This window comes from Crinia signifera, chromosome 5, assembly GCF_055691185.1.
Source record: "Crinia signifera chromosome 5, ASM5569118v1, whole genome shotgun sequence".
Taxonomy (NCBI): Eukaryota; Metazoa; Chordata; class Amphibia; order Anura; family Myobatrachidae; genus Crinia; species Crinia signifera.
Window position 1 is genome coordinate 32,227,390 of NC_139221.1, and position 128,573 is coordinate 32,355,962.

Consider the following 128,573-nt stretch of genomic DNA (forward strand, 5'->3'; position numbering starts at 1 on the left):
CTGATATCAGTGCGTTGTGGGAAGCCACTACCTCTCCCATCTTCCCCTCAAGGTGATCCGTACGCTCTCCCAAGTCGTGCACGTCGTGCTTTAGCTCGCGGATAGACGTTGTTAGATTAGCCGTTATGTCCTTCCTGAAATCTCCCAATAGTTGCAACATCTTTCGAACCGTGATAGGCTCGTCTAGGGATGCATCGTTAGAAGTTTCAGGAGTGGACAGTGCTGTAGTAGGGATACTAGGTTGAGGCGGGGTGGGGGGGGCAGGGCGCCCGGCCATGTTGGGAGACTTAGAGGTAGTTTTAAACAGGCTCACTGGAGGTACTCCTTTAGGGGGTTTGAGACGTTTAGGCGGCATCCGGCTGACGGCGTGCCCCGATGTATAGGCGGGCTAGGATTTAGAAGGAGAAAGGCTGGAGTGTATCAGCTTAGGTGGTGGGGAAGCAGGGTTGACTCGATTATGAATCAAACATCATAGTAACGGGAGCAGGTTCCCAGAGCCCCAGTATAGGTATAGGACAGAGGGTACTCTATGCAGGCTCAGCAAGCATACCTGTCTCCCTTCATGCTGCTTTGTCATCCAAGGTGGATCTTAGCTAATCTTTTTCCAGCTGCTGCTGCTGCTGCTGCCCACTTGATGGAAGGCTTGTGGGGTGGGGAGGGCTGTAGGGCTGCTTTTGGAGGACAGCCCACTCTTTTCTGGGCAGGTCACGGTCCTCCGCGCCAGCCGCAGTTCAATCCGGGGTGCCTTTATAAATTTAGGCCGCGGCTTCGGCCTTAGAGATAGGCCGCGGACCGACCAGCGCCACAGAGAGGCCTGCTGCTCTGCGGGTGGCCGTCCGCAGCTCGGCGGGGACCCAGAGAGGGTGGAGGGGGTCCAGGCAGCTGTCAGGGGTCGGCGGTATGGGCGGGAGATGCCGCGAACCGCTCCGCGGCCGGCCGCAAATCGAGGCCGCGGCTCCGGCAGCGGAGTAGGCCCCGGCGGTCGGGGTATGCGGCAGGCGTCAGGGAGGCAGCCACGGTCCCCGAATGCTCCCCGCTGTATGTCCGGCTGCTCAGGAAGGGAGTAGTGGGCAGCGGGGGGTAGATAGCAGAGGGGAAAGGCTGCAGGAAAGGCTGTCGGGCAGGAGCTCCGGGAAGCTGCGTCTGACCTGTTTGCTGGCGAAGCCACGCCCCCCACAGTCTCCTTTTAAGTCCACCTAGTTAGCCACATATACTGAACAGCTACAAGCAATAGTTTTGTGTGACGCCCTGGAGCTTTCTGATTGGCAGACAAAGAGAACTCTGATTGGACTGTGTAACTTGCAGTTTCCATTCAGGTCTGAATCCAGTTTCCTGGTTTTACTCCAACCTAATGTGTAAAACAAATAGAAACATTAGGCATTTATCACTTAGATCTTCCACGCTTCCAAATATCGATTGACCAAAATTTGGGCCATAAATATCTCCAGTCTCAATTCATACCAATCCCACTTTTACAAATATACTGAGCGGGACTCCTGTCTACCTCAAAGCAGCCCGCTCCCGAGTCCCACTAAGGGTGCATGACCTAGCTGAAAGGAGGTGTGGCTTCATTGGGATGATGCTCCCGTAAACCCCGCCTCTCACTGACATCATTGTGAGGGCATGGCCAGTGCTCTGTCCCTCTGCCTCTGTGAATCAGGACTGTCCCCCAAAAATCGGGACAATTGGGAGGTATGTAAATTTAATGTAACCTTTATAAATATCATAGTCTCCCCTATGATAAATTGGCTCTCTGGTGTCAACAATATCTTATTATTAGCCATAATTATGGCATGAAACAAATTGGATTCCTCTGCACCAGTACTCTAAGGGAAGATTGAAAGTGAGAATAAAGCACACTGAAATAATTATAAAACTTTTAAATTTATATTTTGATTGGTAATATGTGCACACACACATATATTTATATTGATTATATGTAGACTATATTATAGATTATATTTAGACATGAGTGAACTTACGGTATAGATCATTTATAGGTGAACATCATTGGGTGAAATGTAATAGGATGAGAGAATTAGAAATTGAGGGATTTGGTAAGAATTCTCCAGTGGCAATCATTTACACTGCAAAATCAAAAAAACTTAAGATTTCTTACCAAATCTCTCACTTTCTGATTCTCTCTTCCTATTAAATTTCCCCCACTATGTCCAAATATAAAAGTGTCCACATTATTCAATTACTGACCTCAGTGGCATAAGTTCATCCCAGTTGCCCGGTGGCAAGATAAATATTGATGCCACCAAAAATCTCAGTCAGTAAGATGTCTGTCTCCTGTAAGACAGGCAGGGCTGCCAAGAGAAATCCTGGGCCCCGGTACATCAACTTCCAGGGGCCCCCATGGGGGGGGGTGGTTGTGACCACGGCATGTTAAGGGCGTGTTTAGCACATGAGAAGAACCCACTCACAGAAGTATGGCATGCATGCCTCCCAGCAGCTGGGTCATAAGTAATATATATATATATATATAGCTTAAGGCTGGGGTAGCCAACTCCAGTCCTCGAGAGCTACCAACAGTTAATGTTTTCCAGCTCTCCTCACAGAATCACAAGTAAAGTAATTAGCTCCACTTGTGGATCTTTTAAAATGTTTCAGCTAGTAATTAGTGCACCTTTGCAGCAGCTAGGTTGTCTGGAAAATGTGCACTGTTGGTAGCTCTCGAGGACCGTGGTTGGCTACCACTGGCTTAAGGGGATGCGGCGGCACTCAGAATGAAGATGCAGCAGGCAGTTTTGTCCCCCAACAGTTTCAAAGCCACAAGGCTCCTTTATCAAGGTGCTTTATCAAGGACAGAACGGTTGGTGCAGGGTCCAGACAGTATTTTTAAATAGCACTTACCCAGCCTAGGTGTGTAGGACAGGAACAGACCAGCACTCATAGTTAGAAGCAAAAAAAGTGTATTGAAAAAGTTACAGCATGTTCATACATGTGTACAGTACAGTGGCTGACCCAACAGCCGTTTCGACCGGATTCCAACCAGTCTTCAACAGGGGTCCAGTGCAGCTATGACAGATAGTGTTTAAATAGTACCATAAACCAATCAAACATGATAAAAAATGCGCCAAACACTCCCTGCGGGCGTCAAGTTGGGAGCTGTCACTCAGCACCACTCACGGAGGTGCGGAGCGTGCCTGTGTAGAGCCGCCTCATCTGCCACTATCTGTCATAGCTGCACTGGACCCCTGTTGAAGACTGGTTGGAATCCGGTCGAAACGGCTGTTGGGTCAGCCACTGTACTGTACACTTGTATGAACATGCTGTAACTTTTTCAATACACTTTTTTTGCTTCTAACTATGAGTGCTGGTCTGTTCCTGTCCTACACACCTAGGCTGGGTAAGTGCTACTTATATATATATATATATATATATATATATATATATATATATATATATATATATATATAAAATCACTCGGTCAGACTTCTTTAAAAATGTCCCTTATTGCTGCTGTCTTTGGATGAAAATATTTTATATTTGTATATACAGCATATATACATACAGATCCTTCTTACTATACAAAAGGCCTTTGCTTTATACCATATACTGGGTATATATATATATATATATATATATATATATATATATATATATAGTGTGTGGGTGGTCCGGCACTCCCAACGAAATTAACAGCGATTCCGGTGCCCTCACTAAAACAATTTGCAGACGCTGTAGGAGGTGCGGCACTCAGGACAAAATATGCGTTGACACTTGGAGACGTATAACCTAGTCTCCAAGTGTCAGCGCATATTTTGTCCTGAGTGAGTCCACTATTATGTCGGCACTCCACCTTTCCAACGTAGTGAAACTGGTGTACTCCAGAAGTCTGTACAGATAATCCAATGAAGGAGGCACACAAGGAATTATGCAGAAATTACTGTATTAGCGCCTAGCGCCTTTCAGGGTCTCCCTTGTCCTCAGGGCGATACAGCATAAATATACACACAAAAAGATATTCACTTACCCCTATAAATACCCCCACTGTAGTCCCATCTCTCCATCCCCGCCGGGCTCCCGGGTCCGACCTACCCGTACTTCCAATAGGAAGTAAGGACACACTCACGTGCATTCCACTGATCCCCCTCCGCGTTCCACAGGCCGGCAGTACCAAGCTACATCATAAAAGCGGATCCACGGCACTCATTCACTGAGGTCTAAAATCGCCTCTTCTGTTACAGCTGGGTGCCGTGGATCCGCCTGTCATGAGCTGGGTACTGCCAGCCAGTGGAACGCGGAGGGGGAGCAGTGGAATGAATGCGAGTGTGCCCTGACTTCCTACTGTGCGCGATATGGGAAGTATGGTGCCAAGCACTTTTAGTAGGATTGACCCAGGTGCCCAGCTGAGACTACAGTGGGGGTATTTATATGGGAAATTTAATGTCTTTTTGAGTGTATACAGTATTTATGCTGTATCACCCTGAGGACGGGGGAGACCCTGCAAGTGCTAGGTGCTAATACAGTCATTTCTGCATAATTGCTAGTGTGCTTTCTTCATTGGATTATCAATATATAGATATATATCTATATCTATAGATATATATCTATAGATATATATATATATAATTTGAGATATATTGATATATATATATATCTATAGATATATATCTATATCTATAGATATATATCTATATATTGATAATCCAATGATGAAGGCACATATATACATATATAAGGAGAACAATTTAGTATTAAGACAGGCAGGGCAGAAAAAAAATGCACTTACAGGGCAGGACTCGAGTCAGACAGTAGATTCAGGAACTCCTCCGGCTCCAGCCTCCCCTGTCACATGCCGCGCTTCGTGCACATGACCTTCCGACCTTCCCCTCGCTCTCACATCAAGTGTTGTGAAAGCAGCTGCAGTCTGCAGACACACAGAGTTTCTCTGCAGACGCTCCGCAGCAGTGGATGGGGCCTCTGTCACTGTCTGCAGACTGCAGCACACTCCACACACAGTGAGTGAAAGTGACACAGTCTGCCGCTGCTGACCCGCTCTCACCGGCCAGCCGCCGCCACCACTCTTCCCGCTCACGCTTCTGCTACACCGCTGCCATTAAAAAAAAATGTAAGTGTGACTGTCCCCTGGCCCGGGCCCCCCTGACAGGCCCGGGCCCAGGTAAAATGTACCCACCCCCCCTGCCTCTCGGCGGCCCTGAAGACAGGTCATGGGTTCTAATACATGGAGGGGGAGTCAGCCACAGAAGCAATATCGATGGTTTTCAATTAATTCATTCAAACTGGCAGGGGAGGAGAGTTGCCCTGTTGGGAGCAGGAGCCCAGCGGCAGATGACTCCATTGCCTTCCAGAGTTATGCCTTTGACTGACCTTCCTAATGGATAAATGTACTAAAACTTCTAAAAATAAAAAAAGAATTGATGTTGCCAACACCAACCAATCAGATTCTTTCATTTTCTAGGATGCAATAGAGAAATAATAGACAGAATCTGATTGGTTGCTATGGGCAACATCATCTCTTTACCTCTGATGATTCGGAGAACATTACCTTGTCCATGATGGAACGTTATGCAGTAATTCCTGAACAGCCGCAGTACTTGAGGGAACTCCACTCATGACAATAATTTCGTACAGGAACGTTCTTACTGCCTCCGCTCCCTCACTTGTATTACCTGTATATTGCAGCTCTGATGTGTGTATTTAGGACATGAGTGTTTTGATTGGCACTGCCCACAATCTGACCCAGCTTGCTGTACACCTGCTATACTATACTCACTCTCTTGTCATCTCCCGCCTTGACTACTGCAACATCCTTCTCTCTGGGCTACCTCTCACTCGCCTCGCACCTCTCCAATCCATTCTTAATGCTGCTGCTAGGCTCATCTACCTCTCCTGCCGCTCTACCTCTGCCTCCCCCCTCTGTCTATCTCTTCACATTCCTTTCCGAGTTCTCTTTAAACTCCTCACCACCACCTACAAGGCTCTCTCCTCCTCCACCGCTCCTTACCTCTCTTCACTGATCTCTATCCACACTCCCTCCCGTCCTCTTCGCTCCATCGCTGACCTCCGGCTGACCTCTCACCTAATCACCTCCTCCCACTCCCGTGTCCAAGACTTCTCTCACGCTGCCCCCTTGCACTGGAACAACCTCCCGCCACCCATCAGGCTTTCTGATTCCCTTACCTCCTTCAAGCGCTCCCTCAAAACCCACTTTTTTCGACTAGCCTATCCCTCCTCCTCACCTCTTTTGGTCCACCTATCCTGCCTCCGTTCCCCTCCGTTCCTACTTATCCTATTGTTTTTCGTTCGTCCACCCACCTCCTTTTAGTATGTTAACTCTTATGAGTAGGGCCCTCCTTCCACACATACTCACCCTACCTCTTTACCTCACCTGTGCTCCTGTCCTGTTCTTCCCTTCCTCTACTTCATCTTCAGTCTCCTCGACAATTTTGACACCTACTTCTGAACTGATGCTGATTTTAGTTCTACCAGCTATACCCCTATTTATACTGTATTTTTCAACACACCCTGTACGTTACCTTGTAATTTGTTTTTTGTTTGCTATGTACGGCGCTGCGGACACTTTGCGGCGCCTTATAAATAAACTTACTACTACTACTACTACTACTATACCGGTTCACAGTATACCAGCTGTTGATTTGACATGAAGCAGGTGTAACCGGTGTCACAATCACTAGAGGGTAACTATATTTAGCACTTACTTAGATAAACGATAGTTTCCTGAATGAGAACTATAAACAGTGGCAAGAGCTCAAACCTCAACTTAATGGAAACAATACAAATAGCGTTGTGTGGTATGATCAATCTGCATCCCGATTTATGACATCGATCCCCAAACCTGACAGGGAAAAGTCTATGTACTGTTCCGTAGTGGCTGGCACTGCAAACCACAAGCACCAGCCTACAGATAGAGCAGCTCTCAATGGAGCTGCTCCTCATTATAGAATCGCCAATCGTCACCTCGCACCATCCGGCAGAAGGGGGAATGCACGTACGAGATGAGCACACAACCTGTTCCGTCAGAGGAACAGGCCCGCTGCCGGTCCCTTGCACCTCCCCGTAGCTCCCCTGCAGCCCCCATTGGCTTCCCCCACTCCTTGCCTGTCTCCCTGAAGCGGAGATGGGCAGGGAAGCCGCTCCCCGCTGCCTTGTTAATGGGGGGCCGCCTGGTGGCCCAGCGTATTGTCCATCTCCTACTCCTGTTGATGGCGATGGCCGCTGCTTTCAGAACATTGCCGCGGCTCCAGTAACATGGCCGCCAGCCTCCAGCACTGAGGACATGTCCAGGCCCCTAACTAGAGGAAGTTCCTCTTCTAGTGGCTATCATTTACTGGCAGTGATGACACGCGGGTGATGGCATGATGCTGTCCACCCATGCGTCTGACGTGGGGTGAGGAGCTGGTGGGTGGAGGACGGGGGTTGAGGTGGCCGCGGCATGGGAAATGGCAGAGAGGTGGGAGCTGCAGTACAGACCTGGAGACCGACGAAAGGTGACATTATCCACATGACAAACAAAAATATTGAATATTTCTGCATTCACAGCCTGTGGTGTCCTCCTGTTATTATGCAGGGGGAGCAGCCTGTGGTGTCCTCCTATTATTATACCGGGGGAGCAGCCTGTGGTTGCAGCCAGGGGGAGCAACCTGTGGTGTCCTCCTATTATTATGCAGGGGGGAGCAGCCTGAGGTGTCCTGGTTTTATTATGCAGGGGGAGCAGCCTGTGGTGTCCTGCTTTTATTATGCAGGGGGAGCAGCCTGTGGCATCCTGGTATTAATATTCAGGGGGAGCAGCCTGTGTTGTCCTGGTATTATTATTATACAAGTGGAGCAGCCTGTGATGTCCTGTTATTTTTATACATGGGGAGCAGCCTGTGTTGTCCTGGTACTATTATGCAGGGACGCAGCCTGTGGTGTCCTGTTCTTTTTATACAGGGGGAGCAGCCTGTGGTGTCCTGGTTTTATTATGCAGGGGGAGCAGCCTGTGGCATCCTGGTATTAATATTCAGGGGGAGCAGCCTGTGTTGTCCTGGTATTATTATACAAGTGGAGCAGCCTGTGGTGTCCTGTTATTTTTATACATGGGGAGCAGCCTGTTTTGTCCTGGTACTATTATGCAGGGACGCAGCCTGTGGTGTCCTGTTCTTTTTATACAGGGGGAGCAGCCTGTGGTGTCCTGTTCTTTTTATACAGGGGGAGCAGCATGTGGTGTCCTGGTAATATTTATGCAGGGGTGCAGTCTGGGGTGTCCTGTTCTTTTTATACAGGGGGAGCAGCCTGTGGTGTCCTGGTACTATTTATGCAGGGGTGCAGCCTGTGGTGTCCTGTTCTTTTTATACAGGGGGAGCAGCCTGTGGTGTCCTGGTACTATTTATGCAGGGGTGCAGCCTGTGGTGTCCTGTTATTTTTATACAGGGGGAGCAGCCTGTGGTGTCCTGGTACTATTTATGCAGGGGTGCAGTCTGGGGTGTCCTGTTCTTTTTATACAGGGGAGCAGCCTGTGGTGTCTTGGTATTATTATGCAGGGGGAGCAGCCTGTGGTATTAAACAAAAAACCTCCATTTAATGATGCGCTAACAAATGTATAAAAAGTGTTCCAGAACACATAAGTGACAAAGAATTGGAAGGTTACAGGAGCATTTCATAGGCCAAATGTCAGGAGGAGATATTCATTATGTTGATTACGGGACCATTTCCTGGTGAATGCGGATCAGATAATAATGCTCACATCTTAAGGGCCTTACACACGGAGAGATTTGTGCCAGAGATTCATAGCGGGAGATTCAGCGTGAGAGATTTCCCTTAAACTGAATCTCTCAGATAATGGGCCCACACACAGAGAGATTTCTGCAAGAGATTCAGAATGGGAGATTCAGCATGAGAGATTTAAAATCTCTCACGAAAGGGGAATAAAAAAAAAGTATTAAAATGATAACAATGAGTTGGAATAAAGACGGGAAACCATTGAATCAATGGTGGTACAGTGTCCCCCGCCCTTTACCAAACTTAATCATTGGTGGCATAGTGTAGCACCCCCCCCCCCCCCGCCCTCTTCGCCAACCGTTGGGGGCACAGTGTAAAAAAAAAAAAAAAAAACTTACTTATTTTGCAATTAGCTGTATGCTAATATAATTGAGTATTGCTTCACAAAATGAATAGCTCATGCATCTTCCGCAATGTGAGCGAATGGGCATTTTCCGCAGTCCTGTAAAAGGGAATCATCCATTCCTGAATGTCACATTGTAGTAGTAAGTCCCTGGCATATATATATATATATATATATATATATATATATATACACCAGCTATCTGCTTGACTTATGGTTCTGTGCTGGGAACATTTTGAATTGGTCAACATTGTACCTAGAGTAATATCACCTACTTATTAGTTATACAAAAATTGTCTCACCTAACATAAGGATTTTTCTTTCTATGTTTGGACACTAGGAACAACATCTGTCCCTCTAGAAAGGAGTGTTTGAACTTATCCTCGTATTTATTCATATATCCATCTAACTACATGAAATGAGGTTTGTGCATTTGACGTTTGTGTATTTGTCACGCTTAACTGTTTTTCGGTCTTCAAACAAAATTAAACGCTAAATACAGTTATCAGATAACCATTGCATATCAGGTATACAGTAGGAGCAAGTTTCATCTTTGCTCCTTTGGCCATGGCTAGCCATGGCTAGCCATGGCTATTCTATTGTTCTCAGCTGCAATACGTATTGTATTGCAGTTGAGAACAATAGATTAGCCATGGCTAGCCATGGCTAGCCCCGCCCAAAGGAGCAAAGATGAAACTTGCTCCTACTGTAAATTGCCCATTAATACCAAATTACTAGCCAATGCAAATCTGACTGTGAATGCAGCTGTCATCATTAATGTCTGGACTCGAAGCCATCTCATGCCGGTGTAAAAAATCCATATAACACACCTACATCCGCACCCTACGGGAAAGCAGAGGTCAGTCAACACTCCCATGACACTCTTACTAGAAGGAACAGATCTGTGCACTCACAAAGTCGCCCCCACCAAACAGAAAAGCTTATCTCACATAGGGGGTTATTCTAGTTCACTCTTTCTGACAAAATCCTTCTTAGATGGACAAAACCATGTGCACTGCAGGTGGGCAGATGTTACTTGTGCAGAGAGAATTAGATTTGGGTGGGGTTTTACTTCAAAGTGAGATCTATATTGCAGTGTAAAAATAAAGCAGTCAGTATTTTCCCTGCACAGAAACAAAATAACTCACCCAAATCTAATTCTCTCTGCACATTTTACATCTGCCCCCCCTGCAGTGCACATGGTTTTGTCCATCTAAGAAGGATTTTGTCAGAAAGAGTGAACTAGAATAACCCCCATAGTGTGGTCCACCAGAGGATGGATTAATCCACATACATTAGCAAATGCCATCCCTGTGCAAAAGGCTGATGTAGGGCATGCTCAGTGTCTGATTTCTTGCATTAGCAAATACTGAAATCCGCAAGATCCATTGACATTGCCACTGGCCTCAGAACCAGGTGTGGACTCGTCTTCTCCCTCACTCGATATAGATGAGATCTTCACCTCCACTAAACTGTCATCTTCTCAGCAGCCCAGCAATCAATAGCTTGTGCTGAAATGAGGAGACAGGATACCTCCAACTGTGCTGATTTTCACAGGACAGTCACATTTTTTGGAGACTCTCCAACATCCTACCCGTGGACGACAGTGTCCCGTGGAGGCGGGGGAAGATGGAAGCCCCCATTGTCAGTGCAGTGAATATCTATTCACGGATACAGAGGGGCTGGGGGTATGGACAACAGCTCATAGAGGGCTGTCCACACACCCCCACAGTGGCAAAAATGGGGGCATTTTCTTGCTTCTAAGCGATTGGGAGGTATAGAAGAGAGGATACTGCCACGTAAGCTGGCGATGCATCAGAACCATATCATTCCAACCAGCCAACAACTTTACAGGTAAGAAGGGGGTGAACTCCGGGCCCTCAACAAGTCAATGCCTGGGTAATTAGTCTACCACTCCTCCCGGCACCCCTGGTAATGCTATCACCACTCCCAACTGTGCTGTACTGAGGCCCAGATCCATTGAGGGACTGGGCCGCCAAATTGGCCCTGGCATTTGTGCACACGCGCAACCTTTGTCGCGCACATGTGCGCAAACACATGCACCACCCATGCACTCGCTGCCTCTCCCGACTTACAGGAGAGAGGGGAATAGTGGCGTATGATGCCCCTCTTTCTCCTGGACCTCAGTGGTGCACAGAGAGAGCCGCCGGACCTGCCTCGAGTCCAGCGGTTCTCTATGTGCACCGATCGGGAGATGGAGCCTCCACCTTGCAAATAGAAATCGGCCCATTTGCCATAAGTGCCAGATGGCCAGCCGGCCCTGCCCAGATCTTATTCCAGAAAGGATGTCACCCGGTATTGTGATACAACAGCAGAGAGAAGGGAAACCATTGAAGCTGTTCCAAAGCAGAAGATACACAACTGATAAAGAGCTGCTTGTTTACATGGCGGGGAGATAAATAAACAGGAGAAAGGGAGCATCTTGATAGCAAACGGGCATGAGTATATTATCCATCTGTGCTGGAGAATAGTGATGGGAATGTGCTCTTTGCAGGTCCACAATTAATTAAGCGGCACAGACATGAACCACCAGGAGTGAGGACTTCTATGTAACAGCAGCTAATAATCTATGCCAGAGAAATGAGGGACATACTGTACTGTAAGTATATTCACAGTATACATTTATATCATGCGTTTTCCCGGAGGACCCTAAGAAGGATTCTCTCCATTGTTCTATTAATTCACTGATATATCGTACATTATGTGTGACGGTGTATATTGGAGCAATGTTTACTGCAGCACAGAAATATCAGCAGTGACTTCCCTGTGCAGGGATTAGGGAGAGATGGATAATACCGTGTGTTATAAATGTAAGACCCTCCAGTATAAGCACATGCAGGATAAAACAATGACTCATATACTCATATTCCAGGCGCTGTTTTTCCAGAAAGATATTATCTGACCGACGTGAGGAAAAGCCGGGTCTACTGTTATTTCAGGAGTGTTGTGAAAAATGTGTTTCAGTCCCATGGCAACAGCTTAAAGCTACACTCCAACTAAGGGGGTCATTCAGGCCTGATCGCTGGGGCAGGTCAGGTCTAAATCCCAGCAGATAATAACAGAGGAAAGGTGTTACTCGTATTAGCTGACTTTTTAAAAAGCATTTCAGGGAGCGCTGTTGTGGGAGCGTGTTACTTCCACCCAAGGGGCGTGTTTATCTCAGTATATGGGCGTATCTATTGACAGTCAGGACAGGGGTGTGGCCTGCAGCGGCAGGTGAAAACTAAATGACAAAGTGCAGTTCTGGCTACACACAACATTTATTTATTTATCAACAGTTTCTTATATAGCGCACACATATTCTGCAGCGCTTTACAGAGAATATATATTTAAACTCAGTTCCTGCACCAGTGGAGCTTACAATCTATATTCCATACCACATGTACATGTACACTCATTCATTCTAGGGTTAATTTTTGTTAGGAGCCAAATAACCTACCAGTATATGTGGGAGGAAACTGGAGTACCCGGAGGAAACCCATACAAGCACAGGGAGAATATATAAACTCCACACAGTTAGGGCCATGATGGGAATTGAACCCATGACTTCAGTGCAATGCTAATCATTACACCATCCGTACATCCCATCCACATTACCCAGCAGGGCTACACACTGACATCCCATCCACATTACACAGCAGGGCTACACACTGACATCACTGCAACATTACCCAGCAGGGCTACACACTGACATCACTGCAACATTACACAGCAGGGCTACACACTGACATCACTGCAACATTACACAGCAGGGCTACACACTGACATCACTCAGGGCCGGTGCAAGGCACCGGAGCGCCCCAGGCGAGTCGGGGTGGGGGCGCCCCGGTGCCGAGGGGGATGGGGTGGTACCTGTGTAAAAAAACTTGCGTGCAGGGGTGTCCGTGCCGCCGGGGGAACCTGCGGCGCTGTCATTGTGTATAAGCTGGCCGCGGCCGGCGGGGTCCCTACAGTGAATAGAAAATAACTAGCGCTTCCCGCGCCTCCGCGTGCATAGCGCTAGTTATTTTCTATTAACTGTAGGGACCCCGCCGGCAGCTTATACACAATGACAGCGCCGCAGGTTCCCCCGGCGGCACGGACACCCCTGCATGCACCAGCACTCAGCAGGGACGCCGGGGACGCAAGTTTCTTCACAGGTACCACAGTTCGCTAACCCTCCATGCTGGGGGTGAGGGGCGAACTGCCGCCCTCCAGGTGCCGGCGCCCTAGGCAAATGCCTAGAGCTGCCTAGTGGTGGCGCCGGCCCTGACATCACTGCAACATTACCCAGCAGGGCTACACACTGACATCACTGCAACATTACCCAGCAGGGCTACACACTGACATCACTGCAACATTACCCAGCAGGGCTACACACTGACATCACTGCAACATTACCCAGCAGGGCTACACACTGACATCACTGAAACATTACCCAGCAGGGCTACACACTGACATCACTGAAACATGACACAGCAGGGCTACACACTGACATCACTGCAACATTACCCAGCAGGGCTACACACTGACATCACTGAAACATTACACAGCAGGGCTACACACTGACATCACTGCAACATTACCCAGCAGGGCTACACACTGACATCACTGAAACATTACACAGCAGGACTACACACTGACATCACTGCAACATTACCCAGCAGGGCTACACCCCGACATCACTGCAACATTACCCAGCAGGGCTACACACTGACATCACTGCAACATTACCCAGAAGGGCTACACACTGACATCACTGCAACATTACCCAGCAGGGCTACACACTGACATCACTGAAACATTACACAGCAGGGCTACACACTGACATCACTGAAACATTACCCAGCAGGGCTACACACTGACATCACTGCAACATTACCCAGCAGGGCTACACACTGACATCACTGAAACATTACACAGCAGGGCTACACTCTGTTGGTTACGGTATAAATGGTAGACAATGTCTAGGTCGACAGTCACTAGGCTAACACCTTGAAATTAGTCGAAATACCAAAGGTCAACATTGATAAAAGGTCAACGCAATCTTACTGTATGGTCGATATGAGTTTTTCTTGGTTTTTGGTGTCTGTGTCGACATATGTCGAAATGGGCCCCGTATAAGTGAAAAGGTCGAAAAGACCTGAAATTTCATTGAAAACCGTGCCTTTCTTCTGACTAGTTAAAACAATGACATTTAATTGAATACCCCCTTAAGCGATAATGGTTTGCTCTGTAAACACAAAGGGCCAGATGGAATAGGGTGTGCAAACTCGCACAAAATCTCTCACTTTTTGATTTTCACACACTGAGAGTTTGCCCATTTTTTTAAAAGAGGCAATCATTTACACTGAAAAAAACAGGTTGGTTTTGCCATGTAAATGATTGGCGCTTTAAAAAAATGGGGAAACTCTCCCAAAATCCCTCACTTTCTGATTGTCACACCCTATTACATTTGGCCCAAAGGGTATGTATGTATTACATTTAAATTCCTTTCTTTAACCCCTTACCGATGCAGCATGTTTTTGCCTTCCTGACAGAGGCCTTTTTTTCAAATCTGACAGGTATCACTTAAGTGGGGATAACTTTTTTTTGCTTTTACTTATCCCAGTGATTTTGAGATTGTTTTCTCGTGACACATTGTACTTTAAGTTAGTGCTAAATTTTGGTCGATACAGTTTTTTTTTTTTTTGTGAAAAATACCAAAATGTCGTAAAAAAATGGAACATTTTGCAATTTGCAAAATGTTACATTTTCTGCTTGTGAGACAAATAATCATACCACTCAAAATAGTTAATAACTAACATAGACCATATCTAAACTTTATTAATACATCATTATTTCAACCTCCTTTAATTTTTTTGGACACTAGGGGGCAGCAGAGTCAAAATTTTGACTCATAGCACAGTAAACGCTGCTTTTGGCTGTTCACGTTTGAACAGCCAATCGCAGCGATCGCCCACGGCGGGGGGCATCGCTGCCCCCCCTGGGCAATGAGGGAAGATGTCTGCTGTCAGGGACAGCAGACATCGTCCCTCTGTTACCGCGTCTCTAGACGCGGTGACACTTTGAAGTCATGACGTACATTTACGTCATGTGTCGGGAAGTACATCCCGACCATGACGTAAATGTACGTCAAATGTCGGGAAGGGGTTAATCACCTGTTTATTTTCGTCAATATTTTCTATTTGCCCGGACAATTAATTGTGCATTTATTTCTCCTACCATAACATCATACAGAAATGCTGTTATCCTTTTGGGAAAAGTTTGGATAAAAGACTTTCTCTTCTCCAGAAATAGCATACAGTATGTGGTTACTCCCCACTGAGACCAATGGGGGCTGAATCGCTAAGAGGAGAGATAAGTAAACTCAGTAAATTCAGCAATTTCACTGCAGTTTTCTATAAATAGGGAAAATATGAAAAAAGTATTTCCTCCAGCAAAAATTGCAGAGAAAAGATGTTTTAAGGTTTACTAAATCTCTCTGCACATCTCACATCTGCCCCCTGCAGAGCAGCATGCATTTACCAAGGAGCACAGTTACTTGTTCTTATTTGCTTTTCCATCATCTCCTCCAATGTTTATATTTTCTGTATATACTCTATGTACTATATGGATTTTTGCTATATACAGTATATAGGGTTTATTTTCTAAGATGTCACAATAAATTTGGTGGTGCAGCATTTCCTTAAAAGTGACAGGAGTGTGCAGGAGACACTTTCGCCATTCTGCCACTGCCTGTCAAAGACTGGAGCGACATCAAAAACTCCCAAACCTGCCCTGCCATTGCCTCAAACAAGAGGTGGTGACATGCTGGAACTCCACCCTCTAGATGCTGCAGAGCCACCTACGACATAGGCAAAGGAGCGGGGATGCACCTGACCTGTGTGCAGTGGAGATTTCCTTGTGCGAGGTTCTTCAGCCATTTGAACTTGCCACCTGTGAAGTCAGTTCCGGCACCGCCAGCTTGAGTCAGTTATTTTCCCTGATCAGGCTGTTGTAGAAGCAGCTGGAGAAAGTAAAGGAGGAGCTAAAGTGTTGCAATTCCACAAAGCATGTAGCTCTTGTGGATGAAGCCCTTCACTTTGCCAGAATACGAGATTGGTCAGTCTGTTAAAGTCAGAGGAATACATTCTGGCCACTGTGCTCGATCCGCGGTTTAAAGCATATGTTGTGTCTCTGTTTCCAGTGGACACAAGTCTACAAAGGTGCAAAGACCTGATGGTCAGGAGATTGTTATCTGAAGCAGACCGTGACACGGCAACAGCTTAATTTTCTCCCACACCTGTGACTGCGAAGAAACAGCTCAAATTTCCAATCCAACCCACTGGAGGGGATGCAGGGCAAACAGGAGCGAGTTTGGACATCTGGTCCGGACTGAAGGACCTGCCAATGATTGCTGACATGTCTACTGTCACTGCATTGGATGCTGTCACCATTGAAAAAATGGTGGAGGATTACTTTGGTGACAGCATCCAAGTAGACATGTCAGACAGTCCTTACCTGTACTGGCAGGAAAAAAGGCAGTTTGAAGGCCCCTGTACAAACTGGCTCTATTTTACATGAGTTGTCCCCCCTCCAGTGTGTACTCCAAAAGAGTTTTTAGTGCAGCCGGGAACCTGGACAGCGAGCGGCGTAGCAGGTTGCTTCCATAAAATGTGGAGAAGATGATGTTCATCAAAATAATCAATTCTTCAATGAAGACCAGCAATTGCCTTCAGAGACTAAGGGCCAGATGTACTAAGCTTGAAAAGTGATAAAATGGAGAGTGATTAATCATCAGCCAATCAGCTCGTACCTGCCATGGCACAGGCTGTGTTTGAAAAATGTCAGGTAGGAGCTGATTGGTTGGCGGTTTATCACTCTCCATTTTATCACTTTTTAAGGCTTAGTGCATCTTGCCTTAAAGAGGGACCTGTGATGGTGGATTCCAGCTGGGACAAATTGATAATATGTGAGGATGAGGATGTACGTACTGAAGGGGGTGAGGAATCGGAGGATGAGAGTGACATCTTGCCTCTGTAGAGCTGGTTTGTACAGAGAGAGATGATTTGCTTCTTTTTTTGTGGGGCCCAAACAAACCAATCATTTCAGCCACAGTCGTGTGGCAGACCCTGTCGATGAAATGATTGGTTTGTTAAAGACAGTGGGCATGTCCTATTTATGCAACATAAGGGTGTGAGAGAGGTCCCAAGGACAAATCCATCTTGCGCCTCTTTTTTTTGGTATTATGTGCTCTTTGTGGCCTCGTTTTTCAAACTGCCATCATGTCTGCCGCTGCAGTGCCACTCCTAGATGGGCCAAGTGTTTGTGTGGCTTAGCTTAGTCATCCAGCCACCTCAGTGCAACCTTTTGGCCAGGGGCGTAGCTAAGGGTTCATGGGCCCTGGTGCGAAAGGTCAGCTTGGGGCCCCCCTACATACAACAAAATTAAAATCTCTGTCTGTTTATATTTTAATACTCTATGTGTAATCTCCCATATGTATTTCGCTTCAAAATATGGCTGATTCCTCATACCTGTAAATCAATTCTGTCTCCATACCCCTATACCCACCACACACACTACTCCCCCTGTCCACTCACATACGCCCCATATCCTTACATAACCTATTTCCCATGTGTTCCCAAATACACCCCATACCCTCTACCCCCAACATACCCTACTCACCCTAATCTCCTACAAACACTCCATATACCACTACCCCAAACACATCCTGCACTTCAGCTCTCGTCCCCCAACAATCCCCCCAATAACCCTCAATCCCCACCACACACACCCCATTCTACCCACATACAGCACAGGAGCCCTGCGGAAGCAAGTTCTCACCTGTGAGCTGTAATGGCATCACACTGCTGTCTCCCCAGGTACAGCAGCTCCTCATCTTCTATAATTGCACCATGTGCTTTTCCACCCCAGCTCCCGTGCATCCCGTTACTGCCGCTGGCTGGTTGGTGAAGAGGGGGAGGGTCGGCAGTCGGCACCATCCTGTTTCCTGTTACTGTGCAGGGGGTTGTAGGCTGGGCTCACGGACCCCCAAAGCTCATGGATCCCAAGCGCACTACCAGGGGTCGGATGGGAGCCAGTGAGAGGGGCGGGCTCGCCTCCCAGCGGCACAGCTCCTCTGCATGCTGCTGTGGCTGCGGCGCTGCCAGTAACTGCGCTGAACGGCGGAGGTGATTAATAGCCCCCCCTCTGTTCCTATCCATTACGGCAGCAGCGCTCTCCTCTCTCTCCCTGCTGCCGCCGCTAGCACAGAGCGGCAGCAGGTCCACTAACTTCTGCCGCTGCTCTCCCCAGGCTCAGAGCGGAGTTAAGGCGTACGGCACACAGGGAGGGCAGGGATGCCATTGCGGTGCACGGCTCCGCCATCCCTACGCCTCTGACAGTGGCGGGGGTTGGGCCCCCCTGGCTCAGGGGCCCGGTCGCAGGTGCGACCGCTGCGACCCCTGTAGCTACGCCACTGCTTTTGGCCTAAAAACAACATTGTGAGGTGTAAGGTATTTAGGATAGACATGAAACACTAGTGGCTGGTGCACATCCCATATATATATATTATATACTAAATATGTAAACTGTATCAGAAAATTTCATGTGGACTTGCAGTCTGGGAGGGGGGGGGGTGTTAATCTGTGTGGCAATTTGCGAACTGCACCCTCCCTAAAGGTTATTATTATTGCCTGTATAGAATCCTGTTAAGGCACAAACACGTGATAAACAACCAACCAATCAGCACCTAACTGCCATGTTACAGGTTGTGTTTTAAAAATGACAAGTAGGAGCTGATTGGAGAGTAATAAACCTCCAACCATTTGATCACTTTTCAAGGCTTAGTACATCTCGCCCAGTGTTCATGCAGAGCAATGATGGAGATAAATCGCTTGGCAAAAAAAAAAAAAAATCGCTCAGTGCATACACACGGACCCTATGGAAAGCAATCCAACCCTGTCCTACCAACTGGGCGGCTTATGAGGTGAAAGCAGCCCAAACGGCAAAACTAAGCTGCTTTCAGCTTAAAATCGCCCAGTGTGTATCGCTTTCACAGATTTGGTTTATGTTTTTTTGCATATTTCCTGTATGATTCTATTAAATCCTCATTAAACTGTATTTCAGTTTACCGGCAAACATCTAATTAAATATGGAATAAGAAAAGTTTACTTTTATAGCTAAGAAATTATTTTAAATAAAGTCTGTCTTATGCGGATGAGAAATAGATTAAAATATTGTGTGCGCGGCTCTAAATTACAGCTCGCCAAATCCATTCTTATTACGAGATGGCAGTTTAGAAATCAATTTCCCTGTTCAGTTAACACAAATAACGAGTTCTGCCAATCAATACAAAATGGCTTATATTTATCTTTATTTTTCAGATTTTGACAATAAATAGCGTATGGAGAATAGCTTTGTATAGAAAACATTAGATGCCTGAAGTTCCATTTGATGCTGTTTGAGACCCTTAACACCTGCCTGTTTATCAGTCTTTCAGATTCCTTCCATTCCCATCCCTAAATCATGGCGTGTCCAAAGACAACTTTGCTTTCATACTGGCGTTGTCCATCAATGGTAAGACACCATTGTTGGTTTAACCTGTCCGTGAGCAGACCGTGGCTGGCAATAACCATCAGACCACCACAGACGTACATCACTGGTCGCCCATCAATAGTTGCTAGTATTTGAACGATGGCCAACTCTTTATCACTCAGGACCCCTACACAATGGGTAGATCATTTTAACACTGTGCTCTTTATATGTACTCTGCTCTTTAGTGAGTTCACGTAAGGTCCCGTGCACATCGGATTGGGGTCGGGAGGTCGGACGGGCTGCACATAAGATTTGCTAAATCTTATGTGTAGCCCGGCCACGGAGCCGTGCGGGGGACGGCAACCGGCAGGTGATGCTGGCTAATATAGAGCCAGACAGAGGGAGCATGGGGAGGCTCCATAAGGAGCCGGGGAGGAGAAAGATGTTCCTATTTACTAATTAGGAGTCAGCATTTTGCTATCACCCTCTCGGAGGTTGACATGCAGTGCGGTCTGCTTATCTTAGTAATGAGTGGTGCTAATTACCATTGAAAAAGCTATGAATAGGTATTCATTTTTTATATATGATGCCAGTTTTCAGCAGATATTTGATAACCGGGGTCAAAGAGTAGGAAGCCAGCAATCAGATGCCCAGAGGCATGAAAGAGGTCATGGAGCATACTGGTTTTTTTTTACAATTCGGTCTGTGGTCTAAGACTGATCACAGGTGCTGGTGCCCAACTCTTCTCTGCCTTTCTGAGCAGAACTGTGAATAATGCTCTCTCAAGATGGCGTTGTTATCAAAGGGCTCCCTCGGTTATTAAAAAAAAAAAAATCTAAGCTGGTCACATTTCCCACTGCAAGCATGTTAATTAAAGGACTTTAAATACTTTTTCACAAACACTGTTCTAAAAGCCCTTTAATACATTTCGGAGGAATTCAAATAATGTGAAAAGAAGTTAAAACACCCATTCTCACATTATTTTAGTAAAAAATAGGACCGTAACTCAGAAACAAATTTTCACAATCGGAGACTATATTATTTTTAAATAGTTTTGAGCAATAAAAGACCACTTTGAATGCAAATACAGAATAATAAAAAACAACAAAAACTTTATTTTAACGGAAAATTTGAATTTCATATTTTTTTCTTGCCATTTAAGAGCAGTTTCCTGTTGCAGGATTTATACTGTTTTTATTAAAAAATAGGATTGTTTTAAATGAGATGCCTGGAAAAATGATAATAATAGCCACTAAAGTTAAAGTCTCTTGGTTTACCAAACCATATATTGTCACATGTTCCATAATATAGGTCATTTGATTTTTCGATGGTCTTCAAGCCACAAAAACTACATATTTGTAGATAATCTCCAGTTTCAATAATAAATTGGGGGGAAAAATCAGCAATAAAAGGAAAAGCAGTATGTTATTTTGGAAGCACAGTCGTGAAAAAAATTTGTTTAAAAAAATAAAAAGCATACTGTATATTTCCTGGGGGTCCAGTTATTTCACATTTGCCACGAAAGTTCCAGTTATTTACTACAATATCTATGTACATATTTGCCACCATGTTAATCAGTGTTCAAAAATATTTGAGATGAAAATATGGAAGAGTTCTAGAGCAGTCGTTGATCAATATTGTAGATGAAAATAAAAATAAAAAATTTGCCCCGTCCCCATTCAAAAACAATCTGCAGAAGTTGAAGTGTGCATACAATATAATGTAATGTTGCTTCATCTTACTATAATGCTTAGAGCCAATATCTATATAGATATAAGACAGATTTACTATGGTATTATGTTTTTCATTTTTTTTAAAAGATGACACCAATGAGTTATCTCCATAGCGGCAGTAAACTAAAGGAAAAAATAAGGGAAACCAAAAACAGCAAAACAAAAATATTAAAATGTAATATTGCACTTTACAAAACGATTTGTACATTTAAAAAAAAAATCCATTTTTTTTAGCTTACTTACAAAATATCATAGAAATAGTTTTCCTGTCCATTCGTTTTAACAAGGAAACAATGTGTTCACTATGCGCCAGTAGGTATTTTAGCTCGCTGCATAAAACCTCCCATCTTTGAAGATTTCTTTATGTACCGTAATACGGTGTCTGTGCAGTAAGATATGATAATGGTGATCATGGTTTAAGGCCATGTTTGACCTCTTGATCACATTTGACCTCAAATCTCTTGATCGCAGAGCTAAACTGTGCAAGCAATACAGTTTTTGCCACGTTCCTTTCCAACATTATGACAGAAAGCTGGGTCACTAATGGCCAGTCATAAATTATCATGATTGCTTATATTATCTATATCCATTTCCACCTTGAAAAATCAGAATGACCTGTTAGAAAAAGAAAACGGTACTCTTTTGCTTGATATGATGGATAAGTACATAGAGTTTATCAATGAATCCAGTCAGAATCCAATCAGAATCCGGTTGATCTGCGTTTCACTCGGAAAACGTATAAAAAAATAAATAGGTTTCAGATTGTCTTGACAATACGTTGTCTTCTTTCCCCTCGTGTACAAATGGAGTGAGCTTGGAACTCTCTGTCCTGTTGACTAATTACAAGTTCTTGGAAATGTCTCTGATAAGGCAGGTTCTGTTATAGAACAGACCTCCGTTCCACGCATGGATTCCTTCCCATCAGGCATCTGTTAGGCTTCAGGCTAGATCTCTGTCAGTGTGATCTTGAAGCCTTGTTCCACCAGGTTCTCCACGTTTAGAATGAACGTGTCCTCGTTGGAGTAATGCTCGATGATGTTATCATCCATATTAACCAAGATGCTGGAAAATTTATGAAGAGAATTCATTAACTGCATTGAATTGCTCCGATCAATAAAACATTGGCTTATTTACACAGTAGACATTTAAAATGTAATGGCTTGGATCCTGCCAAAGAGCCTACGTGATTAATGAGAGCTTACAGCAGACACGATAATAAAACATGGAAAGGAGAGGACAGGGAGGATTCAGAACGCGCCCTGCTTTCCCACTTTTGTTTTTTAAATGGTTAAAAAAATTTTTTTAAAATGTCTTTAAAACATGTTTGTAAGTTAATTGTGCATTAAAGTACTGCATATCCAAACCCAACTCTACCATTCCTCCATTACCGAGGATATCTTGGATGTACTGTAGAGATAATAATCAGTGGTTGGATAGCAAATTTCAGCCTAGGGAGCAAATACATGCAGGTGGTAGAGGCTAATACACTAAAATGCTTTAAACATGCTTGGGATAAACATTAGGATATCCACACAAATAACTAAGGATCTAATAGGGTCTGAGGTAACAATAGCAGAGGAGTAGAGAGTCATGCCAGGCCCTGGTAGAGAGGGGACGTGGACTTAAAAATAGGTGTGAATATATCTATTAATATTACATAATCTAAAAAATAAATAAATTGCGGTGCCGTTTCCAGCAGGGGGGAGGGCGCCGCTTTAACACTGGAGGAGCCAGGGGGATTCGGAAGAGGGCACCTGCTTCCTATCTTTGATCATGAATCAAATCCCTTCTCCCCAACCAGCGCCATCCTTGCTTCTGGGAAGATGACGCTGGCCACTAGAGGGCAAGGACTCTGGCACCATGAATATGGTTCCAGCCACAAAGTTATACTCTGGAGGAGGAATAGGGGCAGCAGACTTGTGCCCCCACTGGGCTCCTCCAGGAGTCAGGGCCCTAGTAATTAGTATCCGCCCCCCCCCCTTCTCGGTGCCACTGAACACCAAAGTTTAAAAAAGAGGCAGAGTAAGTGGGCTAAGTCATTCTTATCTGCAGTCAAATTCTATGTTTCTAGGTTCTAGGCTTATCTAACAAAAAGATGCAACAAAAACTTTGCAGGTGTGGTTTATCTAATGGGTGTGGTTTAGCCATCACAGTATATCCCAAATTGTTATGTCAAAGAACTATAAACAAATGCAGTGCCGACTAGTCCAAAAAACATTACCGTGACCCCAAAACAAAAAATCAGGACCATCATGGAATGCCAGATCTGATCCCACATTTGTTTAAAATTAAACCCCAGATTTTAGTCACCCCTACCCAGGGCCGGTGTAACTCTTCTCAGCACCCTAGGTAAAACTTCAACCTACTGCAAAAGCTGGTGCAGAATTTTCATTGGCCTACATTGAAGAAGCCTGTGCTTTGGGACCTGCCTCGTTCGGTGCACCAAGCGCAGCGCAGGCAGCACAGCGGATGCAGTCGGGGGGGGGGGGGGGGGGGGTTGCGGTGGGAAAAATGAGCCCTTCCACCCTCCTATTGGCAGCCCTGGTTCTTAGTGTATAACACTGGTCCTGACAGATATCTCAACATACAGTGCTGGTGCATTGCTGTGTGCTGAGCGATATCGCATCGCTCAGAACGCCGCTCAGCATCTCCCTGTGTGTAGGCCCCTAAAGACTCCCAGGAAAGATAGCCGCATTATAAAGGAGAGATTTCAGTTCAGCGTGACTCATTGTTTCTACGCTCAGTCCTGATATGACCAAAATATTGAAGTACTGTGTAAATCTACAGACGTTGTTTGACAAACTGCTGTGCTCCACTTCCCCTTAATGTAGTATTAGCAGCACAAGGAATATTTTTAGCCCCTGTAAAAATATTGAATTTATTTAATATTTAGTACGCACTGTAATACTGCCAGGACTTGTCCTAGAATGAATCTCAGCATTCTCTCAAGTTACAAGTTCATTCTGTTGTAAATATAGAAGTTAAGGTGGAGATTTATCAAAAATTGGAGAGAGATAAAGTGAAGAGATATAAATTATTAGCCAATCGGTTCCTGGCTGTCACTTTTCAAACACAGGGTGGGATTCCCTAAACTAAATATGCAGTAAAAACCCCGTTATCTGGGTTTTTACCTCATTTTGATATGCAGGAAAACCCACTCGGTGGGTTTTCGCTGCCCCATAGAAGCCTATGGGCTTCTTAACGCTGCCCCGCACGGACCCCCGCCACCTCACACCGACTACCCCTCACCTGTGTCCGTGCAGCACAGTGCTGTGCTGCCCAGACCTGAAGGAGGAGAGCCCGCCCACCTGTAGCCAGGGCCGCCGACAGGGGGGTGCTGTGGGTACAGCTGTCCCGGGCCCTGGCCTTTGGAGGGGCTTGGGCAGCTGCCCACAGTGGCACGGTGCCACCCCCACACCGCCTCCCCCACCCAGGCACGCACAATACACAGTACAGCCTGCAGAGCGCCGAGCCTAGGACACAGAGGATTTTGGCAATCTGCAGGCTGCACTGTGCAGTGTGCACTTGGAGACGTGCAGCAGGATCAAGGGCGATGTCGCGCCGCCGCAGCTACTAGGTAGGTATTGGTCCGGGGGGGGTGGGGGGTGTGACGGTGCGGATGATGCACGGGGGGTGCCCGGACTGAAGGTCAGTCCTGGGGGGAGGGTGCGGCCTGGACTGAAGGTCCCCCCCAAGGCCCCAAGATTCATAGCGGCGGCCCTGCCTGCAGCAGCCTGGTAAGAGAGGGAGAGGGGTGCCGCTGGGGACCCAATGCGCATCGCCAGCCACAATGCAAAGGGCAGCTCTTAACGCAAGAGCTGTCCTTGGCCATAATTATCACATATATTAGTGCATATGCGATAATTATGTCTGCTGTAGCCGGCGATGTGCGGTGGAGAGGGGCCGCGGATGTTAGAGCATCCCACCCACAACCTGTAAAATGACAGTCGATTGGTTGGTACTTTATCTCTATCCAAACTTGATTAGATTTAAAACCACCCCCGTAGATGTCAAAATGTCAATTATTATTATTACTATTATTATTATGACTACACAAATCTCAGCCACTGGTTCTGGTTTTATCCCTTTCTCTGTCGGTGCTTGACCATATGTATCCATCCGTTTCCCACACAACAGAGGCAGCCATTTTGTTATATATTGAACCAATATAAATGAGAATGTACTGTATCCTTTATATGAAGTATCACAGTGATGTCCTAGGGAATGGACTTGCTTCCCTCCCAAGAATGTTGGTTCAGTCCACAAAACTGATGCTTCCACACAATGCTGTATTGAGTATATATAGAATTGTTTCCGTCCTCACAATGGATGCCTCCCCACCCGCTGTGTAATGCTGGGAATGCCGGCATTACACAGTGAGGGGTGTGGCCATGATGATGCAAATGCATTGGCCACACCCCCACTCTAATGCTAACTTTGATAGCCCATCCTCAAACTCCACCCCTTTTGTGGCCGCCTGCCACACCCCCTATTTCTGGAGAGGGCAGCCTAAAAGTAGGCAACCCTGCACTGCAGTAAAATCAGCCGCGGCGGCTGTGTGCAGCCGATCATAGCATCACTTGAATTTTTCCATTGGGTGCCATCTAGTGGCTGCCACTGCGCAAAACACTTGAATCCACCCCCATAGAGGTGAGGAGCAGTGTTAGCCTTTTATTATGGTATTAAGTGGAAATGGAGTTACATCAGAGAAGCCCGGTGAGGAGCCTGATGTAGAAGTCATCAAGCCCTGCCCCCCAGTACTGCAAATCACGCAATTTGCGTGTATTTGGGGAGAGGGTGGGGCTAAATTACGCAATTTTCTTTGTTAGCCCTGCCCCCTCCCCCTGAAAAGCTGCAGATCGTGCGAAATTAACACTGCCACGGGGCAGGGGGGGGGGGCACAGGTATCCGGGAGGGTTGCCCACCCTTTCGGGGGGCAGGGAGGGGGACCCGACTTTTGGGAGCCTCCCAGCCATTCTGTGAGGGTAGGCAACCCTGAGTTACATAGAAATATAGAATGTGACAGCACACAAGAACCTCCTGGCCCCATCTGTTCTCCTCAGAACCTGCACCTGGTCGTCTGCTTATATTCCTAGCTATCTTACCCTTTTTTGCTTTTCTTATAGATCTTCATTATCTTCTCCGCAGGAATGCCATACTTTTCAGATATCTACAATAAACATTAAAACAAAAAAAAACGTAAAACATTTGCAGCAACTGGCGGAACGTGTGGTGGCTGTGGACACCACTGCCTGTGACGCAGCCATCAGAAACGGAACACTGGTGTATTGGAAGGAAGCCGGAGTCTGTGGCTCCATTACATGAACAAAAGCGTTGGGGTTATTTATTACACTGTGCTGCCATCTACCTGCAGTATGCCATAACATGTGCTGCAGCACAGCACCCTGTATCTGCAGGATATCTGGAGAAGGCTCAAGTCATGATATTCCATAATGGATATGAACCATCCTATATTGTGCAACGCACTGAACAATTGTTCATGGTATCATGTATTAATAATTATCTGAGACAAATATATTACAGTACTGTACCAAATGAAGCCCAATCATAATGAAATATTATAAAAATATTAATATATATATATATATATATATATATACACACACACACAAATACTGTATATGTGTGCCATATACACCAATGCAGCAAATTTCCAGTGTGATCCATCCCCGTGCTCCCAGTGTTTCGTGCAATAGTAGGGAAAGAGGACACTGCCGCAGCAGCATTCTCTCTCTCACCAGTGCAGCACACACACACACCCACCCACACACACACACGGTTCAGCACGACTGACGGCACCAATGTCTAGCATACCCTGTGAAGTTATGAAAAACAGCGTCCTGCTTGTCTATCATACTTACAGCTTCCAGTAGCCCCTTCACTGTAGGATACTTTAACATTAGCGCATCGAATACTTCATCAGATTCTTTTCTCACATAAAGCAGAACTGGAAAAGAGGAAAAGTTCAACTTAGACTCAAAGGACAATATACTGTGGCTTTTCATTAATATACTCCTTCGGAGTGACTTCAGGCGATACTATAGTAACTTAATGAACAAAAGAATCACTTTGAAGATTGATAAAGTGTTTCCTTAGAATTTGTATCAAAGAACGGACCCTCAGCCGCTACTTTCAGGTACTTTGGCATTCGGGATCACTGGACTTCACCCTGCGCAACTTTTGTTTGTGGTTTGTTTTAAGAACTTTGTATAACGGGAATGGATCAAATTCAGTACCCTGTCCGATCCGAAAAACAGCATTAGATGCTATGTGCTGACTCATTCCACCTGACGTGTTACATTCTGCTATAGAGAATGCGGTTCTTTGAGTGGAAACTGCTGTTGACCACAATGGAGGACACACTGAATAATTGTAGCAGACTTAAAGTGATTTATTTTGTCACTATGGCCCTTATTCTGGTCGGTGCGGATATATCCGCGTGCGTTCGGGCCGACGATGTTTTGTGTCTGCGCATGTGCGAGCGGGGCGTCTGGCCAAATCCCGCATGATATGTGAACACTCCGAACAGGGGGTGGAGAGGGGCGTGAAGGGCTATTTGTGCTCATTACCATATGCATACGCCCCGCGTTTCATGGGCGTTCCCATGCAAACGCTGGGCGTACGTATGGTAATGCGGCCGTGACGCACGTGTAGGGGGCGGACATATGACACGGCACGGAGCATATGCAGGGTAAATCTGGCCATACATCAGAAAGATCGATTTTAAGATCGATTGCGCTCATGATTGTGTACAATTTCCCTTGAAATCCCCGGCAGTCCTTGGTGGTTTTTGGACACACAATATACTCACAATCCAACATACAATCAGTCATACAATGCATCTGCTGTATGATTGTGTACACAAGATGTGCACACAATCTGCATACAATCCATCTTACAATCAATTGAGATTGTATGATTGGGTACAATATCTTTCTAATGTATGGCCACCTTAAGATAGGGGCAGACATACCGGATCGAGCAATTTGTTCATAAATACCAACTTTTTCCCCAGAAGGGTGTAAACATTGTTGTAACAACTTTTACTTTACTTTACAGGTACCACTCATTTTCTTTAACCAACTAACATAAAATTATTAGCGCTCTTCTTTCTATAATAATCTGTTACTGTCAGCATTAGGCTGCAATACAGCATAGAACAGCGCAGGTGATGCGTCATTCTGGAGAAATAAATTCCGTTTTATACCGGCGGCATGTATGTTATCATAACTGTGATAGTAAACTAAATATTCCATCAGAAATTAGCATCATTCTAAAACGGAGCCCTAGATCTTTAAAAGCATCCAAGGAGTTGGGAGTTTCTTAGGATATTTTTCCACCTTAATTATTAGAATAGGTGAAAACATCAACCAGTAATGTCACCGGTCAAAGCAATAGGCTGCATTCTAATACCATTGAATTGCACTTAAATCCATGGTGTTGGGTAACGTTGTTGATAGTAAGATTAGACTTTTGTACAGTGGTTCAGACTGCTTGTACAGATTAGCCCCTACCGGTAATGTAAATGGCAATTCGTAGCCAGACCGGTTTATTTCTGTAAACAAATCTGTGGTTTATTCTTAATCCCATTACACACAACTTCTCTTGATTGGTTATCATTTTTTAAATAAATAATTTCACCTTTTTTGTTCCCCTCTTTCATTTGCTTTGGTGCAGGAGGACCAAAGTCTTCATCCACCGGACGCATCATTCTTTTCACCAACACACTGCTCCTGTGTAAAAAAAAAAGAAAAGAAAAGATGATTCAGTATCTGTTCGCAACCTCTAGGGGGCGGCGTGCTATTGTTTGTCTGATTGTCCCAGTTCCTGAATGTCTGCTGTCACTGTAATCTCTCAGCAGGATGTCCTACGTTCAGAATTCTACATTTGTAACAGCCATAGTAAATAGCAGACACAGTATCTCAGCAGGATTATATGATGCTATTAGTAAATAAAATCAGGACATCTTCCCAACATCATAATGATTCACTTTGATCTTGTCACCTTTACGTCTTCATTCCAGTTCTGAAATTGCACAAAACTAAGGGGTAGATGTATGAAGCAGTGATAAGGGAGGAGAAGTGATAAAGTGCCTGGTACTTTATCACCGGCCAATCAGCTCCTGACAGTTAAGTTACAGGCTGGGTTTAAAAAGGGACAGTTAGGAGCTGATTGGCCGGTGATAAAGGACCAGGCACTTTATCACATCTCCACCCTTATCACTGCTTCATACATCTACCCCCCTATCCCCAAATGTATGTTCAATATCTGCTGCAGTCTTCCATGTTTGCTCACATAAGTTTCTCTAGAGGTTGCAATTTAGCCAAATTTCCCAAGTTCCACTGGCTATATTGTCCACACACGTATGTACAGATGGAACCTCCAACATCTAGCCGGCCTATGGCCTCCAACTGAGGTGTGACAAAACCTCTGTATAGGCGTGGAAATGCAACGATGGGGGAGGATCCATCTGTATACTAGAGATGTGCGCTTTCGTTTTTACTCGGTTCTCAAAGTGGGATCTTATTGGCTATAGGCTGTCACATGTTTTGGATGGCCAATAAGATCCCGCTTTGAGAACCGAATAAATCCGGGTAAAACGAACCCACTAGGGATGGCCATCGTTGCCATTGCCAACGATGGTTGCCATCGATGGCAATAGTGCAACTGGCCATTGATAGTGTTAAAATATGCAATGAATGACCATCAATATTTTTAACTATCAATGGTCATCTATTGTGTTTGACTGATTGAACTGTGGGCCAATCAAAACATGGGGGTGGGCTTTTGTGGGTGTTGGGGCGCGGAGCTATGCATCCCTCCAAAATCCCTCTTCACATCTCTCCCCCTCTTTGCCCTGTTTTCCCTTCCCAGTTTTGCCCATTCTCTGCTTCCTCATTTCCCTGTATCATGCTCTTTCCCAGTTTTCCCCTATCCTTTAGCTCTACTTTCCCCTTTCTTAACCTTCTTCCTCTTACTCACGCCTCCTTTTTTATAGCTCGCCCTCTCTCCTCCTCTTTTGACTCAAGACTACACAGGGAAGGTAAGCTGGCCACCATGGGGTTCATATTGATCCAGGACAATCAGAGGCAGTGGTGGTTTCATCTCTCATGTAACACCTCTTCCTATTGCCCTTGTATAGTCTGTGTGGCCCCCCAATTTAAGTTTTGGACTGTGTTGCAGCCCCCCCCCCCCCTGGATCTGCCACCGTTACCCATTTTACTTACCCTTCTAGATCGTCTTCTGTATTGTAGAAAACCTGTTTAAACAAATAAAAGAAAAAACAACATCATTATAAAGCCATATATACATCATAGATATTCCTACTGGCTGATCAGTGATGGACGTGTCACCTATCCCGATTTAATTAAGTAAGAATATAATGATGACTGATAAACAATCACCCCAAGCGCTGTAAATAGATTAGCAGTCACACAAATCGAATAACATGCAGAAACAATTAGTTTCGGGCAGACAAGAACAGAGAGATGATCGTCATGAAGGACAGGAATATATTACAAATGCGGTAATTAAAACAGAGATTCACGTGTCGCACTGAGATGGTTTGTATTGATTCACAATATAATTCAGAGTACACTGCCGGTCAGAGCCGTCATGCTGTAAGCACTTATTCTGCCCATCACAGTATACTGCGAGTACAGCACGTGTACCAAATCGCGGTAGCTAGGGCGACAGTATGAAGATCGACATCATTCGGTTGACCACCGTCAGGCCTAAGGTCAACAGGGTCAGAAGGTCAACCAGGCATTAGGTCGAAAATGGGTAGGTAGAAGGTCCAAAGGGCAACATTTTTTTTTTCAAAAACAATTTTATACCCTAGCATCCACTAGGGTGTGGAGGGAGAATAGAATAGTGTACCGAATGCAGCAAGGCCCTGTGCAAGGGGACGCGGTACACTGATACAATGCCCATTGTCTACCTAATGCTTGTGTCTTGTGCCTGTCGACCTATTACCTGTTTAACCCCTTGGGTGGTATGCCAGGAAATTTTCCGGGCTCAGCTGGCGCCAGTGGTGCTTCCGGGACAGCCCGCTGCGTGGATAGTGGAATTAACAAGGTCGACAGCTGTTACGTCGACTAGTGTCATTGTGAACAGGTTTTGCACAGTGCACCCCTATTTACCCCTACACCCTACCAAATTCAGACACATTAGCGTCTGAATCCAGATAACCCCCTTCTTAGCGGCTTGCAAGGACTCGGGATTCAGACGCTAAAGCGTCTCAATTGTAGCGTGTACATTACGCTACACTGATAACGTAGCACTGCGCTGAGAACAGCTAGAGTGGCACGCGCACAGAGTCTGGCAAGCTGCCAAGCTTCTAACAGGCTGTGCGCGCGGTGGCGCTGTGAAACTACACAAGTACCTTCCTTTATTCCCCAACTTTCGGAAACATTCTAAAAGTTGGAAAAGATCTGCTAATCCGCGTCCATCTAGGTGGAAATGGAAGCTCATTCGACAATTTAGTGGCCGTTCCCGCCAAAGCAGATTTGGCTTTTCAAAAAGACGAATCTGCAGCTGTGATCTGGGATTGAATCGGTCCTGGCCGGTGTTTTTGATTATTGGAAATAACTTCCAGGACTGAATACCCCCCTATTTGCACAATGAAGCCTATGACTCGCAAAGCTGCTAATTTTGCAGTTTTGCGAGTCAACTAAATGCTGCCCGCACAAACGTCCGCCCCCCCCCCACTCGCCACGGCGAATGTCCCCGCACGCATGTGAATGGATGTTTTGCATAAACATCTATTCGCAGCCTTGCGTGTGGGGCAGAAATCATTTGATGGTCACCAACCATCAAATGATTTCTGAAGCGCTTGCAAATGTAAGTCGCTCTCTGGTGGCTTAGATTTGCGGCGCCCTGGTACTTGAACAGGGCAGGCAGCTGACATCCGGTGACGTCAGCTGCTCGGCCCCGGCACCCGCGTCTAGTCTGAATTACCAGCGTTTTCATGTGGATGCAAATGAAACGCTGGGCGTTCTCATGTGCGCTACCCATCTCCGCCTCCCCACACCGCTCCATGCGAATGGGCCTTCGCACATGCACATAAGCGAATATGCGCATGTGCAGGCCTTCACCATCACACCCGTTGCGAATTCGCAACGGGGTGTATGAACCAGAATGACCTCCTAAGTGTGTTGTTGTACCGGTTATGTTACTAACCAGTTCATGAAATCATTGGCAAAGAAAATCATTTCTTAAAAAGTCTTAAGGCCCATACACACTGGGCGACTGAGCTGAAAGCCGTTCATCTGCTAGCAGGTTTGGGCGGCTTTCAGCTTAAAGCCGCACAGTGTGTATGGCCCGGTGATGAGCGATGAGCGCTGCTGCGCGCTCTCGCAACATCGCCGGGAAAGACGTTCAGGGCAGCGGCTTTCAGGACGGCTTTGCATAGCGCTCCGCTATGCAACGCCGTCCTCCTCCCCCCCTCCGTTGGCGCCGGGCAGGGGGAAAGCTGCTCATTGTGTATGCACTGAGCGGCTTTCCCTGCAGCGATGAACGCGATCATTGCTGTCCATACACGCTGGGCATAGTCGCCCAGTGTGTATGGACCTTAAAAAAAAAAAAAAATTGGGGGTTTATTTTTTTTTTTTCCTTAGCGAACAGAGAAAACAAATCTAGGTAAGCGGGATCACACATTCATATATAAATCTGGCCAAGCCCCTTAATGAAACCAGTAACGCAAAGTTGCATATGCGACAGCGGTGAAAGACAAAAATAAAAAACGCTGTGTCCAGTGGCGTAACTAGGCATAGGCAGCCCCAGCGGTCGCGGGGGGGAGCCGGCGCCACTGGGGCGCAACAGGATCACGGCTCTCTCGGAGCTGAAGGCTGCCAGAGTCCTGTGCAAGCTGCTGGGAGGAAGCTGAGGATGTACTGCTGAGCTGCCTGTAGGTGGCGCTGCAGCGCAGAGCTCTTCGGCACTCAGGAAGCTCTTCTCTCTGTGTCTACACCATGGGGCTGCCTGACGGAGATTAACCTGCCTGGCTTGGAATGGACAACTGACAGGCTGACTCTCCAGGTCTGTGTCCCTTGTTGTGGGTGCCTGCCGCAGGGGCATGGCAGGGGGTGAAGAGTGTGGGCACCATAATGTATGCTGGTGGCCCAATGAGCACTATGATGTACTGGTAGCTGCAGTGGGAAGGGGGAGGGCTGGGTATGTGTGGAAACTGGGTGCCCTCCATTGCATGTGGGGGTTATATGTTTTAGTATTGGTGTTTGTAAGTATGCTGTGTGTATGTATTCTATGTACAGTATGTGTGTATGTATGTATGTATAATGTATGTATACTTTGTTTAAATGCTATATTTATATATATATATATATATATATATATATATATATATTTATGCTTTGTGTATGCTATGTGTGTCTATAGCTTGTGTATGTTTATAAATATGCTGTGTGTGTGTGTGTGTGTATGTGTATGTATGTATGTATGGTATCTGTGCCTGTATGCCATGTGTGTGTGCGTGTATGTCCTTTGTGTCTATGGTATGTGTGTGTGTATGGCATGTGTGCTTGTATCATGTCCTGTGTATGTTATGTGCGCGTGTATGTCCTGTGTGCAGGATCTCTCGACAATAAAATATGTGTATACACACACACACATACATACATACATACATACATACATACATACATACATAGTAGATAGACCTGGGGCTTTTGGTAGGGCCCCATTAAATTCTTTCAAAATCTTCTTAAACCCGTGAAGTGCCGCCTCATTCCTAGGGGCCCTACCAAAAGCCCCAGGTCTATCTACTACATAACCCTGTGGAGGAAGGCACCGCGGTATCTACCCATTATATATATATATATATATATATATACATATACACACAGGTCGAGTATCCCGTATCCGAATATCCGTTATCCGAATTATTCCGAAAACCAGACATTCCAGAAAGTGAAAAAAAATTTTTTTTTTGCTAAAAACTCACTGGGGACATTTGTAACAGCATCACTGGGGACATGATATGTAACTGCCACTATATATGTGCAAGACAATGATTGCTTGGCATTCAAATTCAGTGCTGAGATAGTACACACATTTTGTTTCAAGTTTTGAAACCTTGTTTTTTGAACAAATAAAATATATTTGTGTGTATTTTATGTGGTAATAAAATATATTTGTGTGTATATTATGTGTTTATACAGCATAAAAGCAAGATACTTCAAAATACATCACTGAAATATTAAAATATTCCGAAATACGGAATAATCCGTTATCCCAAATTCTCCTGGTCCCGAGCATTTTGGATAAGGGATACTCAACCTGTATATATATATATATATATATATATATATACACATACATACACCTCAGGGCCCCCCTGTTTTAAGTACACCGGGTCCTCCAGGACCTTAATTCAGCTCTGAAGGGGGTATCTTCTTTGTGGATTGGCACTCACCCTAAAGGTCCATACACACTGGGCATTTTTGCCCAGTGTGTATGGATAGCGATGTGTAAGGGTCATTATGGTGTGTGGTATAATATGTAATAGACATTACAGTGTGTAGAATATTGTCTAATAAGCATTGCCACACACCCTTTTGGAATGGGCACGCTATAGGTTCTTCATAGATTCTTAGTGTTTTTCTTTAATTGGGGGGGGGACGGACTATTTTTATTGAGAGCCGAATTGCTAAGAAACTGTCCTGTTTTTTTTACCAAAAAATGTAAGGAAGGAGGGGGGGCGGCAGAATTTTTTTGGGGGAGCAAAATTTCTAGTTACGCCACTGGCTGTGTCTGACTCAGACTTGGACCCGTTTTGTCGTGATGCTGCGCTCAGTGATAAATAAGCCACAGTCCACATTGTCACACTTCACGGGCTGTTGAAGCTTTTTGAGCAAAGGCACCCTGATATTTACTTGTAAAGCCCCAAATAAGTCCTATTTATAGAATAAGACCCAGCGTCTGTCATCTCACAGCTAGCGCAGTAAGCTTTGCAAATGGGGGAGATCATTAAACAATCCTTTAGTGAAATATAATATGAGAAACAAATATTCACAACCATACTGCAAATACAAATAACCATTGTGTGTCCTTAGAACATAAAGTCTGAGGTTACCTGTCCTGTCCTCTGTAAGTTTCCAAAATGAACATCTGGAATGAAGAGCACAGGCTGAGAGTCCAGGTCCGTCATTGTCTTGAAGAAGGTGATGTCACTTTTCTTCTGCAGTGGGACCGCTAACAACTTTCCATCAGGAGCTAAATACAAATTTCCAAAACATCAGAATTAGTGGACTTGGGTTGTTTCTTATTGCAAATGCATCAAATCTGTCAGTCATTATATAAAACATCCCAATATTGGAAATGGAATAAATAAGCCCCACCCTCTTTCGAATAAACCCCACCCACCTCAGTGCAAGCCGCACCACTTTCCAGGGGCGTGGTATAACACACCGACAGTCAAAATATATGAGGCAAATTAGGATTTGGTTACTTTTGCCTTAGCCATCAATAAATTAACAATTAATGTTATGCATGTTGATTCAATTAAACTAAGAAGATACAGATGATACAGATGATTGATTTAAACTATATGCAGTGTTATCCATGTGATTGTGGTTTTTACTGCTTATAATTGCCATGGGAGATTGATGATAAATAAGCCAATCAGTGGTTTGATCCCCACCATGGTCCTAACTGTGCGGAGTTTGTATATTCTCTCCTTGTGTGGGGTTTCCTCCGGGTACTCCGGTTTCCTCCCACACTTAAAAAATATACTGGTAGGTTAATTGGCTCCCAACAAATTAACCATAGAATGTCTGTGTGTGCGTGCACATGTGGTGGGGAATATAGATTGTAAGCTCCACTGGGACAGGGACTGATGGGAATGTTCAACTACAGTATTCTCTGTACAGTGATGCGGAATATATGTGCGCTATATAAGAAACGGTTAATAAACAAATAAAACACAGACAATAGACATATATATAGATGATAGTTGAATTCCTGACCTTAATTAAAAGAAGTAAAGACTGTTTGCTACAATAACACTTAAGACATCAGTATGGCCGATATCTACTAACTAAGCCTTAAAAAGTGATAAAATGGAGCGTGGTAAACCACCAGCCAATCAGATCCCAACTGTCATTTTTCAAACCCAGCCTGTGATATGGCAGCTAGGAGCTGATTGGCTGGTGGTTTATCACTCTCCATTTTATCATTTTCCAAAGTCCACACGAGTTACAGTCTTCATTAATTTTTTTTAAACCGACTTGTTCATATTTTACCATCCCAGTGGGCATTATAGTGAGAATATAAAAGTGTGTTGAGCACGACAAGGCACCGTGCCCGACGCATGGCGAGCCATGGGAGAAGACGCATACCACTTATATGGTGCCTATGTCGACAGACACAAAACTGTGAAAACCGCGTTGCAACCTTTCCCGCGTCGACCATATGCATTTTGCACGCTACGTCCCGCTAAGTAAATACGACAAAATTGCCTTTAATTTTGCTGCGATGCGGGAAGGTGTCATAATGTAATAAAACAAAAACATGTATAATTATTCTGCTGGCGGATGCAATGCTATCAGCTCATCAACAAAAGACAGATTATCTTAAAATGCCAAAAGTAATCGCTGTAACAGAACCCTCGTCAGTGAATGTGACTCACAATTATTTGTGCACGTCGTCTGTGACGTCTGACTTTTCCCTTTTTTTTTGTTCTGCTTTCGCTCTTCATCCCGGATTTTTCGCTCTGCTCCCTAGAGGTAACAAAAACCAAAAGCACACGTATAAAAGAGAGGAGAATGGGTTTTGTTCTTGTACAATAATTCCTTTCACTAGGAATTCCAATAACGCCCCTACCCCTTTGCTATGCCCATCCGCAGCAGGAATTACAGCACACTAGCTGTTATGTGCTAAGAACACAAACAGAATATTACATGTTTAGTTTATGAGTTGGGTACACCATTGAAACTCTAATACAAAAGTATGTAGGGCTGGTGGTTATATATAGGCCTCGCAGGAGGTTGGGGTTAGGTTGCAGAGGGGGGAACGGTGTCAGCCCTCAGGAAGAGAGGGTAAGGAACAAGGGGGGAGTTAGGGTTTGGCTGCAGGAAGAGAGGGTTAGGGTTAGGCTGCAGGAAGAGAGGACTAGGCTGCAGGAAGAGAGGATTAGGCTGCAGGAAGAGAGGACTAGGCTGCAGGAAGAGAGGGTTAGGGTTAGGCTGCAGGAAGGGAGGACTAGGCTGCAGGAAGAGAGAATTAGGCTGCAGGAAGAGAGGACTAGGCTGCAGGAAGAGAGGACTAGGCTGCAGGAAGAGAAGACTAGGCTGCAGGAAGAGAAGACTAGGCTGCAGGAAGAGAAGACTAGGCTGCAGGAAGAGAGGACTAGGCTGCAGGAAGGGAGGATCTAGGCTGCAGGAAGAAAGGACTAGGCTGCAGGAAGAGAGGACTAGGCTGCAGGAAGAGAGGACTAGGCTGCAGGAAGAGAGGACTAGGCTGCAGGAAGGGAGGATCTAGGCTGCAGGAAGAGAGGGTTAGGCTGCAGGAAGGGAGGATCTAGGCTGCAGGAAGAGAGGGTAGGCTGCAGGAAGGGAGGGTTAGGCTGCAGGAAGGGAGGATCTAGGCTGCAGGAAGAGAGGGTAGGCTGCAGGAAGAGATGGTAGGCAGCAGGAAGAGAGGACTAGGCTGCAGGAAGGGAGGATCTAGGCTGCAGGAAGGGAGGATCTAGGCTGCAGGAAGAGAGGACTAGGCTGCAGGAAGGGAGGATCTAGGCTGCAGGAAGAGAGGACTAGGCTGCAGGAAGAGAGGACTAGGCTGCAGGAAGAGAGGGTTTGGCTGCAGGAAGGGAGGATTTAGGCTGCAGGAAGGGAGGATCTAGGCTGCAGGAAGGGAGGATCTAGGCTGCAGGAAGGGAGGGTAAGGGTTGGGCTGCAGGAAGAGAGGGCTAGGGATAGGCACTAGGGGGGAGGGGAGGTTAGGGATAGGCCGAAGGAAAGGAGAGTTAGGCTGCAGGAAGAGAGATTTAGTGTTAGGCTGCAGGAAGAGAGGGTTAAGATTAGGTTAGAGTTATGCTGTGGGAAGAGAGGGCTAGGGTTAGGCTGCAAGAAGGAAGGGTTACAATTAGGTTAGGTTATGCAGTGGGAAGAGAGGGCTAGGGTTAGGCTGCAAGAAGGAAGGGTTACAATTAGGTTAGGTTATGCAGTGGGAAGAGAGGCTAGGGTTAGGATGTGGGAGAAAGGGTGTCACTATGAGGGGAGGTTAGGACTAGGCTGCAGGAAAAGAGAGCAAGGGTTAGGCTGCAGGTAGGTAGGGTTAGTGGGTATAGGGGAGGCTTCAGCACATCGAGATGCCACTATCAGCCCCTACTGAAGTGCTTGGTTGCCACCATACGTAGGGGTTAAAGTGGGCGAACGTTGTTGCCCTGCACAGTAATTCTGACAGAAAAGCATTATAGATTGCCGGGGGGGTTGTGGGGAGGGGTTACCCCAAACCCTACCACTGGCCCTGGCTCTACTTAATACGGGGAGGGGGATAATTAGGTGGCAGAAAGAAAATAGTTTCCCCACCTCTCCGGGATCACTAAGCCCGGCCTATACAGGACATCCAGGTTTCCGCAAAAAGACAAAAGTGTGCTGAACACACACAGACGGCAGCTGTCTCTGCTGCATCCAGCCCCTACTCACCCTACCAAATGCATAAATATGTTCCAGGTTTTAGAAAATTAGGGTGCATATGCCAAAAACAGGACAGCATTCCCAACCCTATTAGGACTGTCCAGTAGAAAAATCAGGATAGTTGGGAGATCAGATTCAGGTGGAAGCTGGATTATCATGGGCCACTTGTTCTGCCTGCCCGTCAGAGGTCAGCGCTTGCCAACCAACCCTTTCTGTGGCACAGTATATTATAATCACAGTGTAGAAAGTCATAATAAAATATTGGTTAGTTCAACAAGCTACATAATATTATATAACGTATAACGTAATACTATGCTGTGATATTGTGCCTGCACGAACAACAGAGCGTCGGCTATTATATCTGTAACAGTAGGTCCTATCAGTGCGATGATTTATCATACATTAAAAGCTCTTCCCAGCAGTCAGTCAATGCCACTATCACTTAATCATTATACAGAATAATGCATTATCGCCTGCCAGAACACATCCATTGTTGTGTCACCTTATCACAGAAGACCTTGATCTGGCAGTAGGCCCGGTGGATTGGCTTGTTGCTGCGGTTATTGTAGCTGTATGTGTCAATCTGAATCATCAGTGGGAGACCTTTGACTCCTTTCTGTGAGGAGAAATCAGTACTCAGGCAATTCACTGTGATGAAAATCTAAGGAGGAAACAAAGGAGAAGACCAGACCTGTGAGAGACCTGTATGCCAATGGTTGGGGCTGCTGCAATGTAAATACCAGGTGTTCTGGCATGTATTAGCGATGTCTGAAACGGCTTAAGGAACACGTTTGGATTAGAAAATAACGGTTATAGTATCATACATTAACCTCTATGGGGAAATTTACTAAGATGTGTATTCTACTTCACATGTGATGTTGCTATTGGCAACCAATCAGATCCTGTCTACTATATTCTAGAGGGTGCTAAATAAATAAGAAGTAGATTCTAATTGGTTGCCCATAGCAACATCACATGTGAAGTAGAATACGCATCTTAGTAAATTTCCCCCTATAGGTCACAACAGTCCAACTAGTCACATGTGGGTCAGATGTGGCCCTCTCAGGCTTCTGTAGCCTTGTGAGAACCACGGTGGGCAAATGGGATACAGTCACTAGACAAACATTAGGTCGACACCACAAGGTCAACTTGTATCAAGGTCGACATGACTGAAAGTCGGCATGGGGTTAGGTCAACAGGGTCATTAGGTCGACATGGGGAAGGTCGACAGTGAAAAGGTTAACATTTTTTGTGCCGACAGGCGGACGTCCATGCCCTACCAACCAATAGGGTGTGGCGGGAGAATAAAATAGTGTCCCGAGCGCATTGAGGCACTGAGCCCAAAGCATGGCGAACGCAGTGAGCCATGTGAGGGGACGCGGTGCTACGTTTTAGTGTCCATGTCGACATTCGGGGCCAAAAAAAAACATGAAAAAACCATGTCTACCTTTTGACTGTCGACCTTCCCCATGTCGACCTAATAACCCTGTTGACCTAACCCCATGTTCGACCTTCAGTCATGTTGACCTTGATGCGTGTCAACCTAATGCTTGTCTTTCCAATGATCCCATTCCAGGCAAATTGCGTAACACCATTTTTTTGCCAGGATATGACCCCAGCACACACAACATGTGCGTTCACATGTTAGGCTGTGGGCCTTATTCAGAGATGTACGCAAATGGTGTCACCGCTGCTATACCATATGTGGCAGCTGTGTACAAAATATGCAAAGGTGGCAGCCGCTGAAATTGCATGAAGACACCCACTGGCGGAGACTCTCGTGTATGAAGATTCAACCATAGCACATACAGTATGGGTGTCAGAAGAGGGAGATGCTGGAGCCATGTGTACTGCATACTGGAACGCAGACGTAAAAATGTGACCCGTCCCCAAAGGGTTCGCATCTCTCCTGCTTTCGAATAGCCACTCCCCCAACCTGTGAGCAAGCACTATAGCGGCACGGGAGCGGTGCAACTTTGGGGCAAGCACAGTGTCAAAATGCATTCCATAAAATCAACATTTTGTACATCACTAAATGAGGCCGAGTGTTTCCAGTCTCTCCCTAATATATCCCTAAACCCTACTTATGTGCACTTCGGGGGTGGGGTCAGAGCCTGATGCCATTAAGCCCCACCCCTTTACAGCAAATGAAGGGCCTCCCGATTTTCAGGAGCTTCCTGGACATTCTGGGAGGTGAAAGCAAGTATTAGGGATGGCCAATGTTGTGGTCGCCATCTATGGCAAAATAGTACAGAAAGTCATTGATGGCAGAATAATTTCGCAGCTGGAATTATAGCAGCAATATTTTAAAAGGGGAAATCCAGGTTATTTTTAAGTTTCAAAAAATTGCAGCTTTAAATCTAGAAGCAAAAATCAAGGACAATTCTGCAATTTTTCTAAGCGTATTACATTGCCTCCCATAATGTTAATGCATTAGACAGCAGTCTGGGGTAGAACAAGGAACCACCCATCCCCATTGTATATGGTAAATGTATAGTACATAAGCTCTACCTAAATGAGGAATCTTTAGACAACAAAATATGCAATGTTCCATTGTACAACATGGTAGTTACAGGCAGCCAGCAGGGAATGCCAGTTGGTTGTTGACTGGCATACGGGCAAAGTGATCACATAGTAATATGTAAACATGCTTTTAGAAACAGATTTATATCCTACTGACTATAATTCTAGGCAGTGTAAGCTCTGGCCCCCAGGGCAGTTTGGTGTTTTTGTTTTGTGTTTTATTATTTTATTTTGATGGTTGTTAATTTACTCTATGATAACACCCTCTATGTGCTGTTTGTACAGTCATTGTTTTGTACATTGCCTATTATATCAGGACTAGTTAAAAACCTGTTAAAATTATGGCAAGATGTGTGTACATGCGGTGCGATGTGGCGGGCACCAATATCGGCGGCTGTTGCGACCGCACGCGGGGCGGGGGCTGGGAACATGATGCAGCGAGCAGCATGGCCTTCCCTTTCGATCTAGCAAATCAAAGCAGCTCTAGACTTGCATGCACAGTCTATTTCTGCTTTTGATCAGAATTGAATCTGGTTCGAATGTGGCTGTACATGTGCAATTGAGGGTCACTTTCTATGTAATTTGGACTATATACCCAGCTATAGCATACCCTCCAACTGTAACTTTTTGGCAGGTCCAGTCCCATTTTTTTATGGTCTATACCTTTTTTGGGGTCACCAACTGCCCATTATAAGTATAGGAAAGGGGGTGTGGATATGCCCCCTTTACCCGTGACCACGCCCCCCCCCCCATATAACTGTATGTTTAAGATTGATTAGTCTTGGAATTCTTAGCGAAGCATTATCAGCTAAGAGAATTTGCTGTCCTTTTAAGTGCAAACCCACTGGTCCCATAATGGCTAGCCAAACAATGCCCTTGAGATATATCAACAGGCCGTCTGTGGATCTGCAGTACATGTCGGTTAGGAATGAATGCAGCACATGCTTGAAAATGTGACAGTTAGTAATGAATGCACCTGTACACCAGCTAGGTGACCTGGGAGCTGTGACAGTTAGTAATGACTACAGCTGTGCACCAGCTAGGTGACCTGGGAGATGTGACAGTTAGTAATGACTACAGCTGTGCACCAGCTAGGTGACCTGGGAAATGTGGCAGTTAGTAATGACTACAGCTGTGCACCATCTAGGTGACATGGGAAATGTGACCATTAGTAATGACTACAGCTGTGCACCATCTAGGTGACATGGGAAATGTGACCATTAGTAATGACTACAGCTGTGCACCATCTAGGTGACATGGGAAATGTGACCGTTAGTAATGACTATAGCTGTGCACCAGCTAGGTGACCTGGGAAATGTGTCAGTTAGTAATGACTACGCCTATGCACAAATGCACCAGTGGTCTGGAAAATGTGACCTGCTGGTAGATCTCCAGGACCGTTTTGGCCTGCCTTGAGCTAGGCTATTCTATGTAATCTCCAAACAAACAGATCATTGAGGTTTTGGCCCTACCACAGTGGATATTTATAAAACCTGGACTGATGAAGGTGCCTTGAGGTCTGAGTTTGAGAACCACTGTCCTACACACAGATTTCTCAGGTACACTGCTCCATTTGCTGAGGCACTGTGTAGCTGCGATCATTTCAGTGGAAGTCATGTGCACCTACAGTCACTAATACATGGATCTACAGACGAGGCAATGCAGGTAATCATTTCACCTGGTTTTTATTCTAACTAATTAAATTTGATCTGATTGGTTTAAACTTTAACCATGCATAAAATCATTTTAGTGCCTACGCAGGCTTCAGTGGAAAGGCAGCTTGTGTATAAAGTGCATCACTGAGGACAGAGGGAATACATAAACTCCTTTATAAAAATAAGCTGATCATATCTGCTGCTTGTGGACGTCAATGCAATAAGTGAGGTGCCTCATTATTTAGGTACAAGGTGTTCCATGATGTAGAACTGGTCTATCCCTCCTGTGCTCCTTGTCTCTAAGTTACAGGCTCATCAAATGACAAACTGCAATCTGTCTGTGACTTACCAGCCCCGACCCTAGATAATAGTAAGTATGTTATTGATTAGGGGGTGGGGTTAGGGGGATATGTTACCCTGGGCCGTCCTAACCCTGACGGCCCTGGGTAACACTGCTTGTATCAGTCTCAGCTCTGGCCAATAATGACATCCGAGCTACAGAATAGGGAAACAGTTGCTGCACCTCACTGAGAGCTCCAGTGCCAGAAGGTGTTCATTCAACAGTCTCCAGCAGAGGGAGCTGCTGAGCAAAACAAGCAGCAGCGCTGCTCCCATGGAGTTCAGCCATAACTGATTTTTCCTGTCCTCGAGGCACCGTGCCTGAAGCATGGCTAGCGCAGCATGCCATGCGAGGGGATGTGGTACACTTTGACGGTGTCCATGTCAACTATGGGGTAAATTAAATGACAGTCTAAACTGCCGTCTTGTGGGAAAGACGTCAGTTTCCAACTGATTTAGGTAGGACCTATTCAATTCCGGCTGTTTTTTTTTTCCAACAGGTCAGAATGTTCCGACCTGTCGGAAACCAGGTGGTTTGGCGGAAAAGCCGTCAATCCACCTTCTTTTGTCAAAAATGTGTCCAAATCTGACAGGTTTTGTCCCCGTTTCAATCTGCCTGCATCCCGCCACCTCCCACACCGTTTACCTGTATTGCCGCCAGGCTGGGTGAGAGAGCTCACCCGGCGTTGTCCCAGCTCCTGCCGCCTCCCAGCCGCATCCCCGCCATCGCTCACCCAGTCCCGGCGCCGGCCGGGTGAGTAGCAATCAGCGGCCCAATCCGACTCTCGGATTGGGCCGCTGATTTGAATAGGTAGTGTCGGATCCATTCCAACAAATGAATGTCGAAATGGATCTGAAACTAATTGAATATACCCCTATGTCGACATTCAGGACAAAAAACATGATAAGCTCATGTCATGTTGACCTAATGCCTGTGTCTACCTCTCAACCCAGTCAACCTTATGGGCCCCATACATCAGCAATCACAATTTATGGATTTTTAGATATAGGGATATTTTGTCCAGATAAATGGATTTTACAATCTATCTGACTTTGCCCACACATTACAGATTTATTTCAGTGATCGGCAGATTTTTCCATCTAAAGATTGCATCTTCATATCTGGAAATTGCCCCAATTGATTGTCATTTCAGCTGTTCATAATGTAAATAGATGAAGACGAATTGGGAATGCCCACACATATAAAAAAGATCTGCAGATAATACCAGATTATTAAACATGTTTAAAAACCTGATTAAGCAATCGATTGGCGATTTTGATTGGGATTGCCAAAAGGGGGAGCCCACACATCTAAAATAAATTGTGGCAATCATCTCCATATCTGAAAATTGTCACAATTAATTGCTGATGTATGGGTGTATGGGGCCCTTAAGCCTTGTCGACCTATTTCAGGTGTCAACCAAATCCCTATAGACTTTTTAGTGGTCGACCCAATGCATATTGACCTAAATAGGTCGGACCCCGTGACCCATACCCAGCACAATACATATTGCTCAGTGGATTACCGTAACACATATGTTGAGCTATAAATGCAAATGATTATTACAAATTGTATTTTTTTCTTTGAAATGCAAAATATGCATTTACTATGGATTAACCCTATGGCAACAATATTTCAAACATTTTAAATGTATATCTGTATGACCTTATATTGTTCAGCTCTTTAACGTGTATTATGCATCTGCAGTATAGTTTTATACTGAGGTTCCCAACATTGATGGATGAACTCATCTGTCATATGATTAGTTGCACATTATTATCGCTTCTTATGTCATTTTAGGTCACATGAGAAACATGAGAGTGAGAGGATTTAAAAACTCAGAACTGGGGGCCAGATTGGGTGAAGGTCACATGTGTCCAGGAACCTAATTTTAGGGGCAAGTTTTAGGTGATGTGACTCTATTTAGGGCTCTGGCTTTTTTGGACCAAAACCGGTTGGTTCCTGACTTACCAGACTCCCTTCCTAATGTTATTTGGTTTGGTTTGGTGCCTTTTACTATTATTATTGACTATTTTATGGTGAAAAAGAACAGTAAAGGTCCCCATAAACGGAGGTATTACATGCAATACCTCAACAAATGCCCACCAGACCGAGACAGGCCAACTTCCAACTTCCAACTTCCAATTCCGGAGGCCAACCATTCCCCCAAGCCTGATGGCACTTCTGGTATCCACAAAAGGAGACCCAATTTGCCGCGGACTGGAAGCCGCAAATGACTTCTTCAGGTGCGGCGTTATTAGTTATAGTTGATTCGTTTTATCGCCTTTTTGCGATATAAATGGCCGCATTAATGAGACAGCGGTCACTAGCCTTGAAGAAGATCCCGCAGTGGCTTGAAACACTTCTGCCTTTACCAGTGGCAGGACACAACGGGACTCTGCCCAGATAAAGTCATACTTTCTGGGAAGTTGTAGGAGACTCTGCTACAAACCTAAATAGTGGACCAACTCTCCCGCAGTTTGGCTGCTAATGTATCTCTCTCCAAAGCTTAGTAAATAGATTCCATGGTATTTCAAAGCACTTGGACTTGAGTTGAGGTTCCTCTATGGCTTGGATATCTCTCTAGTGTTTTATAACGTCCCACAGTTTCATGTCACCTCTCAGAACAGCACAACAGCGGCTGAGATCTCATATGATGACAAGTCATGCTTCTGTGTTGAGTAAACACCATCTTCCATATTTACACAATAATGAGTGTGCGTAGCTGGGGCTGGGCGGAGTGTGCAGTAAACTACCATAAACATGCTTATCTTTCCCATCTCCCACAATAAGTAATGTGCTTGTGCAGCTTCCTGTGACCTATAACTGTAGAAACCTTCCTTTGGAACATAACTGAAAATACATGAATATTTTAAATATACAAATAAAGCTGCACTGCCTCGGTCTGTCCTAGTACACACTGTTCAGTATAAGCATACTGCTGGAATGGCTAGGAGGCTCCAGAGAATGGGATGGGAGTCAGCTCTGCAAAGGGGGGGCGGTGGGCGTGATGTGAAAGGGGCAGGGTGAGGGCGGGGCTCACTGAAGGAGGCTGTGCAGGGGGCGTGGTACTTGCAATGGTGTCATTGCAATTGTACAATGTTGCTATTATAGGCATTGTACAATGGGGGCGGTGCCATGAAGCCCCCCCTCCAACTGTATCTTTTTGGCCAATACAGTACCGTTTTTTTTAAAGCCTGTACCAGCCAAAAAGGGCTTTGTAACGGGTTTCATGGTCTCCAACTGTCCATTGAAACTGTACATGAAGGGTGCATGGTTTTATCTGTGACCATGCCCCCTTTCCAAATTTGAACCGGGTTCTGCCCTGCATAATGATGCAATTATGGGGGGGGGGGGGGGGGGTTGTGCAGGTCTGCAGGAATTATGTGGGGCTTACCTACATTTCTGGGGAGCCTACTGGGCCATTTTGGGAGGGTCGGCGAGTATAAGAAGACTCCACAAGCCTCGCACCATCCAGCCACTCACTTACAAGTGGGCAGACCAGACGGCATTGTGGGTGTGGCCGCATTAACGCAGTTGTACAGACAATAGGGGCCTCGTTTTTGTCAGCTTTTGGCGATATAGTCAAAACATATGGGGTCCAGTGGTGTACTTATAATGGGTGCAGTGTGTGCGGTGCAGGTGGGCCCCCGCCACACTCATTTTGTTTGACACTTACCTCTCTGGATTCCCATGATGCCTGCAGCAGTGCTGCATAAATCCTTGGAGACATGGCCTCTGCAACATTTTTTAAGAGATCTGCACATGTGCAGTAGGGTCTGAGCTATCTAGCGTGGTGCTGATGCTGGGAGAGAGGAGGGAGGCCCTACACACATGTGCCTCCTCCGCTCTTAAAACGCCCCTGATGGGGCCCGATTCTGATTTGGAAGTAAGCCAAAAAAAGCAAGCAACTGTGCACCTGGGCCAAACCATGTTGCACTGCAGGTGGGGCAGACCTTACATGGGCAGAGAGAATTGGGTGGGGTGTTTCCAAACTGAAATCTAAATTGCAGTGTAAAATAAAGCTGTCTAGCATTTGTGGTATACATGCTAAAGCAGCCAGTATTTACCCTGGCGTGCACAGGAAAAATCTAAAATGGGTGTGCTGCACGTAAGATGTGAAGATGCTGCTAATGACCAGTATGCTTGCGATAGATCACACATAAGATCTATCGTGTTTCTGGCAAGCTCCCGGAGAAATCGCTAGATGACTCGGATCGGATGCTGGTCGTCCTGGTCGTATGGCCGGCTTAATCTTGTCTGAGAACACACATTTTCAGATATGAATGAAATTTACAATTTAGGAAATTTCAACAAAATTTCAGGGGCTTTTATAAATCCTTAGGGGGTATTCAATCCCCGCCGCTGTTTCCATCAGGGGAAATAGCGGCTGGCGCCTATTCTATGCTGTTGTTCCCGATGGCATTGAAGCAGCAGCACGACAGAACAGTCCAGACTATAAAATCAGTCGGGTCCGTTTTGCCGAAAACGGAAGTGGATTGTCCAGATCACAGCCGGATCTCTACAATCCATGGCCATTTTTTGCAGACACGCCCCCTTTTCACAGATCGGCAGGTGGGACATTGACTCCCGTCTGCCAATAAACTGGCAAGCGGACCACAAACGGGCCAGGGTCCCTACTGCCGGGATGTACCAACAGTCGGTACCTGAGACTGAATACCCCCCTTAGTATAATGGGGCCTACACACGGGGTGATTTCAGGGCATTTTTTTAAGCGATCTGAGTTAATTTGACTAGATCACATAGAAAATGCCCCTACATCGCTCTGTGTGTAGGGGCATAGTGATAGTGATGCCCGGCTCCGCGTGTTGCTATCGCCAGCGATTAATTTTCAGCATGCTAGATTGCCGGGGACAGGGCCAGTGTTCTCATTGGCTCAGCACACAGCGCTGACACATCAGTATGTGCTGAGCAATCTTGCTGAGCAATCTAGCATCGCTCATATAGCTTAGCAAAATATCCCCGTGTGTAGGCCCTGTAACTTGCATAATCATAAAGGAACTGGCCAAGCTGAAATACGCTTTACTGTTATAAGCATATGAATGTTCTCACTGGTTAGAGCAGGGGTGGGGAACCTTTTTTGTGCCGAGGGCCATTTGTATGGGTAAAAATTGCTTTGGGGGCCATACTGCAAGTAAAAATGTATCTTACAAATTCCCCTGCTGCAGCCGTTCCACGCTCCGGCGGCTGCCATTGAATTGGACTGACTGTCTTCTTCTTCTGTTGATTAAGAGGAATCTCGCGAGAACTACCTACCTCTCGCAAGAATTCCCCTGTGCTTGACTCCAGGCAAAGCCACCGGGTGGGTGGGTGGGTGGGCGGGCCACTCAGACCGGGCCTTAAGTTCCCCACCCCTGGGCTAGAGGTTGTTCAAATGTTGCGTTCCATACATGAACCTCTTCTGAAGAATTAAGGCAATTGTGGTCGGGATGTAGACAAACAAACCTTATACAAACCGTTTGGGACGAATGTTGTAGTGCCGGAGTTCATGCAACATGTTGGCATAACGCGGATGTTATTTTTTTTTTACAGGCGCAATGACAGGCTGCAAACTAGTACTGTATAATTATTAAGTCATCACTAGATTTGGTGCCATTGCGCCCAATCATGGTTCTACAGCCTACTGGGTAATGCAAGAATAAGGCAGATGACAATATAAAAGGAAAGGTTTCATTACAGCAAGTCCAAACCAGTTACCAGTTCTGGAATACATATCTCACAGAATGAGAATATGACCATTTAACACAGACTGTTTGTATCTCCTCACTGTATGTATCTATAGTTGTACAGAATGTACAGTATTTACAATACTTCAAGACGTTACTATAGAGATAGATTGGTTCCCACCGGCCATAACCGCTTTCTACATTTGGTGAACCGGTTTCCCTCTAGTCCTATAAAGTACAAATGCTGAACAGGCTTAAGTACCTGCGTATACATTCTAGTAAAAATAACATTATTATTACAATCCTATTTAATAAAAGGATATCACTGCCCCCACTTCTATGGAGGGAATTCAAGAGTTTTGTACGTCGGAGGCCACTAGATGGCGACCTGAGGGAGAAATTCAAGTGTTTCCAAGTCCAGGCTCGCACAGCCATTGGTGCCAATGTTATGGGTATGTTGTTATGTTGTTTTGACAAGCTGGTAACCAGTTTATATAGCAATATCTACATTAACTCAATTATGTCACCCGCCCGGGTCCAAGTGTGGCTTACAGTATGGTGCCCCTGGGGAGCTGGAGGAGAGATACGGATGCAAGAAGAGGTGCCATTGCCACCATTTCTACACTGATACAAAGGCAACTCGTCCGCCTTGCAGCTAATTGAATGGACTCTTTGAATACATCTTTCTTGGATCATTACCTTGGCTTCTTCATTCACATCCCAAGTGAAAGACACGGCATTATACGCTATTTCTTCAATGTTCCCAATGGTATTAAAACTTTCTTTGTAGTCCGCTAGTAAACAGATAGGACACATCATTAGTATGCATGGAACTGGCAATGACTCTAGATGGGAGTTCTATAGAAGATGGGATTCAATCAGATCTGATATCTTCTAGCATGTGTTAAATGAATAAGAACTAGAATCCCAAAATCAATAGAACTCCTATTTTAGTAATTTTACCTCTAAGCTGGATTCCATTCCTGTAAACAAACTGAACCCAATAACACAGACACCAATGTTTTGGGTACACTACACAAGATGACCCTGGACGGGATGTAGTAAGCAATTGCGGTACATCCCGCCGCACATCGCAGGGATACTAATTGCATATGTACGAATATATGCGATTGGTATCGCAAAGTACAACTCTTGTGAAAAAAGCTGCCCTTTGCGAAGCAGCCAGAAAAGGGGGAGAGGGTCCCAGCGGGTCCCTCTCACCTCCTTTACCTGGGAGCCTCCTGCTGGAGATGGCTGCAATGACTCCCGGGCTCCTCCTCCCTGCAACCGGAAGGGGAAGTAATACTGCTTGGGAGAAGGAGGTCACTGGGTCCGGGCAGCACAGCAGGAGGCTGGCTGGACAGCAGGTGAGGATTGGGTGGTGTGGGTGGCGGTGGAAGCGGTAAGAAGCCCATAGACTTCTATAGGGTAATGCCAGAAAAAACTGTGTTTTTACCACATTTTTCACTTGATACATCCCAGCCTCTCACTTTTAAGGTGATAGATAATCACCTATCTATAGATAATTTGGTACAATGGATGGATTTGCAGCCATCAACATTTTGTCCAGTTTTGTGTTGTGCACCATAGATACAAGTAGGAAACTACAATGTACATCCTGACGTAAATGGCTGCTCGGTGCTGCACATCACACAGAATTCTACCAGGAGGCCATGCATTATGTTACAACGTAGCCATGGAAACATAAACCGGAGAGGAATCAGAGAAATCTCTTACGGGTGGCAGGCCCACCATGAAAGGGATTGGGCATCTTGCTTTCCATCGCTTGATAAAGAAATCAGATGCCTCATAGCCTATGGGGATACAGTAACCATTGAAGAAAGAAGGACCTCCAGAGAAATCTGGCATCCTCTACCGGTGAAAAGGGTTTTCATTGCTTCATAAATAAACCCTACTGTCTGCACAATATCACATCACTGTGTACTATAGCAGCATTATACATGACCGCTATTAATATAGGACATAAACATTCTAGTTGTATAATTCTAACACAACACAGGGCAGGACAATACATTGGATGAGCGGGATTACCTATGTCCAGGACCCGTTGCTTCGCGGTGTGCTGCCGGGAGTGCCAGTACTTCCAGTACTTTAATTGTTCATCACGGTTTTTATCCTCACTGAACACAACCATGACCACGCTCTGCGGAGACAAAGGAAATCAGTCAAGAAAATAGAACCCAGTGGCAATAAGCATTATTTTATTTTGTAGCCCCTTATCCCTTTCACACCAGAAAATGCAGGGATTTACCCAGGAAAAGATAGGCCAGCCGCTGATTGGCTGAGATAGAGAGAGCATTCTCAGCCAATCAGTGCCCAGCCTATCTTTTGAAACTTCAAATTCTGCCGCTGCTGTCTACAGTGTCCGCTCACTCAGCTCTTCCCGGACACTGTGGACTGCCCGCTCCGCCGTTGCACCTACAGCCCCCGGGCGCTTCATGTTGCCCGGACCACACGCTGCCCAGGTACCACCTCGCCTCCTCCTGTATCCGTCCCTAACTGAGGCCACCCAGCCTGCATCTCATCAGCAAGCTGGGTCAGTAGCTTTCACACCAGCCAGTAACCCGGGCTGGTCGCAGGAGCAACCCTGATAGCTAGCAGGGTTGAAATCCTGGCAAATTTTCCTGGGAATTTTGCCCGGGATCATTTCACACCAGCGCTAGTCGCCAACCCGGGAATTTTGGCTGTTGGGAAAGGGGTATAAGATGCCAAGATGCGAGTTCTGATGGAAGCCTGTCCCAGCAATCAGAAAGATGTAAAGTAATTACACTCCAGACCACTTTGCTTCCGTGCTCGGCAGCTGCATGTGCGCACTGGGAAAACACTCCAGTCCTCCAGAGAGGGATCGCAAGACCCATCTACAGCAGGGCTACCCTAACGGAATTAACCTAACGTCCCATGCTCACCAAGGCACACAAAACTACACTTTGCAGGTCTTGTTCTATACCATATCCAAACTTAATACGTGTACATAACATGAGCCAAGAACATATGTTTGTTTTATACTTTTACACAAGATCAGAGATCTGCCACCAGCTTCCAAATTCTATTCCACACACTATATTATGTAGAGGCAGTATCTGGGGAAGGTTTAGCCATGTGAGTGCAAATCATACTTGCCTACTTTTGAAAACTAGTTTCAAGGAGATTATTGTTGGTAGCAGACTTTTGCACGGTGCCCCATTGAGGGGGGGTGTCATGCTCCACCCAAAGGGCGTGTCTAGCTCCATAGATGGAGAGATTGTGAAAAGAGATTGTGAACGTGGCACCTAGAAGCGTGGGTGTGTACTGCTACGTCTGAGAGGAATCTTTTATAATGACTTATTTCCAAATGTAGATGATCCCCAAAGCAGTTAGTAAGAGATACTATGCTTGGTAAAGTGCTGGGAAATGGTGCTGATGATTCAATGTAAATGTATCTATCTCTCATTCCGTTTTCCCTAAAAAAATGTAACAGTGTAATGTGGGCTAGGTCAAATGAGGGAGATTGTTAGACTAATGAGGGAGAGAGGGAGATTGCTGCTATTTCAGAGAGTCTCCTGCAGAATGCAGGAGGGGAGGTAACTATGATGTAACAGTGTAATGTGGGCTAGGTGAAATGAGGGAGATTGCTAGACTAATGAGGGAGAGAGGGAGATTGCTGCTATTTCAGGGAGTCTCCTGCAGAATGCGGGAGGGGAGGTAACTATGATGTAACAGTGTAATGTGGGCTAGGTGACATGAGGGAGATTGCTAGACTAATGAGGGAGAGAGGGAGATTGCTGCTATTTCAGGGGGTCTCCTGCAGAATGCAGATGGGGAGGTAACTATGATGTAACAGTGTAATGTGGGCCAGGTGACAGGAGGGAGATTGGTAGACTAATGAGGGAGAGAGGGAGATTGCTGCTATTTCAGGGAGTCTCCTGCAGAATGCGGGAGGGGAGATAACTATGGTGCAAATACAGGATAGAAAATACTGGATGTTGCCCATAGCAACCAATCTATTATCTTCTAGAAGGTGCTAAATAAATAAGTAGTATCTGATTGGTTGCATCATCCCATCTTCAACCTTAGTAAATGTACCCCTCGTGCTCTCTGCTGTAGACATATATTGCCCTTTTCTCCACAATCAGTGTGCACTCTCCTCTCCCAAGCCACCTGTATACAGGTACAGACGTGCATTATATTGGCATCAAGCTGTTTTTATAAGACACATTTTCTCATAAACGGCCACTCCTTGAGAAAATACACAGATCTTTGAATTCCTTTAGCACCTTCCTCTGGAGGTTGAACATTCCTTTGAGCTGTGAGAATCTAATTTCCCAGCCTGTGCTGATCACTTTCCTCACAATACCGCAGAGCTTTGTGCCTGGTTAGCAGGGTGTAAAAGATATGCAGGCAGAGAGAAGGGCGCACGCACATCTAGTCTAAGTGTAAAACCAAAAATGGAAATTTTAATTTTAATTTGACCCCATTTGGTCAAATATTGACATTCGTGGCTCTTTGGGGAGGGGGCAATGCTAAAATTATGTCATTTTATCACCGTCCCCTCCTCATAGACCCACAAATTGCAGCATTTACTGTGGTGGGGGGCGGGGCTTGATCCCATTGGCTCTGTCCTCTCCACCCTCAGCTGAGAGGTTTCTTATGGAGAGGAGGAAAAAAAGTAGGCAAGTATGATACAGGGCTAGCGATGACAGCAAGCCGCCAAGAGCAATCGCAGCGCAAGCATGACAGACAGTGACACAACTAATAATTCTGCGCCCCCCTGCTGAAAAAGCAGAAGGGACACTTGGAAAATGGCTGCCCCCATACAGCAGACAAAAACTGTCTGCAGTATGGGCGCAGCCATTTTCCAAGTGTCACTTTTTGTATTAGCAGCGCTGCGGCTGCAGCAGTAGCCGGGAGAGCTGGGACCCGGTGCAGACAAGGCAGAAGGCAGCCAGTGAGTAATAATAGTCCCGCAGCCTCCACATGGGATCGATATGAATGTTAGACAATCACATCTTCCAAAGTGATCATTTTGACACTACAATGTCATCAGTTTGCATGTTGACATGGTTTGATTATCGACGTGCTAGTTTTGTTCTCATTCTGTCCCTAACCGCAAACTTTCTGGAAATGTAGAAATGACAATAATGTCAACATTTGGTCTGTGTCGACATTTTGCCGGTGTCAGCTTTAATTATATTAACAATTTAACCATGTAAACATAATAGATGTCAACATTCTGCAGACCAAAAGTCATACTTGCCTACTTTTGAAAACTAGTTTCAGGGAGATTATAGTTGGTAATAGAATTTTGCACAGCACCCCATTGAGGGGGGGTGTCATGCTCCACTTAAAGGGCGTGTCTAGTTCCATATATGGAGAGATTGTGAAAAGAGATTGTGAACGTGGCACCCAGAAGCTTTAGTGTGTACTGCTATATCTGAGGGGAATCTTGTAAAATGACTTATATCCAAATGTAGATGAGCCCCAAAGCAGTTAGTAAGAGATACTATACTTGGTAAAATGCTGGGAAATGGCTCTGATGATTCAATGTAAATGTATCTGTCTCTCATTCCTTTTTTCCCCCAAAATGTAACCGTGTAATGTGGGCTAGGTGACATGAGGGAGATTGCTAGACTAATGAGGGAGAGAGGGAGATTGCTGCTATGTCAGGGAGTCTCCTGCAGAATGCAGGTGTGGAGTTAACTATGATGTAACAGTGTAATGTCGGCTATGTGACATGAGGGAGATTGCTAGACTAATGAGGGAGAGAGGGAGATTGCTGCTATTTCAGGGAGTCTCCTGCAGAATGCAGGAGGGTAGGCATACCTCCCAACAGTCCCGATTTTATCGGGACAGTCCCGAATGTCAGGGCCTGTCCCGCTGTCCCACCCACGGGCGGCAGTGTCCCGCGGTGTGGGGGGGCTGTTGGGAGTCCCCCCTGTCAGCTACTAAGCAGCGGGGAATAAACGCTGTGCGCATGCGCGCAGCGTCTATTCCCGCAGCCAGGGGCCTGGGGGCATGGCTAGAGGCTCACAGAGCCTCTGGGTCATGCCCCCATAGCGGCAAAATGGGGGTGTGGCCTTGCGGGGGAGCCGCGAGTATAGGCCACGCCCCCGAGAATTTCGGCGCGCAGCAGCAGCGTCCCGATTGCTGAACTGCCGAAGTTGGGAGGTATGGGGTAGGTAACTATGCCAAAAGTGTGAATATCGGCCTGGGGATCAGTGACAATATGACTGCAGCATACCCTTTATGGCCAATGGCTGCAGTCGTTTGATGGGACTAATATGATGGGACTGGGAATAATATTATGCTAATGGTTGAAACCAGAAGTCACTGGAAGGCAAAGTTCTATATCCCCTGATGGTGGCTCTACTACTGAAACTGAACACCTGAGGTGTTCTGCCCAGCAAAGACTTTCCATGAGCAAACTCAGTACACACATGGGGCTCAGCCGAAATTGCCTAGGGCTGAGTCCTGTGTACACGGCTTAAATCTCTCTGCACATGTTACATCTGCCCCACCTGCAGTGCAGCATGTTTTTTGACCAGGAACACAGCTACCTTCTTTTTCTGTTTTGCTTCCCTATTTGGCTCATTGATTGTTATATATCTTCAGAAGCTTCAGCTTGGAAAATCAATAGCCTCTCCAGCCACAGACTCTAATCTTTGTATATATTTATTTACATAGAAAAATAAATATGATGGATTTACAGAAACACGAGGATATTCTAGTATTTGTTCCTGCATCTCAGTATTACTGACATAATGTCTTTAGTGGTATAGTAACCAGGGTGCACACAGCACGTATACGCCTACAGGCATCTGTATTGCTGACAGGCCTTTAGAATATGTTCCCATTGTATATCATTAACCACAATGGTACTCTTTACCTAGCACGGCGCCCATCGCGACCATCGCGACCATCGCATGCACTAAAAAACGGGTGCGATGCGATGCCCGCGATTTTCCCATAGGGATCAATGTTAAAAGTCAGATTGGTCGCGATTTTAGCGTTAATTGGCTCAATGCCCGCGATTTTTACATAGGAATCAATGTTAAATGGGCCACAGAGCCCTAATAGTCCCCCTGAAGTGTGAAATGGCCCCCACAATTTTTAACGCCACCCCACGATCAACGTGAACCCGAAGCGTGGCGAGCGCAGCGAGCCCGCGAGGGGCGGCGGTACGCGTCCTCCGACCTTTTCATACCCCCACTATCCACGTCGGCGTGGAGTTGAGAATAGAATAGTGTGGCGAGCGCAGCGAGCCACCGAGCCCGAAGCGTGGCGAGCGCAGCGAGCCCCGCGAGGGGACGCGGATACCTTCACAGGTAAACGCGTCCCCTCGCGGGCTTCACAGGTGTCCGCGTCGCCACGGACACCTGTGAAGCCCGTGAGGGGACGCGTATAACTGTGAAGGTATCCGCGTCCCCTCGCGGGGCTCGCTGCGCTCGCCACGCTTCGGGCTCGGTGGCTCGCTGCGCTCGCCACACTATTCTATTCTCAACTCCACGCCGACGTGGATAGTGGGGGTATGAAAAGGTCGGAGGACGCGTACCGCTGCGCTCGCCACGCTTCGGGTTCACGTTGATCGTGGGGTGGCGTTAAAAATTGTGGGGGCCATTTCACACTTCAGGGGGACTATTAGGGCTCTGTGGCCCATTTAACATTGATTCCTATGTAAAAATCGCGGGCATTGAGCCAATTAACGCTAAAATCGCGACCAATCTGACTTTTAACATTGATCCCTATGGGAAAATCGCGGGCATCGCGGGCATCGCGTCGCACCCGTTTTTGATTTACCCGCGATGCCCGCGATTTTTTACCCCCGACGCCCGTGATTGTAATCGCGGGCGCCGTGCTAGGTAAAGAGTACCACCACAATTCTTACAATGGAAACACGATCACCTGGGAAATATATATATATACGGCTGATATGTGTCTGTTGTCTATTCCGCTAGTCTGCAGATGTCGCCCCAAGGGGTAACACACATCTGTAGCTGTAATTCTGGCGTAGAAAAGGGAAATCCATTACATCAGTGTTGCCGACTTTATTATTCTCCTCTCCGGGAGAAGCCCGGAGAGGAGAGTTTCAGCAGCCGCCCAGGGGGCGGGGCTTAAGAGCGACATCACTAAGCCCCGCCCCCATGATGTTAAACCAGCGAATTCACGGATCTCCGTGGAGGGGGCAGGGCTAAAATGACACGATTGTGTCATTTTAGCTACGCCCCCTCCCCTGAGACCCGAGGATTGCGGCATTTTAATGCCGCGATCCGGGGGGACAGCGGGGGTCCCCCCTGAATCCGGGAGGGTTGCCCACCCTTCCGGGGGGCCGGGAGGGGGACCCCATTTTCGGGAGACTCCCGAAAATTCCGCGAGGGTCGGCAACCCTGATTTACATTGCCGTTACTGTAACATTTTTCAAAAGCAGACTCATCTGCCACCTCCATCTGTGGAATGTGTACCCCAAGAGTTACAGGGAAAGTTGATAATTAGGGGTACGGCTTGTTAGATCGACGGTACCAAGGTTGACAGTCAAAAGGACAACCGCTATTGGTCGACAGTCAAAAGTTCGACACATGAAAAAAAGTCAACATAGTCAAAAGGTCAACACAAGCAAAACATGAAAAGGGTTGACATGTGCTTTTTTTTAAATTGGTGTCTATCCATCATGGATCTCTCCCAGCATGCCTCGCAGGTGGGCCGTCACTCTGTGCATGCGCAGAGGGACTGCCGGGTCTCAGACCCGGAAGTCCAGCGACGGTGCCGCATCACAAAGGACAGCAGTTAACGCAAGAGCTGTACCTTGTGTTACTAATCAGATATGTTAGTGCATATGCAAATGGTAAGAATGCGGTAGCCGGCGGAGGGGGGGGGATGTTAGTACATCCCGCCCTTACACTTTACTGGATGTTTGAAAAATGGCAGTTAGGGGCTGATTGGGTCGTACTTTATCTCCTCAATGTATTCATTAACAGAAGAGGAGGGGCTGCAGCACAGTTCAAAATTCAAATAGGGGAGAAACCCCGGTACTCTTTACTTAGAAGGGCGCCCATCTCGGGCATCTCGGGGATTGAATGCACTAAAAAATCGGGTGCGATCAACCGACGAGATGCCCGAGATTTCCCATAGGGAACAATGTTAAATGTCTCAATTGACCCGATTTTCCTGTTCAATGCCTCAATTGACCCAATTTTTCCATAGGAAACAATGTTAAATGGGCCACAGAGGCCAAATAGGCACCCTGAAGTGAATAATGGCCACCCGAATTGTTAACGCCACCCCACGATCAACGTCAACCCGAAGCGTGGCGAGCGCAGCGAGCCCGCGAGGGGCGGCGGTACGCGTCCTACGACCTTTTCATACCCCCACTATCCACGTCGGCGTGGAGTTGAGAATAGAAAGTGTGGCGAGCGCAGCGAGCCACCGAGCCCGAAGCGTGGCGAGCCCCGCGAGGGGACGCGGATACCTTCACAGGTATCCGCGTCCCCTCGCGGGCTTCACAGCTGTCCGCGTACCCTCGCTACGCTCGCCACGCTTCGGGCTCGGTGGCTCGCTGCGCTCGCCACACTTTCTATTCTCAACTCCACGCCGACGTGGATAGTGGGGGTATGAAAAGGTCGTAGGACGCGTACCGCCGCCCCTCGCGGGCTCGCTGCGCTCGCCACGCATCGGGTTGACGTTGATCGTGGGGTGGCGTTAACAATTCGGGTGGCCATTATACACTTCAGGGTGCCTATTTGGCCTCTGTGGCCCATTTAACATTGTTTCCTATGGAAAAATCTGGTCAATTGAGGCATTGAACAGGAAAATTGGGTCAATTGAGACATTTAACATTGTTCCCTATGGGAAATCTCGGGCATCTCGTCGGTTGATCGCACCCGATTTTTTAGTGCATTCAATCCCCGAGATGCCCGAGATTTTTTACTAACGATGCCCACGATCAAAATCGTGGGCGCCCTTCTAAGTAAAGAGTACCGAAACCCCAACTGTCATGAGTCAGTTTTGGGATGGCACTTGGTGGCAGTTGGTGTGGCTCCCCTATTTATATTTTAAACTGTTCTGCAGCCCTCCCTCTGGAGCTTCGCCTGGTTAACAGTAACACCTATACCAACTTTACCAGTGGTACTTTAAAAAGAAAAATCAATATGTATAAGTTGCATACATTTTACTTAGGTTAGTGGATAATTGAAATACATTTACATACCATGTAAAAAAAATGTGTTTTAAAAAAGTGGATAAAAAGAGATGTTGCCCACAGCAACCTATTGGCTTTACAATGGGTCAAATAATGACATATATTAAAACCGCATATAGGCCGAAAATACATAAAACTTTTTTATAAGTATTGTTAATCAAGCATAGTAATTATTACCCTGACTTTGCTGATGGGATGCCTGAAACACTTGTTGGTTCCCGTTTCACTCAGAGTGACGGCATAAAACTGTCCTTTGTTCAAGTAAGTCATCGGCCCTTCCCCTTGTTTTTGGCGGATAGATTTTGTTGCTTCTAAAGTATATTGAAATGTACTGAAGTATAGGAAAAACAAAAAAAAGATTATATTACTAAATGTTCACATTCAACAAACTTTATTAGCTATGTCCCCACAGAGACACTGCTCCGAGTTCAGTGATGTGGTACAATGCTTCTTCACAACGTACCTTGCAGTTTGATCATACATAAACTCCTCAGCCACCGATGCACTGCGGTATTTCTAGCACAGAGGAAAACAATGATATTCAGGCTTCAAATATATATAGCAAGATAAAAAATAAGTATATAAAATAGATATTGCAGTATATAAACAATGTGCATTATTTTTATTTTGACAGAACAAAACAATACAGTAGGTGTAAAATACACAGAATCCCTGTATACAGCAAAAGGACTGCACTGAATGTTCTTAGGGGTAAATTTACTAAAGCTTCTAAAAATTGAAAATTGGTGGTGATGTTGCCCTTAGCAACCAATCTATCATTTTACCATTGCTTCCTAGAAAATGATTGACAGAAAGAATAGGATTGGTTTCTCTTTTCATTTTATAGAAGCTTTAGCATTCCCTCCAACTATACCGATTTAGCCGGTACAGTACCGTTTTTTAATGGCCTGTACCGACTAAAAAAAGATTGTACCGGTTTTCAGGGTTCAGGTGGCTCCTCCTCCAGGAACTCTCAAGACCCACTTCCTCAGTGTCACCCTTGTCTGTCTGCTCCTCCCCTTACGACTGTAAGCTGAGACAAGCAGGGCCCTCGTCCCGTACGTGCTTTCTCTTCTCTAACGTGTACCATCATCTCTGCCCCACTGCCTACAGCGATACCGAACCCTTGGGTTCTGCCACACTGCTGCTTATTTAAGTATTAGGACCTCTGGTGCAGCAATGTTTCTAAACCACATCCTTGTCCTGCAATGTTCTGTACCCCAAGTCACTGTTTGATTGGTTGTTTTATACTGTTCCAGTTTATGTACTTTGCCAGGCAATGCAGACCCTTTAGGGCAGATTTATTAATCTCAGTGAAGTGATAAAGTGTCTGGTTTTTATCACCGGCCAATCAGCTCCTAACTTTGAAGTTACAGTTTTGGTTTGAAAAATGACAGGTAGGAGCTGATTGGCTGTTGATAAAAACCAGACACTTTATCACTTCACCGAGCTTAATAAATCTACCCCTTTGAGCCCATTAACTCACGGTTAATACTTCCCCTACACTCTTATTGTATTAGTTATGCAACGTCAAAATGTGTGCAGCTTAGTAAATAGTGACAGGACATGGAGATTGACATGGACATGAAGAAACTATACAGGACAGCGGAAGCTACAACAAATGTACTGTAAAAAGAGACCTGCAGAAGACTCCGTGGCTGTATGTACAGGGGACCGTGGCAGCTGTCGTAGGGATCTACTGCAATCCCCTATTTTCTATTAAAAACACTGCCCCCTATAGGTTTCTACGGGGGAATGCTAAAATGCCAAATTTATCAAGCTCCAATTGGAGCATTTGAGTAATTTAAATAATACTATTGTAATGCAAGCTATTGTTTCCATCTTACATCAGAGACGGCTTCCTTATAGCTTTCATTGTACGTGCTGTCCGGAGTGCTGCGTTGGTCGTCCTTGAGGTAATCTGTATGTTGCGCAATATGTGCTCCATAATGAGTCTGCTCAAATATAACACCCCGAGGTTCTTCGCTGTCTGCTCTGTAAGCCACCGATGGGGTCATGAACACCGGTGTAAACTCCTCTGCTTTCACCGTGGTGGCTGAGGAAGCTGGGGCAGGAGTTGGGCTTTCCGATAAATTACTGTTATACTGTTCTCTCTTGGAGGATTCCACAGGTTCCGTGTTCAGGGAAAGGTTCACTGGATTCGTTTTCAAAACCTGCACCCGATTCTCTCCGGTGATCAGGATACTTGGAGTCTCACTAGCCATGATACCATTCCTGTGCATGAGAAACAAGTTAGATTATGGCGTATTCTTACTTAATAGAGCACAAGAGTCATGAAGCCATAAGTCAATATAGGAAAGCCTGTGTAGGGAAGGTTCTGCTTCCAATATGGACCTGCTATGGAGGATGCCTGAAAGCTAGATCGTAATAATTCTAGATCAGTGGTTCTCAAACTTAGTCCTCAGGACCCCACACAAGTCACTAACATTTACCTTTAAACCATAGGTGATCTGGAAAACATGAACTGTGTGGGGTCCTGAGGAACCAGTTTGAGATCCTGTGTCCTAGATGTTTCATGGCCAAGTACATGGCTTTGCATGTCCCTGGTCTCTCTCCACCAGAATGATACAAATCTACATGATAATGCAAAGGATTGGATGTTTCCCGCTGGTAGGGATCTCGAGTGGAAGTCCAGGGAAATGCATAGGACATGGATGGCTAGTAAAGGCTTAGAGGCTAGTGGCCCGCACAAGTAACAAAACTGAGTGTTACACTGTACAATGGAGGGTGCCATTGTTGCTTATAGTGATGTGCAAAGGTGTGCCCTGTTCTTTTTTGTTATGAAAGAGATTGCCCTACATAGGTGACCAAACCTGTCCAAGGAGTAACATGGTCAGAGCCACATTGGGGTCAGAAAACAAGCTGGGAAATCTTAAATCATGGCCAAGGACACTGAGTATGAGTTGCCATTGTAGATAACAAATGGGATAGTACTGCGTAAGAGTAAGATGATGAGGAGTGTGATCTTCAGTTCCCCAAATCATAATGCTACAAACAGTTGCCTAGATCATAATGCTAGCCCCAGCAGTAGCCTATATCCTAATGCTAGCCCCAACAGTAGTCTAGATCGTATAGCCTAGATCCTAATGCTAGCCCTAACAGTAGACTATATCGTAATGCTATCTCTAACAGTAGCCTAAATCGTAATGCTATTTCTAACAGTAGCCTAGATCCTAATGATATTGCTAACAGTTGCCTAGATCCTAATGATAGCCCCAGCTGCCCCACCAGTAGCCTAGATCCTATTGCTAGCCCCACCAGTAGTCTAGATCCTAATTCTAGCCCCAACAGTAGTCTAGATCCTAATGCTATCTCTAACTGTAGCCTAGATCCTAATGCTATCTCTAACAGTTGCCTAGATCCTAATGCTAGCCCCCCAGTAGCCTATATCCTAATGCTAGCCTCAATAGTAGCCTAGATTCTAATGCAATCTCTAACAGTAGTCTAGATCCTAATGATATTTCTAGCAGTTGCCTAGATCCTAATGCTAGCCCCACCAGTAGCCTAGATCCTAATGCTAGCCCCAACAATCGCCTAGATCCTAATGCTGTCTCTAACAGTAGCCTACATCTTAATGCTAGCCCTAACAGTAGTCGAGACCTTAATGCTATTTCTAACAGTTGCCTAGATCCTAATGCTAAACCCACCAGTAGATCCTAATACTAGCGCCACCAGTAGCCTAGTTCCTAATGCTAGACCCAACAGTAGCCTAGATCATAATGCTAGCCCCAACAGTAGGTCAGATACTATTGCTAGCCCTCAAAGTAGCCCAGAAATATAAAGCATGGCAATAAGTCAGAGAGAAGCGGGCAGCAGGCTAGAGATGCATATCATTGGATCTGTCCTGTGTTATTCCTGATCACTGCTAGGTAGGTACCATTATTATTATACAACAATACAAAATGCTGATACAGTAGATTTGTTATTTCTGCAGTGATGAAACAATAACACAATTATATTTTGCTCCTTATAATAACAAAATCTATTTAAGCCAACCATCATTTCAGGATATACCTCTGCAAATCATACACCCAGATAACAACTAAAAGAGATAGACATTCAGATTATGTTCTAATTTGAAGAACAGATTGTATTTACATTAGCAAACTCAAGTATTCCTCACTGTTCTAAAGATCATTGTAAAATATTCATAATTCTTTATTTTAAGAAGTGCTCCTTCCCAACCAATATACACCGCCTTCCAGCTGGTTACAGACGCTCCTAGGTTACAGTATAAATGATGCATTTGTCATTGTCACTGGTTACGCACATTCACTTTTGCCCAAATCTTAAAGAACTAGCAGCAAGCTGTCATGATATTGCGTCTTCCTCCTATAATAGAACAGATATCACATTACTAATCCTTATCTGCCTGTGGTTGGGAATCCTGAAGGTGTTTTATGAGCTTCCTTATCATTAGCAAAGAATGATAGGCAGATAGAACAGGTAATTGCAATATCAGTCACACAGTGGAACTTCAACATCACTCGCGTTGTCAGCGATGAGAGATTTTTATATTCCGCTAAGGAAACCGTTTCCACTTATGTTACAGTTAAACCCGCAATACGGACGATGAAGGTTTGGCCTTCTAAAAACTGCCCAATTAAATTTTCATTAATTAAGCCCCAAAGTAACGAATGTGCCGATATCAAACCTCGCTGACAGAACATTTATGTTTTGCAGAAAACTCTGTGGAAGAACATCCTTCAAGAAGGCGGTGAACCTTGGCCAATTCTTTGCAGACAAACAGTTTTGACAAGCGGTTTATACAGAACATCGCACTGAATTTTTTTTTTGCAAAGGAAAAATAAAATTGTTCTACATTGTGCTGTATATTACCTTTTATCTTGGTCCTCGTGTACATCGTTTAATTTATTTAAAGACAATAATCTTTTCTCCCTTGGAACCTGGGAACGTAAAGATATTACTTTTCAGTTACATTTTTAAAACTCTTTCCCCCCAAAGACTATTATCAAGAGGTTCCAAAATTCTGTTGTTTCAGGCTTGAGCAACCTAGCGAACAGGTAAGCGCTAGTATGCAAGGGGATGTGTATGAGAACACATTCCCTCACATGCCAACGCCGGATCGAAAAATGACCATCAAATGTTTTTTTTTTCTCCGCTCGTGGATAAAAGTAAGCCTATACTTCTTTTTATCCTGGAAGGAGATTGACGAAAAGGGGTCGTTGCTGATGTCATGTGATGCCAGCTGCCTGACCCACGCAGGCAATGCCAAGCCTGCGTTCCCCTGCCCGCCCCCAGACCTCCCTGTCCAGAGTGAGTGTGAGCCGTTCACTGCCGGGGAAGGAGGCAAATTCAGACCCGAACAAACGAGTCTGAAATCACCTCTTAATTAGTACCCTAGTCAAGTTGATTTAACCATCTGGAATTTAGCATGGATATCTTTAAAACATGGACTTTGATGGAACCTACAGGTTTCTTCGACTCTCCTTTTAAGCTTTTTTTAAAAATGCAAATGTACTGCAATATTATTAAAAAAAAGGGATAATATAATTATAGGGGAGATTTATCAATGCTTGGAGAGAGATAAAGTGGAGAGATAAAGTACTAACCAATAATCTTCTGTCATTTACAGGTGGTGTTTGCCGATTGGTTGGTACCTTATGTCTCTCCAAGCTCGGATAAGTCTCCCCCTACATGCCAATTAGAGAACAGGAGCATATTGAAACATTAAAAGTCACATACAATTTCTATCAACTCACAACTGGTACCCGGCGGCCATCTTTGCTGCAAATAAAGTCAACACACCCATACTGTACATTGGTTTCCTCTACGTTGGTTTCCTCTACGTATCCCTTCCAACTCCCCACCCTTTATGTAGGGAGGCTTCATCATTTCATTTTACCTTGTAATAATCATATAAAAGGCCCAGTGCCGCTGCACTGTCTTCATCCCCATTGATACTCATCATCGCCTTTGTTGCTGCGGTCAAAGGGTTTTCTAAGTAATTCTTCCAGGCCTCATCCTCGCTGGTATATGTCCGTAGGGTATTGAAAGCTGCTTCATTGGAAACCAAGACCACAAGCCTTTTACTGTATGAGAGAAAAAAACAACAGGTGTATATCCCAACATTAGATTCCAATGGTAACGCTCAACAGGATTTGCGGCGCTATATAAGAACCTTAATAAATAGTAATATCATCAGTATAGTCATCATACAGGAAACTATATAAAATTTAGTAAGCAAAATAAACAGAAGATATCGAGCCCAAAAAGAACATTTTGGAAGACCCACCGGCCCTATGCTGACCCATTACATAAGGCAAACAATAATATTTAAGTGTACAATAACATATTTCTGTATGAAACATAGTAACAAAGGGATAGAGCAAACTAAGTACATATCATCAGAAGGGGGGACATTTACAAAGTGTTTCCAAATTGTACCAAGAAGTTGTACAAATGATTTTTCGTGAAGCATCTCTTAGAACAACAGATAAACGGGAAAATTCAGACCTGCTCATTCTGGTCTGAATTTGGCCCCATCTCTGATGATGGGGGACTGGGCATGTGCATGGGCGGTGATGTGCATGCGCAGAGTCCCCTGCAACGAGCGCCCTTAGCAAGATATTTTCTTGCCAGGCTGTTTGCATAGTGATTGGCAGCCAGGGGGCATTTTGGGGTGGACACCAGGCGATTCATATAGGGGAGCCAAGTCACAAAAAACTTAGTTGCTATCTTTTCCTTATGAATCGAGTTCTCAGTCCAATCCATAAGGAACGAAAACAAAAACCTAGTTCAATTAATGATGGAATTTTGCCCATAGCAACCAATCAGATTCTATCTAATATCTTCTAGAAGGTGCTAAATAAAAAGGAAGATTCTGCTCCCATCTTCATTATTACAATTAATATTTTTTGCGGAGTGCATTATGAATTATCTATATTATTTATGTACGTGATTATTTCATTATTAATTTTATTTAGTTCTGTCATTTTGTCTACAGTTAACCATATTTATATAAATATTTTATTAGTATCCGACCAGTCCCCTTGCGCTCTCTCTCATATGGGAGCCATCACCCATCCTGATGTGGGGGGTAAAGTTCTTAAGGTGACTGCCAGATGGCTGTGCCAATGTAACTTACTGATGGAACCATTACTTTACGTACATTGTGCTACAGCGTCAGCTGGGCAGTCTAAAGCCAAAGGGGGGTATTCAATGTGGGGACACGGCTGTCGAGCTGGCTCGACAGCCGTGACCCTGTCCCGTTCTCGGTCAGCTCGACCGAGAAATCGCAGGTGGGATTCAGTGACCTGCCTGCCACGGGACGAGAAGGGGGCGTGGTCGTGAGAAGTGGCTGGGAATAGTCGAGCTGTGGCCAGGAGCTCGGCAAAAGAACAAGCCCGACCTCTTGTGAAGTCGGGCTCGTTCTGCGAGATCCCCTGCTCAATGCGGTCGAGGAAGACAGCATTGAATAGGGCCCGGCGGCCATCTGCCCCGATGGGAGATGCTCGCTGGTGATTGAATATCCCCCAAAGTCTCCTTCACACGCCACAAGCATTAGGTCCTACATGCCAGTTGTATAACCTTCATTACATGCACATGGGCAGTATGACTGGCGAGTACCTGAGCGCCCACACACGTGTGTTTAGCAGCATTACAATGGGAGCTACATGTGTATTAGCCTAGGGCACCTGGAACCTTTAATTCGGCCCTGGCCAAGAAAAGAAAATATATTCTTAATTTAACCTGGGGAACATGTAAGAAAAATGAGTAGAAAAGTCGTATTTTCAGGCAATATGTAATGCTCTCTGTAGGGAGACGTACTTATAGATAATAACTTGAAAAAGTGTAAATTTTGAACAGCAAATTTTATGCAAAACATTAATAAAAAGAATGGAGGAAAGGGAGAAGAACTAGTCTAAATAACAGGACAGAACCTAGTGTTCGTGTCTTTATGCGGTATGTGTGTAGAAAGTCCTTGCTGTGCTCTTAGCAGTTTACATAAGTGAATCAGAAGCCAATCAGGTAGCCTTAAGGTCTACTTACGTACCTTCCCTGAATGGCAGGGATGGTCTCACAAATCTGGTCCCCTTCTCGGGCCCCCGGAAGGGTGCGCAAGCCTCCCACACTTAGTGGGGCCCTCCACATTGGCCCCTGCACCCCCTCCCTCTGCCGGTCAAATACCAACATGCGCAGCTCTTTCAGGATGGGGTGGGACTAAAATGATGCAAATTGCATCATTTACTGCTACCCCTCCCCAAAGAGCCGTGAACCGCGGCATTTAAAGGACTGGTGCTTAATAAAGACAAGCCCCGTCCCCAGAAAAGCTGCAGAGAGTCTCCTCTCCGGGCTTCTCTCTGTGTTAGTGATGTGTGCGGATCCATCTGTCAGGGCTGATGTTCTCCGGTGAGTACACTGGCCCTGACTGGCGATTAACTAGATTTATCCAGCATGCTGGATCTTAATCGCTATCACTAGTGTTCATTCTAGCACCCGCCAACTTTGAAAAACCGTGCAGTTCCTCTTCCCTGCCTGGGGTGTCGCTGTCTGCTGTGGAGTTTCTATCACAGGTCTGGTTTGCATATAATTGCTGATATACAGACCACACTGTACTAGAAGCACTACAGCAGACAGCGACACCCCAGGCAGGGAAGAGGAACTGCATGGGTTTTCAAATATGGCGGGTGCCAGAATGAACACTAATCACTATGGCTCCTGCACATGGAGCGATGTACTGTTGGGGCATTTTCTAAGCGTTCTAGTGAGATCACAAAGAAAACACCCTGAATCACCCCATGTAGGCCCCATTAAACATCACAAAGGTATCATCCGTTATAAGGGAGATCATCGGAATTTGCTGTGATGTCACTTTTGGCACCTTTCCCCGAAGCTTTGCCGAATACCAGCTACATGAGGCTGCTGCACTATTGATAGAGGAATGGCTTTATATATAGAAGTGACAGCAGAGGAGACGCTCAGTGTTTACTGACAAATGCTCTGTTATGTGGCTTGGAAGATCCCAATCTCTGGGGAAAGCTGCAGTATCTGTACAATCATGTGCTGTTACTGGGAGCAATGTTTTGTTATACACGTTGCAAAGAGCTCTGGGACTGAAGATCTCGGAGATATCTTCTTTATGGCTGAAGAATAATAACTCTCTCACAACATTTAATCATGTGAGACATCTCTCCCTGCTCTACAGATTTCCTAGTCCAAGACCGTACTTGCCCACATGACATCATTAAAAATTCTGCTTGACCTCCATGTTTTTATTTTTGCAGAGCGTAACAGCTCTAGAACCAGTTAGTGATCATTCTACTTTTCAGCCTTTCAAAACCCTTGCAGTTCCTCTTCCCTGCCTGGGGTGTCGCTGTCTGCTGTGGTGCTTCTAGTACAGTCTGATCTGTATTGAGATACAGGCGACAATGTGATAGAAACACCACAGCAGAGAGCGACAACCCAGGCAGGAAAGAGGAACTGCAAGGGTTTTGAAATGTGCAGGGTGCTAAAACGAACACTATGGGGGATATTAAGCCGTGACTCTGTCCCCTTATCGGCCGGCTCGACTGGAAAAATCTCTGAAAAGGGGGCATGGCCGTGAAGTACGGCCGAGGAACGTCGAACTGCAGCCGGGAGCTTGACAATCCACAACCGTTCTCGGCAGAATGGGCCTGACTGCTTCTAAATGCTGTTCAATGCTGTCGGGGAAGACGGCATTTAATAGGGCCCCGCCGCCATTTCCCCATTAGGAATAGCAGTGGGAGATTGAATACCCCTATATGTAGCCCTATTGCCCTTCCAGGAAAGTCATGGTGGTGCACACAAGACAATGGGGCCCAATTCAGGTTCAGTCGCTAACAGGTAAAAGAGCCAATGCACGGTACAAGAACTGCACATCTGCAGTATGGATCCTGGGTCATCAGGTTGCAGAGGTCATGTTATTGGCAGTCTTCAGCAGTTTGGGGGAAGGGAAGGGGAATGTCACTTCAGTTTTGTGGGAGTGCCAAGACTAGGGTCTTCCAGTTGAGACTTCCCGGCCTCAGCAGTGCAGGTGCGGTGGTAAAATCTGTATTACCTCAGGGTTACTCAAGCAGCCTATGGTGTCCCAGAGTGATCTGATCTCATTGGACGCAGCACTGGATCACACATGCAACCAGGAGGTGTCTATTTATTTTTTTTTTTTTTAAACGTCTTCTGCTGCATTACTGTATGGAAGGTACAGTAGGATGCTGCCGCTATGCAAACTGCAACTGCACTTGAATTAGGCCCTATACAGCTCCAAATACAGCTTCATTCATGTGACTCAGAATCCGGTCCAGAGAATCAGAAGGCGGGTAAAGAATTTTTGTTTTTCCGAAAGTGTTCAATTTCTTCTTTTTTTTTTTTAAATAAAATAATGAAATAGGAGCATTTATACAGATACATTAAATACATGTACAAATCTGTAAAATTGGCAGCTTGTGTGCACATACAAAGACACAATTCCGTAATGCGTGTGCCTGGCCTGAGGCCTTCCCTGACTACGGGAGACAAAACAGCGTTTCCAGATCAATATTAATATCCTTCTTCTTTGTATCCGATGGAACTTATCTCTAAACGCAATCAGAAGATAGATTATGGGCCAAGGGCCGCTCCTGCACTTATCAATGAGGGTGATGAGGAGACAGCTGATAACAGAAATTGTTTAAAAAGGAATCGTTATCTCTGCGGAGCAATGATGGAGTGGTCAGTAGTATGAATAAATCAAATGACTTGTCTCTAATGGAAGTGACCCCTGTATATGGCCTGGTGAAGGGCTTAATGTGGTTCCGGAGCGGTGGGGGAACTAATTTCCGTCTGCCACCTAATTACCACCTCCCTCCCCCCATTAGGCAGAGCCAGGGCCAGTGGTAGGGTTTTTGGCACCCATCCGTGCAAGTTATCTTATATAATGCTTTTATGTTAGAATTACTGTACAGGGCCAAGGTGGAGGTTGAACTAGTTTCACCCACAGTTGCCTACTTCTCAGCTGCCCTGGGAAGAGTGGGGGGTGGCGGCCAGAGTAATGCAAAATAGGGCTTATGAGGGAAATACTGTCTTGAGTGTGGCCAGTGCGATCGCGTCATCGTGGCCACGCCTATCACTGTGCAATGCCAGTACTACAGGCATTGCATAGTCGGGGGCGGGGCTACAGTGATGCAATTTACGTATTTTGGTCCCCACGGACCGTTCGGGAGGGGGGGATGTGGGAGACTGGTGGCATTGTGGAGGACTTGCCCACCTTTCTGGGGGCTGGGAAGTGGACCCGATTTTCGGAAGGTTATGCAAGTATGGTTCCACTTCAACATCCCAGGTGTGTTCCACCCTTTTTCCCCCACTTACACCCCTGGCCTTATGATAAGGGGACCAGTAGTTTGTTGAATAAAAATCCGGCATCAAACCGACAGTAGTGATATCATGTCACACATCCTGGCTGATAACTGAAATAACCAACAGGTCTTTCCCTTGACCTAAACATGATAAAATTCTGGTCATAATTCTTGCTTCTGAATGTGAGTAAACATGTAATTCAGTAATACAGATAATTATTTCAAAATAAACCCGTTTTCCAGTCCAGAAGAGCAGCCTCTGCACCACAATTGATGCCAAGTTATGTTTAGTTGAAAGATTAAGTAAACCAATTTTAAAAGCAGATAAAGTGCTGATAAGGCGGGGGAGTCAGATAAAGCGTAAGGAGGTATAGTCCGTATAACCAGGGCTGTGAGCGGCTACTGTAGCCTGTAGGAGGGAGACATAAAGGCTGCCAGCTGGCTCTGTCACTGATGCTGCGATCCATAACGTGGGAAAATGATTTACAATGTACACCTCACATGTTCCATTCATCTTGACTGTTTTACACGTCTTCTCAAAGACATTCTCAATTAATATTTATTAAGTACAATGTTATGGTTGTGGTTCATTCTTTTCACCTCTTTTTTGTCTCCTGTGCAGATGAACTCACGCTATTGCTACCTACATGCAGGTACAGATGTGACCTTGCGGTGTCCTCAGTGGCACTAAATAGGCCTCTCTGAGTGCCAGGACCTGCGCAGAGCATTTTCTCACTCTAAATATGCCTCTTATTCACATACATAAAATAAAAAATGGACACCGGTAAAATTACATTGATAACATACCCTGATCATTCTAATATGTGACATTTGCAGTGGCGGCTCCAGAGGTGGGGCTGCAGCAGAGTTGTAAATTCAAACAGGGAACCCACACCAACTGCCATTCCAAACTGAGCCACTGGCAGCTGGTGTGGCTTCCGTTTGAATTTTCAACTGTTCTGCAGCCTTCGCCCCCCCCCCCCCCCCCCTGGAGCTGCCACTGGACATTTGTATATCTGTGTGTTAGTAGAGCAATAAATTGCCAACCAATAATCAACCCAACTCACAATGCGATAATTGACTACATCGCACAGATGTATCAATTATCGCAGGCAGGGACAGAGCTTGCCAAAGCCATTTAATACATTCAGGTGATACTAAAACAATGCAAAAAAGGTGTGAAAATACCCTTTTTCCATATTATTTTTTGTAAAAATTATTTAAATAAGTAGACACATAATTGAAAGAAAAATATGGTATGGTATACAGACAAGCAGGAAGTGAGGACTGCACTGTAATTCTGCATTATAATAGGAAACAGGGGAATATTAGAGGCAGCGGTTTTAGGATAGGGGGAAGGCTAACCTTTGTTCATGGCCAGATCTGATACTTATATTCCCGATAAGCTGCTAACATCTCATAACTATTATCATTAGGTCTGTCAGAGCGATGAGTGGTGATGTGCGCTTCGCATCATCGCTGACCTGGTCTCTCATCTGCTTGTATTGCCAGCAGATGAGCGGCAGATTGGATGGCTTTCCATAGCGTCCTTCTATGGAAAGTCATCCAACGCTGGGAAAATTGGCCAAACATTAGGAAAATGCTCAGTGTGTATGCACTAAGCGGTTTTCAGCCCAGAGATTTTCCACATCATTGTTGTCCATACAAGGCCCAAACACTGGATTTTTTATGTGAATCACTGATCGACACTGAATCGCGGTGTATATATGTATCAGGATACACAAAAAGTACCCATAAATTCCCCTGGAAAAAAAAAAAAAAAAAGAGAGAGAGACAGCAAGCATGATATTCCAAAGCCCTGCCTCCTCGCGGCAATTAGCCATAATTTGCAGGTCAATGAGGAGTGGGTGGAGCCAATATGACAACAACCCATTAGAATCTAGTCTTCTGCGCTACGAGGGGGTGGAGCTTAATAAAATCATAAAAATTTTTGGAAACCCCCAGAAAAAATAGGTGTTTGCCCCTGACTGTAGTACTGTATGAGCTTGCAACACGGAGTATAGAAGTCTAGAATAGAAACAGCACGCTTATTCAAGTGGACGTAATATGGTCTATAGTATATTTAAAACTCCACAGTGGATGGACATATGACAAAACTATTTGAATTGCAACTCAGAAGTAAAAAAATTACTTCTGGGAGTAAATTTAATAGGATGAGAAATTCAGAAAGTGAGAGATTTGGTAAGAAATCTCCAGGTTTTTTCAAAGCGGCAATCATTTACACTGCAAAACCAGTTTGATTTTGAAGTTTAAATGATTGCCGTTTAAAAGTAAGTAAGCAGACTGACATGACTTCAGTCTCCATATGGATGCTGGAGGAAGAAAAAAGATACAGGAGGAGTCTATAATAATAATGGTATTTCTCCAATAGGTTTCAAGGTGCTTAACAGATAGAACTAATGTAACACAGTGCTAGAACAATGAAGTACAGAAAAACTTTTCATAAACAATAGTTAAGGGAATTAAGGAAATGCTTGAGTAAACAGGAAAGTCTTGAGTCTGTTTTTGAAGGATTTTAGAGTGGGGGCTTCTTGAACTGTGCGGGGAAGTGAGTTTCATAGAGTCGGAACAGCGGAAAAGCTCGAGCCCCAGATGAATTACGGGAGATTCTAGGTACTGCTAAAGGTCCTTCATCTACAGATCGCAGTAATCGGGTGGGACAAACTCCGAAGTATGTTTTTGGATAAGGATTTTGGATAATTCTGTATTTTAGAATATTTGCATTCCAAAATGAGTCTAAAACAAAGATTACATTTTACACACACACACACACACACACACACACACACACACACACACACACACACACGTCTGTTGGTATTTTTTTACAATATGTTTTGATAATTATGTGCATTAAACAAAGTTTGGTACTTATGTATTATCTGGGCTCCCATGTTAAATGCACCCCATTTTTTCATACCCCTACTATCCAACTACGCATGGAGTTGATCTTATATAGTGTGGCGAGCGCAGCGAGCCACCGTGCCCGAAGCGTGGCGAGCGCAGCGAGCCCCGCGAGGGGACGTGGTCTCATAAGAAAAACGGGAGCCCAGATATTACATAAGTACCCAAAGTTTGTATTCACTGAATACAGAAGGTGTCAATTTCTGTCACACTCAATAAAATCTGAATTTCTTAATATTCTATATAGCAGAATTTTGGATATGGGAACAGAATAAAGTACATGATAATAAAACATTACTTATATAAAGATTGGTACTTGTGTAGTGTCACGGCGCCAGCATGGCGAGCGTAGCGAGCCACCGAGCCTGCAGCGTGGGCGAGTGAAGCATGCCCCGCAAGGGAACTCAGACGCACGGCGCCATGAACCTACACAAGTACCGATTTTTCATATTCTTACAATGCCCTATATTTCTGAGTTTTTAGCTGCAGGTTAGGGTGTAAGCAGACACCTCCCTGGTCAATTTTCTGCCACTTACACCTGAATGGGTTGTTTTGGGGATTATCCCTACTTATCCTCAGATCACCCCTGGGGGTAGACGGCTGCCAATGGCTCCTGAAGCTGTCCCTCCAATGAGGAACCATTTGGTTGCTGTGGTCTATCAGTTTTTAAAGCCAATTTATTTTGACCTTTTTAGAATGAATTGGGTGGAGGTGATTTTGAATACAGAATCTAAAGCCCCATACACACACTACACGATGGGGGGCCGCAGCCATTATAGTTAGCCATATTGGTCGCGGGAAGGATTGTTTGGCTATTTTGCCAAATTGACCTGCATGTTTGGAAGACCTCAATCATCATGCGAGGGAACGCGGTACACTTAGACAATGTCGACATTAAGTACAAAAACCGTGAGAAACTCATGTCAACCTTTTGACTGTCAACTTAGCCATTGTCTATCTAATGCTGGTCAAACTATTTCCCAATGCATGTTGACCTAAATTGGGTCGACCCAATAATCCATACCCATGTGCGGGCGGGGACGGGATGGAACCTTTTTTATTTTCTGTTCAATTTTTATTATTTTATTGTAATCTATTGTGATTTTTCCTTGCGGAGACATACTGTTCCACCTGTAATCTTACTGCTCATTGTCTATACAGGTTTCCTACCATAAGTCATGGTTCCAACTATAATTTTCATTTCTATCGTTTCTACAGGTTTTTTTGCAATATTGTTCATTGTTTTTGTATATTTGAATCATATATTTTATTCTATATCTTAAGCGTCAACAAAAAAAAGCATGTTTTAAAAAAAAAAAAAAAAGTATATTCCTAAAGATTACAGATACAGTAGATGGCTATTTTGTGGAGTGGATGTCAAGCTTTATTTGACACCTATCTATCTATCTATCTATCTATCTATCTATCTATCTATCTAGAAATTTTATGAACATATTTGCAGAAGATGGGTTAAAGGACCCAGTTTCTGATAATGTCATATTTTTATATATTTTTAGTTCCTGCTGAAAAATAGCACTGGTCACAAATTTCCCAATTCAACATCCTTGTTTGTTTTATCCGAAAGAGTTCCCCTTACACATCAGAGTCCAGGAAAAGGGTAGGGAAACATTTCCTGCATTCAACACTTCAACTCGTATCATGGAAATTTTAGATCAAAAATCCAACATTCCACAACTAAGCGAATACACTGAAATCCCTTCTGCTATCATGTATGTATGTTCTACGTTTCACAACAGCATGTGAATCCCAGGCCTGTTGGAAGGGCTCAGTGGGTGCCTAGGTCCTGCTACTCCCCTCCCTCCGCTGCAGAGAGAGGGCAGGGTAACTAACTGCTGCTGTAGCAGCCTCTCTCCCCAGCCCTGCACATACTGCCTGCGATCGCCATCACACCAACACTCTGCCACCGAATTAGACACGGCCCAGGGGTGCTGGAACGATTTTAGGTTGGGGGGGGCAAGATATAATCTCATTTTGGCGCCCCCTAAATTGCTATATGTTACCCCCTGATAGCAGCAGCCATCCATGTGGGCGGGCGGCAGGGGCTGGCTGGCAAGCCAAGTAATCGGCCCACCACCACCACCACTCCCTCTCATGTACCCCCCCCCCCCCAAAAAAATAATAGCCGCCGGAAGCCTCCTCCAGTATCACAGAGGCAGTGACGCGATGCGGGTGAATTCATGACCCCGCCTCCCCACCCCCCATGAATCTAACTTGCCTAGTTACTAGAAAATAATGTCTAATTGGATGAAGTACCTTTAACAACAGGTGTACAATATAACTGTTATTACATACTATCCCCCCTCCAATACATTAGCAGATGAATCCCAACAAATGTTTACATCCCCAGTAGTTACACACAGTGCACATTTATTTGATCTAATGGGCACACTGTCAGATCATACACAAATTAAATATAATGCTGTGCTTGGCTCTCTTACCAGACACAGGACAGTCCCCTGGATTCCTACCCCGAGTCCACTTCAACCACACAGACTGCTGCGGCTCCCACCCACTTTCCTGCGCCACAGCTGCCAGCGCACAGGACCTCTGCCGTCCGGCTCTTCCATGTGACGTCAGACGCACGGGCAGGCGTCGTCATGATCATCCACTTGCCCGTGCTTCACTGCCCACTCTGTCTGAGACTGCAGGTGGGGTGGGGGCAGCGGTGTAGCTAGGTGCCATGGTGCCCGGAGCAAGGTCATATTTCGTGCCCCCCCCCCCCCGGGGTAATGAATTGGGGGCGTGGCTAACATGTGTTGGCATGTTACATTTGAAATATGTGGCAGAATCTGCTGCGCTATATAAGACGCTGTAACGGAATCTGCTGCGCTATGTAAGACACTGTAACGGAATCTGCTGCGCTATATAAGACATTGTAACGGAATCTGCTGCACTATATAAGAACGCTGTAACGGAATCTGCTGCGCTATATAAGACGCTGTAACGGAATCTGCTGCGCTATATAAGACACTGTAACGGAATCTGCTGCGCTATATAAGACACTAACGGAATCTGCTACGCTATATAAGACGCTGTAACGGAATCTGCTGCGCTATATAAGACGCTGTAACCGAATCTGCTGCGCTATATAAGACACATATGAGAGATTCACCCCCCCCCCCTCTCCCCCACAAATCCCCCAAACCCCATGATCATTCCCATTATTTATGTTTAGTTAAAAACTAAAATCCACCTTGAGAAGAGCAGGGTGGCAGCAGAAACCAGAGTGATTCCCCCCCCCCCCCCCCCCCGGACCCCACCAAACCCCCAGACCAGACCCCATGATTATTTCCTTCATTCTTTATCTTTATAAAAAATAAAAAAAAAAACGGAAAAAAAAATCTACCTTGAGGAGCACAGTCATTCTGTGTAGACGAGGCAGGGGACTTCCTTATTTCTGCTGCTCAGCGCTGCCCGGGAGCCGGCCCGAGCAGCAGCAGCTTGATTAGGGACTGGAGCAGGGAGTCACGTGACGTGACCCCATCGTTTTCGCGGCGGCAGGACCAGGTGAGCAGGGCAGACAGGGGCAGGCGCCGGGCATGGCAGCCGCCGGCGCACGCTGCCCTGCGTGTGTGAGAAATTAATTATTGCAGGGACTCCACTTCATTTGCGGAGGGGGGGCGGCGCCCTTCGCCCAAACTGCGCCCTCCCTACGCCTCTGGGTGGGGGACTCCCGGCAGGTACGCGCACGGGATGCTGCTTCCAGAGCATCCTAAGCACCTGACCCCCGCCCGCCATGATTCTTCTTGCTCGGCGCCGGCGGGCGGGAGGCTGCGATTAATCAGTAATATAGGCGGACGGGTGGGAGGCTGAATCAAGCTTAATCAGCCCACCGCCCGCCTGCCTATATTACTGATTAATCAGCCGCCCGCCCGCCGGCGCCGAGCAGGAATCCGATAGCGCCGCCTCAGTAATTTTGGGGGGGGCAAGCTGCCCCCTCGCCCCCCCCGTTCCGGCGCCACTGACACGGCCACCCCCATTGCGTGCAATCACACCTTCACCCTGCCGCTGAATTAGACATCGGCACACAGCGGACACATCACCACCACCTCCATTGTCTGGCTACACCTATACATCCAGTAATAGAACAAGCAGCATTTTAGTTCATTCCTCATTTCCCAGGTAGAACAGGCTGTTCTTGTATAGGGAATTGCTGTGATGTCATAGGAAAGTGGACCCAAGTTAAAGCACGTGAGGCCCTAATTGGGGTGTCCAATGAATACAGGAAATATGATGCAGAAAAAAACGCCTCATTTAAAACCTTTATCTTAAATATCTTTATAAGACGCTAAAGCCCCAAGAACTGTATATGGTATTATTAGCTCTTAAACCGTTTGTAATTTTAGAAAATACTTTTATCATAATTTGAAAACCAACCATCTAGGATCTAGAAACTTTAATGTGAATCTGATATCTATGGTTAATCAGCCGCCCAGTCTTTTGAATAGGATGGTATCTACTCTCCCACTGCTCTGCGGTCCCCACGGCGAGCGGGAGAATAGAAACCATCCTATTCAAAAGCCTGGGCGGCCGCTGATTGGCTGATCTCTCAGCCAATCAGAGGCCGCCCAGTCTTTTGAATATTATTTCTTTCTATTCTTGGGACAAGTCGCCCTAGTGTATGGGGGCCTTAAGTGTTATTTTAAGAAGATCCTTTCCATTTCCAAGTGATGCATTTCAGACAGCTTCATCTCTTTCATCCCTGCATTTACCTAATCCACCCTGTTGCAGGGATAACTGTCTGAGATCAGCTGGAGCTCAATGTCTTTTGCAGTTCCTGCCCCATCCTGTCTTCTCTTCAGATCCCCAAGAACATTAACGACAAATGAATCCCCGAAGGCTGCTGACATTTGAACCTTGGTAGGAATTCCACTTGCTGGGGATTTACTAACATTACATTTTATTTATCTTTATATATTGTAAGAGGGTCAGGGGAAGGGGTACCAACCAGTTTTATTAGTAAATCAAACAAAACAGAAATAAAGCATCAAAATAAATCCTTGATGTTGAAGTTAAACACAGGACAATCTCCTAACTCCCTAGAAAACAATAGCAGTAGCATACCAGTTAAGGCCCCCATACATTATGCGATTTTGAGCCGATTTCAACCGATTTTGGCACTTTGGGCAGATAAATCTGGTGAAATCGGCCCAAAATCGGAAGTTTGTGACATCTGATATGATCTGATGCGCGTTCCCGCGCGCATCGGATCGGATCAGGGCGTCGGACCTGCTGAACTTAAGATATATCGGAATCTGACCCATCATGGGCACATCGTGCCCACGATGGGTCAGTTCCGATATATCAATGGGTACCTGGTGTGGCCGCGGGCTCTAGCCTGACCCCTCTCGTGGACCAGTCCGGGGGAGCGACAGGAGCAGGCTGGGAGCGGCAGGCGGGGACCGCAGACGCAGAGCAGAGAGTGAGACCGGGTGCGCGGCAGGAGAATAGGAAGAAATCCTATTCAAAAGACTGGGCGGCCACTGATTGGCTGAAAGCTCAGCCAATCAGCGGCCGTCCAGTCTTTTGAATAGGATGGTTTCTATTCTACCCCCGCTACTCTGGTCCCCACGGCGAGCGGGAGAATAGAAACCATCCTATTCAAAAGACTGGACGGCCGCTGATTGGCTGAGCTCTCAGCCAATCAGCGGCCGCCCAGTCTTTTGAATAGGATTTCTTCCTATTCTCCCGCCGCGCACCCAGTCTCACTCTCTGCTCTGTGTCTGCGGTCCCCCCCTGCCGCTCCCCCGGATCTGTCCCCCACTCTTAGCCTGCCACTGCCGATCCCCCGGACCTGTCCCCCGCTCTCGGCATGCCACTGCTGGATGCCCTTGCCGCTCCCCCGGACCGGTCCCCCGCTCTCAGCCTGCTACTGCTGGATGCCGCTGCTGATCCTTCGGAACGAACCCTGCTCTCCGATCCCCGCCTGCCTCTACAACTCTCCAGCAGAGTTGTACTCCTGGACCCCCTTTTTTTTTGCATGTGATAAATCGCATCAGATTTATCACATGTAATAATGGCACATCAAGTGCCAAATATGATCAAGCTCCCCCGGGGAGCTGCTGGGGCAGCTCAGGGGTAAATTGGGGCCGACTTGTCCTTAGGACAAGTTGGCCTAATGTATGGGGCCCCTTAGAATTTGTACTAGCAGGTTGTCTCTCACATAGAGAACTGCATAGTGTCTCCTTTCCCCAGGCAGAGACCTCTAAAAGCCCCCCTTACACTAGACCTACTTGTCCTAAGGTCAAGTCGGACCAAATTCCCCTTGAGCTCTCTTATGATTTGGCACTTGATGTGCCATTTCTACATGCGAATTATCGCATATAAACTCCCAGGGAGCTGCATCAGCAACGGGCAGCAGGAGAGCCTGCAGCTGTGATTGGCCGGTTGGGTAGTGGCTGGCCGGTTGGGCAGTGGCTGGACGGCGGAGCGGGAAGCGTCAGCAGAATTGAAAAACTATTTTCAAAAGACTTGCCCAGCACCTGCTGTTGCCCGCACCACCACTGCCCGGGACCCACTGCTGTCCGCCCCCGCACATAGTTGTGTGCCAGCAGTGCTTCTTGGCTGCCACACACCTACGGATCGGACCATATACATTGTGGATGCTGAAAAGCCTCGACGATGTGCCACCGATGGGTCCGATCCAATCGCTTCAGGTCGGATGGGATGTCACAGACACCTGATTTAGGACGATTTCTCGACCCGATCTATCGGGATGGTGAAATCGGCCCAAATCTTACTAGTGTATGGGTGCCTTAACTCTCAGTCTAGCACTTTTTTCACAAACTCCCACAACTGAAGGTACTGATTAGCCTAAGGGATGGTGAACCCTCCCTCCCTTCAACCATCCAACCCCAGGACCCTATACCAGTTCTTATAAAGAGCCCAATGGCTCACAACAGAACAAGCAAAACTCATGGGGTTTTTAAAACACATGAGGGAAATATACCTTCCTTCCATCACTATACCAGTGACCCAGTCACAATACATATATATTTTAGAATCTCATCATGCAACTCAGAGACATACACTGCATTACAGAATTAGCAGCAAGTAAATGAATCAACCAATATATAAAATCTCCAATTGAACACAAGGCATCTGTATTTGGTCATTACCCCATGGCATCTATATTTGGCTTACAGGGTTCCTAGTGATGTCACCAATACTATCTTGTAATGTAGAACACATCTGCCTTATTTTGGAATGCTGAGCACAACTGCTAATAAAACAGAGGTATCATTGGATTACCAGATGTGCTCACAAATAACCTTCTGTCAAATGTTTATCATGTATAAGAAGCAGAGAACAATAGGACCAGCCTTCCTTCATATAGCATTGTCTCACGTGGATAGCATTACAGGCTGGGTATGTGCACAGCTGTTTGAATAAGCTCAAACCAAACATGAAGCACAATGATATAGGCACATAAATATAAACAAAGACCCTGGATAAAGCACTGAGGCCGAATTAAACCCTAGGATTTCAGGTATAATGTTCACCGGAGATGATAAAACATGTAACATTTTTCAGCATTTAGAAATATCATTGTTTAGTGATGGCAGAGTTGGGCAGGACAGTAATGCTAGAAACAGTTATGGAGTTCAGGACAAAATGGTCTTTTGTATAATTTTTTAAGCAAGATAACCTGGCCACGCAATGCAGGCCATAAAAAAATAATGCAGTCCATAATTTTGTGGCAGGGTCCCTGTTGGAAATACGAGAGCACTTCTTATCGGAGCCAGGGCCGGATTAACAATGGGCCTGATGGAGCTACAGCTCCAGGCCCACTCTCCAAATAGGCCCATTGTGTAGTTGAGGACTGGGGCTTTCCAACGAGCCCAGCCCCTCATTGCTAGCCCCCCGGGAACCGGAGATCCGGAGATACCTCCAGGCAAAGCTGGAACGTTTTCCCCATAGGATAACATGGCTCCCGGCTAATTCCGCCACCCCCGCCCAGTTCCGACGGCTGCTAGTTCCCCCCTGGCATCACAGAAGCTCGACTGGGCCTTCAATCTGATACCAGGCTGGTCCATATCGGTCAATCGGTTCCAGAGATACTGCGGGAAAACCGCTTTTTTTTTTTTTTTTTCTGAAATGTAATTTCATGGCTGTTCATGTTCTTTGAGGGCAGATTTCTCTGGAACCAATCAGCCAAGTTTCAAAAGTTAAAAGTTCTTCAATATGATACTTGTCTCATGTAAATGGGTCTGTTGGTTCCGAAGTCCCTGCATTTTCTGGTGTGAAAGGGGTATTATTTCAAATAGCCTGGACCTGCAGTGCTCCGAAAAAAGCCAGTCAGCACCTCCTGCTCTCTGCCCGACTGTCAACGGCTGTCACTTCTGCCTGGTGGCGGCTGTCTCTCAATAAGCATGTAATCCCATATGGCAATGAACATGGAACCCCTGGCAATGAGCACGTAGGTAAACAGCACTTATGTAGCATAATTTTTAATCGGCATTATGGTGTTTCGCATAATACATCATGGAAATTGTGGTGTGTGACTTAACATGTAATGGGCATTATGGTGTCAATTTTTAATACGCGCCTTAGGTGCGCAATGTCCCTGTTTGCGAAGCATATTGTGAATTTTGGCTCAATCCATTTGGTATAGTGTGTATTTTGGCTCAATCCATGTGGCACAATTAAATAAGGTTTCCTTAATCTGTGTGGCATAACATGAATTACGACTCAGTCAGTGTGAATTTTGTCTCATTCCATTTGGCATAATGTGTAAGAGACAAGTACAGTATAAGGGGGTTACTAATATTGTGTTGCCTGATTTGTGTAAGGGGTATATGGTGTGGTGAACTTAGGTGACCACATAAAAGGTGCTGAAATGTTGTCTACCAAGTTTTGGCTTTCAGTATTTTTTTATGACTGGAGTGCCGCCTCACCCCCTAAGTATTTTAGGACATCGGCTTCCTGCGGATGCACCTTTGGAGGGCACCCGCTAATACAGTATATATCCCTGCATTTTTCCTGTGCCAGCCCCCTGCCTTTTCCAGGCATATATAATTATTTGAAAGTATTTACACAAATAGAGACACACCCATGAGTAGACCACCCAACCAGAACACTGGTCACGCCACCCACATTATTAGGTGCTGGACACAACCCCTATTATTGCGCATAATAGGCCCTTGATAATTTTCAGCTCCAGGCCCATTTAGACCTTAATCTGGCACTGATCGGGGCCCAGAGATAATTAGGCATAGTTATTCTGCCTCTAGGATGTTTCATCACAGTCACATGCTGATGGTATTAAGGAAAATTGATTCATTTTAAATACATAATTTCTGTGTCTGCATTTAGGCGGCACGCCCACGCTTATGAGGCCAGTGTTACGTTTTCACTAATCTGACCAGGTTTTAAACATTAAGACTGTCAGTTCAGCTTTAGTAATACAGATATGTACTTTTCTATATGTCTATATACAGTATATACTGTATATAGACAAACATTGGGTTTGTCAGCTCTGAATACGGCCCCTTCCCTGATGTTCGGAGTCTGTGTGGTCTGCCCTTGACAGCCAGGGTTAAGGATGTCCTGACTGTTGTGTTAAGCCATTGTTCACATGCAAATGAATGCAGGACCTTATGCAGGTAAAAAAAAAAAAAAAACACAACAGAGGCTGAAGCGAAGACTCAGCTTTCAGGAAGTAAGAAGAACCCGTTTCAGATGTACAGAACCTATCAGGCGGATACAAATATCCCGTTCCTGGTCCAAGTACGCCAAATATTGCTAACACCATATTTTGGAATATTAAGTTATTTTAGTAAAAAGGCATTCCCAGAGAGAGGCAGACGCCTTGCAATGAATATAGTGCAGCGAACTGGAGAGGAAATGGAAGCTGTAGACTGGAGGAGAGTGTAAATAACAAGGAGATAGAAAAGAAACCAGACAGACAATGATAAGAGGAGAAGAGATAACATTAGGAAGAGAGATTACAACAAATCAAGAGAGGACAATTAGGTGAAAAGAGGTCATTTGCACACAGAGGTGTGTTATGCCTTTGTAAACGGGCGTGTAAACCATACCCTCTAACTGTACCGATTTAGCCGGTACAGTACCGTTTTTTTACGGTCTGTACCGGCTAAATCAGAGTGTACCGAATGTACTGGTTTTTAGGCAATCGTCTGGGGCAGCACCGCAATCTCCAGCCACAGCCACTGTACTTGGAGTCGTGCGCGCATCCTTCAGCAGGAAGTCGGAGAAGACGTCCTTGGTGGTGATGTGGGTAATTGCTGTGGCTGCTGCCCGGGATCACCGCCGGTGGGAGAGATGTGGGAGTCAGTGTCGGGGTCCCGTCATTCCCTCTGCCCGTGCGACTCTGACACACTGAGCATACACAATCTGTGCACTCGCTCCCGGGCCGGAGGCGGGTGGTGTGGTGGGGGAGGCGGGTGTGCACTGTGCGCCGGGACATGGAGGGGAGGGTGACCGTACAGCACAGAGCTGTGTGTGACAGACTTAGGTTCCTGCAGGACAGTTTTGCTGCTCAGTCAGTGCTTACTATATGTGTGTGTCAGAGTGTAATGTGTAAAGGCCCCCATACACTAGGGCGACTTGTCCTTAGGACAAGTCGCCCCTGACTTCCCCCTGAGCTTCCCCTGCTGCTCCCCGGGGGAGCTTGATTAGATTGGCACTTGATGTGCCATTTTTTACATGTGATAAATCGTCTCGATTTATCACATGTAAAAAACCCGGGGAGGCGGTAGAGGGAGCAGGGGGGCTGGGGACGCTGCGGGGGACACGTCTGTGTCCCCCGCTGCTGGGGACGCTGCGGGGGACAGCGTCTGTGCGGCAAAGCGGTAGAGGGAGCAGGGGGGGCTGGGGACGCTGCGGGGGACACAGGCGGCATATAGCCGGGCAGTGGGAGCCGGCCGGGAGCTGTCAGTAATGAATAAAAAAAAAAAGCCCATACAATGAATGGACAGCCTGTGATTGGCTGCTGAGCGCTCTCTCAGCCAATTGCTGACTGGCTGAGAGAGCGCTCAGCCAATCACAGGCCGCCCATGCATTGTATGGGCTTTTTTTTTTTTATTCATTACTGACAGCTCCCGGCCGGCTCCCCCTGCCTGGCTCTATGCCGCATGTGTCCCCCGCAGCGTCCCCAGCCCCCCCTGCTCCCTCTACCGCCGCGCCGCCCCGCCCCACTAGGTCCCAAGTCGGGTGGTCGGACGTGCAGCAGGTCCGACCACCCGACGCAGATCCGATGCGCACGGGACCGCGCATCGGATCTGAGGGGATATCAAAACTAGCCGATTTTGGTCCGATTTCGGCCAGATCCGACTGATCTGGCTGAAATCTGACCAAAATCGGCTAGTGTATGGGGGCCTTAAGATGTGCAGAACTGGCAACATTGGAAGTATATCATTCCTGAGCCTAAGGGCTCTTTGCTGAGCCCCACTGTATTGATTATTATCATTTCTTCTATGTAACAGGGACTGCTGGCAACTGGTTGGGGTTCTCAAAAAAAAAAAAAAAAAAAAAAAAGGCACAATACACATTCGGAAAGGGTGTGTGGCCACGCCCACTTTTACCTGTGGCCACGCCCCCTTCCCGAATGTGTACCGATTTCTGCCCTTCAGATGTTGGAGGGTATGGTAAACTTGTATTCGGCCTGACATACAATGGATTGATTGTGAAATTTTTGGGGGGATGTGTGCAACTCTGAGCCAAACAAGGGAAACAGAAAATAACAAATAAATAGCCATATCACAGAGGACAAATTATAATACATGAAAATAATATGGTGCATATACTTATATGATGGTGCAACCAGCCACGTCTCCAGAGGAAGGGCTGCAGAGCCATCCAAAAATAGGGATGCCACACCATCTGCAAGTGAGTCCCCGTCAGCTATGTTGGTCAGTGTTTGGGGTGGCAGTTGGGGTGGTTCCCCTATTTGAATTTAGTGCTGTGCTTAGCCCCTCCTCTGCAACTGCCACTTGTTGCAACATGCAACTGTGGCCGGAGAAACAATGGCCGGAGAGGTTTCCCATTTAAAGACGGACAGATCCTCATATTAGCGGAAGGTAGAAACTCTTACTTCTGTGGCATCAACAAATAGCCATTTGCCCATTAACGGTATTCGGTATGTTAAATACAGTCTATTTTTACACTGATTTCATGTCAAATTTCCTATTAAAACCACTTTTTTGTATGGAATCTATTGTTCGGCATAAAATTAATAAGAATTTACAATGGAAGAGTTAGTCCACTTTACATTAGAAGTCATTCAAGTAGTGTGTATAATATGAAGTCTTGGTCTTTATTTTGTAGCAGGTAAACAGCATACCAGGTATCAGCATAAGCAAGAATGGTTACAGCACTGCAGCATACAGGTGTCACAGCATAGTACAAACTGCTCAGTATATTCCAGGGTTCCCTAACATAGCCCACACCTCCGGCCTATCACCTGGGCAGCTATTCCACCACTGACCTCCAGCCTGGAACACTTATAACAAGAAAGCACAGGTGCTGCTAATCAGCCCAACCCTAATTACATCAGTTTTCCTGCTGCTGCTGCTCTAAAACCTGGACCAGACCCTCCACATTACCTTCATATGTAAGTACGCTGTCCCTGCCACACTAATATATATTTTACAAACTCCTGTGACCCCCGTAGGGATAGATGGCTCTAGTGCCCTCCTCTGGGCTGGTGACTCTATGTAGCATTCAAATAAAGAGGCAGCACTCTGAGACTTTGCAGTGATTCAAAACATCATCAACATTTTGGGAAGAGTCCTGATGAAGAGGAAACTCTCCACGAGGGCAGCCAGGTCTGCAGATCAAGAAGCGGACCAGCAACATGATACAATAGTGGGTGGGATGAGGGCATGGCTTACTGTGAAATGGTTGTGCTGGGAGCGTGGCTAGTGCAATTGCATCTTCATAGCCATGCAACCACCCTTGTTGCATAATGCTGGTATTCCAGGCATTGAACAGTGGGGGGGTGGGGCCACAATGACGTGACAACATAAATCGCGTCAATTGGTCATCACGGATCCCCACGAAGAAGGGGTTGTGGGAGGCTGGCGCCATTGTGGTGAATCGGACAACCCTGGGGTGCTGGGAGGCAGACCTGATTTTTGGGAGCTTCCCAATCATTCCAGGAGGGTAGCACAGTATTATGTTTGTGCCATGATTTCCTACTGACCCTGAGAGTCTACTTTTATGTCTATTTATTATATATAGACATATATATATATATATATTATGACATCATTTTTATAATATCAAACTTGTGGTAGGATCCTGGTAAGTAAGTATTACTTTATTACTTACTTATTTACTGTCCATCTCTACCTACATTCCACCCAGTATCATTCCTATTGCTCATCTCTGTAAGAACTTTCCCATCCTTCCATGGCTGATTTCCCTCAGACAGTCACTTAATGTCAGGTTGAGTACCCGTGTAGTCATATTTATGGGCCACACCATACGCACTAGTTGTTAAGTGGCTCCAGTCACTGGTGTAATGAAATAATCACATCCTCAGCAACTTGCTCCAGTAGTATTTGACCGACACAACCTATTCACAGTGTGCCAGGATTCCATTGTACACTTGGTCAGATTCAAATGACAGCTCAGTGCAGAACATTACATACGGGCAGTAACAGGTTGCTGGGGACTATCCAAATAAGATTGTCTTTGCTACATCTTAAAGTTATGTACAATGCTTCTGACAGGCTCTGGTTGGCCAACAATACAGAGGTTGGTGACTAGAAAAAGTGTGTGTGTGTGTGTGTGTGTGTGTGTGTGTGTGTGTGTGTGGGGGGGGGGGGGGGGGGGGCATATTCAGAACCAGACAGATGTCCATCGAAGAGCTATATGTGATTGTGCCCCTACAGCTTCTAGTGGCTGTGGATTGAAAGGTCTACAATCTCTTGGTATATAGTCAATAGGTCACAACGAAAGGTTGACACAAGCAAAAGGTCAACATGAGGTTTTTTTATTTTCTGGTGTCATCTGTTGACATGGACCCCAATTAGTGCAGTGTGCACCCTTGCATGTCTCACCATGCTTCGGGCCTTGGTCCTTGCTCCGCTGGGCACACTTTAACGTTCCCATTTGTAGTGCAGGTGGATGGTAAAACTTTTGTCAATGTCGGCCTATTGCATGTTCACCTATTGACTGTCTACCTAGACTCTGTAGACCTTTCAACCGCTTCCTGCCTCTTGGCATCCCTGATGATGGAAGACAGAGAAGCCCCACCCCTTGGTACTTGGTGTCTGATTGGCAGGTTTCTTAAACTCCATGTGATCACGGTTACAGAGTCCTCCCCACAATGTTTTCCTCTACACCAGGGCTGGCCAAACCGGTCCTCGAGATCTTCCAACGGTCCACGTTTTCCAAACCACCCAGCTGGTTCACAGCTATAGCCATTACTAACTGTCACATTTCCCAGACCACCTAGCAGGTGCATAGCTGTAGTCATTACTAACGGTCACATTTCCCAGGTCACCTAGCTGGTGCATAGGTGTAGTCATTACTAACTGTCACACTTCCCAGACCACCTAGCTGGTTCACAGCTGTAGCCATTACTAACTGTCACATTTTCAAGACTGCCTAGCTGCTGCACAGCTGTATCCATTACTAACAGTCACATTTTAGTGTACCCCCCCTCTTTAGGGTTACCAAACCCCCCCTCCCCCCCCTCCCTGTGCAGCCGGTACCTCCTGCCGCCGGCGCTTCTGTCAGGTCCCGGCTCTCAGTTTCCCGGCTCCTGCAGCAGCATATAAAAAGTGACACTCTGAAAATGGCTGCCACCATAATGCAGACAGTTTTTGAGGATGCTAGAGTAGGCCTCCTCTAGCAACCTTAAAAAACAGTCTGCTGTATGGGGGCAGCCATTTTCTGTTTGTCCCTTTTTTTTAGCTGCAGGAGCCGGGACCCGACAGAAGCGCCGGCGGCAGGAGGTACCAGCCGGCGGCAGGGGCAGACAGCAGTGGGTAACTATAGCCCCGCAGACCCCCCCTGGCGCCCACACCTTCTCAGCGCCTCCCCACCACCGCGGGGGCTGCGGGACTATAGTTACCCCACTGGATCTGGGGGTAACATAATTAGTACCCGCTCAAGCAAACTGCTGTGAATTGTGGGACAAAGGGGAAATGGAGAAGCTAAAATGCACAAACTGGCCCCGCCCCCTCTTTACGGACCCACAGTACCCGGTATTACCTCCCAATCCTGGTCAGTTTATGTGTTATTTTTTATTTTTTACTCTGCTCTCCGGGATATCTGAGAGAGAAGATCCAAGTGGTAAATGTGGAAGGTGTGGCAATGCAGTTTTGGGGTGATTCAGACCCGCTCGGTGTGGAACGAATTCGTTACCTGTCCGATTGTTGGTGTTTGCACATGAATGAATATGTGCATGGGCAAACCCCCGGAGCGAATGCCTTGAGCATGTCCACAAAAACACTGTGCACACCCAAAGAAATGTTGGGCATACCCCTGCGAACGTAGGCATGTCAGGCCTGGGGGGGGGGGGGGAGGGGGCGGGACTTGGGGTAGGCATTTGGCGGGGCAGAGTTTACCTTGGTGTCATCCGGGTACTGTCCAGTAATTACAGAAGTGGAAGGATGCCTGGAGTTTCTTGCGAGTTCCGGAAGTGTAAGCAGACACGCAGTATGCAGAGACGCATACTTGCCTACCTTAATGAACTATTCTGTAGGAGATGCCCAGAGAGGGAAAGTATGTTGGTGGCGATGGGGGTGGAGGCTAAAAGTGACATTAGGCCATGCCCATGGTGGTACAATTAACGCAATTGGAGCCTGTTTAAATAGAATGGCGCAATTAACATAAAACCACATCATTGGGCCCCACCCCCTCTGACCGGACCGCAGTTTCATTGTATTTATCTCCTCGTCCTGACGGCTGCACTAGGAATCCATGGCAAATATATATTAGTATTCATGCAAATGCTTAATGTGCTCTTTATTAAACAGCAGATGTTTCTCAGGGAAGAGAAGAAGATTCATATCTCATTTGAAGATAAAGGACTGTTATGATAAATCAAGTTTTGTCTTCTTATATAAAACATAGCATATTCATAGGTAAATGGGTCTGTAACGCACAAGAAACACTGGGCGGTATTCAATGTGAATACCGGCGACGTGCAGCGAATCCTGTTTAGGATTCGCTGCACATTCGCCACTGCTCGCTGCGTTCCGGAGCCTCGCCGGCTCCGGTATTCAACGAGTCAGGGGCTCGCTGCCCCTGACTGGCGAATTTGAGCTCCTGCGGCGGACGCCGCAGGGAGCCTGAGGACGGTGGCAGGCAGGGAGATGGAAGTCTCCCTCCCTGCCCCAGAACGTTTGTGGGGGGGGAAGGTGGGCTCCCTGGGAGCCAGGCAGCACAGGCTGCCCCCCGGGGGGTGCCAGCAGGGGACCGGGTATATTCACTACACCCGATCATGCATATGTAATGATCGGGTGAAGTGAATATATGAATATCTAATGAGCGGCTCGGCTCCGGCCCCCTGCTGGCTGGTCTGTGTAAACAAAAAAAAATATATATTTTTTTTTTAACTAAATATATATTCATGCGCTTACAGCACATGAATAAAAATAGCATGCCCCTCATCAGAATTAAATTCCAGATTTCTTGACACCAATTGTAAAAAACAAAACACTTTATTTTGAAAGTTCACCTTCCACTTCACCATAAAAAGATAGCGATTGCTACTCGGTGAATCATGGCGAAAAAAAACTTGAAATGTATTCGCCATCTGGTCATTGAATAGGGTGATTCACCGTTTTAGTCAGAAATTCACCTTACAGCACAAAATCGCCATAAAAACCTGGCGAATCAGCCTCATTGAATACCGCCCAAAGACTTTTGCACATCTTTCCTTTGTAAATGATTGCTGCCATGCAGAGGAGCAGTCAGTTGATTGGTTTGCTTCCCGATAATACAGTAGGACCTGGGTACATTTTTTAGCTTTCATTGTTTACCTGTCTTAGTGAATATCATCCCAAGCTAGACAACAAAAGTGGGATTTTAAAGACTGCAGCTGGGTCATTATTTTATTTATGGTCTTTTGAAATTGTGCAGGCCCTGTTATTAATGCAGGAGCAGTGTGGTATAATGTGACTGTGGTACCCAGAAGCTGTAAACCAGGCATGTCCAACCTTGGCCCTCCAGCTGTTGTCAAACTACAAGTCCCAGCATGCCTTACCACAGTTTTGCGATTAGGGAATGCTAAAACCATTGCGAGGCATACTGGGATGTGTAGTTTCACAACAGCTGGAGGGTCACGGTTGGACATGCCTGTTGTAAACCATATGATAGTGTAGAAGCTGTAGAATTTAACTTGAACTAGCCGACATGTCCACATCAATATGACATCAAAAGGAATTAAAAGGACTCTCTCCGCAGAAGAACAAATTGTAGAAATATTTATTTTGATCTATTTCAAGCACAAGGAACTTTGATAAATGAAGCCCGATATCTGTGTTTTCTGGTAGAACAAAGTAATATAGAGGACCTTTTTCTATCCAACCTATGTCGACAGAGACAACCGAAAATGTTGACCCTTTCATGTCAACCTTTTCAATGTCGGCATCTTGATTGTTTCAAGACACTGAATTTGAATGGCAAGAAATCATGTCCTTGCACATATTTAGTGGCAGTTACATGTTATTTCCCCAGTAGTGCCGGTTACAAGTTATTTCCCCAGTAGTGCCGGTTACATGTTATTTCCCCAGTAGTGCCAGTTACAAGTTATTTCCCCAGTAGTGCCAGTTACAAGTTATTTCCCCAGTAGTGCCAGTTACAAGTTATTTCCCCAGTAGTGCCAGTTACAAGTTATTTCCCCAGTAGTGCCAGTTACAAGTTATTTCCCCAGTAGTGCCAGTTACAAGTTATTTCCCCAGTAGTGCCAGTTACATGTTATTTCCCCAGTAGTGCCAGTTACAGTTACATGTTATTTCCCCAGTAGTGCCGTTTACATGTTATTTCCCCAGTAGTGCCAGTTACATGTTATTTCCCCAGTAGTGCCAGTTACATGTTATTTCCCCAGTAGTGCCAGTTACAAGTTATTTCCCCAGTAGTGCCAGTTACGTTATTTCCCCAGTAGTGCCAGTTACATGTTATTTCCCCAGTAGTGCCAGTTACAGTTACATGTTATTTCCCCAGTAGTGCCGTTTACATGTTATTTCCCCAGTAGTGCCAGTTACATGTTATTTCCCCAGTAGTGCCAGTTACAAGTTATTTCCCCAGCAGTGCCAGTTACAAGTTATTTCCCCAGTAGTGCCAGTTACAAGTTATTTCCCCAGTAGTGCCAGTTACAAGTTATTTCCCCAGTAGTGCCAGTTACAAGTTATTTCCCCAGTAGTGCCAGTTACAAGTTATTTCCCCAGTAGTGCCAGTTACAAGTTATTTCCCCAGCAGTGCCGGTTACATGTTATTTCCCCAGTAGTGCCAGTTACAGTTACATGTTATTTCCCCAGTAGTGCCAGTTACATGCTATTTCCCCAGTAGTGCCAGTTACATGTTATTTCCTCAGTAGTGCCAGTTACAGATGTCTCCAGTAGGTTTTTAGCAAATAATAAAAAACAAAGTAAATTTTGGAGATTATGGTTTCTGGAATAATTTGGGTAACTTATATTTGGATCAGGGATACTCAACCTGTAATAATAATACTTCAGTCTTTGGGTCGATCCTATTATCGCCGAAGGGTGCGAGGTTCTGGTCGGGTGCCGTTTAAATGCTGGCAACAGCACCCGAATGGAGGTGCAAGCACTTTTAAGCAAATTCAGTCCACCTTAAAGTGCGCCCGGTGCCGTGATGATTCACGAGCGCAAATCATCCACACCTAATAGGATCGAGCCCTGTTTTTATAATGACCATTTTCTACTGAGAATTCAATTGTCTTGATTGTATGCCTTAAGTTTAAGGTACTTAAGGCATACAATCAACGTGATGGACCCGATTTTTTAATCTCATGGATCTTATGTATCCATAAGATGCATGAGATCTATGAGATAAAAAACCGTGAGCCCCCAATAACCATTGTTAACGCCACCAGCACTATCAACGCCAACCCGAAGCGTGGCGAGCGCAGCGAGCCCACGAGGGGCGGCGGTACGCGTCCTCTGACCTTTTCATACCCCCACTATCCACGTCGGCGTGGAGTTGATGTTATATAGTGTGGCGAGCGCAGCGAGCCACCGAGCCCGAAGTGTGGCGAGCGAAGCGAGCCCCGCGAGGGGACGCGGACTACTTTACATGTATTCCGCGTGCGCTCGCCACACTATATAAAATCAACTCCACGCCGACGTGGATAGTGGGGGTATGAAAAGGTCGGAGGACACGTACCGCCGCCCCTCGTGGGCTCGCCACGCTTCGGATTGGCGTCAATAGTGGGGTGGCGTTAACAATGGGGGGGCCATTTCACCCATGAGGGGGGGTTAGCAATGAAAATTGGGGTTTGGGGCCTTTTTACATTGATTACAATGCAAAAATCTCGTTGATCATCTCATGCATCTTATGCCGCACAAACACATAAGATGCATGAGATGCTTGAGATATCAGCCCCACACATACAATCTAGATCGTGGGCGCCGTGCTAGGAAAGCAGTATCGAATTGTCCAAGCCACAGTAAAGCTTTAGAATGAGATCATTTCTGCAACAGAGGGTAGTGGCAATACTGGCGTCCTTTGCATAGCAGAATCAGCGGCAGCAGTGACCTATTGCAGGCTGGAAGAGACACAGTGCGCTCCACTCGTCTATTTAATTTCATTTACTTTACTCTGCAGACATAAGTAGTACAGATGGACAAGTACATGTACGTCTCAAGCAATGCTCTAAACCTGCCAAACTCCTCTCATGGTCTAATCCAAACTTCTGGTTTCTTTCCGCCAACATTATGTTGCGCTGGAAACCTGGCAAGAATCTAGGGCAGCGATGGTGAACCTTTGGCTCTCCAGCTGTTGTTGAACTACACATCCCAACATGCCCTGCTGCAGTTTTGCCATTTGGCCATGATAAAACTGTTGCAGGGCATGCTGGGATGTGCAGTTCAACAACAGCTGGAGGGCCAAAGGTTCCCCATCGCTCATCTAAGGGCACATTAGCAAATAAGGCACCAAAAAGGATTTTGCACAGCATCTCAGTGTTGTGCGTGATAATCAGTCCCATTGTCATACAAAGACCCAGATACTACAGGTAAAGCCCCGTACAAAATAGACGATTTGCAGCACCGCCGATATAGTTAACGATAGATCGTCTAGTGTGTATGGGGCTTTAGACTAAGATCACAGAGCGATTATGCTGCACCTTTTTTTGGGAATTACAACAGAGCTTGTTAAGAGAGATCCACTGATTGCAATCATTTGACCTACAGTAGGCCAGAAGCAAGCGTAACATCACAGTGGATAATTCTGTACGTGATAAATATGCCCCATAGGGCGATTCAGCAGGATAATTGTGCATCAAACACCAGACAAGGAATCTATCCTCTTTATCTATGCATTACATACTATGTCATGCTTAAGGTGTTGACTTGAGCGTAACCTGCCTCAGCTTGTTGCGGAGACATTCAGAATATCAGAAGGATAGTTGTTGATACCTGCAGCATTTCATTGTTACAATGGGTGGACCCAATGTGACAAATTACAACTGTTTCTTGGATGAAAGTCTCATTACCCTTAAAAGAAAACCCTTAAAACTGAAGGGGATATATAGGATATAGCTCAGATAAAGCAAAAAGTGATAAAAGCACCAAACCAATCTGATTCTGTCATTTTACAGCAGTGGTTTCAAACTCATGGCCCTTCAGCTGTTGTGGAACTACACATCCCAGCATACCTTGCCACAGATGATATCATGGATTGCTAAAGCTGTGGCAGGGCATGCTGGGACGTGTAGTTCCACAACAGCTGGAGGACCATGAGTTTGACGCCACTGTTTTAAAGGCTGAAAAATGTCAGTTAGGGGCTCATTGGTTGATCCTTTATAACTCTTCGAGTTACCAGGTAAACAGATGTTTTGATACCGGTGGAATCCTGAGACAATGCCCATCAAATGCCATTGTTCACCAGGCATTCCTGTGGCAGGAACAATGGTTAATGACTCATTAGCAAGAAGGGCACAATGCTAAGAGCTGATGACAGACAGATCTCAGGAGATTGAATGTCCCGACTTGTCTCCTGTTCCGAGACTTCAGTCCCCTGGCCTGGGGCACAGGAGCACTTCCACAAATCTTTATGACCCAGCTATTTGACGGATGGCAGGGCAGCCTCTGGGACAGATCTTGTGTCAGATATTAATCCGTAACACAGTACTTGCCGGATTAAAGCGTAAAGGAGTATACAGCATATATTGCGCTGTGCCATATGTCATTTTAAACCAGACTTGGGAGACCGGTCGCGTGTTCAGCAGTTGAGGAACTACAAGTCCCAGATTTGTCTGCCAGTCAGCTGGAATTCTAATAACTCTACTATGCATAATAAAATTGATCCTTTATTGAGAAAAACAGAACATATGGCACAAGATTAACAGATAATGCTGAAGATCTGAGACAGATCATTGTGGAATAGTGCGCTGTACAATCACAACATCACAACTCAATGCACAGGACACACTCAGATCTAGCACCATCAGCCTATGATCATTAAACACAATTCCAACATTTATTTTTAGAAACAATCAGATTCACTGGTGCAGCAGCAGGAACTGGAAATAAACAGGAACAGGCTTCTCGTCCTGTGCACCCTGAAAGGGTTAAATAAAAATCCTGTCACCTGTAATGACATATCCACTGGGCCAGCGCTCAATGGGGGCCCGCAAAAGTTCTCAGAACACAACGTTTAAAATATGCAACTCCAGCTGCAAACTTGTCTCCTTATCGCCTCTCTCTCCCCACCGCAGCCCACCTGCCGGCCCCTGTGACAGATCCCAGGGAATGGCCATTTGTACAGCAGAAAGAAAAAGTCTTTTGTTACTGGCACACAAAAGCCAATCTCTCTCTCTCCCTTCCTGGGGCTCTTTCCCAGCAGCAGACTCACAGCCAGCGGCCTCCAGCAAAAACATAAAAGATAAAAAAAAAAAACAGTCCAAGGTAAAAAAAAAAAAAGTAACAAAAAGTTTACAAAACAAAACAAAAGTGGCAAAAAGTTTTGTGATGAGCAGCAGGGGGGCAGCAGCAGGATCAGCTCTCATCAGATCAGGGGAGAAAAAGAGGGAAATAAAAAAAAAACTTTCCCAGTTCCTGCCACCAGATCCCAAAAACCAGTATGATCACTTACTTGTCCGTCTCTTGTGACATGTTTGATCCAATGAACTCTCCCTTTATCTTCTCCCTAGCTCCCTGGTGGAACTGGACTTTCAGGTCTGTGCAGGTAAAGGTGTGTGGAAGAGAAAGAGATGGCAGAACTAGAGCTACTGGTAATTCTACTTTTTTTTTTTTACCTTCCACCCCTTCCCCCCCCTCTCTTTTCTCTTTCAGTTACCCTGCCCAGCCAGAAAGGTAAGGGACAGGTAGCAGCCACTCCCCCTGCACTCTCCTCCCCATTCTCCACCTTGCAGAGAAATCTTCCAGGTCAACTCAACACTGCAGCCTTGTCCTGAATCCCCACTGCAGGGAGGTATTAGGTTGACTCTAGTTACTGGAATATCCCCTGTACATTGGATCACCAAGTGTGCACAGTGTGGCAGGTTGTGGTTCTGTGTGTGTACCTGGTGTGTTGTCACTGTCCTTTGTGGAGAGACACAGAATTTTATCACACTGTCACAGGTTTGTTAATGGCTATGTGGATCAAGTCCTTGCCTGTATTTTGTGGAGTGTCAACAAAGTTTTATGATAGGAGTCTTTTTTTTTTTTCTTCCATATGTCATAAGTGTAGCTGGTATGGAACTACCTTTCCCATCATGCCCTGCTTTCTTTAAGCAGGATATGCTGGGACTTATAGTTGTACATTGGCTTAGGGAGTCACATCTCAATCTTTTTAACATAAATACAGAGAACACAACATATATATATATATATATATATATATATATATATATATATAATGTAATTTTGCTGTGTGTTGTATCAGGTGACAAGCTAATAATTTGGTGGGGAATAGGTTAATATCGGGCTGTTGCCTAGAACACAGAAACCTTTTCAGGTATTCTTTAGCACCTGTAGAGCTGGTAAGGGCTGTCAGTATGCTGCAGCTGTCTCTAATGCCATGTGTTTGTTTATAGGCTCTGTGTATATAGGAAGCCTACCTGAAATGATTTGTATATGAATGTTACATAACTGCAGCTTTAGGTCATGTGACTAATCTTCAAAGTAAAAGTGGCTGAACAAGATATCCGTCATTGCTGCGGAAAATGATTTTGTCAGGTTGCGCCATTTAAATCGCACAAATTATAAATGTGCTAATTAAACAACTCCATGATTTATATAATAGTGATTACAGAAGTACAGCATGGGTGATCTCATACTTTGATGCTGTCTGTACCTTTAACTGTAAATGTGGGAAAGCTGAACAATTGGATGCAATGGAAAACTGCACACGTCGATTTGTTGAATATCCTCATACTATTATTCTGCAGGAAATACTCTTTATAACAACTGCATATTATTTATTTTTTAATGTTATACATACATATGTTATGTGTAGCACAGTGGAGAGCAGAGTACAGCAAATCCAACATTCAGATAGAGGAGAAAAACTGACAACCAATGAGTCAGTTAGTTTGGAATGACAGTTGGTGACAGTTGCTGTGCCTCCTTTTATTTTGAATTTTCTAAAACGTGGGAGGGTGTGTATGTGTGTGCATGTGTGGAGTGAGATGTTGCTATCGGTAACCAATCAGAATTTTCTTCTTCTTTATGTAAATATCCCCCCGACTTTAGGAAAGGGCTTGCACACATATAACACATATTTTCTCTTTGCACTGGACACAATCACTGTAATTTGCTGTTCTGTGACTAATGCCACAAATAAAGGGGTAGATGTACACTGTTATGTACTACTATAACCAGGTATTCTACAGGAGATACGGTCATTGGGTGTACAGTATGTTGGTCGACATGGGTTTAGGTCAACGGGTCATTAGGTCGGCACAAGTATTAGGTCAACAGTGTCTAGATCGACAGTCAAAAGGTTGAGAGTGTCTAGGTCGACAGTCACTGGAAACTGTGTCCATGTCGACTGTGTTGACATTTGGGTCATAAAACAGTGAAAACAGTAGTTTGCAGGAATCTATGACCTGCAAACTTTCTTTGTTCTAGGGAATAGGATTGCCACCTAGCAACAGCTGGTGGGTTAGGGTGGCAAGCCTCCCGAATGTGCAGAAAGGTAAAGTGAACATTTTTTCACTTACCTTTCCCCTGCTGTAGGGAGCGGGTCTGGGTGCCGGGCCCGTGCATGCTGGTCACGTGCACGCGCGCGCTCTCCTGAGCCCAGGATCCCGCCCCCTAGCTTTAGTTTTTTCGGAAGGTCGCCGATGGCAATCCCAAATAGAACAATCTGCATGGAACACCTTAGTCAAACTATTAGGGAATAATGACAAAGAGAAATTAGGTGCAACGAAGGATTTTACTGAACATAATCACGTAAGTGAAACAAGAACTAGTAAGGACTAACTAGGACCAGCAATACGGTCTATAGAAGGTAGAGTCCAATAAGAAGGACCAAGTGGTCGACTTGAAACTGTGGGCGGATGAGCCAGACGGATCTACTTGTTCTCCTTAGCTGGTTGTGCCTGTGGCTTCTTCTTGAAAGGGCAGAAGAGAATTACAGGATTATAGAATTGAGTTAGAGTAACCAACGGACCTAGCAAGGTCTAGGGTGGGTTAGGTGGGAGCTGTTGCTAGGTGGCAATCCTATTCCCTAGAACAAACAAAGTTTGCAGGTCATAGATTCCTGCAAACTACTGTTTGTTCGTCGGGAGGCTTGCCACCTAGCAACAGCTGGTGGGTAGACTACCACATACCTGGTGGTTGCTCTAATGAACTCGATCCATTGAGGATCAGTGGGTCTCCAGTAGTGTTTTACAAACGTACGGCTGGATGACCAACGGGCAGCTTGCATTATCGATTGCAGAGGTAAGCCCTTGGCTGCAGCAGAAGTTACAGCTGCGCCCCTAATTGAATGACATTTGAAGGTTGATGTGTCTATTCCAGCCAGGTTCATTGCGGCTACTATCCATCCACGGATAGTAGATGGTATAGCAGGACGGAAGGGTTTACGGCATGTAATGAATAACTGGGAATGGACACCTCGAATCGGGGATGTCATTTGGAGGTAATGTGTCAAGCATGTAACTAGACACAGGTCCACATCTGAATGGTCTTTCAGTATGTCGAACTCTACTAGCGGGTTGCTTAGAGAGCTGGTTTTTGTGTGACCCTTTAGGATTATGTGAAAGCCTAATGGGGTTTGTGTCAGCCATGGGTCTGATATGTGTATGTGTTACGGACTTGGGGGTTACCCACCGTGGAAATCCGGAGACAGTACGTGAGGATGCAGGAGGCAGGGAGCTGGAGATCAGGCGTGAGCCTGTAGCCGGGACCGCTGGTTAGAACGGCCACAGCGAAACCCTACACTGACTCTGTTGAGTCCCCCGGGCAGATGGAATACCCCTGCGGTAGTGCTAGGCTTCGCCTGTAGCCGCCGCGTTCGAAGGAGCCGGTTAAGCCTGCTCCGACCCCGATGCAGCCAGGTGTTATGTGGTGACAAGGGGTGAGCGATCGCCAGGGGGTATCTCAAAAGGCAGATCTAACTACCGGGCCTACCTGAAAAAACCCCTGACTAACCGGCACCAGGCCAAGGACGGGACAGCGCGACCGAGTCGCAAACACCAGAACAAAGCAACAATAGGGTGCCACCAAACCAAACACACGCCAACATAAAAATAGTACTCTTAAAGTGACGGTACCCCAAAACAGACGTAAACCCACAGTTGTGGGCCTCTCCGAACCACGGAGAGCAGAACCAGGATAATAATGATTATAACTAAGGAGGAAGGGCCGCTTGCCCGTAGGAATAAAGAATAAGGAACCAGGCTCCACTGGAGCACTTACGTGACCGGCCCAAGACTGGACACTGACCGCAGCAATCGGGCGGCTGGATAACGGCTGGACTACGGCTGCACAGTGACCGCAGTGAGACGGCAGCTGAACAATGGCTGCACCACGGCTGGAGGTCCCTGGACTAGGACAGCAAGGGGACAATGATATTTGATCCAGACTGCAGCAGGATAGGACACTTGACTGGACCCAGACGACACAGGACAAGACTGTAAACAGGACCCAGACTGAAGTGAGAAGGACTCCGACAGAATCCAGACTGAATGGAACAGGAGCAGGACCTAGGACCAGAGAGCAGTATATCTGCAGCTAACAGCAAGCTATCACTGGCACAGATCCCCAGGAGAGCATGGCTTATAAAGGCCTCAGGTGATTGAAACAGCTGGTGAATCTCCAGGCTGCTCATGATTAACGAGCTAATACCTCACAGCCTGTGAATAAAAGCTCAAAGAACACAGGGCTGTAATGGCAACAGACCTACCACTGGAGGTCACCAGTGAGTCAAAATGCCAAACAGAAACTGACAGAAAACAAAACAGACTGGTTCCTGACAGTACCCCCCCCTTGAGGAGGGGTCAACAGACCCCAAAATCCAGACCTCCAAAAATTAAATGTATCTGGATTCTGGATAACGGGGCAAAGGCAACAGAAAGGTGAACACAAGCTAAAACCACGGCTTGTCTCAGTGCCCCCCCTAGAGGGTGACCACAGGGCACAACCAAAAAGACAAACAAGATGATCCAGGAAAGCGGAAAAAGATTAATGCTTCTTCTTTTTCTTTTTCCTAGATTTTGATGGAATCAGCAGTTTAAGGCCCCACACATTATCAGATCTGATGGTACCTTCTATCAAATCACAGCTATGGGTTACCAAATCAGAAACAGAGTTGAAGTCTCGATCTGAGGAGATCATGAGAGTCTTTTTAACAGATGGAATCTCAGAAAGGGAAGAATGTCTTAATTGGCCATAGGCAGAACTCTTATTGGATTCCCTAGACCCAGAATTACAGGTACCAGATGTGTCCAAAAATTTTTTGTCAGGAGTCAGTGAGACAAAACCAATAGCTAAACTCCTGGATTCCGGACCAAGCGATGAGGCAGAAGAATGAACAAACAGAGACTGTGAGTCTCCAGAAGCCAGGACCTTAAGCCCCTGGCTTATGCTGGGCACCACATTTCCAGGAGCTGGTAGAACCCCATCCTTCTTTTTGGGACTGAACTTCTTAATAACAGCATCACAAAAAGAGGAGAGATCCTGAAGGCAAGGGTCACAACACCTGATCAGCTTGTAAGCCCATGTCTGAGGTCTACCCCTAAAGGCAGAAATGAGGAGGTATATAATATTAGTCCAAGTGACCCCTGAAGCTGGTCCTGATTCAAAAAGGGAAGTATAGTGTTTAACCAGGGCAATAAAATGGGCAAGATCTCCATCAAAAATGATGGACGTAGGGACATCCACCTCTGGGACCTCAGAACTGGAATTCTCTATGGGAACAACAACCTTTGGGTCTAAGATTTCTGAAGCCTCCCGAGAAGCTGGCAAGACAGAAATGCTCACTGGGTTTGCGGCCCTCAAGAGCCTCGCTGAGGCTGTGGTCTCTGGGACCTCAGACAAGGATATGGCCACCCCTTCCAGGGACACAGCTTCTATGATACCACTTGAGGCTAAATGGACTGAGCCCCCCTCAGGGCCCGGACTGACAGAGTCCCCTTCCGGGACCGGACTGGCAGAGTCCCCCTCAGGGACCGGACTGGCAGAGTCCCCCTCAGGGACCGGACTGGCAGAGTCCCCCTCAGGGACCGGACTGGCAGAGTCCCCCTCAGGGACCGGACAGACTTGCCCCCCTTCTGGGGCGAAACAGACTTGCCCCCCTTCTGGGGCGAAACAGACTTGCCCCCCTTCTGGGGCGAAACAGACTTGCCCCCCTTCTGGGGCGAAACAGACTTGCCCACCTTCTGGGGCGAAACAGACTTGCCCACCTTCTGGGGCGAAACAGACTTGCCCACCTTCTGGGGCGAAACAGACTTGCCCACCTTCTGGGGCGAAACAGACTTTTGGGCCCCCACTCGGGGCTACGGCCTTTGGGCCCCCACTCGGGGCTACGGCCTTTGGGCCCCCACTCGGGGCTACGGCCTTTGGGCCCCCACTCGGGGCTACGGCCTTTGGGCCCCCACTCGGGGCTACGGCCTTTGGGCCCCCACTCGGGGCTACGGCCTTTGGGCCCCCACTCGGGGCTACGGCCTTTGGGCCCCCACTCGGGGCTACGGCCTTTGGGCCCCCACTCGGGGCTACGGCCTTTGGGCTGAACACTTTCCGCACGGTTTTTAGGAAACCCGGAAGATCCCTTAGGATGGGATCGTCAGCCTCTATGAGAGGTTTAACCCACTCCAAAGCTCTTCCTCTAAAGCATGATAAGAGATAACGGACAGCAGAAGAAGGAGTTATCTTCATATTATGTGAGAAGTCCATTTTAGCGAGGAATTGCTGAGCAATTGGTCGGAGCTGGGCCAAATCTCCATCGAAGTATGGAGTGTTAGGAGTATCATCAGACACGCCCGGCGGGCCTTGGGCATCAAATTGGCTCGACTGACCTCGAGCACCACAAACGTTCAATGAGCCCCAAGCGCCCTTGCCGCTAGATGAGCCCCCGGCATCGGACTCGCCTAAGGAGACCGGGACTCCTGGATCCACAACCTCAGAGGCAACACCGAGAACCCCAAGATCGGGGAAGATGTCACTAGAAATCCCGGCTGAGACTGATGTCAGGGATTCTTTTTTCGGAGTTATGCCTCCCAAGGCCTCATCAGGAGTAATGACCTCCATAACTCCATGTGGGGTTAAGTTCCCCAAGACCCTCTTAGGGGCGACTGTTTCAAGGACCCCCTCTGGGATTATGCCACTTGAAGCCCCTTTTGAGGGAAAAACCTGAGACTCCTCTACAGGACTTAGCAACTCCAACATTGAAAGAACGTTGAGCTCCCTGACTGGAAGACTAGCATCCAACGTCTTTCTGTCTGGAATCTTTGTGGATGAATTCCACATTCCCGTCTGATTCCGTACCACAACATGAGGCGCTCTAGTCCTAGGACCCCAGTTGTAAGTCGGAGCGCTACGTATGTGGGGGGTGTGGTCAGGTTCCTCCTGCTTAGAGGAGACAGGTATAGATGTAACCTCCTGATACCACTTGGATTGAGGAAAATCCTTCCCGGTACCACCACCAGGTCTGCGCAATTCGCAATACTGGAGAAAGTGGCCTGATTCCCCACAATACAGACATAGGTTAAAGTTTTTACGCCGTCGCCGCTCTTCTGGTGTGAGCCTTGGCCTTAAAAAACTTCTATGTCCCTTCTGAATCTCCTGATCTGAAGTTTGACTGACTACCCCCTTAGCCAGGGTCTCCCTAGGAGCTGGTTGAGCCCCAAAAACCTCAGACAGATCCAGGAAAATTTGGGTTAACAGATCTTGCAATTGCAGAAATGACTGCTGTAAACCCTTAACCCGCTCAGGTTTTAATTCTGTAAAGGCCGTATTTAAGGCCATCAAGGAAGCTTGCAAGGCCTGCATGATTAAGTACAGCAATGAAACAAACAGACAAGACCAACTGGGCAAGCTAAATAAAGCAAAACCCTGTAACGGGCAAAATGCGGGAAGAAAAAAAAATCTTAATATGGACAAATCTATAAGTCCCGCAACCAATCAAAAACACCCAAATCACCTTGAAACAAAATTTTATATATGCATGTATACCTATGACTACTGTGAACACATGCATATATCGGTATGGCCAGTGATAATGTTACGGACTTGGGGGTTACCCACCGTGGAAATCCGGAGACAGTACGTGAGGATGCAGGAGGCAGGGAGCTGGAGATCAGGCGTGAGCCTGTAGCCGGGACCGCTGGTTAGAACGGCCACAGCGAAACCCTACACTGACTCTGTTGAGTCCCCCGGGCAGATGGAATACCCCTGCGGTAGTGCTAGGCTTCGCCTGTAGCCGCCGCGTTCGAAGGAGCCGGTTAAGCCTGCTCCGACCCCGATGCAGCCAGGTGTTATGTGGTGACAAGGGGTGAGCGATCGCCAGGGGGTATCTCAAAAGGCAGATCTAACTACCGGGCCTACCTGAAAAAACCCCTGACTAACCGGCACCAGGCCAAGGACGGGACAGCGCGACCGAGTCGCAAACACCAGAACAAAGCAACAATAGGGTGCCACCAAACCAAACACACGCCAACATAAAAATAGTACTCTTAAAGTGACGGTACCCCAAAACAGACGTAAACCCACAGTTGTGGGCCTCTCCGAACCACGGAGAGCAGAACCAGGATAATAATGATTATAACTAAGGAGGAAGGGCCGCTTGCCCGTAGGAATAAAGAATAAGGAACCAGGCTCCACTGGAGCACTTACGTGACCGGCCCAAGACTGGACACTGACCGCAGCAATCGGGCGGCTGGATAACGGCTGGACTACGGCTGCACAGTGACCGCAGTGAGACGGCAGCTGAACAATGGCTGCACCACGGCTGGAGGTCCCTGGACTAGGACAGCAAGGGGACAATGATATTTGATCCAGACTGCAGCAGGATAGGACACTTGACTGGACCCAGACGACACAGGACAAGACTGTAAACAGGACCCAGACTGAAGTGAGAAGGACTCCGACAGAATCCAGACTGAATGGAACAGGAGCAGGACCTAGGACCAGAGAGCAGTATATCTGCAGCTAACAGCAAGCTATCACTGGCACAGATCCCCAGGAGAGCATGGCTTATAAAGGCCTCAGGTGATTGAAACAGCTGGTGAATCTCCAGGCTGCTCATGATTAACGAGCTAATACCTCACAGCCTGTGAATAAAAGCTCAAAGAACACAGGGCTGTAATGGCAACAGACCTACCACTGGAGGTCACCAGTGAGTCAAAATGCCAAACAGAAACTGACAGAAAACAAAACAGACTGGTTCCTGACAGTATGAGGCTGAGTTCAGCACCTCTCGCAGCAAAGGCTAAGGCTAGTAGAGATGCTAGTTTCCTGGATAACATACCCATATCCGTTGTAGAGCCTATGGAGGCCAGGAATTGTAAAAATGGTACACGTGCTAGAGTAGCGGGGATAACATGGTCTGGAGAGGAAATCTTCCTTCAGAAGACGTAGGTAGAGCTTGTTCTCTGTAAGACCGGGGACCAATAATGCTAAGGCCGAGCCGTAAGAGCGTATGGTAGTAGATGCCAGGCCAGCCTCAAACTTAGCTGCTAAGAAGTCTAAGGCTAAGTTGAGGGTATTGGAAGGGAGTGCTTGAGACCGAGTAGCTATCCATGTACTGTATTCGTTAATGATAGCTCGGTATCTGGCCCTAGTTCTGGGTCTCTGAGAGGCATTGATTAGTGTTACTGATGCCGAAGATAAGTTGGCGTTTGCTAATAGCCGAGTAATGTCGCTATCCACATGGATTGTGGCAGTTTCTGGAGGAGGTCTGGGGTCCTCTGGAAACATTCTCTGGGGAGACCTAGGGGGATCTTGGGCCCCTTGCGCAACTGATTAACTAAAGGGAAACAGATCCTGGAGGGCCAGACTGGGTAGACCAGGATTATGTGGGGTACTTTGCCTATCCTGATCTTGTGTAGAACTTTTAGCACTAAGGCTGGAGGGGGAAATGCATATGGAAGGGAAAGGTCTGTCCATGGGAAGGACATGGCATCCATGTGTGATGCTCCCTTCGTCCATACCCTGGAGACAAAGGTAGGAACTTGTGCATTGGATGGGGTCGCAAACAGGTCTATCCCCGGGATTCCAAACGTTTTGATAATGTTCTGGAAAACCTGTGGTCTGAGGGTTACTCTGTCTAAAGAAAGATGGTCCCTTGGATAAAGAGTCTGCCAGTTCGTTTAATTCCCCCGGTATATAAACGGCTGTGAGGAGAATGTTCCTCTGGACTGCCCAATTCCAAATCTCTACTGCTTCTAGACAGAGATGGAGAGATTTGGTGCCTCCCATCCTGTTCAGGTACGAAACTGACGTCCTGTTGTCTAAGCAGATCTGTACCGAGATCCCCTGAGTTTGGGGAGGAATGAGGGAGTGTAGTGCTAGTTTGGTCGCCCTCAGCTCTAATAGATTTATGTGGAACCTGGTTTCCTGGGTGGACCAAACGCCCCTTATTGCTTTGTTTTGTGTGCATGCCCCCCAACCCGTCAGGGAAGTGTCTGAGGAAATTATTATGTTTGGTATTGGGTCTAATAGAGGTCTGGGCGTTGGTAAGGGAAGAATTGTCCAGTTCTCTATTTCCGTTCGAACTGGGGGGGTTAATTGGATTTTCTCTCTCCAGGAAAAACCCTTCCTGAGTAGGTTCCCTAGGAGGAATTGGGAAAATCTGCATAGGAGAGGGACTTGCAGAAATCCGGGACCCAGAGCTCTCATTTTCCCTACGAGTTGGGCTAAGTCTCTCATCGACAGCTGGCGATGGAGGGTACGAGAAATGACTGTCTGTACTTCCGTCCATTTCTCTGGTGGGACTGCTATCGAGAAAGAAGTGGAGTCTATCAGGAATCCCAGGAATATTATTGACTGGCACAGGACCAGGATTGATTTGGGGTAGTTTATGGTGAAGCCCAATGCTAGGAGAAGGGTTGTGGTTAGATCCCGTTGTGAGAGGAGAGTCTCTCTGTCTGGGTGAACTACTAGTAGATCGTCCAGATATATTAGGCAACGGATCCCCTTCTGACGGAGGTGAGACACTACCGCCTTCATCAGGCGAGTAAATGTGTACGGTGCGTTCGACAGCCCGAAGACCATCACCGTCCATTGATATAGTGTGTCCTTCCAGAAGAATCTTAGGAATCTTCTGTGGTTTTTGCACCTCTTTGAGGTCTACCTTGATACAGTAGTCATTTTGGGAAAGTAGGAATGGGACTTCTGGTAAGCCCTCCATCCTGAATGTGCTTCTTCTTATGAAGTGATTTAGGTTTTTGACATTCAGGACGGGTCTGTAAGTGCCATCTGTTTTTCTTATAGGGAAAAGGTGGCTGATCCAACCCTTTTTGGTTTTGTCTGCTAATTCTATCTTGCCCTGCGATAGTGCTATGGACAGCACTTTGTCTAGCAGTGGGCTGCAATTCCTTGTACAGGGAAATGCTTGGTGCGGAAAATGGATAAGAGGTAGGGATAGCCCTTTCTCTATAATTTTTATAATCCACTTGTCTGTGGAGATTGTTTTCCAAACTGTAACAGCTTATGAGAGGCCAAGGTGGGGGGTTATGTGTACGGGACTTACCATAACCTGTATCTCTCCTTGAGGGGTTCCTGTTGTAGGATGTTCCACCTCTCGTGGGTCTTGTCCTGTAGGAGCCTCCTCTCGATCCTCTGGTGGCACCACTGTAGTCTCGGGCAGAACCACTGGCTGACTCAGCTCGACCCTCCTGGGAAAAGGGTCTTCTGGAGGATTGGGGGCCTTTGAGATCTGAGAAGGATCTACGGGCCTTGTATCGTATCTTAACCTCATTAATGAAGTCTGGACCGAACAGGTCTCCATCTACCAGGTTGGGTACCTCCACGGGCTTAGGTGCGAGGTTAGTTAAACCCGCCTTTGTGAGCCAGCGTACTCTGCGGGTATTTGATATATAATCAAAAGTTTGGCCAATCATTAAAGTGGCTCTGCTAATGGCCTTAAGGAGGGCGTTCTTAGATGCTATTAGGGAATCTAGAGAACCCCCACATTCTCCCTCTTTTTCTGCCTTATCCAGGAGGGGACCAGCTGCATCTACCACTTTCAGCTGTATTTTCCTTTAAAGGCTTATCATTAGCATCACTTTGGGTTCTCTCCCCTATTAGTGAGCTGAGTGCCGGGTCGATTTCGGGAGCAAATAGGGCTGGTATATCTGGTATGGCTTCTTAGAACCATTTCATCCTCTTTCACCAGAGCAGTTCTGAATGCTAACTGGGCGAAATTATAAACCTCTGAGCGTTCATTAAGTGCCCAATGAGAGGCGTATAATTTATTGGGTGGCGTTCTGCCTGCCAATTGTACCCTGGCCATCTGCAGGTCGCTGTAACCTCCTCTGACTCCCAGTCTACCTGAGGGGTTACTGTCTCACTATAGTCGTGAGGTTTACGCAGCGCATGCTGCTTGCTAGAACCCTTATGGGACTGGGTTAGCAATTGCTGCCGTTCAGAGGCAGTGTGTTTGTGCCGGCCATGGGCAGAAGATGGTGGTATGTCACGCACCATTTGGGTATTCCGACTATGGGCAATACCCGGGAAAGAGACTTATTCTCCCGTACGGTCGTCTCTGTGAGAAACATTGTCTGTGTGTTTCTTTTTTGTGGTGTGTTTCCTCACCTTTTTCTGAGGAAACACTGAGGGAGACTGTTGCTGACCACCAGGTGGCTCCCTCTCAGACTGAGCTGTCCCTGCTCCCCTCAGAGCAGACAGGGGCTGTGCACTTTTTTCTCTTAATAATAATGTCTTCTGAGGAGGAACTGTCCTCAGACACTTGTTGCCTCCTCTTTTTAGGCATTTTTGGCCACTTGCTGGTGGATGGGGACTGGTAAAGTGTGTCTGTTGCCGAGACAGACACAGAGTCCTCCATCTCTGTCAGCGCTGGAGAAAAAACTAAAGCTAAGGGGCGGGATCCCGGGCTCAGGAGAGCGTGCACGTGACCAGCGTGCACGTGCACGTGCCCGGCACCCGGACCTGCTCCCTAGAGCAGGGGATAAGTAAGTGAAAAAAATTTACCTTTCTGCGCATTCGGGAGGCTTGCCACCCTAACCCACCAGCTGTTGCTAGGTGGCAAGCCTCCCGACGAACAAAACCTCATGTCGCCTTTTGACTGTCGACCTAATGCTTGTTCCGACCTATTGACCTGTCGACCTAGAACTATGTTGACCTTTAACCATGCCGACCTAACGGTGTCCACCATCAAATGATGGCTGAGATTCCACCATCCTATCTTTCGATGAATGGTACCCAACCATCGCATCAAAACGGTGGGTGATGATGTGCCTCCATGGCTGGATTAAAAGTTAGGAGGTATGCACTAGTTTATGCTGATTCCCCGGCGCCTTGCGGTGCCCCATTCTCTGAGCACTGGAGATCCTTGGGGGTCGATCGATCAAGCACATACATTACATACATGTTGTTAACATGTATGTGTATATGTGCCTAGCAGTCCCCCCCTCCACTACATGATTGGCACTGCAGCCGCCGCTGGGTGGAGGCAAATCTAACCCTTAGAGACAGGTGGGACAGCAGAATTGTCCCTAAAGAATGGGATTGAACCGTGAAAATCGGGACAGGTTAGCCAACGCATGCCAATGCTAACAGGTTGTTTTGTTTGCTAATATAAATGTTTGGGGTTAGATTTTTATTTTTAGATTTTTTTTTTATTGCAATTATTTTTGTCTTTCTTTGCTAGACTCCTGTCTCCTTTACATATTTTGTTATTTCTTCTTTTTATGTTATTTGCAGCTAAGCATTTTCATTTTTTTTTTCTGAAATAAAATAAAATACTGGATATCTGAGTTTTTCTTTGTCTGGCAGTACAAGTTAAGGAAGTAAAAAATATATATACTGTAATAATAATAAAAAAAAAAAAGTTGACTTTTCACGGAGCATGTTGGGTCACTCTGCAAACAAGCATCTGACTGGCTGCAATTATCTGCTGCAAACGTAAATCAGAAGACGTAGATAGCTGCTCTTGCTACATATATGTTATCTCCCTTAAAGACCGCTCCTTCATGTGAGACGCAGTGTTCTACGTGTGCAGGAAAACAGTATGTATAGATAGAAAACTAGGGCCCTTATTCTGGTTCACTTGCAGGGAAATTCCTTCTCAAGTGGACAAAACCATGTGCACTGCAAGTGGGGCAGATGTAACATGTGCAGAGAGTGTTAGATTTGGGTGAGTTATTTTGATTCTGTGCAGAGGAAATACTGACGGCATTATTTTTACACTGCAATATAGATCTCACTTTGAAGTAAAAACCCCACCCAAATCTAATTCTCTCTGCACAAGTTACATCTGCCCTACCTGCAGTGAACATGGTTTTGTCCATTTGAGAAGGCATTTGCCACTGCGAGTGAACCAGAATAAGGGCCTATAAGTATTCTACTATTGTTATTGATTTTCATTGGTTTCTCCTGTGATACAAGCTGGAGGAGTTTCCGTTACCCCAGCACTTTCATACCTATTAATTTTGTACCCGAGTTTACGTAAATCATTAAATGCAGTGCTGAACACAGTACACATTGTGTTGGTAGGCCTGGCGATGCCCAAATAATTTGCCATCTCTGGGCTCCAAGAGTTTTTCGCAGTGTAGACAAGGGCGTGTTAAGACAGGAGGGGGGCCAGGGTGCAGTCTCCACAGTGTGGGGCCCTCACCCCTCTAGCAGGCTGGGGCAGATTAACAATGGGGCGTGCTGAGCTGCAGCTCCAGGCCTCCAAGTGAAAATAGGCCTATCACCATGACAGCATGATGATTACCAGACAGACAACAGCTGGCTTCATGGTCAGCCATTTTGTACTTTTATATGAGTAGGGAGAAACCGGAGCTTATAGTTTATGGGTTCTGCATGGCATTGGCCTCACCTCCTCCACTACCCATAATAGGCCATGAAACACTTTCAGCTACAGGCCCTTTAGGCCCTTAATCTGGCCCTGCTAGCAGGTACAAGCAGTTATAGGACCTCAAAGCACTATGTGGTGTGCACAGCGGCCATCTTCCCAGAGACCTGCTCACCTCAGAGGCCCTGTCACTGCTGTGCGACTACGGAGAGTTAAGTATTGAAAAAAATGGAGGCAGGTTCTGTGGTGTTGCCAAGTCCCACACCGTACATCATGCCCTGAAGCCCAAGTTCCGGGCCACTGAGGCCCAGTGAACAAAGATTCCTTATTGCTGCTAATTGTGACGATAAGGAGCCTTGAATAATTAATGGGCTCCATTAATCATAAAGATGTCACCTTACTGTTTATGGTTTCAGCCCAACAGGCGGCAGCTGCTGACACGGTGGATGAGCAGCAGCCGTCAGATACTTCTCTGAATCTCCCGGCTCTGGCTTCTCAATGTGAATGTTGGTACTTAAGGGAGGGAATGTGATACAAATGGAGATCCACGTGCTCACAGGTGTGACCTTTTCACGTGTTGACCTCCGTTTCGACCTTTTTCCAATGTCTATCTTTTGAGATTGACCTAATGGCTGTTGATTAGGGTTCACAGGACACCTTTCCCAAACCCTGTGTGAAAACATATTAAATATGTCCCAGTAGATAAACCAAGTGAATTATTCTAATACAGTGCCTCAAGGTGTCCTGGTGGTTGAAGCCCATTTAAATATTAGATTAATGTCAGTTATGGAGAACCATAAACTATGACGTCAGTTTCTATCCATGTTTGCAGAAGGGACAGGATTTTCTATGTAAGTCCGTGTTATTTTTACTTTTAAGTCATTACATATAATCATTTCCCCCATTGTGTAAGTTATTTGCTGAAAGCTGTAAATAAGCACTAAAGCCCATCAGATATTCACTTTCACAAGCACAAGCTGGGAAGTGGCAGCCAGTATTGGGCAACTGCTCTGATATTATCACAAGTGGTGAACTAAAATTACCATGGAACCAGAAGTAACCTGTTCGCCTGAGGAGGCACTTCTACACTGCTGTCTCCTCTTCCTCACCAGCACTGGGCCACAGCTGCTCTGATATTACCACATGTGGTGAACTAAACTGACCATGGAACTAGAAGTACCCTGTTCCCCTCTGCTGGCCTGAGGAGGCACTTCTACACTGCTGTCTCCTCTTCCCCACCAGCAATGGGGCACAACTGCTATGATATTACCACATGTGGTGAACTAAAATGACCATGGAACCAGAAGTATCCTGTTCCATACCCTCCAACTGTACCGAATTTGCCGGTACAGTACCGTTTTTTAACAGTCTGTACCGGCAAATTCAGTTTGTACCGAATGTACCGATTTTTGACACTCACTGACTTTGTGCCGCAAAATAATTTCAGCTCCTGGCTGAGCGTTTTACCGGTCCCCGCTCCCCGCACTGTGGATCTCTCCCCGCTCCATGTACTGCGGATCTCTCCCCCTTCCGTTCCCATGAGTGCATTGCAGGGCCGGTCCCTTGTGTCATGATGTCACATGCTGGGGACCGCGCACTGTGCGCACTCAGGGGGAAAAAGACGTCTCTCAACCCTCACTGCGCATGCGCAGACTGAGAATATGAAGACACGAACTTCTGTGAGGGAGAGGGGTGCCAGGCCAGCCCTGGCGCGCATGATGATCTCCACGAAGCAGCGTACCATCCGGAGCCTGCCACAGTTGTTAGCACATCAGATCCAGTGCAGGGCAAGTAGATTTAGCCAGGGCTGCACTTTGACTAAATCACTTGTCTTATCTATCCAGCATTCCAGCATTGTGTTACGCAACTGTTTGCCTGCAGCTCATGTCACATGGTGGCTTGGTGGGCTGCTGGCATATATAAATAAGTATATTAATATACTTTTTTATTAAATAAGTATATTAAATATACTTATTTAATATGCCAGCAGTCCACCAAGCCACCAAGTGACATGAGCTCAGCTGCATCATTTGCTGAGCTGGGGGGCAGGGTGCTCAGCCAGGCTACACAAACTTTATCATTGAAAGTATAGGAAAGGAGGGTTTGCCACGCCCCCTTTCCCATTGGCCACGCCCCCTTTCCTATTGTGTACCGAATTCTTCCCCTCAGATGTTGGAGGGTATGCTGTTCCCCTCTGCTGGCCTGAGGAGGAACTTCTACACTGCTGTCTCCTCTTCCTCACCAGAGCTGGGGCACAACTGCTCTGATATTACCACATGTGGTGAACTAAAATGACCATGGAACCAGAAGTAACCTGTTCCCTTATGCAGGCCTGAGGAGGAACTTCTACAATGCTGTCTCCTCTTCCCCACCAGCACTCGGGCACAGCTGCGATGACTGACACATTGAGAGGAATGAGAGCCTGGTACTTTGTTATTTATTATTGTTAGTCAATGCACTGTTGTGATAACAGGTAGGTGTGCACTACGGGAGTCTCATTTCACTCTGCCCTCACCTGAAATCAATAATTGGAGAAGGCCAGTGACTAGCCGGGGTTTTTAAAGACCTGTGCGTCCATGTGATAAGATGACACCTCACCCTTGCCTCCTTTGTTGAATGTACCCACCTGAGGCATAACCAGAACTTTGTGGGCCCCATAGCAACTTATTGTAGGGCCCTTATTCCAAATATGCTTACTGAGAGACACCTTTCTGCAGCAGTGATAAATTATATGCTCCATAAAAGTGCCCTAGTTTATTTGATGAACCATCGTAGTTCCTCCGTTTACATTATGTCCCATTGTAGAGCTGCCAGTATAAATTGTGCCACACGCGATCAAGGCATTTTAGCCCCGCCCCCGCAGTGCAATGCCTGAAATACTGGCATTGCATGGCGGGGGGCGGGGCTAAAATGACGCAACGCTGTAGGCATGCCCCCCAACAGGACAGCATCTATGTGGCCCCGAACCGCCTCTTTTTCACTCCTAACAGAGCTGGCTGCCCTCTCCCGGAAATCGCAGCTTAAAAGTCGGCAAGTATGTTCTTATCTGCAGTCAAATTCTATGTTTCTATGTAGTGGCGCCCTCACCCCTACATCTGCCCCTGACTGCAGCACAGTTCAAAATTCAAATAGGGGATAAACATCTACTGCCATTGAGTCAGTTTGGAGCGGCAGTTGGAATGGCAGTAGGTGGCAATTGGCTCCCTTTTGAATTTTGTGCTTTTATTGCAATAATTTAAAACAATATTAAATATAGTTTACAACAAAAAAACAGGAAATAATCATCGTGCGCTAATCTGATTCTAACAAAAGATCTGCCTTATAGATCACAGAGGTTCCTGCAGGTCTATACAGGTATGAAGTGTTCCTGTCCTGTTTCCTCTTGTAGCTTGCCCTCCCCCACCTGTAATCCTACCACACACCCATCATCATTCCTCCAGGCTGTTGCTGGTGACTCCTGCAGACACTTGCAGCGTTTTTGCCTGTTGGAAGACTGAAGGAAACGTCACTGTCATGTCCTCTGTGGTTGCGTGAGAAGAGCAAACATTAATAACAGTCACGTTACCTGGAAGGACATTGGCTGGCAAAGAATGGCTAGATCCTTATGCCAAGATATCAAAAAACTAATCTTGTTATGTACAGTATGCTTTACCAACAGCCCTCAGATTTCCCGATGCTATCAGCCGTAACATTATCTCCTCTGAGTGGCTGGAGGGGAGATTACAAAACATTTAAACAGCGTTTACTATAATACAATTACATAGCAGGTCAGTTCAGTTTGCATTAAGGAATTTAGAACTGTATATAGCGCACACATATTCCGCAGCGCTTTACAAGGAATATGTGAACAGTCACATCAGTCCCTGCCCCAGTGGAGCTTACAATCTGTGGGGGTTACTCTAGTCCGTTCGCACGGAGCAGAACATTTGCGCGGGGACCGATGGTGGGCATATGCACAGGTGCAGGGTCATTTCTGCGCATCTGCATACACGGCCACGGCGAACAGATTGTTATATACATATTGTTATATACAGATTGTTATATATACATAACTGTGGCCACTGCCTTTACAAAACTTGCAAGTAGAGACGCGGTGGTGTGGCACTCGTAGCCCAAATAAAGTCACTCAAGATGTTGCCAATGGTTTACAACGTTTCAGTTTGTGTGTGTGTGTATATATATATGTATATATATATATATATAATGTATATGTTTGTAGATGAAATCGCACAACGCTCCACCACAGCAATGAAAAATTACCGTGCCAGGTCACTAGTCGATAAAGTAATGGATCCCAATGAATAGGGAGACCAGCACCAGTCCAGGGGATGCAGTCAATTTCCCGAAACTTTCTCCCTCCGTGGGTGTCCACGACACCCATAGAGGGAGAATAAATTAGCGTGCCGAGCGTAGCAAACCCGCAAGGGGGGACGCTCCACGTCCCCCCCCTTGTCGGGATTTCGGCGGTCGGGATTCCAGCGTCGGGATTTTGAACCCCGGGATTACATACCGAATCCCCAGTCCAGTATTATACTTAAACCCAATTCATGTTTATTGTCTAAAAAAAATCTTACTATATAAAAATAATCTTACTATATTGACCACGGAGCATTCAATGCACTGCATTGAATACTCCGTGGTCAATATAGTAAGTTTATTTCATTCAGATACTCAATCATTTTTGCAGTGATGTAAATGTATCTCTTATGCATGTGATTTACATCGGGGTGGTCGTGTCGGAAAAATCGGGTCGATCGCATCGCATGCGATTTGGTCGCATGCGATGCGATCGACGCGACCGACCCGATTTTGGACCCGATTTTTTAATTGAATGAAATGTAAATCGGGTACCTGGGACCCGATTTTACATTGGATTCAATGTAAAATATTCCTTACACCCCCAAATTTAGCGACGTAAACCCCACCCCACGATAGACGCCAACCCGAAGCGTGGCGAGCGGCGGCGGTGCGCGTCCTCCGACCTTTTCATTCCCCTACTATCCACGTCGGCGTGGAGTTGAGAATAGAATAGTGTGGCGAGCGCAGTGAGCCACCGAGCCCGAAGCGTGGCGAGCGGACGCGTATACCTGTGAAGTTATACGCGTCCCCTCGCGGGGCTCGCTGCGCTCGCCACGCTTCTCAACTCCACGCCGATGTGGATAGTAGGGGAATGAAAAGGTCGGAGGACACGCACCGCCGCCCCTCGCGGGCTCGCTGCGCTCGCCACGCTTCGGGTTGGCGTCTATCGTGGGGTGACGACGGGGACATCTATAATGTGAAATGGGTCATATTGGCCCATTTCACATTTTTCACATTTTTTTAAAGGTGAGATGGACTTAATCAAGTCCATCTCATCTTGTGCCATTATAATGGCACAAGACCGACGCGATCCTCACGATTTCAATGTTAAAAAATATTTTAACATTGAAGCCTATGGGGAAATCGGGGGCATCGCGTCGGTCGCGTCGGGACCATTGTTAATGGTCCCGACCGACGCGATGCCCCCGATATTGTACCTTTGCCGGCAAAATGGACCTGATTTCAAAGGAAATTGGGTCCATCGTGTGGATCGTGTACCTTAACTTAAAGGTACACGATCCACAAGATTGTGGCCGTGCTAGGAAACAAGTACCAATGTTTTATATTTGTTTGTATAATGCTTGTAGTTAACATGGCGTTATGAGTATTATATGTAGATATTGTTTGCATAGGTCGCCATAGCAACATCTATCCCGATGATGCGCATTTCCGGCACCGTGGAACCATCATTCTGTCCCCCTGCACTGGCCCAACATATATGTAATAATCTGGATGTAATGGGAGTTCAAATTGGACAATCGCAGCATACCATATATTTCTCACATTGACGAATCCGCTAATTTCACTACCGAACCTATTCCTAGAACTCTCCAACTACGGTTCTCTCTCTGGATACAAGCTCAATGACCCTAAATCTTTTAGCCCTCCCTCTTCATCTATCGGGACACACCAAATATCTACTCCAATATAGCCAGTGGCAATCTTACTACCTATCATGGACCATCCGTATTAACGCCATTAAAATGAACACCCTTTCCCAATTATTATACCAATTTCATACCCTCCCGATCCCAATCCCCTCCAATTCCATCCCCACTTTACAATCGTACAATAGGCAAATTTATATGGAACCATAAAAAGTTGAGAAATCGCTAGACCAGTGGTGCTCAAACTATTGCTCTGGGACCCCGTCAGACAAGTGAAGTGACTGCTTTTGTGACAGGGAGACAGTGGATAATGGGTGGGGGGAGGTGACAGGGGGATGGAAGAGGGAAGCAGTGGGTGTTTACTTAATGAGTTATACCATGTCCCCCCTCCACAGACACATTATCCTGATGATCAGCAACATAGTCGTGATCCCATGCTGAGGTGGTCGGGACCCACTTTGGGGTCAGGACCCACAGTTTGAGAACCACTGCACTAGACCATCCTAACTAAAAGCTCCCGGAATGGTGGCCTCGGTCTGCCAATCCTTCAGCGCTATCTATATGCTACTAGACTTAGCCAATTGATTGCCTTGCACTTCCCGAGAAATGTACGACGATGGGTAGATCTGGAAAGCGACTTAGTTGGTACTCCCTCAATCTCATACTTACCCTGGCTCCCTCACAAATCCCATCCTCAATCTACCCATCCCTCACCTACTGTTAATACAACCCTCTGAATCTGGGACATTCTCAATAGAAAATTCAAATTGGCCACACATGCATCCTCACTCAGTCCTCTCTGGAGCAATCCCTCCTTTGTTCCCGGCCTCTCAACTGCAATGGCCTCTCCATGAACATCAGTTGGCCTTACCAGGCTCCACCACTTTATCTGCACCAAAAACATTTGCTGATTTGCAAATGAAACACAATATACTGAATATATATATCACTATCACCACCTTCAATTATGCCACTTCTCTCCAATCCTCACCCCAAATTCCTTCCCCGATAGAGAGACTCTGTATCCGCCGACCCACTGACACTGGCACCGTATGTACCCAAGCTCCTATAACTTGTGCTGGAGGCCAGCCGGGAACATTTTATCACATTTCAGAATCTGGTATGTGGCGAATATCGAGTACATCACTATCATTCAAAACAACCTTGTCAAAAAATTCCACTCTACCCGGTCTTCGTTGTACTCTTTTCATAATACTCCCCTCCCTGGCCTTAAGTATTAAACAAAATAATTCCAGAAAATCTAACTCTGTCTGCACATGTTACATATGCCCCACCTGCAGTGCAGCATTGGGGTTCTGTACATTTTAAGAACAAAATTGTCCTGCGATCAGGTCTGAATTAGGACCCTTGTCCATCCCTTGTTTCATAGAATTGTACAACTGCTCACCTGTAGATGTCTACAGGGGATGCAGTCCATTTCCCGGCCGAAATCCCGACCGCCAAAATCCCAAAATTTTCTCTTCTCCCTCCGTGGGTGTCCACGACACCCATAGAGAGAGAATAAATTAGCGTGCCGATCGTAGCGAGGCACCGGGCCCGCTGTGTGCTCCACGTCCCCCCCTTGTCGGGATTTCGGCGGTCAGGCTTCCACTTTGAACGCCGGGATTCCATACCGAATCTGTCTACAGTGCTTTTGACATAAGGCTTAAGTAGGTAAGGGGAGGAGTTATTTGGTGCCATGAGGTAGGTGGGTGCTTGTGGTTTGCAGTGCCAGCCACTATGGAACAGTACATAGAATTTTCCCTGTCAGATTTGGGGATCGATGTCATAAATCGGGATGCAGATTGATCATACCACACAACGCTATTTGTATTGTTTCCATTAAGTTGAGGTTTGAGCTCTTGCCACTGTTTATAGTTATCATTCAGGAAAGTATAGTTTATCTAAGTAAGTGCTAAATATAGTTACCCTCTAGTGATTGTTACACCGGTTACACCTGCTTCATGTCAAATCAACAGCTCGTATACTGTGAACCGGTATAGCAGGTGTACAGCAAGCTGGGTCAGATTGTGGGCAGTGCCAATCAAAACACTCATGTCCTAAATACACACATCAGAGCTGCAATATACAGGTAAAACAAGTGAGGGAGCGGAGGCAGTAAGAACGTTTCTGTACGAAATTAATGACATAAGTGGAGTTTCCTCAAGTACTGCGGCTGTTCAGGAATTACTGCATAACGTTCCATCATGGACAAGGTAATGTTCTCCGAACCAATCAGATTCTGCCTATTATTTCTCTATTGCATGCTAGAAAATGATAGAATCTGAATGGTTGGTTGTTATAGGCAACATCAATTATTATTTTTTTTTTTTAAGAAGTTGTAGTAAATTTACCCATTAGGGAGGTCAGTCAGAGGTGTAACTCTGGGAGGCAATGGAGTCATCTGTCACTGGGCTCCTGCTCCCAATGGGTCAACTCTCCTTCCCTGCCAGTTTGAATCAATTAATTGAAAACCATCGATATCACTTTTGTGGCTGACTCCCCCTCCATGTATTAGAACCCATGACTTGTCTTACTGGAGACAGACACCTTACTGATTGAGATTTTGAGGTGCACCAATATTTATCTTGCCTCCGGGCAACTGGGACGAACTTATGCCACTGAGGTCAGTAATTGAATAATGTGGACACTTTTATATTTGGACATAGTGGGGGAAATTTAAGAGGAGGAGAGAATCAGAAAGTGAGAGATTTGGTAATCTCCAGTCTATTAAAGCGGCATCTATTTATATGGAAAAAACAGATTGATTTTGCAGTGTAAATGATTGCCGTTTTAAAAAAAAACTGGAATTTTCTTACCAAATCCCTCACTTTCTGATTCTCTCATCCTATTACATTTAACCCAATGACTTTTACCTATAAATGATCTATGAGTTCACTCATGTCTAAATACATATAATCAATATAAATATATGCGTGTGCTCATATTACTGTACCAATCTATATTAAAGATTTCAAATTAAAAGTTTTAGAATTATTTCAGTGTGCTTTATTCTTACTGTCAATCTTCCCTTAGAGTACTTATGCAGAGGAATCCAATTTGTTTTATGCCATAATTATGGCTAATAATAAGATATTGTTGACACCAGAGAGCCAATTTATCATAGGGGAGACTATGATATTTATAAAGGTTACATTAAATTGACATACCTCCCAACTGTCCCGATTTTGGCGGGACTGTCCTGATTCACGGAGGCAGAGGGGCAGAGCACTGGCCATGCCCTCACAATGATGTCAGTGGAAGGCGTGGTTTACGGGAGCATCATACCCGTGAAGCCACACCCCCTTTCAGATAGGTCATGCACCCTTAGTGGGACTCGGGAGCCGACTGCTTTGAGGTGGACAGGAGTCCCACTCAGTATATTTCTAAAGGTGGGGATTGGTATGAATTGAGACTGGAGATATTTATGGCCCAAATTTTAGTCAATCAATATTTTGGAAGCGTGGAAGATCTAAGTGATAAATGCCCAATGTTTCTATTTGTTTTACACATTAGGTTGGATTAAAACCAGGAAACTGGATTCAGACCTGAATGGAAACTGCAAGTTAGACAGTCCAATCAGAGTTCTCTTTGTCTGCCAATCAGAAAGCTCCAGGGCGTCACACAAAACTATTGCTTGTAGCTGTTCAGTATATGTGGCTAACTAGGTGGACTTAAAAGGAGACTGTGCTTTTTATCGGCCAATCATGAACAACTCTGTATACCAATGGAAAAGTTCCCCATCTACTTAGAATGTAGATACGCCCAAATGACGGGGCTATTACACAGTGTTAAAAAATAAACGTTGGGTACGCCGGACAGTAGGCATCAGTGTGGTGATAGGTTGTTCACTTCTAGAAAATCCAAACTGCCTGACTGCTGGGTTCATCGTGATCAGTGTTTTCTGTACAAGGAGCATTATACCGGGGATCTGGTATGAAGTGCATTCAGACATTCTCAGGGTGGGTCTGTGAGGTCAGCGCTGACCACTTCCAGTCTGTCGGCAAAGTTTTGGGAATTGCGTATGTATTTGCGAGTGGATAGCTATTAGTTCACCATCATTTATCGCCATTTATTGCCATTTAGCATGGGGCATTTTTTTCTATCTGACTGGGTGTCGACTTACTCCTCGCAGAAAACTGCAACTGAAGATATCCAATGATTATTACACCCTGAGGAAGAACCTTTATTTTAAACGCATTGGTGTTATCTTGGAGGACTCTTTCTGGACTATCCAATGCAGCTTATCATCCTTTCTGATGACGAGTGAGCGGGAGATCACGATCCGGATGTCGTGCCTAACTTACCTGTGCTGTTGAAGGGGTCCAGTTGGTGATCCTCAAATACTTTTAAACTTGCTGTATTTATGGAATACATCATTTTAAAGTGAAGGAACCATTTTTATGGTATTTGGAGAAAACATGCCAATAAAGAAACCTTTTGGTGAACTTGTGACAGAATTTTCTGGTGTCGTTTTACATGTGCCTAAAGTAGAGGACAAGATGTCCATACAGGAATTACCAAAGATACCTTAGTACTTGTGTAGTTTCACGGCGGCAGCTGTATGTTACATTTTAAACGTATCCTAAGATACGTCATCAGCGTAGCCGGTGCCTTGAAACTACACAAGGGGAGCAGTGTGGTGGGTGTTTTGTTTTATACTTACCGTCCTCCAGGCGGTGATCCACGCAGGTGATGATCACTCCCCGGCGGCAGCTTTCAGTCCCCCTCCTCCGGCAGTCACTCCCCGGCGCCAGCAATGTACGTAATTCAGCGCATTGCCGCTGGGGGAGCATCACATGGTTTCCCAGCTCGCCCAGTGGCACTACGCTAATTACGCACATTGTCCGCTGCCAGTGCCGGAGGAGGGGGACTGAACGATGGCGCCAGGGAGACTGCCGGAGGAGGGGGGCTGAATGCTGCCCATCGGTGGATCGCTGCGCTCGCCACACTTTATAAAATCAACTCCACGCCGACGTGGATACTGGGGGTATGACGTGGATACTGGGGATATGAACCATTGTGTAGTTTCAGGGCTCCAGAAGCACTTACATAGTTTACGTAGGCAGCATAGTGCTGTATTGGTATTCTCAGTACAGCACTACGTAAACTACGTAACTGCAGCCGTGAAACTACCCAAGTACCGAAACCTTTACGTGAGCGCATCTCACCGTATTTAGGTGAGTTCAGTTGGAGTCACAGATTGATAGTGTGGTTTAGAACTGTAAATACTGTTAATCATTGGATATCTTCCCTTCCTTTCTCTCTGAGATCCAGTGGTGCCAAACAAGGGGTGAGAGACAGAAAAGCAGAGTTGAAAGGAACAGCGCTATGGTTCTGTTAGTGGTTGGAATCCTGTATATTCCTGGCTGCAGTTTGAGGTGCCTACCTGTGCAATGTAGCTTTCCTGACATGGGGCCTGATTCAGACCCCATTGCTGATCTCCAAAATTTAGTTGGGTGATTTCCAGTGATCTGGGCATTCTGGTGCATGCAAAAGCACTTAAACTATGCTCCTGCTGTGACCGCAATTTAAGTATTGATGGGTGGTGGCAACAGGCCATTGCGAGGGCAGCAATGTGGTGGTATGTGGGAGAACGCTTTGGGGGAGGGCTGAAGCTGTGTGACTTTATACTCGGGCGCTGTGGCTCCAAACATGGCGAACCTGCATCCTGCTTTGTAGCTAGACTGCGCAGCCAGGGAGCAGCTAGGGTTGTGCAAGAGCTTCCTGCGTAGAAAAGTGCGGGCACATTGTGGGGTGTGATTCAGCATGCGGGCGGCCTTGCCCTTTCCTGGATCCCCCACACAGTCTACTGCTGGTGGTTGTAGTTTGATGAACTTCTGAACCATTGTGGGCCAGTATACAGGCACCACTGTGTACATTTATTGCATTATATAATACCCAGCGCTAGATCAACAAATAACACAATCATTCATTTTTTTTTAAAATTCAACTGCAGATGTTAATTTATTGATGTTACATATAAGAGTTGATGTTACTCGATGTTACATAAGAGTTGATGTTACTCGATGCTTTTGATGTTAATAAGACTCTGTTGGTAGAAGTGTGCGCTGAAGAATATTCAATAGATAAAGTGCTACGGCTCTATAAGTAAGGAACTGCTGTAAGAAAGTGTTCTTGCAATAGCTACAGCTAATAGCTAATACAGGAACACTCTCTTGCAGCAATACCTCACAACTAGAACCTCAGATGAAGCAGCACTCTAGGTATACTGTAAGGAACTGCGGTGAGAAAGGGTTCATGTATTGGCTACAGCTAATAGCCAGTACAAGAACGCTCTCTTACAACAGTACCTCACACCTAGAACCATTGCACACAGGGCCTGCATCCTCTTATTCGGCAGTTGAATCCGCGCCACGACAAGGATCTAGATAGGAAGATAAATAAAGGACATTATATTTCTGCATGTGGGCATTTTGTGCAATTGTACGACACATATAGATAACTGTAGGTTTTCTCACCTTCTATGTCGATTTCTTTGTCATCAGATCTGTTAATAGATAATGAGATAAATGAAGTTTCAGCTTGAACATGTATAAAATGGACAATAAAAGAAATAACACAATCCCTACCTTTTGAATACCCAGTAACACAGGAGGAATAATACTGAGAAAAAGCCGAGCAGGGATACGATACCGATAACGGTGTAGATGACGATGGTGTTTATTTTCGTCTGCTTTTTTAATCCCTTCTCAAGTATGGCAATCTTCTTCTCCAGGGCTTTGATGGCTGAATTGGTAAAAAAAGATTACTCTCGTTAATTCATAAAAATGATACATTAAACAAAGGCAGAAAAGAGACATAAGGGGTGAGATTTAATAGGATGAGAGATTCAGAAAGTGAGAGATTTGGGAAGAAATCTCCAGTTTTTTTTAAAGCGGCAATCATTTACACTGCAAAACCAGTTTGATTTGAAGTGTAACATGATTGCCGCTTTAAAAAAACTAGAGATTTCTTCCCAAATCTCTCACTTTCTGAATCTCTCATCCTATTAAATCTCACCCAAGGGATCATAATGTCGACAGTGCCTGGGTTGATGGTCATTAGGTCGACAAAAGGTTGACACTGGAAAATGGATGACACAAGCAAAAGGTTGACATGAATTTACCCTGGCATGGATCCCTTCGCTCACCATGCTCCAAGCCAGGTACACTGCTCTGCTACCGCTGCACTCAGCACACTTGCCATTCCTAATCGTAGTTCTCGGAGATGGTAAAGTATCAAAAAAAATTCAGAAATAAAATAAAAATCATGAAAAACTTTTTCTTGTGTCATTCTTTTGTATATTTTGAACTTGTGACAGAATATGTGGATGTGTGTCTTCACCACAATGAAAGCTTGGAATGGCATTTTATTACCCATGTTGACTCAAGTCTGACGTGTGCAGTATAGAGAGTGATCATGTTTTTATTGAGCAAATGTTAAGCCATCGGGGGAATAATGATAGATTTTCCATGGATCTAATACGTCAGCAGAACTAAGATACATGCAGTAATATATGCTGGGCCCAAGTGGTCACTGGTAACACCGTGGGGTAAATGTAATAGGGCACGTGAAGCAGGAGATGCAGACCTTCATGTGGGTATGTCCGTATTTTAAAGCAGTGCTTTTTTACAAGACAGAAACTAGGTTGGTTTCCCCTGACAAATGATTGCCGCTTTTAAAAACACAGGCTCTCTCGCACCCTATTACATGTACCCCTAGTACAGGTACTGGAACAATTCACGATGTCTCTAGGTTACCTCTTTTAAAATTGTGTGAAGCAGATTAATTCTGCATAGCTCAGAGACCTGACAGATATGTTATATGACTGATATGTGCAACACACAACAGAACACAATCCAGCAGGTTCTCTCATTTTCTTATTAACCATATGTTTATTTACCTGGCGCGATGTCCATCACAGATGTAAGTGAGGATCTTGTTTTACCGGGGGGCTCTGAAACACATAAGAAGAAACACATTAAAGTAATTTTGTTTTTCCATATCTGCAGCATAAGAACTGTACAGCCATAGGGGTAACACAGAAATGGCTCCATTTCCTGTCACATGGGCTCAGGTAATCCACTGAGGAGCCTCTCTCTGGACTTTCAGTTAGGCCAGAGGTGCTCAACATGCGGCTCTCCAGCTGTTGTGGAACTACACATCTCAGCATGCCCTGTCATTGAGCACACCCTTAATAGCAAAATTGTGGCAGGGCATGCTGAGATGTATAGTTCCAAAACAGCTGGTGGGCTGCATTGAGCAACCTGATTCAGGCCATTATTTGCAATAATTCCCTATATTTTTGGTCTGCGCTATTACAGCTCTGCAGTCTGTAGCGCTATAATATTCTTATGACAGAAATGGGCATATCCTCATTGTACTGTATGATATGTTATACTCAGTGATAAGAGGGATTATTTGAATAACTTACTTTGCTTTGATGGATCGTTCTCCAATGAGCCGCCGGCGGATGAATCTGGAGCAAAATGAGAAAACACCAACAGCTGTTATACAGAAGTGCACATACACTGATACTGTTATTACACCTCATTCATACAACTTAACTAAAATAATAAATTGGACAACAGAAGTATGGCATGAAAGGGGGCAGCTTTTTATATTCTTAAATTAATTCTTAAAGGTGGCCTATTTTGAAATAAAGGCCCACATACACTAGAACGATTTTGCACAATTTCATCCGATTTTGATATTTCAGGCTGATATATCGACTGAAAAATGCCACATCATTTGTGTTTTCCATTCGATCCGATGGGCGGTCCTGTGAGTGTCTGATAGGAATCTCCAGGCAGGTCATACTACAGCTGTGATTTATCAGAATCGGATGAAAAAAGGAGTGCTTTTTGAGCATGTGATATATTGTATGCTATATATCGCAGGAAGTTTGACTGACGTTTCCAGTCCTCCCTAACCCAGCCCATCAGATATATCTTTTGGTTCAATTGTATACCATAAGATATATCTCATGCGCTTTATCTCTAAGATATATCTTATGCAAAAAATGATACCAAAGTACCAAATCATTTGGAATGATACCAGCTTCAGATATATCGTAGTGTATGGGGGCCATAACTGAAAAAAATTGTCCCTCAACTATGGTGGGAGGGAGAAGAACAGATATTTATAAATTATAAAAAAAAAAAAAATCACATTTGCAAGAAAAGTAGCATAAAAATAAATCAAAACTGTCCAAAGGACCATCTGCCCTCATGGCCAAGGATCGACCTTCTGCCACTATCCTTTACCATCAACCAACTCCTAAGGAAGTGCTCATCACACCTCTGTTATGTAAAAATAGCCATATAAAAATAAAAAAAGGGCCATCTGCCCAACATGACACAACTTGAGGCAACAGCTCAACTAAAGTGGCTTATGGGCCCACCTGGAACGGTGATGCTCTTATTTGAAAAACTGTAACCACGCCCAGTCACTTTCTCCAAAGGAGCTGCACCAAAGTAAGCATCAAAAATACCTGCCCCTTTTATTCAACCCGACCAGTAGGAATAAATCACCATCTAAAGGTGTCCCTCCCTCAAGAAAATGTAACCCCCAATATCTGAGGCATGTCAGCACAGGCTGGAAGGCACACAGGGGTACCCTACAGTTACATGGTTATTATATAGCTGTACTTACCGTCTATTGCAGGGCTGTTGTCATAGACCTCTGCATACATTGGAGCTGGGGGAACATGAGAAAACACAACAGCTGTTATACAGAAGTGTACATACACTGATACTGTTATTACAGTTACATGGTTATTATAGCTGTACTTACCATCTTCCGCAGGGCTGTTATTATTGCCCGCGTCATACATGGGAGCTGGGGGGATATGAGAAAACAACAACAATTTAAGGACAGTTCATGACAAATCTAGTTGTTCTTGCATTGTGATATAAGCAGTTATAGTAAGCCAGTGGTTCCCAAACTATGTGCCGTGGCACCCCGTGGTGCCTCTGGTCCCTTGCAGGGGTGCCTTGGCTTGGTGGTCCAGGACCAAATCAAATTATTTATGGCAAAAATACTGCTAGTGGATGGCAATAATACAAATCTTGTTCCTAACCACAATATTAAACCTTATTATTACATTTTCTCAATGTAATGTTATATCTATTTATCTACATGTATATGTAGATATATACATATATATAGATGCTGTCTCTATCTATAGCTACATATATGTGTATTTATATATATATATATATATATATATATATGTGTGTGTAGATAGATACATTACATACAGTATATGAGGCATTCTATGTTGTCTATTATGACATTACCCCATTATGATGTCACATATGATACCACAGGAAGTAGGAGGAAAAGAGCATGAATGGCGCTACATTATATATATATGTGTGTGTATAGATAGATACATTATATATGTGATATAAATGTAATGTGTAGGCAGATAAGAAGATAAGAAGAAATATATTGTATATATATAATATATATCTGTTTGGTTATATACTGTATGTATTCTGTATCTACCTATATGCTGTATCTATCTATCTATCAATCTTATGTTGTATCTATTTTTATCTAACTTGTGTTGTATCTATATCTATCTATCTATTTATCTATCTATCTATCTATCTATCTATATATATTTACACACACAGGATTATAATTAGATCTCTCTCTCTCTCTCTCTCTCTCTCTCTCTCTCCGTCCCTCTCCCTCTCTCTCCTTTATATACGAGGCATTCTCTGCTATCTATTATGACATTACCCCATTATGATGTCACATATGATACCACAGGATGTAGGAGTACAAGCACGAATGGCGCTATATATATATATATATATATATATATATATATATATATATAAATATATATATATATATGCAGTCCAGCGATAGGCACTCTGTTGCTTTTAGAACACAGACCCGGGTACAGACCCGTTTCCAAATAGACAAAGTAGATGAAAGGCACTCTGCAGACTTGTTAAATTAGAAGTAAATAACAGACACAAATGGTCTTTAACTGTGGCAACGTTTCGAGCATTTAGTGAGGAGCCTGATGACGAGCAATAAATGCTCAAAACGTTGCCGCAGTTAAAGACCGTTTGTGTCTGTTATTTACTTCTAATTTACAAGTCCGCAGAGTGCCTTTCATCTACCTTGTCTCTCTATCTCTCTCTCTCTCTCTATATATGTATATATATATTTATTTGTGTGTGTATATATAGTAAGAGAAGAAGATATATATATATATAAATGTACCTGATGTTTCGCCTCCATGTGCAACATCTGTAATTAAATAGGCCACAAATAGGAGGAGAAAAGTAATACGCTCCATCCTCTCTCGCCTCAGTGTACAGAAATGAGGAATTCTATGTTTGGTGTCTATTATGACATCACCACATTATGATGTCACTACATTCTATATAAGGCATTCTCTGTTTGGTGTCTATTATGAAATCACCACATTATGATGTGATATACATATACATTATATATGTGATATTAATGTAATGTGTAGGCAGATAAGAAGAAATATACTGTATATATAATATATATCTGTGTGTATGAGTGTATATGTACTGTATGTATTCTGTATCTAGCTATATGCTGTATCTACATATTTATACACTGTATCTATATTATGTTGTATCTATTTTTATCTAACTTATGTTATATCTACATCTATCTATATTCCTGCGCATATATATATATTTGGGGAAGAAAAAAGATAACTCTTTTTCTGGGGGCACTAACTTGAATTAATATAATTTTAATTAGATAATATATGAGGGATAGTCCAAAACATCATGCAGTGAAAATTTTTGGGAGTAAAATGGGCTGTTAGAGAAGGAATTTGGGCAGCCTGGGAGAGAAAGAAAAGGAAAGGGAAAATAATATATATTTTTTTGGTTTTTAATGCAGGTGGGATGGGTTGGGTGTATAGTGTCCACAAGACTGTGATGTTAAAGGTCAGCACACATTTTTTGAAAATTGGTGAATGTTTCAGCTTATTTTAGCCACATTGTCCATTCGTGGGGTTCCTTGGAATTCCCTGGACAATTGATCTATTTAGCTGATTTTTTTGGTATTTTTGTTTGCTCAGTGACTGTGGATTAGTCTTATTGCTTACTGGGATATTGTCCAGTTTAGCAAAAAATTCAGTGATAGTGAAAATTTCTAAAAAAATTTTTTGTGTGATATTAAAAAGGCGATAATGTTCTTATTCGGTGGTGACGGCCACTACGAAAAGAGACCCTTAAAATTCGCGCTCATGCGCTTAGGTGTGCATTCACTCTGCTGATCTTGATAAAAGTGCACGGGCACTGAAACGT

The 128,573-nt window shown here is 45.7% G+C and overlaps 1 protein-coding gene and 1 long non-coding RNA gene across 4 annotated transcripts; both read right to left on the reverse strand.

Annotated features, from left to right (window-relative positions):
- Positions 1–19,443: 19,443 nt before the first annotated feature.
- GRHL2 (grainyhead like transcription factor 2) lies at positions 19,444–96,128 on the reverse strand. Of its 3 annotated transcripts, none has more exons than XM_083186964.1 (16): positions 95,954–96,128; positions 65,302–65,488; positions 64,275–64,342; positions 61,262–61,649; positions 59,878–59,930; positions 59,592–59,745; positions 51,278–51,389; positions 49,925–50,019; positions 39,523–39,681; positions 37,013–37,103; positions 35,459–35,598; positions 30,594–30,625; positions 29,008–29,099; positions 27,228–27,313; positions 26,451–26,515; positions 19,444–22,407 (listed from the first exon to the last, which is right to left on the reverse strand). In XM_083186964.1, exons 1-16 carry the CDS (start codon positions 95,971–95,973, stop codon positions 22,290–22,292), a joined length of 1,860 nt encoding a protein of 619 aa, XP_083043090.1. In that variant the 5' UTR covers positions 95,974–96,128; the 3' UTR covers positions 19,444–22,289. The 3 variants fall into 3 exon arrangements, with proteins under 3 accessions (XP_083043090.1, XP_083043091.1, XP_083043092.1); XM_083186965.1 differs by lacking the exon at positions 95,954–96,128 and adding an exon at positions 77,043–77,466; XM_083186966.1 differs by lacking the exon at positions 95,954–96,128 and adding an exon at positions 76,135–76,329.
- A 26,779-nt stretch (positions 96,129–122,907) lies between these two features.
- LOC146079415 (uncharacterized) lies at positions 122,908–124,724 on the reverse strand. Its single transcript, XR_014474518.1, has 3 exons — positions 124,688–124,724; positions 124,157–124,210; positions 122,908–123,000 (listed from the first exon to the last, which is right to left on the reverse strand). It is a non-coding gene; the product is annotated as an uncharacterized LOC146079415 (long non-coding RNA).
- Between the last annotated feature and the right edge of the window lie 3,849 nt (positions 124,725–128,573).

What these genes read in the sequence shown, in the direction of transcription:
- GRHL2 (XM_083186964.1), bottom strand. Translation starts at nt 95,973, where the DNA reads ATGTCACAAGAGACGGACAA. An exon ending in ATGTGAATGAAGAAGCCAAG is followed by an intron (nt 39,682 to 49,924) that starts GTAATGATCCAA and finishes TTTCCTCCTTAG; the next exon opens with ATTTTCATCACAGTGAATTG. An exon ending in GACGACGTGCACAAATAATT is followed by an intron (nt 35,599 to 37,012) that starts GTGAGTCACATT and finishes ATTTGTATTTAG; the next exon opens with CTCCTGATGGAAAGTTGTTA.